Below are 139727 nucleotides of genomic sequence, written 5' to 3'. Positions count from 1 at the left end.
AACTGTTTAATAACTGTTTAATAACTGTTATACTTCCTATCCTACAGATGTACTTCCTGTTGCAGAGAACTTCAGCTTTTGTCTCGTGACACTGCTCTCAGATGTTGCCCAATGTGATGAGACCCTAAGAGGACAGGTGTGTGTGTGTGTGTGTGTGTGTGTGTGTGCGTATGTGTTTTTGTATTGTTAGTTGAACATTAGGCTTGTTTGAGTTAAGGCACAGAATCATTTACAGACGAACACAATGCATGTTTTTTTGCTGCTTCAACATTTGTGTAATTAGAATTCCCTGTGAAACGTGCTGCTGATATGACCCTCACAAGACTGAGTCTCAGATGTGTGACCACATAGGGATTTATACAAACGTTTCCTTTTTTGTTTAATTGTCAAAGTGCAGTCTAATTGTACAGTTGAGGTTTACTCTGTTCACAATAAGTACGCTGTGTTGGATGACTGTAAGTCCAGAGAAGCTATATAGATTCATTTTAGAATAACATGCACTCGTCAGCCACTACAGTATGTAATGTCTTATTCAGATCCTGGAGGCGATCATGGACATAATGCAGGTGCTGCAAGATATTTGCCAAAACCCAGATGATCACGATAAAGGTAGCAACATAGCAAACCCTTCTGCTTCTTTAGTGTTTCACTTGGCGTTGATATTTGTTTCATCCATTTTCCCTCGCAGAATACCTGTGCAGGTACACTGTGCCCACCCTGCTCGGTGTGGCCCGAGCATTCGGCCGCTATAGCAACACAGAAGAACCATTGCTGTCTAAGCTGTTTCCTCGAGCGATTCCTCCTGTGCTGCCTACGGGTGAAGACGGTGATGCCACTCGCCGACGGTCCTTTAATGACTTCCGTTCAATCCTGCCAAGCTCTTTGCTCACAGCATGTCAGAATGACTCTCTGAAACGGAAAGGTTCCTCCATGTCCAGCGTGTCCCAACAGGTATTTGTAGTTAATCATGCTAGGTGAAAAACCTAATGATGCGGAGAAAGCAAAGTCATACATTTTCCCGTTTTTCTTTATTTCTAGGCCAGTCCAGAGAGAGCAGGTCTCACCCCCAGCTCACCAGCTGATCCCTCTGCACAGTATTTTGAAGGTAAGAGATGTAGAGATGTAGAAATGTAGTTGCTTTTAATTTTACATATGCCTACGCAAAAAAGGGCCCCCTCCCACAGCCTTCATTAACTTGTTTGCAAGTTGCCGTGGCTTTTTTTATGTTGTGGAAAAGCAGGTGTTTATGGGAAAGAGATGCCGCTGTTGGTAAGGGACGAGTCTCTGCCCCCTGTAGCTAAGCTTGTAAATCCTCCAGAAATACACAAACTTTGCAGGAAACTATGTGAACAATGACGCTGCCATTGTTTGTGCATATACTTAGATAAACAGCAACTATTTCTTAACCCTAAATATATATATGAGCCTGCTAAGCTCCCAAGACGTGTCACTAAATAATTCTGCTTTGTCTTCAGGGTCATACCTCCCCGACGGCAGTGCAGTAGACCCTGAATACTACTTCTCCACCATCAGCTCTAGCTTCTCTGTCTCTCCTCTTTTCACTGGCAGCAGCTCTGGAGAGTTTCACGTCTCTCTGGATATGCTCAGACAACTCCTTTACATGGTCAGCAGTAACTACAGCACCAAAAGAAATACATTAGAGGGAAAACTAGACCACGCTCATGCAGCTGTGGTGGTTGAAAATTAAAAAATTGCCTGTTTGTCTTGCACAGGTTGAAGAGTTTGTGTCAGAGTCATTTTTAAGTACCCTGGATGACACATTGGCCGAACTTCTCGAGGTATAAATTGTAAATCCACACTGATATTAGCCTGCCTTTATTTTACTCAATGGGATCATTGTTGTATTTCTGTTGCTTTTTTCAGTTGAAGCCTGGTCTTCATTTCTATTACAAAACCTTCAGTGATCCACTGTATGTAGCCATTTTTAAAATGCTCAGAGACACACTGTACAATCTAAAAGGTAAGGAAACCTTTTATTACAGTCTGAAATAATGAAGCCACCAATTTGACTACGGCAGTAATTGTAATAGTATAGTATGTCCTCTTTTATTCAGACCTTCAGACAGACTACGTAAAGGAGGTTCATGACTTTGTGCTGGAGCAGTTCAGCAGCAGCCAGTCAGAGCTGCAAAGGACCCTCCATGATGTTGAGTACCTCCAGAGTGAACTGAGCCCGCTCAAACTGCGGTGTCAGGCCAACGCTGCCTGCGTGGACATCATGGTGTGGGCTGTAACTGAGGAGCAGGGTGAGACTTGACTTAATTCTTACTGGAACTAACCTGCCTCAGATGCTTTTGTGCTATTTCCTTTATTTTTCCCCCCATAGGGGCTGAGAACCTCTGCACCAAGCTGTCAGAGAAGCTGCAGTCAAAGACGTCCAGTAAAGTCATCATCGCTCATATGCCCCTCCTGATTTGCTGCCTACAGGTAAGAGTTTACTTTTTGTCCTTATATCCATCTCCACATGAAGAAAAGGGCAAAGAAACATTTGTTTTTTGTGCATAAAATAAGAGGCTGAATGTTTACAGCACAGAAGCAGTGCTTTCCTGTTTACCCTTTCTCTTAATCAGGCCAGGGTTGCAACCATCTCTTTGCTAAAGATCAGTTTTTAAGTTTAAAATGTATTCAAGGAAATATCCTTTTTAAAAATAAACTATTTGCCACACAATTCAATACCAGTAAGACCAGTAAGAAAAAACAGTACATTTTGTGCAGATGTGGTAAAAATCAGATGTTTTATTTTCATTTATTTAGGTTGAAATGGTTCAGAACAGAGAAACCAAACCACATTTTGTTCCTACGAGATCTGGGACAATTCAATGTTATCTGTACATTTAAAATAAGTGATATTTTCTTATTCAATTCAATTCAATTCAACTTTATTTATATAGCGCCAATTCACAACAAACTCATCTCAGGGCACTTTACAGAATATAGTCAAGATTATAAAGATATATAAAGAGAACCAAACAATTCCCCCTGGAGCAAGCCATAGGCAACAGTGGAGAGGAAAAACTCCCTTTAACGGAAGAAACCTCCAGCAGAACCAGGGTCAGGGTGGACAGCCATCTGCCTCAACCGGTTGGGGTGAGTGGAAAGGGGAGAGAGAAAAGAACAGAGCAACAAAAGCAACAACAAAACATCGGGCAGATTGGTAGGATCAGTAGCTTCACGCTGGAAGACACACAGCTTCAAAGCCGGGGGACACCTGCAGAAAGGGACAGAGAGAGGGGGACAAAGACAACTACGGGAGAGAACACACAGAGTTAATGACATACAGTGGTGACAATTGCGGGATGAGAGGAGAGGAGCTCAGTGCATTGGGGGGTGGGTCCCCCAGCAGTCTAAGCCTATGGCAGCATAACTATAACTAACTATATGCTTTATTAAAAAGGAAGGTTTTAAGCCTAGACTTAAAAGTAGAGAGGGTGTCTGCTTCCCGAATCTGAACTGGGAGCTGGTTCCACAAGAGAGGAGCTTGATAGCTAAAGGCTCTACCTCCCATTCTACTTTTGGAAATTCTGGGAATCACAAGTAGGCCTGCATTCTGAGAGCGAAGTGGTCTACTGGGATGATATGGTGCTATGAGGTCTTCTAAATATGATGGAGCCTGACCATTCAGAGCTTTATATGTAAAAAGCAGGGTTTTAAATTCTATTCTACATTTAATGGGAAGCCAATGGAGAGAAGTTAGTGAAGGTGAAATATGATCTCTCTTGCTAGTTCCAGTCAGCATTCTTGCTGCAGCATTGAGTTAATATTTATACACGTTAATGATATACACGTGCCCATTAATTAAAGTCGATATTGCAATGAGCTCAGCAGCTAATTTACACTCGTGGACTTAACACAAAATGTTAGCATGAATATCATCTGAATACGGACTATGTTCATGTTCAGGGCTTGGGTCGTCTGTGTGAGCGCTTCCCTGTAGTGGCCCACTCTGTTACCATGTCACTGAGAGACTTCTTGGTGGTTCCCTCTCCTGTTTTGGTGAAGCTTTACAAATACCACAGCCAGTGCACTTCAGGTAACAACACAACAATCAGCTGATGTCTTGTTGCTGTTTGTTTTTTGTTTTGTTTCTTTTTAATTAGTATAATTTTTCATTTTCTAAAGGTGTTGGTGAGATCAAGATCCAAGTGACCAACGAATATTCCCAGTCAACCCTAAACACCAGTTCCAGCAAGAAGAGTCAGCCGTCTATGTACGAGCAGCTGCGGGACATCTCCATAGACAACATCTGCAGGTGAATACACACACATGCAGTTAAAGAGCATTTGCAGACATATCAATAACAGCATAGACTCTCCAGACTTTCTTTAATGCCCCCAGGTGCCTGAAAGCAGGTCTGACTATGGATAATGTCATTGTAGAAGCTTTTCTGGCCAGTCTCTCCAACCGTCTCTACATCTATCAAGAAAATGACAAGTAAGTCAAGCATCCTGGTATATTCACATTGAAAAACCGACTGGAGAGATAATTGCCTCCTCCTCCCCAGGGATGCCCATTTGATCCCAGACCACACCATCAGGGCATTGGGTCACATTGCCGTGGCCTTACGGGACACCCCCAGGGTGATGGAGCCCATCCTGCAGATCCTACAGCAAAAGTTCTGTCAGCCTCCATCCCAGCTTGACGTCCTCATCGTAGACCAACTTGGGTGCATGGTCATCACAGGCAATGTAAATCAAATTTTTCTACTCTTTACTAAATCAGTATCAGTTGTGGCTAATAAATAAAGAGTTTTGGAACATATTCACCTGTGTTCCATTCTTTGTTTCACCTTAGCAATACATCTACCAGGAAGTTTGGAATTTGTTCCAGCAGATCAGTGTCAAGGCCAGTTCCTTGGTCTACTCATCCAAAGACTACAAGGATCATGGATACAGGTGACTACTACCTTATGTCACCTAATGACCTCTAGGCAAGTGTAATTCACAGGTTGTCCCGGACATTTACTAAAGAAATGTTCCCTTTTCTGTGTGTAGACATTGTTCCCTGGCTGTGATAAATGCTCTGGGTAACATAGCAGCAAACCTTCAAACTGAACAGATGGTTGACGAGCTGCTGGTCAACCTGCTTGAGCTTTTTGTTCAGCTGGGCTTAGAAGGGAAGAGAGCCAGTGAGAGAGCCTCAGACAAAGGTCCAGCTCTGAAGGTATGACCCACATACACACATGCATGGAAGTACATGTCCACATGTGGGACTGCTGTGCAGAAAATTGTTAGCTGCAGCACAGCAATGCACTATGGGTCAAACAAATAACAAACCTTATGCAAGTGCACATTCCAGCAAATACCCTCCAAATGTGCTTAAAAAGACTTCCTTCTTTCCAACTGAGGTTCATTAAACCACCACAGAACTTAAAAGAGATGACAATATCAACACCTGATATTAACCGATGAGATTCTAAATATATGGAAAATAGAAAATTGCTTCTAGTCTTTTAAATGGATAGTTTTGGTGTTGGATTAAATGGATAGTTTTGGAGTTGGATTAAATGGATAGTTTTGGAGTTGGAAAGCACCCTGGTTATCATAATCAGGGGTTAGAGAAACCTGATTTGCAGTAATCAGTTTTCTAATAAGCCTTTTTTAAGTGAACCTTTGTTTTATATATTTATTTAGTTTAAAGTGAGTCTGTCTATAGGCCTCACTGTCTTTACATCACTTTTTATTAGTACATAGTTTTTTTTTTCACTGGTTTCACTGTTAGTCCAAATGCATTTTTGTTTCCCCAGGCATCAAGCAGCGCTGGAAACCTTGGTGTCCTTATTCCAGTTATTGCAGTGGTAGGTGAACTGTGTATTTTCTATACATGTTTTTGTCAGTAGAAACATAGTTTATGATGTTCAGTTCGGTTCACTACATCAGCATCTGGTCATTTTTTCCCCCTTTTCATATCTTCTGTTGTTAGCTAACAAAGAGGTTGCCACCGATTAAGGAGGCAAAGCCACGTCTGCAGAAGCTTTTCCGGGACTTCTGGCTCTACTCTGTTGTCATGGGATTTGCCGTGGAAGGCTCAGGTACTGAGAGCTTACTCACTGATATTTTGGTTACCTCTGTTTTCATTGCATGACTTCAATCTCCCTCAGGAGTTAAAGATTCAGACAACTTTAATAATTTGATGGCTAATTTGATGCCTTGTTACAGCTGCCCTTGGTTCAGAAAAAAAAAAGAAATAGACCCAATATCAAAGACTCACAGAAACGTACATATAAATAAATTCATGTATAAAGATATAAAAGGTTACGACTGAGTGACAAATAATGATGATTATGATTAGAATTGTGGATGTGAAGTTATGATGATGATGTAAATACACTGCATGGCCAAAAATTGCCACCTCCTGGATTTAAATAGGCAGGTAACAGGTAAGAGCCTTCCATTAGATAATGTGGCAGTGATTATTATTTCTGAACTGGCAACAAGTTAATCAATCCTAACTGATGCAATAAGTAGCTGACTACCTAAGTTTTTCTATCAATGGATTTTCTTTCCCCTGATGGCACTGAGATGTTTCAAAAACATCTCGGAATAAACAACGCAACTCATTGTACAGGCACTGGTCACATCTCGTCTTGATCACTGCAACGCTTTGTTTATGGGGTTACCAGTATCCACAATCAAACCCTTGCAGATGATCCAAAATGCAGCAGCTCGCCTCATTTTTAATCAGCCAAAAAAGGCCCATGTCAAACCACTCTTCAGATCTCTACACTGGCATCCTGTAGCTGCTCACATCAGGTTCAAAGCTCTGTCTCTGGCTCACAGGGTGGTTAACTCGACAGCTCCAGCTTACCTCAACTCACTCATTCAAGTCTACAATCCTTCTCGCCCGCTGCGGTCTGCCAACGAACGACGTCTGGTGGTCCCAGCACCGCACAAAAGACACCAAGCAAAACTGTTTAGCGCAATGATCCCACGATGGTGGAACGAGCTACCAAACTCTGCACGCTCAGCTGACTCTCTCCCAATATTCAAAAAACTATTCAAAAAAATCCTTTCTGCTCTTTCTCACACTTGCATCTCGTGAACTGTGAACACTTTTCTGACAGGACTTTGCTTTGATGTTTTCTCCTTGACTTAGATTCTTGCTGCCTTGTACCTCACTTGTAAGTCGCTTTGGATAAAAGCGTCTGCTAAATGACTACATGGAAATGTAAAAATAACACACCAAGAATTATTAGGCTCAAATTGTGAAAGCAGTTCTGGGAGCATGAGACATCATTTTCACACATGGATTGATCACCTTAACCCTATTTAGGTCTTTAGGGTCTTTGGGACGTGGTGGAGAAAACTTGGTCTAACTCTCCCATCGTCAGTGGGAATGTCCTGATGCCAATAGGAGTAACATATAACAGCACACATAAAGTTCCAAGAAAGAGTAATCACATTTTGTTTGCTGCTTTCTGCATAAATCCGCCAGGAAATATGTTCATAGCCACATTCTTTGTACGTGGCTTAAAGTGTATGTGAATCATTGGTATAATCTGTGCATAAGATTCAGAGCAAGTATGGAAGTATCCCAGCAACAGTAGAAGTAAAGTAATTACTAGTTACAAAGATATTCAGCAAATTGGTACCTTTGTATTGCTACCATTATGGGGGGAGACTTTTTGCTAACACATAGCTAATATTCATAACCAATTTAGGCAGAAAAACAGAAAATTGCAGAAAACAGAAAACAGCATTATTACTTTTTGCAGCATATTAAGATTCAGTTCTGCTCATATCCTCAGGTCTGTGGCCAGAGGAATGGTATGAAGGCGTTTGTGAGATTGCGACCAAATCGCCCCTGCTCACTTTTCCCAGCGGAGAACCGTTACGCTCGGAGCTGCAGTACAACTCTGCACTGAAGAATGACACTGTCACTCCGGTATGAGAACACACTCGCACATATTACCACAGACACAAAAATACAGCAACCTTCTAACACCAGTTTATGGTTGATGATTGAATCTTAGGCTGAGCTGAATGACCTGCGCGGCACCATCATCAACCTGCTGGATCCTCCTCCTGAGGTTTCCGCTCTCATCAACAAACTGGATTTTGCCATGTCCACATATTTGTTGTCTGTTTACAGATTGGAATACATGAGGTAAATCAGCATGATGTTTACATTCTGCTTTAGGGGACAAGTGAGGATCAGTGATTTAAATACAAGCGTAATTTTTCTTCTGGTATGTTTTCTCTGCACCTGTTAGGATGCTGCATTCTCTGGACTCGGATCGTTTTCAGGTCATGTTTCGATATTTTGAAGACAGAGCAATACAGAAGGATAAATCTGGTAAACGGAAGAAAAAAGAAAAAAAAATTTTTTAAACGACATGATTTTTCCATGAGTCTTTTATTTGCATTATTAGTAATTAAAACATATTTTCAGGTATGATGCAGTGTGTGATCGCTGTCAGTGACAAGGTTTTTGAAGTCTTCCTGCAAATGATGGCTGAAAAAGTAAGTGAAGATCATATTTTGAGTGATTTTTGATTCTGTACGTCTCAAAAAAATCTATGCACACAGGGTGACAAGCTTGTGCAAAGAGTGAGAGAAAATAAAACCTGTTGCCCTTTCTGCTTTCCAGCCAAACACTGATCTGCATAATTCTGCTGTTTCTCTCAATCAGATGAATCACACAGTTGGGCTTATTTGTACATGTGGTCTGAGTATATACCCTGCACGTTTAAGACATTGTAGTGAAGCAAAATGTTACGTCCCCATTCTAATTAGTGGTGGGCCTAGACACTTACAGCCCTTATCTTACATTACAACTAATCAGATAGCTGATCAGTCTAACTTAAATCCAATATACATCAAGTTCTCTGTTCTGTTGGTACATTTTCTGGTTCTAGAAATGTGAAGACTTGCTGTTTTTCTTCATTTTATATCACTGTTACCTGAATATATTTGGATTTGGGAATGTTTTTAAAATAAATAGAAGACGATTCACAATGTCACTTCTGACAATTCATCAACCACATAACAAATTGAGAAAATACCCTGCACACTAATCATTAGATAATAATTAGTTGTGGACATCATCTTTACTAAAACCTTTTCAGGCCAAAACCAAAGCCCAGGAGGAGGAGCTGGAACATCACGCTCAGTTTCTTCTCATCAACTTTAACCACATCCACAAAAGGATCCGCAGAGTGGCAGATAAATACTTGTCAGGCCTGGCTGAAACGTGAGTGTCAACTGATAGACGTGCTCCTTTACTTAGAACACCACACTGCTGCTTCTCTAAAACGCAGCTTCATACCCAGAGTGTAAACAAGATTTTCACTCTCATTAGATTCCCCCACTTGTTGTGGAGTGGCCGGGTGCTAAAGACCATGTTAGATATCCTGCAGACTCTGTCCCTCTCGCTCAGTGCAGTAAGTGATGAAAAAGTTGACTGTTCATTACTTTTCTCTGTACATATATAATTAATGGAGGTATAGACTGTGATATTAATAGTGATGTTTATGCTCAATTGCAGGACATCCATAAAGACCAACCTTATTATGACATCCCAGATACACCGTACAGAATCACTGTCCCAGATACATGTGAAGCCAGAGAGGTAATGCTTTACCCAGAACCTTTCATTTTGTCATTTTACTGGATGATTGCACGCATTTTTTCTTCATTTGAATGTGTGGTTCATCTATCTGATATGGGTACAAAATGTACAAACTGTGTTTTTAATTGTAGAGCATAGTGAAGGATTTTGCTGCTCGTTGTGGGGAAATCCTTAAAGAAGCTATGAAGTGGGCTCCATCTGTGACCAAATCCCACCTGCAGGTAACATTGAGTTTAAAAAAACAAAACCACATATAAGAAAACTGCTTTAAATCCTGTCCATGTGACATTGTGACAACTGTGCTATATCTGGTCCTTTGATTTTCAGGAGTACTTGAACAAACATCAGAACTGGGTGTCCGGTCTCTCCCAGCACACAGGCCTGGCCATGGCCACAGAAAGCATCCTGCACTTTGCTGGTTACAACAGACAGAGCACCAATCTTGGGGTTTGTCCCAAACAGTTCACACGATATCTGTTATTGCTTTAGTTTCAGTCGTAGGGCAAAAGAGTGTTATTTTCTTTCACTTTTATTATTGCGATGTACTGTACTTAAGCCACGGACACAAATTCCATAAGGGAACCAAGTTACAACCATTAACAAAGCCTAGGAAAAGCAGAGGCTCGAGAAGGGAGCCTTGTGGGATGCAGCATGATTATACTTTATGTGCATAGCAAACTGTAGAATACAGCCAGAACACTCTACATAGGAGAATAGTATATGTACTAAATATACACCTAAATCTTATTTGGCATTTTATTTTTTCATTTTCACTTTCAGTCCACTCTTTTGACTGAGAGACCTGCCTGTGTGAAGAAGGACTACTCGAATTTTATGGCCTCCCTCAACCTTAGGAACAGATATGCTGGAGAGGTAAAAGCAGCTAATCGTAGTAATCGTAGTAATTATTACAATCCTACAATTTTGTTATTCTTATTTACTTATTTCACTTTTTCTTTTGTGAAACAATGAAGCAAGTAAGAAATAGATGTTTGACTGCGGCTGTTAAATAAAACATAAACCTGAGATGCTGTGCTGATTAAATTGTGGTATTGTTTGAAAAATTAAACCTTAATACACATTAATGTTTATTGAGCCAGATCTGGACAGTTAGTAAGCTCTTCTTACTAGATAATACGTGTTTCAGCTGCACTTCTACTCTAAAACTGTACCTTCTCTGTTTTGTCTGTAGGTTTCAGGCATGATCCATTTTGCCCAAGCAGTCCGGGGACAGTCCGATCTGAACCAGCTCATGATCAAAGAGATGGGAGAGGCTTTGGACTCAGCACAGCCTGAAGCATTTACCGAGGCCATGTTCAAACTGACTGCCTTGCTCATCAGCACCAAAGGTTTAACCTTTTCTCAAGCATTTTGTACCAAAAATGCAACTGTGTTTACTTGAAAGCAGTCAAGATTTGTTGTTTGACTCATGTGTGTGTGTGTGTGTGTATGTATATTCTTCCCTCAATGGTTTCTAGACTGTGATCCTCAGCTCCTGCACCACCTCTGCTGGTCTCCTCTCAAGATGTTTACAGAGCACGGCATGGAGACTGCGGTTGCTTGTTGGGAGTGGCTGCTAGCAGCACGTGCTGGAGTGGAAGTACCGGTAAAAATAACAAAAGAAATATGTGCATTTACGGCCTGTTGTGTGTCTTTGGAAACATTTTACCCATGTTCTCTCTGGCTGCCTAGTTTATGCGAGAGATGGCAGGAGCATGGCAGATGACAGTGGAGCTAAAGATGGGATTGTTCTCAGATGCCCAGGTTGAGGCTGATCCTTTGGCTGCATCCGAGGAAAGTCAGCCCGTCCCTTGCCCTCCAGATGTTACCCCCCATCACGTATGGATTGAGGTCAGATTCATGGCCAGTGTGGCCGGGTTGTTATTGCAGGTTCTTGCAAATATTCTCCCCTTATTTCCTCTTTTCCTTCAGTTTCTAGTGCAGAGGTTTGAGATAGCAAAGTATTCCAGTGCAGATCAAGTGGAGATCTTTTGCAGTTTACTTCAACGCTCCCTGTCTCTCACTGTCGGTGGGGCTAAGAGTAGCCTCAACCGTCACGTCGCTGCCATTGGATCTTATTTTAGGTACAAAAACGAAATGTATTTTGTCTTTAATATCTGGTGAAATCAAATGATCAAATTTTACAAAGCCAATTGAACAAACAATACACAGGTATAAAATGCAGGCATATTTCTAGTGAGAATATTTCTCTTTCATCAGACTGCTGACTCTGGGTCTGGCCCTGCTCCACTCAGATGTCGTCACCAATGCAACTGTAAGAAATGTTCTCAGAGAGAAGATCTACTCTACAGCCTTCGATTACTTCAGGTATTTTCACAAATGTGCATAAACATTTTCTGTGGCTGCATCATTTGTCTACAATTTTAGAATAATGGCATTTTATTTTATAGGATTTTTGGAAAAACAAAACAAAGTAGTTAAAAAGTTACAAACAGCACATTTCAAGTTATTTCTACATAAAGTAACTTTTTGTTGTTTTGTATAAGATATATTATCAAAATTTTCTTTTTTGAGAATATTACAAATAAACTGAAGAAACAAAGAAATAATCAGCATGAGGGTCTTCACAGTCTGTGTAGTTATTAGATCATAAAAAGTCAATATTTTCTAACCTTCTAGATTCACACAGCATGTGCAGTAGTTTCAACACAGAATGTTTAAACAGACCAAAACATGGTTAAAAAGAAACGTTAACTACTGGCGAACTGCAGTAACTGTCCATTTCCTGTCTTTCCAGCGTTTCTCCAAAGTTTCCCTCTCAAAATGACAAGCGGCTTCGCGAGGAAATCTGCACCATGATCCGTTTCTACGCCAGCGTCCTGTCCGACAAGAAGTACTTGGCAGCGTATCTCTTGGTCCCACCTGGTGAGCTTGGTACTACCCCAGCCCCGAGCACGCTCTCTGCCGGGATATTTGGATCGCTTATTGTTTCCAGCACTTCTCCGATATCTCTCTTAAGTAAGCCTAAAGCGGTGGAGCTGGGACTACAAAGGCATGCTTTTACGCGGGTCACATTTGTGCTTTGTCCTCACCGTGCTGTTGATAGATTCCGATGTCTATCTGTACTACAAACCTTTTTTTTATGGCTTTGTTTTCTCAGTGGTTTCTCTTGAACAGTTTTATTTCCTCAGTCCTCAAGCCTTTTTTTTATTCCTCCTCCTCCTCTATTGTTACAATAAGTCTGTGTTTTTTTCTTACTAAATAACAGCTGTGAGGAAAAGCACAAATTTGCCATCCGCGTTAAGATGCATGATCATTCATCATGTCAGCCCACCCATCTGCCCCTCTCCTCGACGGATCAGTTTGGTATCAAGAGAAACTAATGAAACGAAAACATATTTTTCTTCCACCCCAGAAAATCCTCTCTTCATTCCAGATGAACCCAAGAAAAAGACCTGGTTACATTCTCATAAACATCTGCTTCAGGTAGAGAAGTCCTCCAACTCCAGATCCTGGATCAGATTAATGTGCTCCTAGTCCTCCCGCGCATTAACGAGACAAAATCATGTCTGACCCAGTATCTGTTGTTCAAGGCAACTTCTACCTAACATTAAATCCTGCTGGATTTCCCTGCAAATGCATGTCCATCACAACGGGAAAAGACCAAGTTCATCTCGCTCTTTACAAACCCCCTTCTCATCAATCATACTGTTGTTTCTCTGATGCTGAAAGAGTACAATCTTTAGTGACCTGTGTCTTTTAGCCATACTGACCTAATTTGCATGTATACAGATAATCAGGACCCGTCCCTGAGCAGTCTGTCAGTGATGAATGCTGCAGACCTCCGGAGCAACGTGGACTCCAGTTCTCGCTCCCAGCAGAGCGGCCAGGGATGGATCAACACCTACCCGCTGTCCAGTAACATGTCCACTACATCCAAGAAATCAGGTAGCATGTACCTTTAGTGTGTGAGCTAAATGCTTAAAGAGACCGCATGACTTTTTAATACAGAGTAGGCCACATGCAAATGTGCCTCGTTGGGAGTTTGAATTTCTAAAGTTGAACTTGGAAGCTCATGCTCCACATTTACTTCCACATAACATGCAAAACTTCACCAACTGCACATAACTCCCAGCTACAAACAGTAGGCAGACAAAGTTAGTGACATCACATCAATGCTATTTAAGTAGACAACACTTTAACCCTATCAACTTAAAAAGTGATGTTTTGTTGAGGTTGTAGCTTGTTTCTTTTGCCTGCAGATGCCACGTAAAACAATCAGATAACACAAGTTTGTCCAGGGTTCTCAGGACTTTACAGCATTGTTTATTAAAATAGTTAATGTTAATGATTTCCCCCTGAGGGAGAGAAGTGAAGTACAACACTGCTGTCCCCCATCAAAAGGCCTTTGGCAGGTGATGGGTGGTGACATATGTGCAGCCGCACTTAGTAGGCAAGGTAGGTTTTGGACTTCACTTCCTCTTTTAGGAAACCAGGGTTACACCAATAACTTGTTTGCTTTCAGTCTGCTAGTGACAACTCCAGAAAATATGGGACACGTCAAAGTGCCTATTGAGTGTAACAGGAACTGGAGCATGTTAAGTTAAAGCTCTATAGGCCCAGCAGAAAGGACTGCTGTATGTTCTAACGATAAAGCTGAACAAACGGGGAGAGCCAGATGGCTGCTGCACAGGTAGCCCTTTAAGTAGTGCCCATGACCTCACAACCCTGGTCGAATGTGCCAATATGCCCTCAGACAAACAGACACCCTAACTTTCAAAAGCCAAGGAGAGAGGTGCTGGGGAAAAGAAGCTTTGGAGCTCAACTGTCATAGATCTAGAGGGTGTGGAGATAACTTTGGGAACATAGGCCATGTTGGGGTGCAAAATGACCTTCAGGCCCTCAGCTGCAAACATTTATGTAACATTTATGTCATTTATGTAAACCGTATGTCACCACACATCATCTGACAAAGGCGTCTTTATAGCAGGAACATGCAGCAGCATTTCCCATAATTTCTGCTGATGTACTTGACCAAAATCTAATATTTCCTACTGCGAAGACATTATTCAATTTGGATTATAAAATGTATTTATCTTAGAAATGTTGTCATGTCTTGTGTTTAAAATGCTATTGATGTGACTTTGCCACTTGAAATGGTGACAACATATGACAGTGAGCAGGCTGACTTGCAGGTATGTGCATAATTATAAGGAATAGACCAGACATTTAAAATCGAATGTTTAGTTAGTGACATTGTGAAAACATCCCAGGGCCCCTGCTAGACCCCCTGCAGTTCGTCCTACACGGCAAACAGCTCAGTAGACCAGTAAACACAGGACTGTGTTATATCCTGGACCACCAGGAAATTCCTTCTGTTAGTATATTTGGTCAATGAATCTGATTATAACCAGACTGGAGAAAGTACCTAAACTGTGATCAGTATCCTAATGAATATGACTGGGATAAGAATGAAAAGTGAGAATGACCTATGAACTTTAGCTGAAGAAACTTTCTGTACATAGGCACATCCAAGAAGAGTAACAGAGGGACGCAGCTGCACAAGTACTACATGAAACGCAGAAGTCTGTTGCTGGCCCTACTGGTGAGAGCTGGGATTATGATATCCTGGTTTTGACTTGAAGTATTATGCCTGCCGTCATCCCCTATTCCTTACGATCTCTTCTCCTCCTCTGTCCTTTCAGGCCAGTGAGATCGAACGGTTGTACACGTGGTACAACCCCCTCTCCGCTCAGGAGCGGGCCATCCCCACAGAGCAGTCGGTGGAGACCAGCATCACTAACTGGAGGTCCAAGTACATCAGTCTGACTGAGAAACAGTGGAAGGACAATGTCAACTTGGCCTGGAACATAGCACCTTACCTTGCTATGCAGTTACCAGGAAGGTTGTCACTCTGTTTTTGAAAAACATGAAAAAACAGCTCTTAAAGTGACAGTTGAGCTTGATTAACACCATGCGACAGATTGCAGATTATTTACCCGTTTGTTGCTTCTTCCTAAGGTTTAAAAATGATGCCATAGTTGCTGAAGTGACCAGGCTGGTGAGACTGGACCCTAGAGCGGTCAGTGATGTACCTGAGGCTGTCAAGGTGAGATCACGCCGCTCAGTAAAGCTCTGCTAACATGCGCTGGAAATCTGTGACAATTAATATGTAGATTCACTGTTGTGACAGTTCTTGGTGACATGGCACACCATCGATGCCGACTCTCCCGAGCTGAGTCATATCCTGTGTTGGGCACCAGCAGACCCACCCACTGCTCTGTCCTACTTCAGCAGCATGTACCCTCCCCACCCCCTCACTGCTCAGTACGGGGTTAAGGTGCTACGCTCCTTTCCACCTGTAAGTCACACGCACAAGGAATTTGGTATCTGGGCATCAATTATTGTTGTATTTTTGGTGCTGTCACATCAACTGTCTCATCAGTACATTTATTCTCTCTCTTCTTAGGATGCCATCTTGTTTTACATTCCACAAATTGTACAGGCTCTCCGTTATGATAAGGTAAACATTTTTCTTAGTCCTCAGTCCTTCAGTCACTGAATGAAGCAATGTTATTAAACTCTGATTGTCTGCCCTGATTCAGATGGGTTATGTGAGGGAATACATCCTGTGGGCAGCCCAGAAATCCCAGCTTCTTGCCCACCAGTTTATTTGGAACATGAAGACTAACATCTTCTTGGATGAGGAGGGGCACCACAAAGATCGTGAGTGGTTTTTAGCACAGCAACAGTGACTTCAGTTAAAGCGATCACAATCGCAAGACATGATATTGAGACGAAGGGTCCCTGGAAATTCGTAAGCCCGTTCAGATTTCATTCCACGGTCCAAAGACTGTGTGAAAACCTCTAAAGAACTACCTGCTCAACAGAGCTGACAGAGAGGGGGTTGTTGTACAGTAGGTGGATAATAATAGCACCTCAGCAACATATTGTAATATGATAATTTGTCACTAATTATGTTTTCAAGCTTACAGAGCGTCATTTAAAACTTGCATTTTTAAAGACATAATAATACTATTGCAACTACTTGGTTTTTGCTCAGGTTAATGCATCCAACTTGATCTTTGAACAATTTTACATTAAAATTTATAAATATTTTTATTGTGAAATGCTATGTCCTAAAAATATCTTTGCACAACTATTTCGTAGTAGTAGTAGTAAGTTTATTTTTTATACTGTTTATTAGCTCAGTTACACACTAGATGGCGTCGTTTTCTTCTGTATCATATTGATTCCTTCCAGCACTATAATAGACTAACACTTTTTCATTACTTATAAATGTGTAGCTGACATCGGGGATCTGTTGGAGCAGATGGTCGAGGAGATCACAGGTTCTCTGTCGGGTCCAGCCAAAGATTTCTACCAGAGAGAGTTTGACTTCTTCAACAAGATCACTAACGTGTCCGCCATTCTAAAGTAAATTCATTAGCTTCTCACATCTGCCACAACCAAGAAGAAGTTTTGGCCTGGTGCGTCTTATCTTTTAATATTTGTTTTCAGGCCGGTTCCAAAAGGAGAGGAGAGGAAACAGGCCTGTCTTAAAGCTCTTTCAGAAATCAAAGTTCAACCAGGTAACAAACGACTTGAGATCTTCATTACAATAGTTTGATGTAATGTGATCAAAATAATGAACCAAAAAATCTAAAGTTAATCCATTAAAAAATAGAAATCAAACAAAAAAATAACCACTAATCATCGTGGGGAAACAAACTGAGGTTTGCAGTAAAACTAGGTCAGTAAAACTTGCTGACTTGAAAATAATAATCCCAAAATAGATCCTAAAATATTTGCAGACAGAATAAACTGTTCTTTCATCTTCTTGATGAAATCCCAGTTAGTCAATCTTTCTAATCTAAAAGATGTTTTCTTTTTGCATATCTTTCTTTTTGCATATCTTGCATTCTTTTATACAGAGTGATATTTAATTAAATATCACTCTGTATAAAAGAAAGGCACTGTTTGTATTTTTTCACATTTGTGTAGAAGACGACTCAATCGTTATTTTTTTCCTAGCTTCTCGTGTGAAAATCTTAACTGTGTATATTTGCTCTACAACTGCGATGCCAGTGTGATTCCCTGAGCAGAAACGACTATTGTCTGTTCCTCGTTTTCAGGCTGTTACCTGCCTAGTAACCCTGAAGCAATCGTGCTGGACATAGACTACAAATCTGGAACACCCATGCAGAGGTAATGACTTGCATTCATGCTTTGTGAGGTTCTATTCCAGAGGACCAAACCTGAAAATACCCTGTGTCCTCTGTCTCACAGCGCTGCCAAGGCTCCATATCTGGCCAAGTTTAAGGTGAAGCGCTGTGGGGTGAGTGAACTGGAGAGGGAGGGTCTCCGCTCCCCCTCAGACTCTCCAGAAGATGGGGAGGAGAATCCAGATGAATCACACAAGGTTTGCTGGCAGGCTGCCATCTTTAAAGTTGGAGATGACTGCAGACAGGTAGCGGTCTGTCCTTTGCAGGGGGGATATCAGGGGAAGAAATTGAATTCCTGTTGTGACCCTGCTGTGCTCTTCTTGTTCCAGGATATGCTTGCTCTGCAGATCATTGGGCTTTTTAAGAACATCTTCCAGCTGGTGGGCCTTGATCTGTTTGTCTTCCCATATAGAGTTGTGGCCACTGCCCCAGGGGTGAGACTTTGTGTTGCATTACTGCCTCCAAATCTACGATTACCTTTCTCCTTTCTTACGATATTTCTCCCTGATCCACTAAAGGGATTTTCTTTTAACAATCTCAATGTGGATTTTGTAGTTTTGGCCACCATTTGCTTGTTTTTAAATGACATTGTTGCATCTACATACCGTTGAAACCAGAAGTTTACACTCACTTTTTATAAAGACACTCACTGACAAGTCAGACAAGTCAACTATTTTTCCAGTTTGCCAGAATAATGAGATCGTGTTACTTTCTTCCAAATCAGAGGTTTACATACACTAAGATCACTATGCCTTTAAACAATTTGGAAAAGCCCAAATGATGATGTCATGGCTTTGGAAGCTTCTGATAGGTTAATTGACAACATTGAGGTAATTGGGGGCTCACCTGTGGATGTAGTTTAAAGCACACCTCAAGCACACTGCTGTGTGACATCATAGGAAAATCAAAAGAAATCATCCAAGTATACAGTGTATGTAAACTTCTGGTTGCCACTGTATTTGAATTATTACGATTGTAAATGTATTTAAATTAATAAAATAAGACTTTAAAAAGGTTTTTATTTGAAAAAATTTTTTTTCCCACAGTGTGGTGTGATCGAGTGCATCCCAGACTGTAAATCTCGAGATCAGCTTGGCAGACAGACGGACTTCGGGATGTATGATTACTTCCGTAACCAGTATGGTGATGAATCGACCCTTGCCTTCCAAAAGGTGTGAAGGTTTTCAGCTTTGCCATCACTTTTATTCACCTTTTAAACTGTCAAATGTTTCACAACATGGAGTGAAACAGAAACAGAGAACAAAGAACAGAAACACGTCATATACATATAAAATAGGATTATAAACAGAGTACACGAATGAAAGTTTAAGAAGCAGCATCCTAAATGTACCTATCATTAGTGTGAAACCGTGTTCTGGGGATGTCTGCTGAACAAACGAGCAGAATTTCAATTAGTCCTGTTCCTTCTCCTTCAGGCTCGGTATAACTTTATCCGCAGTATGGCCGCCTACAGCCTTCTGCTGTTCCTGCTTCAGATCAAAGACCGACACAACGGAAACATCATGCTGGACAGCAAGGGCCACCTCATTCACATAGGTACAGTGTCATACATAGACATGGACTCACTGTTTTTCTGGACTAATTCTGTGACCCAGGACACCTGGCTTTGATCGCCTCACACCTTAAAGACTCTACTCATGCTGAGCCGGTGGCCACAGCAACCGAACGCTAATTATGCAGAGTAATAGCTCTTGTTAACTAACGTCTGCCCTGTTTCCTTCAGATTTTGGCTTCATGTTTGAGAGCTCTCCTGGTGGTAATCTGGGTTGGGAGCCTGACATCAAACTGACAGATGAGATGGTGATGATTATGGGAGGAAAGATGGAGGCTACACCTTTCAAATGGTTTATGGAGATGTGTGTCAGAGGATATATTGCTGTACGGTAAGAAACATGTGTCTGTTGCCTAAATATCTGATACCGGTACTGAAATTATACCGCAGCAGAAATCCCAATCATCAGGAAAGTAATGGAGTAATAGATAATGAAGAAGGTCATAATGGAAAACTAGAAAAGACACTCAGTAGATCACAGAGCTTCACTAAGGAGCTGTTTAATTTGTGATCTTTCTGTTAATGCAGGTCCACAGTGCGCTGGCTAATCCTGGCTTTTAGCTGTAACACACTGAAGTGCCGGACACACAGTTTATGTAGTTTATTAGTTTAGTTTAGTTACTTTCAAGCTCAATAAAATGATATCTTGTGTCTGTTAAGTGTGTTCATATTTCATACACGTAGGTGTGTTTTTGAAGCATGTTGAAGCTCTTCTGTGGTTCCTCAGTAACCTGATTTCTTTTATACTTAGGTTAATGTTATTTCTTTAATAGGTAACTTTTTATTTGCAACCAGACAAACTGTGTTTAATACAAATCGATACACATCCTTGGCAGAGGTCTATGTTCTGCGGTGTGAATTTTCTAGTAATAGAAATGATTATTTTGACAATATTGAAAGCAATTCTGCGTTTCATTACCAATACTACTTATTGAGTAAAAATGTATCATTTTAACTTGTGTTGTCGATGTTTGTACTTCTAACACCTGATTTTTAGCAAGTTCCAATTTACAGTATAACTAACTTAATAGTTACATTTGAATTTAGCAATTCCTGTAAGTTGGATGAAAGGATAAAGCCAAGTTAGACTATTATCTTTGTCCTTAATCATCTTGTCAAACTGAAGGTCAAAAGAGTTCACTTGTCACAAGATAAATCATACTTGTTTTACATATTTGAGGGGATGTTATCTATCACATTTGCTCACTTGTTGCTCTTTAAAGTTGATGTCTAGCAGCGAGGTGGTTTGTCAAGCTGGGCATGTTGGCTTTGCGTCAGATTGAAAGATCAATTACAACACAACATAAATGTTCCAATTTCTCTGTGTGATTTGTTTAAAAAAAAAAAAACTTCATATTTTGTTTGCTTCTTTTCCCAACATAAAGACCCTACATGGATGCAATAGTATCTCTGGTGACCCTAATGCTAGACACTGGACTACCGTGCTTCAGAGGACAAACCATTAAACTCCTCAAGTAAGTTCTACAGCAGAGCTCTGTAGTTTCTGTTTTCCCAGCCTTTATGCAGTTTTAAGCGGTGCCTTTAAAAAATAAAGGGAAGTTTTCATTTGTTATGGTTGATTTGACACTGATCAATTAAAAAAGGTATATTTTTTTTGTCAGATCTCGACAAAGTAATCTGAATCATTAAAAGTATAAAACAGAAAAAAGGTCGTTACAAGAACTCAGCTCCTTTTTAAAGTGGCTCACATAAACCATCACTGAGTAAAAGTCACAGATTGTGAATGTATGTATGATGTTTGTATTTCAAATACAGCTGCATCTGAAAGGTCCACAACTGAGACCTATGACATACTAACAATTACAGATGTTCAAAAAAAGGCTGTTTTTCTGCCCTTTTGCTTCGTATTAATCACTGTGTGCTTGTTCTGTGTCTTCAAATCGTGGTTTTTACTCTATTAACCGATGTCAAGGACACAGTAGAAAAAACAGCACTGGAAACACTAGTTTTATTTGTACTGATTTGATATTATTTTATTTGATATATTTTATCAGAGGCCGGTTTAATCCACAAATGAGTGAGAGAGAGGCTGCACCATATATGATCAAAGTCATCCAAAGCTGTTTCCTCAGTAGCAGGTGAGAAAAACACACAACCCAACCTCAGTGTCATGTTTGTGTGTGTGTGTGTGTGTGTGTGTTTGTATTATTATTTTTCATCAGCAGACTCCTTATTCAACATCAGCATGGTACAAAATTAAACACACTTTGTTTTCAACAGGAGCAAAACATACGACATGCTGCAGTATTACCAGAACCAAATCCCCTACTGAAGACCTTCCACTGGACTTGTACTGTAACACAGATGTCTCCATACAAAACTTCTTTTGGATCATTTTAAATACCGTAGTAGATGTATTTTACAGGTACTGTAACTGTTCTGTTTACTGCTCTGCTCCCTTGAGACTTTAATGTGGGACTTTGATCCTGATCCTGTAAGTTTTATAATGTAAATCTGAGTTTTGAAGTACGTCTTTATTTAAATTAAAGTAAAGGTTCATGTGTGACTTCTACCAAAACAGGTATTTCAATCACCCTTTAAGTATTTTCTTCAGGATGGTTTTTAGTTACTAAGCAAACACTATGTCGATGGCCATGAACAGAGCCATATTTAAAGTGTTGGTTAAAGCAGCTGTTGTCAGTGTCATATTATCATTGTGTAACTATGCTGTAATCCACATTATGCACTTTATAAATCGCTGTATTTTCCTGTTACCTGCCTATGATCAAGAGCTTAGAGATTACAAATCAGCTACATTCTGCGTTTTAATCAGCTGACAAACCAACGTTCAGTGCTTTTGATTTAGCACAACACAAGCTGGAGTCGTCACATAGATTTATAATCAATACAGCAATCGTAGTCTTTAGAAATGCAAAGATATTTAGAGACGTAAAAGTAATTATACAGTAGTGTTTACTGTAGAATCACATGAAGATCACAGCTTAATTTCTGTGTTTAATCTTATAGACGTATGTGTGAACATATTTATCAGAAGATTTTAGAAATGTTTAACTGTAATTTTCGGTGGTTAACTCGAAGTCAGTCATGTCACATCTCCTCATACCATCTTTACTGAAGGTGCAAGCTGTTGCAGGAACTTAAAGACCCATTATGTGTAAGGCTTGATAGTACTGGATCACTAAAACACATTTTCATCATGTTTTACAGCCACAACATTATGACCACCCGTACAATCTAATACAGTCCAGTTTCCTAGGTTAGAGTTTCTCGCGTATTACGGTGAAACTGTCAGAAATGTGATCATCCTACCATGTGATCATTATGGAGGTCAGAGTGGGTGTTGGATTTGTATTGGAGTGCATTATATTCAGAGGTGGTCCTAATGTTTTGGCCACCTTATAAGGGGGCTTTCAGTTGGTTTATGGAGATGTGTGTCAGAGGATGTCTTGCTGTGTGGTAAGAAACAGCAGTAGTAAAGAACTGCTGTTGTTTTTTAATACAAAAGAGGAAGAAACACTATTATAAGAAACTGTTCTGATCAGCGTATGATGTTTGAAAACAGAAAGCTTGCAAACGTATGAGATACGAGTAGAACCTGTGACGACGTCTTCACATTACAGTAGATTACAGGCCTTTAGCCTGCTAGCTGCCTGTACACCACAAACACAGAGTGAGATATCCAGGATGTTCAGAAAGCATTCAGACCCCTTCACTCAACACTGTGTTAATGTTTAAGTTCAGACATTTGCAGAAACCGTGTTTTTAGTGTTAATTGTTGGGGGGAAAAAATTGTCCTTATTTAAAAGGAAATATGCAGCAGAAGTGAACAGGTCTAGACACTTTCTGAAACCAAATTATTTTTGTGCTGTCTTGCATCCTACATGTTTGCATACCCTTTACAGTATATGTAACCATTTTTGGAAACATTGCTCTGAGTTGCAGTGACCCTCTTGTTTCTGGGTTTGGATGGATATTACTGATGTTACAATGCAGATGAGGAATTTACCTAAAAAGCCATGATTTAATACTTGACAAAAGGCCTAACTTTATGCAATATATTCACGTATATTGATGCTGTGTGTGTGTGTGTGTGTGTGTGTGTGTGTGTGTGTGTGTGTGTGTGTGTGTGTGTGTGTTTGGTGTTCTATAAATGACCTTTTCCTTTATTTAATTGGTTCCATCCCAATCCCAGTGTGTGGCTCGTGTTAATGTTGCAGCTACGAGCCTGAACTGTTTCACCGGAGCAGGTCCTCGTTATTTAATGGCTTATAAAATGAGACTTGTATGAGCTGCTACTGCTGGGATCAATTCTTAACAAGCCATTTTAATGAAGTCGATTCGTAGTTGCTGTTATTTTACGTGTTACTCCTCCCTTCTCTCCTTTTGTTACCTGTGGACCACGTGTTCAATGGTCAGTACGTAATATATACTGTATGTTTGTATTTGCTCAGTCTTCCCTAAAGTTACCTAAAGGTAACATCTGGCATTCTGATCTTGTGTGACACCTCATTATTCGCAAATTAAATGTGTTGACATTACATCGGTGTCAGACTGATTTCATTTTATTTTTCTCTGTTTATTATGAACAGCAACAGAGCAGTGAAAGACGTCCTCACTTGTCGTGGGACACAGGTTTTTGTCCAGAACAAAAACCGAAAATAGTCTGAAAACAGAAGAAGGAGATAATACAATGACCAAATTTGACAAAAACTATGGAGTTAAATGATGCAAATATTTACACATTTCTTAAGATTTAATTTTTTTTGTGGAGTAAACACAAATCTTATACTTGTGTGTGTGAACATTTGTGCAAAGCATCTTTGGATTTTGTGGTCAACTTCACTGTTGAGCACAAACTTGTGTTTTGAGTAAAACCCAAGACTCATGGACAGGGTCAGTACTCGTGTCCCAAAAACTTTTCACTGTTATCGTTGTGACTATATCACTGACGTGTTTCACAAATTTATGACCATGTGCACAACTGACACTTCACCCTTTTATTGACATTATGAATCGACCATGGTCAACACAAGCTGGCAACTTGTAACAAAACAAAGTTTCAGAAAAATACCTCATTTAGGTCAAAGTGAAAACAGTTTCTAGTTTCTAGTAACTAATGTCAATTAAATAATAAAATTTAAGGAAAAGTAAGTGTTTGCATAAATATTCACCCCCTTCAGGTCAGTAATTAGTAGATGCACCTTATGCTGCAATCACAGCGCAGAGTCTGTGTCGACAGGTCTCAGTAAGGCACTTGATTGCACATCTGGACAAAGTTTATACTGTTGTTCTTTATAAAACTGCTCAAGCTTTGTGAGGTTGCGCAGGGATCAGAAGTGAACAGTTCTTTTCAAGTCCAGCCAGAAATTCTGGATTGGATTGAGGTCTGGGCTTTGACTCGTTGTGAATCGACCCCAGCTCGACAGGGAGATCAGCAAAGAGTCTTCTATACGTTTTCATGTGTTTAAAGCTGTGTCCAGCAGCAGCAGCAGCATATTTTAATTAAATGCACTAATGATAACACTTGTACGTTATAAGGTACTGGGTTTGCTGGTTCCCCGTTTGTGCAGGTTTTCAGTTTGTCCCCTTAGTTGTAGGCACATTATTGTCAATGTTGATTATGACTGTTCCTCTTTATATTGTCCTATGTTTATTATAATACCTGGTCTGTTTGATCTATTTCAAAATATGAATAGTTATATCCCATGTTTAATGTCCTGTATATGTAGGAATTAAAAAACATGTTTTCACTTCCAGAGGTTTTTTTCAAAGACCGATTCATTTATTATTTAAGCACAATAAACAGAAATGTGTTATAAATATTACATATTTTTTCAAAATACAGTCCACTCGACAGCTGTTCATAAAGAATAAGATGTTGTGCATTCTATGATTTTACCATTAATTGGACATTTAACAATTCACTGTAATAAATACAATACTACATTCAAAGACATTTTCAGTAAATTACCTTATCGATTGTGTCACAAGAGCAGATTCAATAATCCACTGACTTTTTGTTGCATTTGTGCAGAAAACTCTGACTTTAATAAGCAGCTCTGTGTGACTATAAAATCCCCGCTAAAATCATTTTTGTTGCTGTTTTGATTTATTTAAAAAAAAACTTGATTGCACTGTTTTTATCTCTCTTTCAAAGAGTTAGTAAGTCTCCATCGATGTCCTGCACACAGAGACAACAACTGTCCACACACGACTTTATGGAGGGTAAAAAATGGCGCCTGCGGCCATAATGCGCGCTCGTTCCTGTCTGCAGTGCGACACGCACGCGCAGATAGGTGAGACGTAATATGAGTGGCGGTAGTGTGAAATACTGTTTACAACATGAACGCTCCTCTTTAGAAAGTGCGAGAAATGTCAGCTTTGGTTTGGTTTAGTGTCCATCAGACAGATGCTTACTTATATATAAATACTTAGGTCCTTGCAGTTACTCTAAGTAACTTTAATTAAGCTACTTAATTAGTTACTTGTAATAAAAGAGTCCAGGTGCTGAACCCACCATCCAGACCTGTCACCCACTGAAAACCTTAGGAGCCTTTGAAGGGCGACCCAGAACAGCTGTTGGCATCAAATTCGAAATGAGCCAATAAATAAATCCAGTTCTCGGTGTCAACATTCGAAATGCTCTTTGTTCTGTTTACATCAAAACAGGTTTGAATTAACTGGCAAATCCCCGTGTTCTGTGTCCCAAGTTTTCTGGAAATGGGGTTTGTACAAATACCTTCAAATTCTACTTGACTACAGAGCTTAAACATACTTAGTTACTCTTTAATATTTGATCTTACTTTATTATTAAGTCCACATAATGACGCTCAGCAGTCTGACACTGACACTAAGAAATATTATAGAAGAACTAAACTCGCCCGTGTCATTACGGGATCAGTCGCAGTTTCAGGTGAGCTCTGTGCAACAGGTAAACAGCTCCTGGGTCTGCGTGACGTCACGGGGATGGGCAGGTCACGTGCCGGGCCGAGGGAAACCTGTGGCGTAACGTTGGTGAAATGGGAGCGAGTCTACAGGCAGGAGGAAGAGAAGGAAACAAGGTAAGAAGCGACACACGGGTTTTCAGTCCTTTCAGTCCGGGGCCCGTAGCGGGACTTTACTTAACCGCGAACCAGGAACCGTTTTTAGGGAGAAAAGGGGTCTTTTTTTTTGTGGAGGGTGAGGCGGTATAAACATGAAGCAGGTTTATGGCAGCAGCGTCGAGGGGACTTCAGCTCCTCTTCAGCTGTTTTCTCTCCTTAAACCGGTTCACACCAACATCCACAAACACCATAAAGAGTCCCGCTCGGAAACCGCTCCACGGACCCCCTTTACACGGACCAGCTAAAGGGAAAAGTGGACTTGCTTCTGACCGAGCCCTCTGGCTGGAGGCCAGCTGCAGCCACACGGTACAAGTACGTGTAGTCCGCTACTTCAGTTCAGTACACGTCTCAGGTACCTGTACTGCAGTTGAGTCTGGTCTTTTTGTCCCACTTGAAACTTTTCTCCAGCAGCTTTTTACTTTAAACGGGCTTTTTGTCCAAAGTACAAAGTGTGTCATGGTCCCCGCTGCAGATCATCATAACCGCTTTGGTGTCAGTCAGATCAGGACTTGGGTTCAAGGGCGGCACATGTGGGTCATAATGAACGATATTATTAGGCTAATATAGTGTTTGGAGTGTTGTTGGCTCGCTGTCAAATATATAAGTACAGTTCTTAACTCCAAATAGTCATAAACACATAATAATAAAAGCCTCCATCCTCCTCCGGTTTGCGTCACTGTTCTATGGAGACTAGATGTACGACCGTCTGAAATCACTGACACTTGTGTATTTAGAGGGAGGGGGATTTAGTCCGTTTTACAGCCGCAGCTTTGCCCACCTTGACACCCTGGGGGCAGGGCAGTGGCACCTGGGGGTGGTCAGTCAGATTTGGGGGGTGTCCAGTGCTGCCCCCCCCCTCCCCCCCGTGGCTCTGTCCTGCATGTATTAAAGGAATGTTTGTTTACTTGACTTTTTGTTCCAAGTCAAACTTCTCCTCAGGGAGATGTATTTAATATGTCTATGTGATTACTAACAGGTGCTTTATGATGTGTGTGTGTGTGCAATAATTACATGAACATATTGTTCATTTTTACGGTTTTTAGGTCTATTACCAACCATTAATGTATTAAAAGTAAAGCTGATCATTTTTATTGTTTCAAACAAATCTGAAAAATGCCAATAACATCAATGTGAACCCAACACGATGTCCTCAGATGTCTTACTCTGTCCAGCCCACAGTCCAGACTCCCAGAATTCTAGATGTACAACATTATAAGATTATAAGAGCTCACAAATGTTTTACATCATTATAAAGTTATTTTAATACCTGATCAAATGAACTGGTAAAATAATCATTGGGTTTTTGTTCATCGGAAGATCATTTTTGTCTTATAAACGCTCAATTACTGGCTCTATAAAGAACATTAGAAAACTTACGCTCACACTGGTCAAAATCCACAGTTTTGTTCTGTCCGACCCAAATCCTGAAATATTCAGTTTACAACACGTAGAAGCAACAAATTATTTTCAGTTTTGCTTTTAAAATGAGTGGGGGGGAAAGTAATGGCTAAGAAGTGTATCGGCTGATGAGATGTTAATTATTTAATGATTTATTTTGGTTTACTGGAGGAACTTCCCTCTTCCCTTAAACATCACTTTCCACCTCTGTCTCTGCAGGCGACTCTTCGACACACTGTATGTTCATACCAGGTTTGCATTGTGAGCTGCAGGCCAATGTAAGTCGTGTTGAGTGACTGCGTGTGAAGGAGGTATTCAAACACAGTTCCTGTTTTCTTTTAACCTGTCGAGATCAAACCTACTTAACGAACTGGGCTTTCATTGGTTGTCGGGAATGTTTTCTTGTGCTGTTTGCTGGCGGTGAATTCCCCGTTTGGTCGCAGCACAAAAATGCATTTCTGACTCGGCTTGGATGGAGGATGGTGGTGAGACATCTTCAGTCCCGATGGCTCTGGTTGCAGGGGGTTTTCTGTGGTGATCTCAGGTCCTGGGGTTAGTTTGTTTACTGGGAAGTGTCTCTTTTAGTGTGAGACAATTTGCATGAAGGATATTTGAATTTCTCATCAGTCTGGGACTTCAGTTTACCTTTCGGCTTCTTCCTTTTTTGGCTTCCTCTTTCTTTGTCCTCGCTGTGATTTAAAATGCTAATAATGGGAAATGGAGCATCATCATGAAGTATTTATTTAGCGGAGTGTTCACACACTTGAGAAGTTTAAGTGGTTTAATCATTAAAGCCATCGATTAAGCAAAGATGCCAAAAAGTCACCAATTCCAGCCTCTTGACTGTGTTGTTCTTCTCTCTTTTGTGTAACTGCAAATTACATGATTTCTTTACAGCTGTGGTTTAATCCCAGTTGTATTGATACATTCGGGACCAACATTTAAATACGCAATTTTTTATTTTTTTTTAATCTAAGCTGGTGGAAGCAATAATGAGCAATGTGAAACATATTTAAACGAAAACTGCAAACAAGTGAGGATTAGTTTCAAGATTGAATTATTGCAAGTATCTGGAAACTAAGCTATTGTCTTTAAATGTCCTGTTCATCCTCACAACAGTCCAAACTCAAAGATCTTTAGGTTACACTCATTTAAAACAGTCATTCATTCACTGTAATTCTTACAGTGGAGAAACTGGAACCAGAGAATTATTTTTTGTTTTCTTAAAAAAATAACTCCACTGACTAAATTAAAATAGTTGGAAATAAGTTTTCCGCCTAAGAACTACTCGTTTCAAAACTGTCGGTGTTCTGTCTCAGGGATCATCACCATCCTCATGTCCTATGGAGGAGGCTTTCACGGACGCACTGAGCGTGTCCGCCAGGCGCCCCACTATGACCAGGTACCACAAGACGCTTCATCCCGAGAAGAGTCCTATGACCTTCAGCGGCTGAGAACGCAGAGGGCTCCTCACCTTGCTCAGAGCACCGACCCCCTCCCACCCCCGCCTCTGCCAGAAGAGCCGCCCGTGGGTCCAGAGTTCGATCCCAGCGGCAGCGAGGACAACGGCGACGCAGATCGCGAGCCGGATCCTGCCATCGACATCAAACCGGTCCACCGTTTCATCCCCGACTCCTGGAAGAACTTCTTTAGAGGGAGTAGCCACAGCAGTAAGACGCCGTGGTCCATGTCTAGTTCCTCGCACAACAACAACAACAGTACGACAGAGGGGGTGCGCTGCTCTCCTCCACACTCTCCATCTGTTCCTGGGTCGTACCGCGATCGTTATGGAGGCTCAGGTGGCAGCTACAACTCACAAAAGGAGCTTTTGGAAGCACAGGACGGCCACGAGTCAGTGTCGGGACGCACCTACCGTACAGCTCTGACCTACACCGAGCGTGTGGAGGAGTACCAGCAGCGCTACGCTTCCATGAAGTCCTGGTCCGGCCTGCTGAGGATCCTGGGCTGCGTGGAGCTCCTGCTGGGAGCTGCTGTGTTCGCCTGCGTCTGTGCTTACATCCACAAAGACAATGAGTGGTTCAACATGTTTGGATACTCGTCTCCTAGTGGAGTGTACGGTGGTTTCCCCGGTGCAGGTGGGAACTACTACACAGGCCCCAAGACCCCGTTTGTGTTGGTACTAGTGGCGCTGTCCTGGCTGGTGACTGTGATTATGCTGGTGCTGGGGATGACCATGTACTACCGCACCATCCTGCTGGACTCTACATGGTGGCCTCTGACAGAGTTTGTCATAAACCTGGCTCTGGCAGTGCTCTATATGGCAGCAGGTCAGTAAATGTTACTCATGTTGACTCAATAAAAAGTCAGCTTGCAGGTCTGCTCTCTGAAAGTTGATAAGTCCAATAATCAGTTGGACGTCCTGTCAGTCGACGTGGTGCATTCGATCTTTTTGTGTTTTTGTCTGTCAGTGTGCATGAGCCTACAATAACAAAGCCCCTGTCTTTCTCCTGTTTTTAAAATACACCGCATGGCTTGTCTGAAGTTTATCGTAAGCATCTGATGATTAATTTAAATAGAAATCTTTCAAAGTATTTCACTTAAAACACTTTAGAGGTGAATATGCACTGGTGCTGTAGAATGAGTCTGTGTCTCGGGAAGCTTTGACCACATGTCTCAGGAATAAGATAAGTTACAGAGCTTATTTCTATTTAAAAAATGAGAAAGATGTTGCTCTGCACACTATAGCTTTAAACTGACCCCAGACCCTTAGTTTTGCCTGTCACAGCTGCTCTTAGAGTCTCTCCCTGTTCCTACTGCAGTGTCTTATCGTGTGAGTAAATTCTCAACGGGAAACCAGACGTGATGATTTACGGTCATGTTGTGCTTGACGCAGTTTGTTTGATTCATGTCATAAATATGCAAAACGGCAAAAGGAAGTGTGCACAGGGCTCTAAATGGCCTGCACTGGATATCAAGGGTATCTACAGGCTTCTGTGTGATATAACAAAGTGTTGGTTTCATCTTGTCAGAACGCAAACACAACTGAACAAGTCACCGTGTGATCGTTCTCATCTGTCTTTGCTTTCATTCACCACATGACAAAACACTTAATGTCTGTGGAGCTTTGAAACGTGACATTAAAATCAATCCGCAGAAACAAACATTATATCGCAGTGATCTAATAATAATGTGTAACACTCTCAATGGCACTGAGTTGCAGGACAGTTATGTTTGATGCATTAAATGGTTGTTGAAAGGAGACCTTCTGGTTTTAATGGGGTAAATTTGTAAAGTGATGTTAAAAACTTGGGTTTCTGAGTGATGGTGCTACTGCTGGAAAATGATACCACTGTTTTTAAGTATTATTTGTTTTAATACTTAATTCCATTCACCTTCAGTAAAATGGGGGGAATGGACCTCAAAACCTGGACAAGTGACACTTAAACTGTATGGAATGAAACCCCTGGTAAAAGAGGAACTTGTGGTTGAGAATCATGAATGAAGATACTCAAACTGCTAGTTTTTAAATAAAAAATCTGCAACTGATGCTGGAAGTTTGATCTTTTCAGTTTGGATTGAAACCACTGAAAACAAGCACAACACTTACAATTATAGCACGTGTGCTTTTTGTTTTCCAGCTATTGTCTATGTGTACGACACAACACGTGGAGGCCTCTGCTACTACCCGGTGTTCAACAATGGCATTAACGGGGTGTTCTGCAGGACAGAGGCAGGCCAGACGGCCGCCATCATCTTTCTCTTTGTCACCATGGTCGTTTATCTGATCGGAGCCATCGTGTGTCTCAAGCTGTGGAGACATGAAGCTGCTCGCAGGTACCGGGAGAGGTACAGCCAGGAGGTAAGATCTCCGCTGGGTTTCCGTTTTGCTCCTAGGGCTGTGTCCTTGTATTCCTCCAATAGATTTTATATTTTATAATAAAAAAAACCAAACTTGTTTACGCGTACAAACCGACAGATTCTATTCAAAGCCTTTCAATTCAAAACCCCAAGTAAAACCACATCTTTCAAGTCTTCAGGTTATGTACATTTTCCAGAAACAAGCTACAACATGCTTGTTAGTGATTTTAAAGTGGTTGCAGGTGTGTGTTGGACAGAGTTTAATGTTCACTGTACGTAAAATCTGAAATAATTCCATCCCACTATTCCGTTATATTGTTCCTTTTTTTTGGACACAGATGCAGCCCACCGTGTTGCAGGGGGCAGAAACATTGGTAAGCGATCTGGAACACGTCGATAAAGAATAACCCAACAAAGACTAACACGTGCACTTTCAATGTGAAGACTGCTGCCACTTATTTAATTTTATTAGTGGGTCAAAGTATTTCTGTTGCTGTGGCCCCACAGATTGTTCCTGCCCCTGCTCCAAGACATCCAGAGCAGGTCCAAGGCTCCTCGGTCGTTCCCATCCAGGCTGCTCCGAAAGCAGTTCCAGCTAAGGTTTTGCAGGGAGCCATACCATCAGGGCACATCCCCAAACCGGTGATTGTGCCTGACTACATCGCGTAAGTGCTGCTGAAAATGGAACATGTTCCATTTGTATCGCGCCAGAGACAATGGATACAATGGGGTTAAAAGAGAATCACTCATAATTCATTAATCTGGTCTGCTGATTATTTTCTTGATCAATTAAATGGTCTTTTAAAAAATTTGAAATACAGATTTGCAAGAGCGGTTTTCCTGTTTTCTTTGTTCACGTTTGAAAGCCACATGCACAGGTACATAAGGACACACTAGTGATAACGAGATGGATTTTTATTGCAGAAATCAAAGTACACAGCACACACAATAAATTTCCTGACATGGTTTACTGTTGATTAGCTTTGTCTTAAGTGATTATTGAAGGTCAAATGTCCCGAGAAAAAGAGACATATTAAAGGTGTGAATGTAAAAATATTTACAGTCCTGATTTATTATAATACATTTATTGATGTAGTGATACATGGTCAGGGGGAAACTAGAACATTTCTGTATTTGAGGAGTTGCAATGAGAAGATTTGGGTGTGTTCCTACAAAATTCCAACAAAATGTGTCATTTCATAGTTACTTCAATGTTGGGCAGTGATGCAAACTTAGTGTTTTCTCTTTCTAAGTGTTTGGTTTGAGGATAGTGATACTGACACCGTTGTTACACAGTAAGGCAGGAAAAAAGTATTTAAGGCCTCATTTACAAGATACAATTATATATTTACAAGCGTGCGCTGCAGCATGTGCACCCTTTGAAAAGTGGGATTCTCCACCTTTGTTCTGCAGTAAATACCCAACGATCCGGTCCGACGAGGAGCGGGACCAGTACCGAGCCGTGTTTAATGACCAGTATGCAGAGTACAAAGAACTCCACCTAGAGGTGCAGAACACTCTCAAGAAGTTCGATGAGATGGACGCCATGATGCGCAGCCTGCCCCAGCACCCGACGACCCAGACGGTAATTGATGGCTCACATCTTTGTCTCACTCATTTTCCTTGAACAGAAAGTTCACGTTCATTATCATTTTGATGCACTTTACAGTGGAGCCTCAAAGTCATTTTGTCTATTTTTGCATAAAGCCCTGAAACTACAAGTTAAAGAAAAGTTTTCATATTTCATAGTGAATGAAGGGAGCAGACAGAAGAGGGAGGGAAATCATCAAACAAAGGTTTAACCCAAGCGTTTAGGAAATTCTTTACAGGAGATTTAAAAATGTTGAGAAATACACTGACTGGCCACTTTACATTCTAACACACAACACGCTCAATCACCATGTGCACAAACTGACCCAGAAACTAGTTTGATGGCATTGAATCCAAATGTAACAACTACAAGTAAAGGAGCATCCGTGCTATTTAAAATGCCCCGACAGCTGTGGAAACGTTCATAGACATTCATCTATTCCAGATGATGTTTTCTCTGTGAGGAATGCATCAGATGTAAGTTAGGATAAAACACCTCCAGCTGAGATGTTTAACACTTAAAAAGCTGCATTTGGATGTGTGCAGGCTTTGCCCCTTTATTCACAGTACACAAAGTACTTTTAAAGCCTCTCGGGCTTCGAGCCTCCAGAGTGCGGTACCAGCACGCTGGGCTGTGCTCTGATGTATCGAAGTCCTCACCCTTTCAGTCTGGTTCTGTGCTGGACACGTTCTGGAATATTGTCCCCAGTCTCTGTGTTGTTATTGTGCCTCATTTCCCCATCGTGTAACTTCCTCTGTTTGTGCTTCCTGTTGCCGCTGCACTTCTCCTCCACCCTCAAATTCCTTCTCTGCTCCAGACAGCTGATTATTTTTACAGCATCGCTGCAGATTAATTTCAGGCACATTGTTTTGGTTTTGATGAGATGACCTGAGTTTGTAATACTGTCTTTCACTCTTTTTTTGTAGGAGGTTGATCGCATTAACAGAATCCTTCAGGAATATCAGAGGAAGAAAAATGTGAGTCTATTGTCTTATCCGTTTTGTTTAAACATCGAACAGCAGCTGCTTCTCTGTTACTAATTATAATCCTCTAGAAGCTCAAGGTTTAACACATTAAAACTATAATAGATTAAAAGATGATGGGTAGTACGTGATACAGCATTTTTGCTTAATATGGAAAACAGCTGCTCACTGTAGTTTTTATTCAAAGAGGAGGAAATACGGCTTTTGTTAGGGGAATATGTCCAGTGGTGGATTAATCCACATTCAAAAATAGTGATTGTGGGAATGAGTCAGAATAAACCACAGTGTGTTGATGGTGATTATGGAGCATGTGTGGTTTAAGTCATGCTTTTCAGCCAGCACAGCTCTGCTAATGATGTCTTTTTAAAAGGTGGTCAAGGGCACAGAGAAAATACAGTTAGGTCCATTTGTATTTGGACAGTTACGCAGTTTGCATCATTTTGACTACGTTGCTTATTTGACCTCAGTACTATAACTTAACAATACAGTTTTACAGAAAACAAGAAAAAAAATGGGCAGCGCATCAGCAGAATCCCAGCAACTGGTCATGTCTGTGGGCTCCAGACTTTTCTGTCAAACCCTTAAATTAAAGAGGACTGTTGTGGTCTGCAAAGCCAGAATGATGAAAATTGTGTCACTGTCCAAATATATGTGAACCTAAATGTAAATCAGGCTTTGAAACACAAACAGGACTTTTTAGTAGATACATGTGTTAATAGTATTTTAATGCCATTTGTTCAGAATTGGAAAAACTGAGATTTGTAGCAGTTTGCTTGGCTTGACATTATTTTTCTCCTGGATCTGTGTGTCTCCTCCACCACCCCAGGACCCCACTTTCCTGGAGAAGAAGGAGCGCTGCGAGTACCTGAAGAACAAACTGTCTCACATCAAACAGAAGATCCAAGAATATGATAAGGTCATGCAGTGGAACGACGGATTCACCTAAACGTCCAGGGCGTCTCTGCCTCAGACAGCACTAGACAGTAGAGTGTGAAACACAGCCTGGGCCACGATTGGGGGGGAGGGGGTCCTGCCTGCTTTGTCTTTGTGAGAAAACCTTTTAACTGCAGTTTTAGAAAAGCACATAAATCCATGGTGTCTCACGTGCTCTTAAAGGGGCAGTTCTGCATTCGGACAAAGGTTAAAGGATCAGGCCTTTGGGTTTTCATATTGTTGTTACTTTCACTAAAACCAACGATGAGTCACATGCGACCACTCAGTGCATTTACATGGACTTAAGTAACCAGGTTAGTGTCCGGAAAGCTGATTATTCCACATAAGTGTCATGTAAACGGGAAAGCTGACACAGAACCACACACAGTGCAGCAGCATGGATCACTGATGTATTTCTAATGGAGCGCTACAGACAGAAGCTAAACCAGATTCTGGATTCAAAGACCTTTTCCTGAGGAGCTGCTGCAATTCATTGATGGTTTAGTGAGATACACCTGGCTGCAGACAAAGAGCAGAGGACAAGGTGTCAACTGGTCCTTCCTGAAGTCAGTCTTTGCAGAACATCTTCTTCTTAGTGTCCATCTTCTTATGACATTAACATCTTCTGGCTGATATCTACAGCCCTCCTGAGGTCTTTGTCTGCAAAATACTAAATACAACAAATCCAACTACTCTTGTATTTGTATGAATATCTCACACTGTCATGTAGCTAGATTAGCACAAAGACTAGAAAAAAAGGGGGAAAGCTGGTCTGGTTCTTTCCTACTCTTAACTAAAGCTGCCTGAATCACACCTGAAGTTGACTTTGAACACATCGTGTGTTTCTACAGCAGTATTTCGTGGCAGGATTATTATCCTAGAATCAGTGTGACAGACATTTCTACGTTCAGGTTTGTACAAATTAAATTAATTATGTGCGTGTGCATTTGGTTTTAGGTTGATTTTTGGACAGAGCCGGGCTCCGCGGTTCCTGTCTTTATGCTAATCTAAGCAGCTTGCTGACTGTAACTTCATATTTAATACACAGATATGAGAGTGATCCTGTCATCAAATGCACCTCAGATGGTAATTTAATGTTGATCTGTTCTTTTAAACTGGCCTTATAGGCAAACAACGAAAATATATATGTGGCACTGACTATAAATGCAGCTGAGGTTTACATTTTACTGGTGTCTGATGGGAATGTTTCCTTAGATTAATTCGACATATTACCAGCTTGGAGGAAATATGCAGCATTATTTCTATCGAGCTTTACTTTCTCTTCAGGTTTGCCTACTTACCTTTCTGTCTGTCTTCGTGTTTGTTGTCGTAATACATTTCACAACTTCTCAGCCTGATAATAAAACCACTGCTTGTTCAGACAATTTGGTGTCGAGCTGGTTTCTGATTCCGCTCCGACGATTGTTTGAAATTTTTGTTTGTTCTGAGTCTGTAAGTGCTGTAGAGGAATTTAAAACCCTGCATGTGAATTTTGTTCTACCATTTCAAAAGTTTAACATTTTGTACTTTGTCACTTAAACTGTTGTGTAAACCACTGTAAACAATGGATGTGCTGATTTAAAAATTTATTGAAATGTATTGCTCTTATGTTTGCAATTTGTAATTGTGAAAATTTAGATGTAAATGTCCATATGTCCATATTCTTTCACATTCGAAGTGATCGACTGGTGCTTTCAATCCTCAAAATATAGTTTGTCCTGACAGCTCACTGTCATTAATCAGCATTTTTTACTGTAAAGAGTAGGAACAATATTTTAATGCATGTGCTGTGGAAAATAAGAGAAAATAAAGATTAAAGAAACAACAGAGAAACACAACTGCTCAACTATTGAGTAATTAGTAATTATTATAGTAATTAGAATCTACAACAATTTTGAGTCACATTAACAAAAAAATGCTAAACATTATCCATAGCCCACCTTTTTAAATGTGGAGCTTTTTTTTATTTATAATAATTTATTTTTACAATTTGGTTTTGTTCTCTGGTTGTATTGAGCAGAATGTTTGACTTCCCAGTAATAAGAATTTTGATATAAAGTAATGGAAATAAGGACTGAAATAAATGTGTGTCCTGTCATACATATAGAAATCTATTGATTATCTCAATCTAATTGGCTCATAAAAAATAAACTTAAGAAAAACAACTTTTAATTTTGAAATTTTTTTATATTTAAAAAATAAAACTTATTTGTATATAGTCAATATCTAATTGTGTACTTGAATTTATTTATTTAATCAGTGGAAATAACCACATTTAAAAAAGAGATGTTCAGGTCTTATTAGGCTCACGGTTGCCAGGTCTGGCTCACAGCAGCTGGTTCAAGTTGTGCATTATGAAGACAAACTATTGATAACTAATTGGCAGTAAAACAATCAGAAACAATCATATTTCGAAATGAAAAGCCAAACAAGTGCTTGTTGGTATTGAAGCTCATTTCTGCTGCTGGGAGGAAAACAATTCCTGTATCTTTAAAATACTAATTAGTTCATTCAGAAATAGAAACATCTTGAAAGTGTATAGAGTTGCCAAAGTATATAAAACAGTAAAACTGCACGAAGATTAGTGCAGTGAGACAATAGACTCACTCACATTATCATCACATCACATCAACATCACATTAAAGCATTAAACATTTAATTTGCAAATTAAATAATATTATTTTATTACAGTGTATTTCTAGCAGAATTCTGCACTGTGATTTCTTTAATTTATCAGAGTTTCCAGTTTCCCCAGTTAGCGTTTCTGTAACTGTAACTGATAGAGCGTAGTCTTCAGTTCTGGGAAGCCTGTTGGTTTCCAGTGTGTGTGTGAGCATCTAAGTGGAAACTGGAAACAGTCTCAACCACATACAGTCAGATGCTGTGACTCAAGTGTTTTTCCAATTTTAGGTTGATTGCAGGATTTAAACCCCCTTGATTTGCTCCCACTCTGCACCAGATTGATTGTATTCTTTTTTGGGGGGGAGGGGGGGGTGAAACTTTGTTCTGTTTTTTCCCTCTTTACAGTCACACCCCCTCCCACAAGGCCCTGATGATGAGCTCCAGCATTTCTACCGTTGGTTGTCTCCACCAGGCATCATGAAAATCATGGCCATCTTGATCACTGCGATGGGTGTTGCCATATTTGCCTGTGTTGCCTCCACGCTGGCTTGGGACCCTCAGGGCTTGCTGGCCAGCTATGGTGTAGGGGGTTAGAGGAGCTATGATGATGGGAGCTATGGGTCCCGTGAGTACGGCCGTTGGATGCGGGGCTACAAACGACTCAGAGAGCAGGAGGTTCTACCTCGCAACGTTAATCCTCTGTGCAGTCTTGGCAGTACTGTTAATAGATGCCATAGTCTACCTGATGGCAGTGAACTCTGTGGCTCAGTCTAACGGGTCAATCTACGCCCTCCAGCTCCTATATGCCCCATTTTAAGGACCACAGGCCTCAGCAACATATTTGAATCAGTATCTCTACCACTAGTGCGTATCGGAGGCACAGCTGTCCACCATCGATTTCAGGTCATCGCCGATGTACTGGGCTTCCTGGTCACTGCCGTTCTGATCGTCACGCTCGTCTTTGCCCAGAAGACTCCAGAAGATCCAAAACTATGGCAAAAACACAGTTGTGTGGAAGAAAGTGAGGTTTGTCGATGACATGGAGCCACCTCCATATGTGGAGGAATGAGTGATATAGTGTGTGTCATTGTGGTGGCTGATTCCATAATGGTCATGAATTAAACTTCTCCTTTTTCTCCTTAGTGAGGATTTGGTGCTTTTGTGTTGGTCAAATGAAAACAGGCTTTTAAAGACAGGCCTTACTGAGATGTCCCCGTCTCTAAAATGTCAGGAAATCTTGACAAATGTGCCGAATACAGGAGCTCGTTCTGTCAGACCAACAGTCCAGAGAACTGTGTTGTAAAGCTTTCATTGAACAATTACAAGTGCTTCAGTTGGAGGCTGTGACGACATTCAGCACAGAACTACATCTTCACAGTTGTGAGAAAGAACTGGTAAGAGCTGTGCTCGAAAGCTCACCGGCAACACGATCCTGGGAACCAGGGGCTTTAATTTCAGTGTAGTTTGTGGGAATCTCTTCAGATGCCGAGGGGGCAACTGGACCCACCTGCAGCTTGGAAATGCGGAGTGTAGACTGTTGTTTTGGAGGTGAGCTACAGACTGAAGAGCAGTTATGTCACATTCTTTGAGAGGACGAGTCTATGCAGGCAATGTGATTATGCTAAAAGCACAACAATCCCTGTAGACAGAGTAACTTCACCTAAAACCAGCTTGTTCAGTAGCTGCGGCTCAGACATTCAGGAGCAAGTCTGGACCAATCTTCCTCACATTCTAAGGATGTCTGGCATCAATGTCTCTACGGGGAATCATCTGCCTCCATCTAACTCTGTCCTCTGCATCCTCTTCACTCACACCAACTAACTTCATGTCCTCTCACTACATCCATAAATCTCCTCTTTGCTCTTCCTCTAGACCTCCTGCCTGGCAGCTCCAACCTCAGCATCCTTCTACTGATATATTCACAATTTCTCCTCTGAACATGTCCAAACCACCTCAGTCTTGCTCTGAACCGTTGACCCTAAGTACTTAAAGTCCTGCACCTTCTTCACCTCTGCTCCCTGTAACCTCACCGTTCCACCTGGGTCCCTCTAATTCACACACATGGATTCTGTCTTACTGCGGCTAAGCTTCATTCCTCTGTTTTCCAGAGCAAACCTCCACTTCTCTAGATTTTTTTTTAAAGTTTTTACTGTATGTCACCTTTATTTTAATGTTGCGTTGATCAATCAGTTCCTTTTTCTGCTTCTAAAAGGTTAAAGCCAGTCAGGTTCCATCCCGGGCCACACTGGATAAAAGACCACGTACAATCTTTACAGGTGACCATTCTATCACAGGTAGGGAAGCACCTGAAGACCACCACAGACACTGGGAGAACATGCAAACTCGTAAGTCTTTTTTAAAATGCTTTTGAATTTGTGTGTGGTATTAGTGACTGACCTGTGTATAAAAACTAAACAGCATATCAATACATTGTCTAAATATATATTTGCACTACAGATATTTTTATTCAGTATAGAAACTGTGGCAACTCTAAAAGTTCAATCATCTTAGAGGATTTCCAGATCTCAGATCTTCATGTCAGGGACGTGGGCACCACCTTGTGTTCTTTGCTCTGCCTTTGTGTTGGTGACTTGGAGTAAGAGCATTGCCACAGTAGGTCCGGGCTGCTGCCGCATCAGTCCAGTAGAGGACTGGCAGCTAGTGAATTAGCAGATCCTGCACTGAGCCACTAGACAAATGTAATTATCAGTATTGGTTTTGTCCAAATACCATCAATAAGCAGTTTTCTGATTCTGCTCAAACGACTGTAAAGTTAAAGTCAGTGCATTTTTACCTGCTGGGATCCTGTTCATACAGGCTACAAAGACGTCACCAAATGATGCAGGTACTGAAGGAGCTGAAGACGTGTTAACAAAAAGAACTTGTTGACCATCTGCTGGTTTTTCTGTGACTCAGTTAAATGTAGACTAATCAAAGTGAAACTATCTCGGCCTTTTTCCTTTCTCTACCTACCCCACTGCTGTACTTATGAAATATCAACTTAATAGAGTGAAGCTGAGAACAAAGTATCTGACGTCTGATGTTTGTTCAGTATTTCACTCCTGTTCTGCAGACACACACACACACACACACACACACACACACAGATGTTACTGCTAGGTTTCAGCACATTACTGGTTTATGGTTCTGATGAACATGTCGACTTTGTCCTACTGACAGAATCCTCGTAGGTAAATGACAGTAATGATTAACACAGTGGGAAAAAAGGTTTTTTAAGAATTCTGACTTTATTTCACACATTTTTATGCACATGAACCATTAAATATCCACTTTTTATCTGTCACTTCCCCAGGTACCAGATAAATGACTCAATTACTGTCGGAGGTTAAAGACTAGTGGCCCTCAGACCATCTACTTCTTTACGTGGATTAAATTTGGTGCAAATGACAAAAAGGCTAAAAAATAAGCTCACACATCTACATCAGACACATAGATTCCATATAGATTCTACTGACACGTGTAAAAATTACAAGAAAACATTTACTTCCAGCATGAAAATGATTAATAATCTCAGCAAATAAACTCCCAGGTACAAATCTTGGACTATGATCACACTCTAATGATTCTGATAATTGTGTGAACAGCTTGAAGACTTTTTGTTACAGATTGACATGATGGCTGTCATGGGGTTAGTCCATGTCCTGTAGAGAGTAGGTGCACATGTGTTATCACACACTAGTGCCACCAATTCTAGTAGTTTTACCGTCTACCGGCAGAAGAGAGTTGCTGTTGTTTAGTTGCGTGGACAAATTCAAGGTACCAGATAAGCTCATGAATACATCCTCTAAAAGCCATTGTCACTGTGATACTTAGCAAATGTTCATGTGGGCTCCACTGCATCTACCAACAGGTCACAGGTTCAGACTATCAACCAGGACAGAACACACACAGGAAATACCCACCTACAGAAAGTCCAACACTAACAGGAAATGAGAAGATGAACCACCTGAGTACTATCAATAAAGTTTGACTGAAAGTGGATCAGAAACAAGTGAAGAAACAACAACAATGAGCTCTCAGGAAAAATGATGGAGACAAATTCAAATACAAATTTTGATCCACTGCACATACATGACTTTTTCTATTTGAGTTCACACAACTCAGCAGTGACTCCAGGAACACAATAAAATCCAAGTCCAGCATGTAGAGGCTGAGTGAATGTGGTCTAGACTCTGTGGAGGAGAGTCATGGTTTCAGAGACGCTGTAGAAGGACAGAATACCTGCTCTGTGATCCAGGTACAGTCCTATTCTGGAGGACTGAGGACCTGAGACGGGAGTTTGGATGTTGTTGTGATAATAATCATATTCATCATAGTAACAATCTAATGCCCAAGATTTGTTATTGTTTCCAAATCCACTTTTCTTCCTGTTCCCTGTTCTGCTGATATTCTTATATGCAACTGCTACACAAACTCCTGTCCCTGTCCACTCCACCTCCCAGTAACAACGTCCAGTCAGACTCTCTCTACTCAGGACCTGCCAACATCTAGTGAATCTGTCTGGATGAGGAGAATAAGACTGTTCTTCACTCATCACTGTTACTTTTCTGTTTCCTTCAGACGATAAAATCAGTGTGTGTGCTGTGTTTGGATCCAGTGAGATTTCACATGAATATTTTAAGAACTCAGCTCTGGTCTTGGGTTCTGCTGGTGGCAGTGAAACATCGACTTCAGTCAGTCTCAGTGAGACGCTTGTCCATGTCTCTCTCAGGACGTCCTGTAGTTGATCTCTGAGCTCTGACACAGCTGCTGTCACATCCTCAAAGTATCTCAGAGGACGGATGTTGATGCTGGATGAGTCTGTAGGTTCACTGAGTGCTGACAGTGAGGGGTAGCTGTGGACAAACTGGATGTGATCCTCTGTGAGTGAGAGCTGCTCCAGTGAAGCGTCTTTCCTCTTCAGCTCAGTGATGTCCTGCTCCAGCTTCTCCTGAAGCTCTTTGACTCGACTCACTTCAGTTTCCTGCTGGGATCTGATCTGCTGCTTCACATCAGACCTTCTTTTGTCCATGAGACGGATCAGCTCAGTGAAGATCTTCTCACTGTCCTCCACTGCTTTATCAGCAGAGAGACTGATGGCCTCCACCTCCTGTTGAAGCAGCTTCACATCTTTCTCTCTGTCCTGGATTCTCTGCTGGAGTTTTTGTCTACTCCCCTCGAGCTCTCTCTGCCTCTCAGTCCTCTCTGCTGCGGCTGAGACTGTGTCGTGGTCTTTATGTTCATCCATGGAGCAGAGATAACAGATACACTGATGATCAGTGCGGCAGAAAATCTCCCTGATTTTATCATGACGAGAGCAAATGTTCTCCTGCAGCTTCTTGCAGGGCTCCACCAGCTTGTGCTGTTGAAAAGCTGGAGATTCATAATGAGGCTGGAGGTGATTCTCACAGTAAGAAGCCAGACACACCAGACAGGACTTGACAGCTTTCAGTTTTCTCCCAGTGCAGACATCACAGGACACATCTTCAGGTCCAGCATAGCAGTTATCAGCAGGAGCAGCTTGGAGTCCAGTCTTCTTCAGCTCCTCCACTAAAACTGCTAACATGGTGTTTTTCACCAGGACAGGTCTCGGTGTGAAGGTCTGTCTACACTGAGGGCAGCTGTGGAGTTTCTTAACATCCTCTTCATCCCAGAACCTTTTAATACACTTCATGCAGTAGCTGTGTCCACAGGGAATAGTCACCGGATCCTTCAGTAGATCCAGACAGATCGAACAAGAGAAGGTATCTCGGTCCAGCTGAACTCCTTTCTGCGCCATTTCACCTCTCAGCAGCAATGACTGTCTGACTTTCACTTCCTCTGAAACTAGTTTGTGCTCTGATCTAAACGTCATCAGCTCTGACACTTCACCACATGTTGGTTACACCCATCTTCAAACTGTAGATCTGAAGGGGAGGGAACAAGGACATATATACACAGAGTGGAGCTCACTGTGTTTGAGAGCAGGAAGAAGAGGGAGGGTCATCAGGCTTTGACTCCAGGAAGAGAAGCAGTTTCACTCAGATACTGTGTGTTTAACTAATTTGTTCATTTACAAAGAGGTGATTTCCCAGTTGAAGACATTCTGGGAGGACAGACCAACTTTGAGTGGTGCGTTTACTGACAGCAACGGTCCAATCGTGCTTATTTTGATCTGGTAGATTTTAAATTATCGCAGACATGTTCCAGTTTTGTTGCTCAGTTTTTTCATGCAGTTTTCTGCAAACACCAGATTATTTCTTAGTATCATATTTGAACATGTAACTTTAGAATAGATACCACTTGTACAATTACAAAATACTTAAAGTCAAATAAATTTTGAAGTTTGCAGGTTGTCAGTCGGTTGTTAGCAGGTTCCTAAAATCATGTATTTATATGTACTATATAAGTTCACCATTATTAGAAAACACAGTGACCCTGTAAATACAGTGTAATTACAGGGTAAGTTGTTGGCTGTAATTTAAAGTGTTACTGAAAACTATAACAGAACTTATTAAACATTAGGTTCTTTTAACATCTGATTTGAATAATTTGCTGAAACCACTTTATGGATGAGAATACTTCAGCAAATCCTACAGGAATCATGTCATAGACCTGTTTCTCCTCTTTCTCCCTGCCCTGGTTTCCTGGGTCTCTACTGTGAAAGAACAGCACACAAGGAGTGAAGACTGGTGTTACTGAACCTACCGAGATTAAAGTTAGCGAGCACATCAACACCACAGCATCCAATAAGATTTAAAGGAAAAACATTTTCAAACATAAGAAAGAGCAAAGATTCCCACATCAGTCATGTAATGGTCTGCACCAGTATAGCACTTTTCTACCTATTGGCACTCAAAGCACTTTACACTGCTTCTTATTCACCCCTTCACACACACACACACACATTCATACACAGATTAATACTTGACCACACAAACTACAAATCAGAAAAGTTCTTAAAACTTTGATTTGAGAAACAACCTGGACAGGTCATCAGTCAGTCAATCAGTCAATCAATCCTTACTGGACATTTGATTTGCAGCCAGGTGAATAAAAATCAGGAAAAACAATCAATCACACAGCATCAAACAGGAAACAGGGAAACACCAACCACCAAAAACCTCAGACATGTACAGGATATTGCTGGAAATAGTTCTAACAAGTTTTTCAGTCCTACAGCCACTGAAGCAAAGACAGATCAAATCCTTTTTGTTGTTGCAACAGGAAGTAGAATGTTGACCAGATGGAAGTATGTCAAACTCTTTAATCAGAGGGTGATCGGGACAAGAACAGCCTCAACCTTCCTGCACACAAGCTTTTTAAAGATGTCAGAGAGCTAAACTGGGCCTAAACCAGAAATGATTAAGTCTGTTATTACAGGACAAGCTGAGGTTTCTATACCATAAAAATACTAAACATAGTCACTGTATTTCCACAGGCCTTAAATAATTAATTTCTCCAAGAAAATAAAGGTGCTGCTTTACTTTCCTGTAAACCAAGTCAGCATGTTCTTCAAATTTCACTTTACTATCAACAACGGAATTTAAGAAGTTAAACATTTGTATCAAATCTTTTGTAAAATGCATTTAATTCATCAGCAAGTTGTAAATCTGGGCACCGTGACATCCACGCTGCCAACGACACAGCTGTAGTCTCAACAGCCTGTAGCCCCACTGTTGAGAGCACTACTCAGTCTGTGTATGTGTCTTCCTGGGGGAGACCAACTACTCCAGCAGTGACCACGGACAGTTTAATTATATTGTAACGGCCCGGCAAGTGGGTTAGTGTGGGGGCCGATGCAATCCGCCCCGAGGGAATTATGGGTAAATGTGTTCTGAATAGTTCTGTGCTTTAATTGCTTAAATGTTAAATGTTGTTAAATGATTACGTTACAGTTAGTGTTATTAGGTGTGTTCACATGTTTAGGTTGGTTATGTAAAGTGTATGTGTTAGCCGGCACCGTGAGGGAAGGTGATGGGTGTATGAATGGCCCTCACAGTGATCGGCTACTTGTGGGTGTGTTCAAAATAAAGCTCAGCTATCTCTGTTGTGAGAGGTAGCTGTAAAAAGGCAAGAGTTGTGTTTGCGATTGCTTATGTCAAACAGCTCGAGGCACTTGGGGTCGTGCGGTGTATGGGGCGCAAGTGTTCTCCCTTCCACCTGCCATTTTGAACTGTTCGTTGATGTTAGCCCGCCAGCACCCAAGCTAGCTGATTAGGTTAGTTAAGTCAGTTAGGGTTAGCCTTAGCTTTAGCTTCACCGCCTCCCACAGTTAGCTCCCATAAACCGTGGGTTGCTACATTGGTGTCAGAAGTGGGATTTATCGTCTAGTAGACGCCATAATGGAGCGAAGCATAGGCGAGTTAGAGCGTGCAGTCCTAGAGAGCAGCGTGCTGCTGGAGCACCTCAAGCTGGGGGCACGGCGAAAGGCTAGCGAGTCACGCCGACCCGACGGCACCAGTGTGGGCCGGTGTACACACTGCAACCCTGACCACGGGAGATGCGGACCGTTACCCATAACGCCAGTAAAGCTACCACGTTACAATGGGCTGACTTTACTGGAACCTTACCTCGCCCAGGTCGAGTTGGCTGCCCTCCATGGGGGATGGAGCGGTGAGGAAACGGCTACTCACCTCGCCCTGGCCCTGGAAGGTCCTGCCTTGCAGGTGCTTGCTGACCTACTCCCAGAGGATTGTCGGGAGCTCCAAGCCATCACTGCCGCTCTCCAGCGGCACTTCGGGCAGAGAACCTCCATCGAGCAGAGCAGAGAGCAGCTAGCTGGCCGCTACAGACATGACGGGGAGAGCTTGGGGGTTTTCGCCGCTGATGTACAGCTCTACACCCAACGCGGCTACCCCACCTTTCTGGTTGCAGCCCGAGAGGAACTGAGCCAACATGCCAACATGTCCGCCTGTCCACACCCCGCTCACTGGAAGAGGCCCTGAGAGAAGCCGAGCGTGCAGAGGAGGTGTTGGGGGCTGGTTCAGCACCAGGCCGATCCCCGTCCTGGCACAGGCCAGTCAGGGCAGCCAGCCGGGAGGACGCCGGGGAGTGCCTAGAGGGAGGGGTAACCAGCCGGGCCCAGCCAGATGTCACACGACGACCGAGGGACGATCGCTGCCACCGCTGTGGGGAGCCAGGGCATTTCGCCAGGGACTGCCTAGCTGCGAGCCCTCGCCCCAGAGCTGAGTCACTGACGGGAAACGGATACGGGATGAGGCAGTGAGGGACCCCTCATCCCGCTTCCAAGCACTCCTCCAAATAGACTGCCCCAGAGTGGGACGCTGTGGAGCCGCTATGGGGTTGTACATAGACTGTGTCATCGCAGGGCAGCCTTGCAGGGCGCTAGTGGATACAGGATCCACCATCTGCCTGTTGCGAAGGGGGGCACTGCCGGGGACCACTGGTCCTCTCCCCGCAGACTGGACTCCCACCACCACTGAACTGCTTACGGTGACGGGAGAAAAGACAGTTATGGCAGGCAAGAAACTGTTACCTGTGGTGGTGGGGCGCAACAGATAAGCCATGAGTTTTGGCTTGCAGACATTAGAGACGACTGCATTGTGGGTCTGGATCTGCTGGCCCGCTGGGGAGCTTGTGTTGACGTGCCGGGGTCTGCTATCTGTCTCGGTGGAGAGACCATACCCCTCCGGTCAGGCCGGAGTGCTGCTGGAGAATCCCAGAGACGTCGTGGGAGCTGCACAGCCAGGGCCAGCGCACCCCTGCTCCTCCCTCTGATGAGACTGCTGCCGCTGTTGCGGAGCTAGCGCAGCGGAGCGGTGGACACCTTGACGCAGCGCAGCGGCAGCAGCTGAACAGGCTGCTTCAGGACTTCATAGACATTTTTGCTGCCAGGGACGAGGACTGCACTAGGACGGGCCTGGTGCAGCACCACATTGACACTGGCGATGCGCCTCCCATTCACTTGCGGCCCCATAGACTGCCGTTGGTGAAACGCCAAGCCCCACAGGAACTGATCGAGAGCATGGTGGCCAATGATATCATCGAGCCCTCGGACAGCTTGTGGGCTGCACCAATGGTGATGGTGCGGAAAAAAACGGGAAAATGGCGCCCCTGTGTGGATTATAGGCGTTTAAACGCAGTAACTAAGAAAGACTCTTACCCGCTGCCCCGCATCGACGATGCCCTGGACTATGTTGCTGGATCCTGTTGGTTCAGCTCTTTGGACTTGCGTAGCGGGTACTGGCAAGTAGAGCTGGCACCAGAGGCCCGCTCAAAGACTGCTTTCACCATCGGGCAAGGACTGTAGCAGTTTAAAGTAATGCCTTTTGGACATTGCAATGCCCCTGCCACCTTTGAACGGTTGATGGAGCGTGTTCTTAAGGACATTCCACGGAGCCGCTGTGTGGTCTACCTGGACGACCTGCTGGTGCACGCCAAGGGCTTCGAGGACGCCATCAATAACCTTGCAGGCGTGTTCATGGCCATTCGTCAGGCTGGACTGCGGCTTAACCCAGCGAAATGCCACTTGCTGGCGAGAGAGACTCAGTTTCTGGGTCACGTGGTCAACGAGCATGGGGTGACCACGGACCGGGCCAAGGTGGCTGCAATTAAGGAGTGGCCCCAGCCAACCACCATCAGTGAGCTGAGGAGTTTCCTTGGCCTAGTCTCCTATTACCGGAGGTTTGTAAAAGACTTTGCCACCATTGCCAGTCCCCTCCACCGAGTGACTGAGAAGGGCCGGCGGTTCGAGTGGTCTGAGGCCTGCTCAAGGGCTTTCCAACGTTTGAAGGTGGACCTATCGGAGGCTCCTGTCTTGGCGTACCCCGACCCCCAGCAGCTGTTCATTGTGGACACAGATGCCAGTGGAGTGGGAATTGGAGCGGTACTCTCTCAAGGGGGGGAGACAGGAGAACGAGTGGTGGCCTACTACAGCTGCAGTCACCACCGGGGAGGGAGAGCCGTTCAGCAGAGAACAGCTGCAGCAGCATCAGGAGATGGATCCGGTGCTGGCTGAGGTTCGGAGCTGGCTGGAGACTCAACAACGACCGGAATGGCCGGCCATTTCAGCAAGAAGGCCAGAGATCAAGCTGCTTCACTCACAGTGGGGCAGCCTGGAGCTCTGTGACGGTATCCTCTACCGGCGGTGGCGGGCACCAGGTGGGGGGGCTGACCGCCTGCAACTCTTGGTCCCCAGTGCTCTTCGGGCGGAGGTACTCCGGTGGGTCCATGGATCTGCTGGGGCTGGCCACTTTGGAAACTACAAGACGGTGCGCCGTTTGCGACAGCGTTTCCACTGGCCAGGCTGCCGTCAGGACGCGGAGCTTCACGTTCACTGCTGTGATGACTGTACAGCTCAAAAAGGACCCACCCAACGCTCCCGAGGGCCTCTCCAGCAGTACCAGGTCGGTGCGCCTATGGAGAGGGTCGGTGTGGATATCCTGGGCCCTTTTCCCACTACCGAGGCTGGCAATCGCTACATCCTGGTCGCAATGGACTACTTCACCAAGTGGCCTGAGGCATATGCAGTTCCGGACCAGACTGCCACCACAGCTGCCCAGCGACTGATGGAGGACATGTTCTCCCGGTTTGGGGTACCGGAGGAACTGCACAGCGACCAGGGGCGGAACTTTGAGAGCCGGCTGTTTGCTGAGGTGTGCCAGCGGCTCGGGGTGAGAAAGACTCGTACCACACCACTCCACCCTCAGAGCGATGGACTGGTGGAGCGGTTTAATCGCACCCTCGCAACTCAGCTTGCCATTCTAACCAGCCGGCATCAGAAGGACTGGGACCAGCACCTACCCCTGGTCCTGTGGGCTTACCGGACTGCTGTCCAGGAGTCCAGCCAATGTACCCCAGCCACACTGATGTTTGGGAGGGAGCTCCGGAAACCAGTGGACTTGGTTTTTGGGCAACCCCCGGAGCCTGAAATTACGGGGGGCCCAGAGTTGGATTACCTCAGGCGGCTCAAGGAGCGCCTTAGTGTGGTCCATCAGCTGGCTCGGGAATCCCAAGGGGATGCTGGGGCCCGACAAAAGCGGGCATATGATGGACGGTGCCATGGACACCCTTTTTCAGTTGGGGACAATGTCTGGGTGTACTGTCCTGTGAGGAAGCGGGGGCTCTCGCCAAAACTCACCAGCCACTGGCAGGGGCCCGGAGAGATCCTGGACCGGATCTCTGAGGTGGTGTATCGGGTTCGCATGCCGGGAAGGGGGCGGAGGGTGGTGCTGCACAGGGATCGGCTGGCGCCATATCATCCTCTGGCTCCGAATCCGGTGACAGAACCGGAGGGCAGTCTTTTGTCGGCCACAGTGCCAGCATGAACAATGGTGGACTTGGGGCTGAGCCTGGTACGGTGAGTGGGCCGCTACAAAGACCGGCGCGTGCTCGACGTCTGCCGGGACAGTTAAGAGACTTTGTTGTGGGACTGAGTGACTGAGGGTTGTGGGGACACTGAACCCTCTTGGGGGGGTGCAGTGTAACGGCCCAGCAAGTGGGTTAGTGTGGGGGCCGATGCAATCCGCCCCGAGGGAATTATGGGTAAATGTGTTCTGAATAGTTCTGTGCTTTAATTGCTTAAATGTTAAATGTTGTTAAATGATTACGTTACAGTTAGTGTTATTAGGTGTGTTCACATGTTTAGGTTGGTTATGTAAAGTGTATGTGTTAGCCGGCACCGTGAGGGCCATTCATACACCCATCACCTTCCCTCACGGTCGGTGATCGGCTACTTGTGGGTGTGTTCAAAATAAAGCTCAGCTATCTCTGTTGTGAGAGGTAGCTGTAAAAAGGCAAGAGTTGTGTTTGCGATTGCTTATGTCAAACAGCTCGAGGCACTTGGGGTCGTGCGGTGTATGGGGCGCAAGTGTTCTCCCTTCCACCTGCCATTTTGAACTGTTCGTTGATGTTAGCCCGCTAGCACCCAAGCTAGCTGATTAGGTTAGTTAAGTCAGTTAGGGTTAGCCTTAGCTTTAGCTTCACCGCCTCCCACAGTTAGCTCCCATAAACCGTGGGTTGCTACAATATGTTACTATTGGTCTAATTCCCTGATCTGCCCGATTCCTCATTTTAGACTCGGTTTCCTTTTTATTTTTGGTCCGAGGTTTGGTCACGTGTTTATTAGTGACGGGACAAACGAAAGGGAGCAGAATAGTAGCAAAGTTATTTGTATGTGTACAGGGAGTTGTGAGTGTGTACTCAGATTTCTGTGTCGTACACAAATCTGTAACTGTAAATAATATCTGTATTTATGTTAAATAATGTGCAAATGTATTCGCTCAAAAAACTCAATGTGAATGTGTAATTATCTGAGAAAACACTCAGGTTTTAAGTAAAAGGGCTGGAAAGCCTCACTTTGCTACTGTTCTGCAGTCTGCAAGATTTGCCTGTATGGGAAGGTTTTCCTTGCCCTCATCTCAGACTCCTAGGCTCATCCTTACAGTCTGTGCTCAGGCTGGAGTGAAGATCACTGAAGCTCTGCGGCCGGTCAATGAAGCCAGTGATGAACGGAGGAGCACAGAGCCGCTACTACAGTCCCTCAGGTGAGTCTCACCTTTACCTGTCTTTGAGTTGGCTGTGGAGATTTGCTCTTGACTTTCTCCTGCTACCAGATTGAAAACATTTGCACATTATTTTACATACACACAAATATTATTTACAGTTACACACACACTGAAATACAAATCGGAGTACACACACACACACACACACAAGTCTGAGTACGCTCACACAAATCCCTGTACACATACAAATAACTTTAGTATTATTCTACTTCCATACTTTGGCAACATCTGCTGTGTAAATGTGTGTAGCTCTTATAGAAACATGCTGATTCAAAGCTCTTGAGAACATTCTATTGTTTGAAGAATTTCTACATTTGATAATTCTGCAAACAAAAATGTGTGGATCCAAGTTCCTGTGTGACTTAGGTCGGAAGCAGTATTATCACTGTTTCACTCATTTTCAGAGTAACACTGTGTGTGAATAAACTGAATATTTGATTACATGTCATAGTTATTTATATGCATGTGTTATACTTTGATTTGGGAATGAATGACATATTTTTTGTGGGAAAAATATAAAGTACATTGTGGAATGAGAGTAGTTGTGTGATTGTATTAAGAGAAACAATTTGTGTCTTATTTAGCTTAAAACCTCTTCAGCTTTGGAGAATATTCTCTGCAATCAAACTTCTCCCACATGAGAGACTTAGTTATCTTTCTTGCTCTCTCCAAATATTTTCTCTTTGCCTCTGTCTATAACTCCTTTTTAAAAAACAGGCATTTTGAGGTGTTTTTTTATAGTGTCAGTGAGTGAAACATTGTGATTTGTAGTGAGAGCAGGGAGCAGGTGGAGGAAAATCTAGAAAGGTGGAGGTCTGCTCTGGAAAACAGAGGAATGAAGCTTAGCTGCAGTAAGACAGAATACATGTGTGTGAATGAAAGGGACCCAGGTGGAACGGTGAGGTTACAGGGAGCAGAGGTGAAGAAGGTGCAGGACTTTAAGTACTTAGGGTCAACGGTTCAGAGCAACGGTGAGTGTGGAAAAGAGGTGAAGTGGTGAGTTCAGGCAGGTTGGAACAGGTGGAGAAAAGTGTCAGGTGTGTTGTGTGATAAAAGATCATCAGCGAGAATGAAAGGAAAGATGTTCAAGACGGTGGTGAGACCAGAGATGTTGTTTGGCTTAGAGACAGTGGCACTGAAGAAAAGACAGGAGGCAGAGCTGGAGGTAGCAGAGGTTAAGATGTTGAGGTTCTCTTTGGGAGTGACGAGGATGGACAGGATCAGGAATGAGGACATCAGAGGGACAGCTCATGTTAGATGTTTTGGAGATAAAGTCAGAGAGGCCAGATTGAGGTGGTTTGGACATGTTCAGAGAAAACATTGTGAATATATCAGTAGAAGGATGCTGAGGTTGGAGCTGCCAGGCAGGAGGTGTAGAGGAAGAACAAAGAGGAGATTTATGGATGTAGTGAGAGAGGACATGAAGTTAGTTGGTGTGAGTGAAGAGGATGCAGAGGACAGAGTTGGATGGAGGCACATGATTCGCTGTGGTGACCCCTGAAAGGGAACAGCCCAAAGGAACAGAAGAAGTGAGTGAGACCTTGGAGTTGGTCTTTAGCGGTTAGCTGCTCAAATTTATCATTAGGACACAACCACATGACTGATCACATTGATACAGACTTCAGAGCAGAGTTTCAAAACAGAAGCTTCATATATGTTTTGAAGCGCTCGACGCAGTGTTTAGTTTCCACCATTACCAGTGTTTATCCCTGTCTATCAGACTTGGTTTGGTTATTTGCTTGATGGTATGTTCCTGCCCTTGTTCTCCTCTGAATGTGTGCATCGTTTCCTTGCACTCTCCTTAGTTAATAACGCAGAAGGTCAGATGGTGGTTGACTTTGCAAAGAGGATGGAAATGGCTGTAGTGAACACTTTCTTCCAGAAGAGGCAGGAACATTGGGTGACGTATAAGAGCAGAGGTAGAAGCACTCAGGTGGACGACATCTTGTGTCATCGTAAACTGAAAGAGATCAGTGACTGTAAAGTGTTGGTAGGGGAGAGTGTAGCCAGACAACACAGGATGGTGGTGTGTAAAAGGACTCTGGTGGTGAGGAAGATGAAGAGGACAAAGACAGAGCAGAGGACAAAGGGGTGGAAGTTGAAAAAGGAAGAATGTTGTGTAGTTTTCAGGGAGGAGCTGAGACAGACTCTGGGTGGTTTGGAGGTGCTTCCAGATGACTGGACCACTACAGCTAATGTGATCAGGGAGACAGGTAGGAGGGTACTCGGTGTGTCATCTGGAAAGAGGAAAGCGGACAAGGAGACTTGGTGGTGGAACGAGGAAGTTCAGGAGTGTATACAGAGAAAGAGGTTAGCTAAGAAGAAGTGGGACACTGAGAGGACTGAAGAGAGTAGACAGGAGTACAGGGAGATACAGCGTAAGGTGAAGGTAGAGGTGTCAAAGGACAAACAAAGAGCAGGTTCCTGAGCCAGTAGTGGTCTTTTCTCTTTGTGGGTCAGTTGACAACCTGCCTGACCCTGAATCCGTCTCTGTGTCAGCTGATATCAGACCTGCTCTTGAATCAGCTTCTGGGTCGGCTGTCACCCTTCCTGTTCCACCATCTGTGAGGCAGGTGGTTATGGGTCCTGGATCCTGTGATGATGACTGACTTGACAAGTGGCTCAGTAAAATGGTGGAGTGGAAGTCTCTGAGGAAGATGCAGTGGTCTTGATCCGTAATACAGAACAGACCTGGTAGTAAGTACATGGGTCCCAGTAATGGTGAAAAGCCAATCCCAGACATGAGAAAACTCCAAATCCCTCTGATGACAAGGTTATCAAAAACTCCCAACAACACAAAGTGCATGAAGACAAGATTCGTCCTTTAACTCTCGGTTTTCTTAAAATACTTCTGTGACACAAACACGGGTAAACATGAAAATCCTTCCATGATATTAGCTGGTTCATTACTACAGCAGTCATTAGCACTTGATGAAATCATGGCTTGATGACACGAGCACACGGTGAATGCTCGTCTGAACTCCACATGTAAGAGTAGACAGGCCCTCATGGCTTGGTCACACGTCTGCATGCTGAGATCAAACAGATACATAACGTGGTTAAACATGCTCCTTAAAAACATGGTAACAAGGGTCCATGTTAATCCTAATTCTTTATGTGCAGGCGGCAATTATCCTTAATGTCATTCATTTAGTCAGCAACAGAGAGAATCAAGGCCGAGCAGTAACCCACAAAAACAAGGTCAGCTAGAAAACTTGATGAAGGCCATTTAGATCTTCAAGTAATTTATTATCTTACATTCAATTATTGTTCAAAGATTTGCTCATATATGAATCAGCTTCAGTCAGTAGCTGTGTTTAAAGGAGCAAAATAATCCAAATAACAGCTCAAACTGAATAAAAATGCATCATGTCAACTGTCAACTCCATCACCTCATCATGACGAGAGCAGATGTTCTTCTGAGGACACAAATTCAAACTATCATCAGAAGAAGCTCAGCTGTCGTCCACAGGTCTGTTCAAGTCTCTTTCCATTCGTTAACATTTTGCCAAATTGTCTCTATTAACAGCAGCTCAATTATCTGTGATCAGCTCCTGTTTGCAGTGAAGCCATGAATGTACATCAACTACCTGTGGATCAATGTGATACAGAAGAAAACGTACAAACAGGAAAATTCTCAGTGACCTTCCACAGCCTCTGATTTCTCTGATTTCTAGGTGGATTAATGGAGGTTTACTCTGGATGGACGTCAGTGATAATGATTTCTTCATCAAGTGGAAGTGACATGAAGGATTTCAATGTGTTTCATGTTTGCATGTTGACAGTCTCAGTTATGAGTCTGCATCACCCCCTTGAGGACACTTTTGTCTTTTTCCTGATGTCCACTCGATGATGATGTCAAAGACAGAAAAATGGACAAATGAAATGTTAAACTGCAGCTAAAACAGTGGAGCTCTGACCAACCATTACTGTCATTAACAGTGAAGCTGCTTCAGAAAATACTAAAAACCAACATTTACAACATCAACTTTATCATTTCCCAGGAACAAGGTACATGCACAGTGGATATTTAGTAAGATGATGATTATACTTTAGGTAATGATTCTAATAATGGTCAGTACAGTTTCAAGAGGTTTTGAAATGACAGATTTACATGGTGATTAAATAAATGTTCACATTCTAAACATAAAGTTTGGTTCTTTTCTCTGTTGATGTCCACGCAATAAAAAAAACTACAAACATATCAATACAAATATTCATCAGAGAAGTTTAAATTTCCATCTGGAGAAATGTTGGTTACATAAACAGAAATAATCCTGAGCAGTGATGTTCATGTGTGAACACACACAGGAAATACCCACCTACAGAAAGTCCAACACTAACAGGAAATGAGAAGATGAACTACCTGAGTACTATCAATAAAGTTTGACTGAAAGTGGATCAGAAACAAGTGAAGAAAAAATGATGGAGACAAATTCAAATACACATTTTGATCCACTGCACCTTAAATGACTTGTTTCTATTTGAGTTCACACAACTCAGCAGAGTCTCCAGGACGCCAATAAAGTCCAAGTCCAGCATGTAGAGGCTGAGTGAATGTGGTCTGGACTCTGTGGAGGAGAGTCATGGTTTCAGAGACGCTGTAAAAGGACAGAATACCTGCTCTGTGATCCAGGTACAGTCCTACTCTGGAGGACTGAGGACCTGAGACGGGAGTTTGGATGTTGTTGTGATAATATTTATATTTGTTTTGGGAACAAATTAATGTCCAAGATTTGTTATTGCATCTAAAGTCAATTTCCTCCCAGTCCCCTGTTCTGCTGATATTCTTATATGCAACTGCTACATAAACTCCTGTCCCTGTCCACTCCACCTCCCAGTAACAACGTCCAGTCAGACTCTCTCTGCTCAGGACCTGCCAACATATAGTGAATCTGTCTGGATGAGGAGAATAAGACTGTCTTTTACTCATCAATGTTACTTTTTTGTTTCCTTCAGACAATAACAGACTTTTGTGTGCTGTGTTTGGATCCAGTGAGAATTCACATGAATATTTTAAGAACTCAGCTCTGGTCTTGGGTTCTGCTGGTGGCAGTAAAACATCGACTTCAGTCAGTCTCAGTGAGACGTTTGTCCATGTCTTTCTCAGGACGTCCTGTAGTTGATCTCTGAGCTCTGACACAGCTGCTGTCATATCCTCAAAGTATCTCAGAGGACGGATGTTGATGCTGGTTGAGTCTGTAGGTTCACTGAGTGCTGACAGTGAGGGGTAGCTGTGGACAAACTGGATGTGATCCTCTGTGAGTGAGAGCTGCTCCAGTGAAGCGTCTTTCCTCTTCAGCTCAGTGATGTCCTGCTCCAGCTTCTCCTGAAGCTCTTTGACTCGACTCACTTCAGTTTCCTGCTGGGATCTGATCTGCTGCTTCACATCAGACCTTTTTTTGTCCATGAGACGGATCAGCTCGGTGAAGATCTTCTCACTGTCCTCCACTGCTTTATCAGCAGAGAGACTGATGGCCTCCACCTCCTGTTGAAGCAGCTTCACGTCTTTCTCTCTGTCCTGGATTCTCTGCTGGAGTTTTTGTCTACTCCCCTCGAGCTCTCTCTGCCTCTCAGTCCTCTCTGCTGCAGCTGAGACTGTGTCGTGGCCTTTATGTTCATCCATGGAGCAGAGATAACAGATACACTGCTGATCAGTGCGGCAGAAAATCTTCATCACCTCATCATGACGAGAGCAGATGTTCTCCTGCAGCTTCTTGCAGGGCTCCACCAGCTTGTGCTTTTGAAAAGTTGGTGATTCATAATGAGGCTGGAGGTGATTCTCACAGTAAGAAGCCAGACACACCAGACAGGACTTGAGAGCTTTCAGTTTTCTCCCAGTGCAGACATCACAGGACACATCTTCAGGTCCAGCATAGCAGTGATCAGCAGGAGCAGCTTGGAGTCCAGTCTTCTTCAGCTCCTCCACTAAAACTGCTAACATGCTGTTTTTCACCAGGACAGGTCTCGGTGTGAAGGTCTGTCTACACTGAGGGCAGCTGTGGAGTTTCTTACCATCCTCTTCATCCCAGAACCTTTTAATACACTTCATGCAGTAGCTGTGTCCACAGGGAATAGTCACCGGATCCTTCAGTAGATCCAGACAGATTGAACAAGAGAAGGTTTCTTGGTCCAGCTGAACTCCTTTCTGAGCCATTTCACCTCTCAGCAGAAACGACTGTCTGACTTTCACTTTCTCTGAAACTAGTTTGAGCTCTGATCTAAACGTCATCAGCTCTGACACTTCCCACATGTTGGTTACACCCATCTTCAAACTGTAGATCTGAAGGGGAGGGAACAAGGACATATATGGACAGAGTGGAGCTCACTGTGTTTGAGAGCAGGAAGAAGAGGGAGGGTCATCAGGCTTTGACTCCAGGAAGAGAAGCAGTTTCACTCAGATACTGTGTGTTTAACTAGTTTGTTCATTTACAAAGAGGTGATTTCCCAGTTGAAGACATTCTGGGAGGACAGACCAACTTTGAGTGTTGCATTTACTGACAGCAACGGTCAAATCATGCTCATTCTGCCTTTAAGGAATCTGACTTCAGGTCTGCTTCTTGCTGGTTTATTCTCTGTGTTCACCTAAAGGGGGAGTGGAGTGGATTTAGAGCAGGCAGTGAAGATTAGAAACAAGGACTCAGAAGTGAGATTGTTTCGTGTTTGGACAGTGGACATGGGGACACGTTAAGAGTTATAAACCAATCATCCACCATCAGACTTTACTGGTGAAGAGACGGATGAGTCTGTCTGGAGAACGGTCATGTGTCATTTTCCAGTTTAGTTTCTCAGTTTTGTTCATCCAGGATCCTGATATTACAGAATAGTAAAAAATACATCTGCAAATATTTTTATCTGCAAACCCCCAACAAACTAAATGGAGCATCAGCTACCAACGATACAGCAGCTATTGATCCTGCAGTGACTAATGTATCAATGTGTGTCATGTGCTGAATGTGTTTTAGTGTTAAAAAGTAAAAAATACCTACATTGTAAATTCTCACTGTGTTTCCTGCAAACACCAGATTATTTCTTAGTATCATATATGTACATTTAACTTACGCTGTTATTTTCATGAACAGTTTGAATATGTTAAACACCGTCATCTCTGTGTCACTACCTTCTCTGAAACTGGGATCATTTGGAGTTTGGAGACGTTTTTTCATGGCTTCAAACTCACCAAGCATCTTATTATACTGATTAACTACCTCGGTCATACATGGTGCAGTTCCAGACGTCCTGAGATCTGCACTGATGGCAAACAGCTCCAGTATGTTGATTTCCAGTCTGATAAACTTTAAAGCCTCAGCTCCAGTTGTTCCTCTGTGAACATCTTCCAGTTCACTGTTCAGTGATGCAACAATCGTCCTGAATTCCTCCATTTCTTGTGAACATTCTCTCTCTTTTTGTTTCTGGTTTCCACACAAAGCGATAGCAGCAAAAACTACTAAAATCATCAATACACCTGCAAATATTTTTATCTGCAAACCTGCGACAAACTCAAAATGAGCATCAACTACCAACAGTACAGCAGCTATTGATCCTGCAGTGACAAATTTATCAATCTGTGTCATGTGCTGAATGTGTTTCAGTGTGAAATCCAGCTTCTGCAGCTCGTCTAGAATTTCTCTCATCCTGGGTTTTTATTGTCTGACTGTGTGATGAATGAAGCTGCTTTCAGTCTGTTCAGTCTCCAAACTGGGTTTGGTTCCATTTTCAGGCAGGTTCCTGTGACCTGGACATGTTGAGACTTTTGTCTTTGCAGAGTCAGAGTCTGAGGACTGAGTGTGTGAAAACAATGACAGACAACGTTTGCAGACGTTCAGATTAAAGTATTTCTCTCATTGTGTCTTAGCTGATGTGTGATGCTGTGTCAGCAGAAAGTCCCCATCAGCAGCAGACAGAGGAGGACAGGGACCAGTGATGGTTGTGTGTGAAAATCCCCCTGAATCCACAGTTTCTGAAATACTGTGTCCAGCACCAACCACCGAGCCACATTCAAAGTCATTAAATCACATTTCCTCCCATTTTGATGCTGACTTTGAACTTTAGTGTTAATGCTTTGAGTTTCTGGGCTGTGATTGGCTCATTAGACTTTTATATTGAGGAGCAGTTGAACAGACATTAAAATCTATACTAACATCAAAAACAAAGTCATCAAATCATATGTGAAATTACTATGATAATGTAGTGTTTGTTAAAATGATGCTCAATTAGTTCATCACAATTCAAATAGGAATTTCTGGTAGATCTCAATATCATTTTAGTATTAGAATAGTTGTGTCTTTGACTGTCCATTTGTCCTTCAGGGTTTCAGGCCTGCTTCACTTTCTGTCCAGTAGTCAGTTTTATTTCAATCTTCTTTTCCTTTGGGCTGTTCTCTTTCAGGTGTCACCACAGCGAATCATGTGCCTCCATCTAACCCTGTCCTCTGCATCCTCTTCTCTCACACCAACTAACTTCATGTCCTCTATCACTACATCCATAAATGTCCTCTTTGTTCTTCCTCTAGACCTCCTGCCTGGCAGCTCCAACCTCAGCATCCTTCTACCGATATATTTACAGTTTCTCCTCTGAACATGTCCAAACCACCTCAATCTGGCCTCTATGACTTTATCTCCAAAACATCTAACATGAGCTGTCCCTCTGATGTCCTCATTCCTGATCCTGTCCATCCTCTTCACTCAACATCTTAAGCTCTGCTACCTCCAGCTCTGCCTCCTGTCTTTTCTCCAGTGCCACTGTCTCTAAGCCGAACAACATCTCTGGTCTCACCACCGTCTTGAACATCTTTCCTTTCATTCTCTCTCCTTTATAACACAACACACCTGACACTTTTCTCCACCCGTTCCAACCTGCCTGCACTCGCCTCTTCACCTCTTTTCCACACTCACCGTTGCTCTGAACCGTTGACCCTAAGTACTTAAAGTCCTGCACCTTCTTCACCTCTGCTCCCTGTAACCTCACCATTCCACCTGAGTCCCTCTCATTCACACACATGTATTCTGTCTTACTGCGGCTAAGCTTCATTCCTCTGTTTTCCAGAGCAGACCCCCACCTCTCTAGATTTTCCTCCACCTGCTCCCTGCTCTCACTACAAATCACAATGTCATCTGCAAACATCATAGTCCATGGAGATTCCTGTCTAAACTCATCTGTCAGTCTGTCCATCACCAGAGCAAACAAGAAGGGGCTCAAAGCTGATCCTTGATGCAGACCCACCTCCACCTTGAACTCCTCTGTCACACCTACAGCACCTCACCACGATCTTACAGCTCTCATACATGTCCTGCACCACTCTAACATACTTCTCTGCCGCTCCAGACGTCCTCATACAATACCACAGCTCCTCTCTCTGCACCCTGTCATACGCTTTTTCTAAATCTACTTAGACACAATGCAACTCCCTCTGACCTTCTCTGTACTTCTCCATCAGCATCCTCAAAGCAAATACTGCATCTGTTGTACTCTTTCTAGGCATGAAACCATATTGCTGCTCACAAATTTTCACCTCTGCCCTTAGCCGAGCTTCCACTACTCTTTCCCACAACTTCATTGTTTGGCTCATCAGCTTTATTCCTCTGTAGTTGCCACAGCTCTGCTCATCTCCCTTGTTCTTAAAAATTGGTACCAGTACACTTCTCCTCCAGTCCTCAGCATCCTCTCACTCTCCAAGATCTTGTTAAACAAACTAGTCAGAAACTCTACTGCCACCTCTCCTAGACACTTCCATACCTCCACAGGTATGTCATCAGGACCAACTGCCTTTCCACTCTTCATCCTCTTCAACGTCCTCCTCACTTCACTCTTACTAATCTTTGCTACTTCCTGCTCCACCCTTTCATTTTCCTCATTCATCAACTCTTCAAAGTTCTCCTTCCAACTTCCCATCACACTTCTGACACCTGTCAATACATTTCCATCCTTATCTTTAATCACACTAACCTGCTGCACATCCTTCCCATCTCTATCTCTTTGTCTGGCCAACCTGTACAAATCCACCTCTCCCTCTTTAGTGTCCAACCTAACATACAAGTCCTCATATGCTCTTAGTTTGTCCTTTGCCACCTCTACCTTCACCTTACGCTGTATCTCCCTGTGCTCCTGTCTACTCTCTTCAGTCCTCTCAGTGTCCCACTTCTTCTTAGCTAACCTCGTTCTCTGTATACACTCCTGAACTTCCTCGTTCCACCACCAAGTCTTCTGGTCCACTTTCCTCTTTCCAGATGACACACCGAGTACCCTCCTACCTGTGTCCCTGATCAAATTAGCTGTAGTGGTCCAGTCATCTGGAAGCACCTCCAAACCACCCAGAGTCTGTCTCAGCTCCTCCCTGAAAACTACACAACATTCTTCCTTTTTCAACTTCCACCATTTCGTCCTCTGCTTGCCTTTGTCCTCTTCATCTTCCTCACCACCAGCATCATTTTACACACCACCATCCTGTGTTGTCTGGCTACACTCTCCCCTACCAATGCTTTACAGTCACTGATCTCTTTCAGGTTACAACGTCTACACAAGATGTCATCCACCTGAGTGCTTCTACCTCCGCTCTTGTACGTCACACTATGTTCCTGCCTCTTCTGGAAGAAAGTGTTCACTACAGCCATTTCCATCCTCTTTGCAAAGTCAACCACCATCTGTCCTTCTGTGTTCCTGTCCTGAAGACCAAACGTGCCCATCACATTCTCATCACCTCTGTTCCCTTCACCTACATGCCCATTGAAATCTGCACCAATCAGCACTTTCTCACCTCTGGGGATGTTCTGCATCACTTCATCTAACTCACTCCAGAACTTCTTCTTCTCTTCTAACTCACATCCTACCTTTGGGGCATAACCACTCACAACATTGAACATCACCCCTTCAACTTCCAGCTTCAGACTCATCAACCTGTCTAATACTCTTTTCACCTCTTGGATATTACTCACAAACTCCTCTTTCAACTTGAACCCTGCTCCTAATCTTCTAGCCTTGCTACCTTTCCACCTGGTCTCCTGGACACACAGTATGTCCACCTTCCTTCTCTGCATCATGTCGATCAACTCTCTAGCCTTCCCTATCATAGTACCAACATTCAAAGTACCTACTGTCAGTTCTACATTCTTAGCTTTCCTCTTTTCTCTCTGCCTAAGAACACACCTTCCTCCTCTTCTTCTTCGTCTTCGACCAACAGTAGTCCAATTTCCACCGGTACCCTGTAGGTCAACAGCACCGGTGGCGGTCGTTGTTAACCCAGGCCCCGACCGATCCGGTATGGAAGTCATTGTCACGATTCGCATGTTTGATTTGGCATGTGTTTAAGTCGGATGCCCTTCCTGCCACAACCCTCTGCATTTATCCAGACTTGGGACTGACACAAGAATACACTGGCTTGTGCCCCCTTGCGGTTGCATTAGTAATTTTTATTTCAATCATTCTTTAATTTTATTTTTCACAATTCTTCTGCGTTGTCCAGTGACTCTGTACCATCCAGTCAGACTAACACCGTGAAATCAGGTCGTAGGATGTGACCAGGTAGAGCAGGTGGAGGTAACTGTTGAGCAGCAGACCCTCCAGACCTCTCGACAGGTCTTTGTACAGAACATGAGTATAGGTAAGATCAACTGAGCTTGAGGACGACAGGTGGACACAGAGCTGCTTTCAAACATCTGCTGCACATTTAGAAACAATTGCTTAAAGTGATGTTTGCTTCTCCCGCAGCAACAGGATTCAGCTAAATGTTGAAGGTTCTCTCATGATATTTAAAATACATTTAACAAAATGCTCAAAAACCAGATGTCTCCTGTCTTATTGTCTGTGAGCTGGAAGTTACTGCATGTGCAGCCCCTTCTCATTCCAGAGCCGTTAAAAAGTGCTGCTTCGTCAAGACCTTCTGTGTTACATGCTGACGCTGAAGGTACCTGTTTGCAGCGGTGATTGACCCTCTGAGCTTTCAGTGTAGGTCATTAGAAACTCCAGCGCTTCAATATTTGAGGCCAAAATTAGTGACGTAATATAAGAAGAGAAAAAGTCTCATAGGGAGGTGGACGGGACCGGGGGTTCGACTCTAGTGCGAGATGTTGTTCGCTCTATTGATGATTGTACAACGTGGTTCTGTGCCGTAAAGTTACCATCAAGCTGTTTTCTCGACCCTAACGTAGTTTTTTGTGCATATGAAGCTGTTCCTGTCACGTGAAAAGGTGTCGCTCCTGCAGCGTCCAATATAATACGGCTAAGGACACACGAAGCAGCAATTTGAAGAGAAAATGTTAACAAAAAGTGAACATTGGAGTAACTAATGATGTGACCACTGACTGTGGATCAGCATCACACTTTGTGATTTATCTGATGGTTCTCATTACTAGTTACTCCAATAATATATTATACTGAAAAGTAGCTATACTGCATGATGATAAATGTATTTTTCTGAGGGTACTTTTGTACTTTTTCTTTAGTAATGTTTTCGAATGTAGGACTTTTACTTGCAACATAGTATTTGTACAGTAAAGTAAAGATCAGAGTACTTCCAAACCTGTTTGACCTTTGATTCAAAGTCCCCAGAGTGATTTATAGTTGCTGACCTTTAGAAGCAGCTGTGTCCAGCTTGGTGACCTGCAGAGTTTGGAAGTCCCAGTGATGAGATCCTTCTCCCTCAGGAGCTCCACACTCTGCTGCACCACCTCCCACAGACTCTTCTCCACACACAGCTGCTGCTGCTGGACGTACAGCAGCGTCTTGCTCAGAAACTCCTTCATCTGATGCAGGGAGGTGGTGATCTGCAACAAAACAGCTGCACAGTTTAACTCGTCTGGTTAAAGGGGAGGAGAAGAAAAAAACAGCAGCAGGTGGATTTACATTAAATCCAATGAGGGACAGGATGAGACTCAGGACGCAAGGATGTTAAGGGATTTAACAAAACAAATATTTAATGACTAATGTGAAGTTTTTCCTGCCGGTTGTTTTGCAGAGAGTCAGCTGCGGGCAGGAAGGTTGATCCCTGCAGCCAGGGTGGAGGTACAGGTGAGGAGGGGTCTTATCCTGCTGGAGTAGACCCCTTGAATCAGTTTCCTCCCCTCGTTGGTCGCTCGCTGTGGTGATGAGCAAGACCACAGGGCACAGTCCTCCTGAACACGGGACACATGGGTCCACTGTCCATCAGGTCTCTGAGCAGGACGACCTCCTCTGCCTCCCTGTGCTGCAGAAACTCCCTGTAAGAGCCAACAACACTGGATCAGTCAGCCAGCAGATGTTGGTCGTCTGCTTTACTCAGACTTTCAGGTATTTGCAGATCGTCCCAGAGACGTTCTCACAGTTCTTCAGCATCACACTGGACACTGGAGTCCTGAGGGAAGGCTTCAGGAACATCACAGATACTGTCAGGAGCTAATTTACTTAGATAAAACACAGGGAGCTTGTGCAGGGATAAGGAACATAGAGAGCACAGCTGTAGGGATTAGAGAGGAGGAACGTCGGCCAACGCTGAGGAAGATCACGTTTACAGCAGCTGGAAGTCGGCAAAGCAGCAGAAAGTGACGTCTTCTGGGACTTAGGACAATGCTTGTGTGTAAAAATGAGAAAAACAACACTTTCTTCAAGCCATAATGATACTTCTCTGAACATCCTTAAAGTTAAAGTCAGTGTATTTTTACCTGCTGGGATCCTGTTCATACAGGCTACAAAGACGTCACCAAATGATGCAGGTACTGAAGGAGCTGAAGACGTGTTAACAAAAAGAACTTGTTGACCATCTGCTGGTTTTTCTGTGACTCAGTTAAATGTAGACTAATCAAAGTGAAACTATCTCGGCCTTTTTCTTTTCTCCACCTACCCCACTGCTGTACTTATGAAATATCAACTTAATAGAGTGAAGCTGAGAACAAAGTATCTGACGTCTGATGTTTGTTCAGTATTTCACTCCTGTTCTGCAGACACACACACACACACACACACACACACAGATGTTACTGCTAGGTTTCAGCACATTACTGGTTTACGGTTCTGATGAACATGTCGACTTTGTCCTACTGACAGAATCCTCGTAGGTAAATGACAGTAATGATTAACACAGTGGGAAAAAGAGTTTTTTAAGAATTCTGACTTTATTTCACACATTTTTATGCACATGAACCATTAAACATCCACTTTTTATCTGTCACTTCCCCAGGTACCAGATAAATGACTCAATTACTGTCGGAGGTTAAAGACTAGTGGCCCTCAGACCATCTACTTCTTTACGTGGATTAAATTTGGTGCAAATGACAAAAAGGCTAAAAAATAAGCTCACACACCTTTACACACATCTACATCAGACACATAGATTCCATATAGATTCTACTGACACGTGTAGAAATGACAAGAAAACATTTACTTCCAGCATGAAAATGATTAATAATCTCAGCAAATAAACTCCCAGGTACAAATGTTGGACTATGATCACACTCTAATGATTCTGATAATTGTGTGAACAGCTTGAAGACTTTTTGTTACAGATTGACATGATGGCTGTCATGGGGTTAGTCCATGTCCTGTAGAGAGTAGGTGCACATGTGTTATCACACACTAGTGCCACCAATTCTAGTAGTTTTACCGTCTACCGGCAGAAGAGAGTTGCTGTTGTTTAGTTGCGTGGACAAATTCAAGGTACCAGATAAGCTCATGAATACATCCTCTAAAAGCCATTGTCACTGTGATACTTAGCAAATGTTCATGTGGGCTCCACTGCATCTACCAACAGGTCACAGGTTCAGACTATCAACCAGGACAGAACACACACAGGAAATACCCACCTACAGAAAGTCCAACACTAACAGGAAATGAGAAGATGAACCACCTGAGTACTATCAATAAAGTTTGACTGAAAGTGGATCAGAAACAAGTGAATAAAAAAATGATGGAGACAAATTCAAATGCACATTTTGATCCACTGCACCTTAAATGACTTTTTCTATTTGAGTTCACACAACTCAGCAGTGCTTGTGGTATGAAGGAGAGCAGACCAAAAAATCCCAAGTCCAGCATGTAGAGGCTCAGTGAATGTGGTCTGGACTCTGTGGAGGAGAGTCATGGTTCCAGAGACGCTGTAGAAGGACAGAATACCTGCTCTGTGATCCAGGTACAGTCCTACTCTGGAGGACTGAGGACCTGAGAGGGGATTTTGGATGTAGATGTGATAATAAAGATATTTGTTTTTTAAACAATATAATGCCCAAGATTTGTTATTGTGTCCAAATCTAATTTCATTCCAGTTCCCTGTTCTGCTGATATTCTTATATGCAACTGCTACATAAACTCCTCTCCCTGTTAACTCCACCTCCCAGTAACAACGTCCAGTCAGACTCTCTCTACTCAGGACCTGACAACATTTAGTGAATCTGTCTGGATGAGGAGAATAAGACTGTTCTTCACTCATCAATGTTACTTTTCTGTTTCCTTCAGACAATAACAGACGTGTGTTTGTTGTGTTTGGATCCAGTGAGATTTCATATGAATATTTTAAGAACTCAGCTCTGGTCTTGGGTTCTGCTGGTGGCAGTAAAACATGGACTTCAGTCAGTCTCAGTGAGACGTTTGTCCATGTCTCTCTCAGGACGTCCTGTAGTTGATCTGTGTGCTCTGACACAGCTGCTGTCACATCCTCAAAGTATCTCAGAGGACGGATGTTGATGCTGGATGAGTCAGTAGGTTCACTGAGTGCTGACAGTGAGGGGTAGCTGTGGACAAACTGGATGTGATCCTCTGTGAGTGAGAGCTGCTCCAGTGAAGCGTCTTTCCTCTTCAGCTCAGTGATCTCCTGCTCCAGCTTCTCCTGAAGCTCTTTGACTCGACTCACTTCAGTTTCCTGCTGGGATCTGATCTGCTGCTTCACATCAGACCTTCTTTTGTCCATGAGACGGATCAGCTCAGTGAAGATCTTCTCACTGTCCTCCACTGCTTTATCAGCAGAGAGACTGATGGCCTCCACCTCCTGTTGAAGCAGCTTCACGTCTTTCTCTCTGTCCTGGATTCTCTGCTGGAGTTTTTGTCGACTCCCCTCGAGCTCTCTCTGCCTCTCAGTCCTCTCTGCTGCAGCTGAGACTGTGTCGTGGCCTTTATGTTCATCCATGGAGGAGAGATAACAGATACACTGATGATCAGTACGGCAGAAAATCTCCCTCATTTTATCATGACGAGAGCAGATGTTCTCCTGCAGCTTCTTGCAGGGCTCCACCAGCTTGTGCTTTTGAAAAGTTGGGGATTCATAATGAAACTGGACGTGATTCTCACAGTAAGAAGCCAGACACACCAGACAGGACTTGAGAGCTTTCAGTTTTCTCCCAGTGCAGACATCACAGGACACATCTTCAGGTCCAGCATAGCAGTGATCAGCAGGAGCAGCTTGGAGTCCAGTCTTCTTCAGCTCCTCCACTAAAACTGCTAACATGCTGTTTTTCACCAGGACAGGTCTCGGTGTGAAGGTCTGTCTACACTGAGGGCAGCTGTGGAGTTTCTTACCATCCTCTTCATCCCAGAACCTTTTAATACACTTCATGCAGTAGCTGTGTCCACAGGGAATAGTCACCGGATCCTTCAGTAGATCCAGACAGATCGAACAAGAAATCGTCTCTTGGTCCAGCTGAACACCTTTCTGAGCCATTTCACCTCTCAGCAGCAACGACTGTATGACTTTCACTCTCTCTGAAACTAGTTTGAGCTCTGATCTAAACGTGTTTGTGCAGTGAATGGAGCCTGTCAGCTCTGACACTTCACCACATGTTGGTTACACCCATCTTCAATCTGTAGATCTGAAGGGGAGGGAACAAGGACATATATGGACAGAGTGGAGCTCACTGTGTTTGAGAGGAGGAAGAGGAGGAAGGGTCATCAGGCTTTGACTCCAGGAAGAGGAGCAGTTTCACTCAGATACTGTGTGTTTAACTAGTTTGTTCATTTACAAAGAGGTGATTTCCCAGTTGAAGACATTCTGGGAGGACAGACCAACTTTGAGTGGTGCGTTTACTGACAGCAACGGTCAAATCGTGCTTATTTTGATCTGGTAGATGTTAAATTATCGCAGACATTTTCCAGTTTTGTTGCTCAGTTTTTTCATGCAGTTTTCTGCAAACACCAGATTATTTCTTAGTATCATATTTGAACATGTAACTTTAGAATAGATACCACTTGTACAATTACAAAATACTTAAAGTCAAATGAATTTTGAAGTTTGCAGGTTGTCAGTCGGTTGTTAGCAGGTTCCTCAAATCATGTATTTATATGTACTATATAAGTTCACCATTATTAGAAAACACACTGACCCTGTAAATACAGTGTAATTACAGGGTAAGTTGTTGGTTGTAATCTAAAGTGTTACTGAAAACTATAACAGAACATGTCGAACATTTAGGTTCTTTTAACATTTCTTTTAACATTTGAATAATTTGCTGAAACTATCAATGAAATTCCACATTATGGATGAGAATACTTCAGCAAATCCTACAGGAATCATATCAGGACATGTTGAAAGTCCAGTGTTTGAAGTGAAATTACAGCTTCAGAGCACATTCACACAGTTTAACTCTTTGTTTTCCATTGTTACTGTGACACTTCAGAATGTGTCTGGTCTGGTTATAAACTGGGCTCCTGATATTTGCAGCAAAGTCGACTTTTTATGTGATGAATCACAGGGAATGTGTTTACTACTGTCACCTCCTCTGTTGTCAGAGTCATTGGTTCCATTTTCAGGCAGCTTCCTGTGAACAAGACGTGTTGAGACCTTTGTCTTTGCAGAGTTGTTCGAACTCCTGTGCATTAAGCACAGCAGGAGCTGTGAGTTGATGAGCTGTTGTTACCGGTTTGTCCGAAGGAACCAGTTAGTATGTCTTCATTCTTCTCTGTCAGCTCTTGGATCAGCTCGTGTTACACCACACACACAGAACTCAGCAAAGTCTGAATTTCAAACATTCTATCATTTTATTTCACAATTCTTCTGCTCAACAAATTATAGACACAGTATTTGTGTGTCCAACCTGTGGGTGGGAAGATGCATCAACATAAATGGTGCGTACACACGTTTACATACGTAAACATGCTATTTATGTAAATACACACATATCTGTGAAGACGGGACTTTATATTGTCCAGTGAGTCTGTACCATCCAGTCAGACTCACACTGTGAAATCAGGTCGTAGCATGTGACCAGGTAGAGCAGGTGGAGGTAACTGTTGAGCAGCAGACCCTCCAGACCTCTCGACAGGTCTTTGTACAGAACATGAGTATAGGTCAGATCAACTGAGCTTAAGGACGACAGGTGGACACAGAGCTGCTCTCAAACATCTGCTGCACATTTAGAAACAATTACTTAAAGTGACGTTTGCTTCTCCTGCAGCTACAGGATTCAGCTAAATGTTGAAAGTTCTCTCATGATATTTAAAATACATTTAACAAAATGCTCAAAAACCAGATGTCTCCTGTCTTATTGTCTGTGAGCTGGAAGTTACTGCATGTGCAGCCCCTTCTCATTCCAGAGCCGTTAAAAAGTGCTGCTTCGTCAAGACCTTCTGTGTTACATCCTGACGCTGAAGGTACCTGTTTGCAGCGGTGATTGACCCTCTGAGCTTTCAGTGTAGGTCATTAGAAACTCCAGCGCTTCAATATTTGAGGCCAAAATTAGTGACGTAATATAAGAAAAAGTCTCATAGGGAGGTGGACGGGACCGGGGGTTCGACTCTAGTGCGAGATGTTGTTCGCTCTATTGATGATTGTACAACGTGGTTTTGTGCCGTAAAGTTACCATTAAGCTGTTTTCTCGACCCTAACGTAGTTTTTTGTGCATATGAAGCTGTTCCTGTCACGTGAAAAGGTGTCGCTGCTGCAGCGTCCAATATAATACGGCAAAGGACACACGAAGCAGCAATTTGAAGAGAAAATGTTAACAAAAAGTGAACATTGGAGTAACTAATGATGTGACCACTGACTGTGGATCAGCATCACACTTTGTGATTTATCTGATGGTTCTCATTACTAGTTACTCCAATAATATATTATACTGAAAAGTAGCTATACTGCATGATGATAAATGTATTTTTCTGAGGGTACTTTTGTACTTTTTCTTTAGTAATGTTTTCGAATGTAGGACTTTTACTTGCAACATAGTATTTGTACAGTAAAGTAAAGATCAGAGTACTTCCAACCCTGTTTGACCTTTGATTCAAAGTCCCCAGAGTGATTTATAGTTGCTGACCTTTAGAAGCAGCTGTGTCCAGCTTGGTGACCTGCAGAGTTTGGCCGTCTGAAGTCCCAGTGATGAGATCCTTCTCCCTCAGGAGCTCCACACTCTGCTGCACCACCTCCCACAGACTCTTCTCCACACACAGCTGCTGCTGCTGGACGTACAGCAGCGTCTTGCTCAGAAACTCCTTCATCTGATGCAGGGAGGTGGTGATCTGCAACAAAACAGCTGCACAGTTTAACTCGTCTGGTTAAAGGAGAGGAGAAGAAAAAAACAGCAGCAGGTGGATTTACATTTAATCCAATGAGGGATAGGATGAGACTCAGGACGCCCTCTTCATCATCATGCATCAGGTTGCTGTTGATGTTCTCTCTGTAGCTGTTTAAAATCCTCTTAGAGAAAAGTGAGGAGCCTCTGGACGCGCAATAAATGTTGACTCTAAATATAAATGATCATCTGAACTTTTAAAGCTCGAGTGTCGCAAACTTCATTAGCTGCTGTTTCTCAGATGAGAATCTTTGTACTTTGTTACTTCCCACCACTGGTAGTTACCATGTTTGTGTCCTTGTCCTGCAGATCATCCCAGAGATGTTCTCACAGTTCTTCAGCATCACACTGGACACTGGAGTCCTGAGGGAAGGCTTCAGGAACATCACAGATACTGTCAGGAGCTAATTTACTTAGATAAAACACAGGGAGCTTGTGCAGGGATAAGGAACAGCCTTACCCTTCAAGGCTGTTTAACCTGAGTCACAGATGTTTAACTGTCCTTTTATCAAAAACTCAATTAATTAATAAAACCAAAAAATAGTTGCAGGCCTGAGTCGGTGCTGGGGGACGTTGTGACCAAAAACTCAGTGGCCGCTTCACTCCAACTAGAGCAACAAACAAAATAAAATGTGATACCTTTTTCACAGGTGAGCAATATATCCAACCAATCCTGCGACTCCTTCTGTCCTTCTGACAATATAACAAAATATACAATTTGACCCAGTTTTACCTATTCATCTGTGCATTTTTAAATAATTATTTATCTAACAAACTTTGTTTATTTATCTATTTAAATCACCTATTCATATATTTTAAATATTTAAATTTATCACTGGGCTACATAAGCAAAGTGGTGAAACTGATTAACGGTGATTAGTGAAGCTGGAATAACGAGAAGGGACCAGGAAACAGGAAGTGATTGCAAAATAAAAGTCCTGAGGGCGGAAGTGAACTCAGAGATTCTGACAGTAATGATTAACACAGTGGGAAAAAGGGTTTTTAAGAATTCTGAATTTATTTCACACATTTTTATGCACATGAACCATTAAACATCCACTTTTTATCTGTCACTTCCCCAGGTACCAGATAAATGACTCAATTACTGTCGGAGGTTAAAGACTAGTGGCCCTCAGACCATCTACTTCTTTACGTGGATTAAATTTGGTGCAAATGACAAAAAGGCTAAAAAATAAGCTCACACATCTACATCAGACACATAGATTCCATATAGATTCTACTGACACGTGTAAAAATTACAAGAAAACATTTACTTCCAGCATGAAAATGATTAATAATCTCAGCAAATAAACTCCCAGGTACAAATGTTGGACTATGATCACACTCTAATGATTCTGATAATTGTGTGAACAGCTTGAAGACTTTTTGTTACAGATTGACATGATGGCTGTCATGGGGTTAGTCCATGTCCTGTAGAGAGTAGGTGCACATGTGTTATCACACACTAGTGCCACCAATTCTAGTAGTTTTACCGTCTACCGGCAGAAGAGAGTTGCTGTTGTTTAGTTGCGTGGACAAATTCAAGGTACCAGATAAGCTCATGAATACATCCTCTAAAAGCCATTGTCACTGTGATACTTAGCAAATGTTCATGTGGGCTCCACTGCATCTACCAACAGGTCACAGGTTCAGACTATCAACCAGGACAGAACACACACAGGAAATACCCACCTACAGAAAGTCCAACACTAACAGGAAATGAGAAGATGAACCACCTGAGTACTATCAATAAAGTTTGACTGAAAGTGGATCAGAAACAAGTGAAGAAACAACAACAATGAGCTCTCAGGAAAAATGATGGAGACAAATTCAAATACAAATTTTGATCCACTGCACATACATGACTTTTTCTATTTGAGTTCACACAACTCAGCAGTGTCTCCAGGATGCCAATAAAGTCCAAGTCCAGCATGTAGAGGCTGAGTGAATGTGGTCTGGACTCTGTGGAGGAGAGTCATGGTTTCAGAGACGCTGTAGAAGGACAGAATACCTGCTCTGTGATCCAGGTACAGTCCTATTCTGGAGGACTGAGGACCTGAGACGGGAGTTTGGTTGTTGTTGTGATAATAATCATATTCATCATAGTAACAATCTAATGCCCAAGATTTGTTATTGTTTCCAAATCCACTTTTCTTCCTGTTCCCTGTTCTGCTGATATTCTTATATGCAATTGCTACACAAACTCCTGTCCCTGTCCACTCCACCTCCCAGTAACAACGTCCAGTCAGACTCTCTCTGCTCAGGACCTGACAACATATAGTGAATCTGTCTGGATCAGGAGAATAAGACTGTTCTTCACTCATCAATGTTACTTTTCTGTTTCCTTCAGACAATAACATCAGTGTGTGTGCTGTGTTTGGATCCAGTGAGATTTCACATGAATATTTTAAGAACTCAGCTCTGGTCTTGGGTTCTGCTGGTGGCAGTAAAACATGGACTTCAGTCAGTCTCAGTGAGACGTTTGTCCATGTCTCTCTCAGGACGTCCTGTAGTTGATCTCTGAGCTCTGACACAGCTACTGTCACATCCTCAAAGTATCTCAGAGGACGGATGTTGATGCTGGTGGAGTCTGTAGGTTCACTGAGTGCTGACAGTGAGGGGTAGCTGTGGACAAACTGGATGTGATCCTCTGTGAGTGAGAGCTGCTCCAGTGAAGCGTCTTTCCTCTTCAGCTCAGTGATCTCCTGCTCCAGCTTCTCCTGAAGCTCTTTGACTCGACTCACTTCAGTTTCCTGCTGGGATCTGATCTGCTGCTTCACATCAGACCTTCTTTTGTCCATGAGACGGATCAGCTCGGTGAAGATCTTCTCACTGTCCTCCACTGCTTTATCAGCAGAGAGACTGATGGCCTCCACCTCCTGTTGAAGCAGCTTCACGTCTTTCTCTCTGTCCTGGATTCTCTGCTGGAGTTTTTGTCGACTCCCCTCGAGCTCTCTCTGCCTCTCAGTCCTCTCTGCTGCGGCTGAGACTGTGTCGTGGCCTCTATGTTCATCCATGGAGCAGAGATAACAGATACACTGCTGATCAGTGCGGCAGAAAATCTCCCTGATTTTATCATGACGAGAGCAGATGTTCTCCTGCAGCTTCTTGCAGGGGTTGGCCAGTTTATGTTTCTTTAATGGAGCAGCATCGTAATGAGGCTGGAGGTGATTCTCACAGTAAGAAGCCAGACACACCAGACAGGACTTGACAGCTTTCAGTTTTCGCCCAGTGCAGACATCACAGGACACATCTTCAGGTCCAGCATAGCAGTGATCAGCAGGAGCAGCTTGGAGTCCAGTCTTCTTCAGCTCCTCCACTAAAACTGCTAACATGGTGTTTTTCACCAGGACAGGTCTCGGTGTGAAGGTCTGTCTACACTGAGGGCAGCTGTGGAGTTTCTTACCATCCTCTTCATCCCAGAACCTTTTAATACACTTCATGCAGTAGTTGTGTCCACAGGGAATAGTCACCGGATCCTTCAGTAGATCCAGACAGATCGAACAAGAGAAGGTTTCTCGGTCCAGCTGAACTCCTTTCTGCGCCATTTCACCTCTCAGCAGCAACGACTGTCTTAGTTTCACTTCCTCTGAAACTATTGGTGACACCCATCTTCAAACTGCGGATCTGAAGGGGAGGGAACATGGACATATATGGACAGAGTGGAAGTCACTGTGTTTGAGAGCAGAAAGAAGAGGGAGGGTCATCAGGGTTTGACTCCAGGCCAACTTTGAGTGGTGCGTTTACTGACAGCAACGGTCAAATCTTACTTATTCTGCCTTTAAGGAATCTGACTTGAGGTCTGCTTATAAAAGATAAAAGATATTTAAAAAGCCAGCAATAATGAAAAGTGTCGCATTTTATGAGATGCAAGTGCAAGAAAGAGCAGAAAAGAAGTTTTTCTTTTTTTTAAAAAATAGATTAACGTGCATAGGAAGGTGAGGAAGAGTTCTGTTTTCAGCAGATTTTGAATATTGGGAGTGAGTCTTCTTTCCTCACTGATATATTAATGTGAGGGACAGAAAAATAGAAAAACTCTTTCATAACATGCAGTTTCCAGCCACTTAAACAATCCTAATATCAGATTCTCCTCTAGCTGCTATAACCATTTGTTCTGCTCTTGATTCGTCACCTTCCAGCTCTGCAGACGTAGGTAATGAAACAGGTTCAAGTTGGAAGTGGGTCATTTCTCTTAAAGCAAAGCACAATGTCAGCGTTTAACTGCTGCCCCTCAAAACAGCTGAATACAATAAAGATTAAGACAGTTGTGACTATGAAGTGATCTAGAAAAATCTGCTTAGCTGTTCCATTTAAACCAATGTAATCTGAATTATTTATTCTGATACAGCAAATTACAATCAGTTTTTCAATCAGATTTAAATAAAGTCGTACAGTGCAGAATGTTTACAGAGAAGATGATTGTGGGGGGGTTTGAACACTAACAATCCATCCACAAGCACAGGAAAATCCAGGAAAGAGAAACTGAACCGTAACTGTGCTGGGGGAAGGAAACTGGCTTCATAACTAAGAAGAAACAGGGGGTGATGGAAAATCAAGTGTGATTAAATGATTACATTTTACTCTTAGCATCTTACCTAGTTATGACAACTTGTACTCAGTGTACTTTTGAAGGATGTTTAAAACTTTGTCTCATACATGTCTTATATTTTCATAAAAAGGAGAAAGGGTTGGGAGCAGTAGCCTGAGGGCGGAGAATGTTCTGCCCAGTAACAGAAGGTTCTAAAACTAATGTGTGATGTATGAAGTTTAGAACTGCATAGGATGGAGAATTGAAACTCTGTCGATGTTCTTCTTTCTTGCAAGATAATCAAAAAGACGTCCTGGATGCTGACGCTTCTTTACTAAATACACTTGAGGTGTCTAAGACCAGATATTGTCACTTTTGCCATGACAACAGGACAACAAACAAGCAAACTAAGCATAAAACTCTGACTGACGGTTGGCGACAATTAAATAAACAAACCTCAGATCAAATGGCAAGAATGAAATCCAAATGAGGGGAACAGGAAGAACGGAGAAACATGAGTCCAAGGAGTTTTGGTTGATGTGTCACTAAAGAGGAATTTGGAGTTTTTTCCACAAGCTCACTAGCAGGCCTGGACTCTGTTACGGATCCAGACCACTACATCTTCCCCAGTGGTCCCTCCTTCCCCACCCTGTCTTCAAGTTACTCATCCTTGCTGCATCTTAAGATGTATCTACTCTAGCAGGACCATACTCCACTCTTCCCCATAAGAACCTTGCTTCGCCTCTAGACTCGGCTTGTCCCCCCACTCTCTCTAGTAAGTTTTGTTTTCATGTTCAGACACCATATCCCACAAGTCATGGTCAACATACTCGTCTTGTCGTGTCCTCTCTCATAGACTGGAGTTCAGCACCATCTAGTGAGTCGGAGGATTTACTCCATCCTGTTTTGATAACTATGATATTTTATAATAAACCTTATTTAAAGTGAGTAGTTGTGTCAAGCACCTTATTGGGTCCAACCCTAAAACTAGTCCCTTAAACCCCATCCAGACACTGGCAGATTCAACAACACCTTATGTCGTGCTCATATATTTTACAAAGCTGGATGCTAACATGGGCTTTTGGCAAATCCCTTTGTGGAAAGAGAGCGGTGAAGTTTCTTGGCTACGTTATCTCAGCGGATAGCATGAGGCCAGATCGAGACAGAAGGAGAGGACATGAAAGAGCCAGCAAACATAAGTGACCTCAGGAGCTTCCTAGGCCTGGTGAACCAACTAGGGAAGTTCCTAGCAGACCTAGCTGAAAAGGATAAATCAATCAGCAGAGAGCATTCTCCAGCTTCAAGAGCGAGCTTTCCTCATCACCTGTCCTCCACTTACATGATGCAAACAAGCAACTCAAGATATCTGCAAATGCTGCATCGTATGGGCTGGGTGATGCTCCAGAACCATGAAAGGAACCATAGGGATCACGCCAGGCCTTGGCCCTCTTCATTGCATGCTGGGAATTCTGAGTGGTAGACATACACAACACTGGGGACTTGAAGTATATAACCAAGTGTGCAGTGTTGCTGGCTTTGTTTCAGCATGTGTGGCATCTCCCTGCAGTGAGTCCTTCCAATAAGTGGCTGAGTTTCATACCAGGGTACTGTTTATTCCGCCTTTACATTTGATACTGGTACATATTTTAATCCGTTTCACCCTGTAACCTGGGTCACACACGTGGCGTAGTTGGCAGGACTGGATCATTGTAGACCTGAGCACATCAGATGGCTCCACACAGCAACACATCTAAACATTTGCTGACTTGTTTAATATAAAATGACCTACCTGAAGACCAGAGAGCTAAAACGAGGATTTAGCAAATGCAGCCAGAAAACAGCTCCTGCAGTCTGCCTGCATCAAACCGTGTAACCAGGCTTAAACGAAGACATTGCAAGTGAGCCACACCTGCCTTAAGAAGTAATAGTAAAACTAAGATGTGTTTGACCTTTTAAATAAGTCATATTATCAGCAGATTTTTCTAGATCACTTCATAGTCACAACTGTCTTAATCTTTATTGTATTCAGCTGTTTTGAGGGGCAGCAGTTAAACGCTGACATTGTTCCAACTTGAACCTGTTTCATTACCTACGTCTGCAGAGCTGGAAGGTGACGAATCAAGAGCAGAACAAATGGTTATAGCAGCTCGAGGAGAATCTGATATTGGGATTGATTATGTGGCTGGAAACTGCATGTTATGAAAGAGATTTTCTATTTTTCTGTCCCTCACATTAATATATCAGTGAGAACTGGCTACATAACACCTCTGAGTGTGAGCACAAATTGAACATTATCACCTTCATGAAGGAGGATTTACTGCAGGACTATTGAATTAGACTGACTTAGTTTGAGTCCAACAAATTTCCAACTGAGTGGGAACGTCCTCACACAGACTTTACCCCCTAATTAAAGGGGTTTTATTGAGCTGGAATCAGACTTTACACATCTGCACAACAGCAGACATTTTCCAAGAAACAATTCTGGTTTTCAATTTTTTAATAAGTTTGTAGATCCTAATATAAACCACCCAGTGATTAAGGTTTTGTCAGAGCATAGCACAAGTTGACAAATGGCTGCTACATGTTTCTGAAGGAGTTTGAGATTTGAAAATTAAAAACCAGAGACCTCTGTGATAATAACAAGTTCTCATTTTATTAGTATTTACTCCCGTGCCATCAGTTTCTGCTTCTTCAGCTTCTTCTGTGAAACCTGCAGAGGAAAAACTCCAAGTTACTAAACTGAAAATTGCAGGAGACGACACAGCCTCAAGGTTTAGCTGCTCAGAAGTAAACAGTTTGTTTTCACTGAGAATCCAAAGGTGTCCTAAGAAGTCATCACTGCAACCATCTGTAGTCCTGACGGATTCCAACAGTGTGTTCAGACGTGCACCAACAGGTTTTAGTGACTTATATTAACAAGTGTTCAATATCAAACACTAAACACATTTTAAGACCAAAGAGTGATGTAAACCTGAAGGCACCATGTGACAATCATTTGTCGTCGCACCTTGTTATTTTTAAAAATCATAAACTAACAGTTACAGAAACGTGGATAAGCTTTTAATGCTTTTCTTTCAATTAGTCAGATGACAAAACAGCCAACTGTTTGAAACACTGGTTGGTTTCTGGTGCAAAATGTTTAGGGTTTAGAAATTTATGGGAGAGGAAGAAAAAAAAATAAAACAACAAAAATAAAAAAACAGCAGGTGAGAGAAAATATGACTTTTTGAACCAGTTGAATCCAGTGCTTTGAGAAATTTTAGACCTACAGTTTATTATAACATGTTGAGCCCCATTTGTGTTTGATTTTAACTTGCTCATTACCACAATCACTGACCCGAAACACTGATTTAGAATCTGAACTGTTTGATCATTTAAATCCCTGGTTTCAAGCAGAATCTACAATAAAGCTTTAAGAACGTGTCTTCTAAAGTATAATAACGCCTTAATGTTACTTCTGCAATATTCAAATGAAATGTTTGGGGTAAATTGGGGTCTTTCTGTGGACAACTGTAAAGAAGACATTTCCTGTTCAGCAGAATGTCTTCCTGCAGGACACTTTGTCTCAACCTGGATTTTAAAAGGATTCAATCTACTAGTCTGTTTCTTGCTGTATAAAAAAAAAATCAATTAGTGACCATTACTAAAGCAAAAACATAATTTATCCAGATGACATCACCCAGGGGTCCTTCACCATTAGTGCAGATGATGTCATCAGGAGGAGCTCTTGAAAAGCAGGTTGACCATGATTACAAAGTCCATAGTGAGAGCAACAAGGTGACATAATCTGAACTGAAGGATCCTCCAAGTGATGTCATCTGGAGATTTTTTTTTTTTAAACTTTGTGAACCTGCACAACTCCTGAAAAAGATCTCCCACCTGATGAAATTAATTGTGCATCACAGTCTCAGTCTGAATGTGTGATCCAGTCTAATAATTATGAAACATAGATAAAACCTGAGCATCACGCCGCTGCACCTCTGAACACACTGTTCTCAGTCTTCTGGTCCCTGTAATATTATGTAGACTTTACCTTTTTCTTCTGGGCCACCTCCTCCTCAGGTTTGGGGACAATCTGCTCCTTCTCTGTCAGGATCATCTCAATGTGACAGGGGGAGCTCATGTAGGGGTTGATTCGACCGTGGGCACGGTAGGTGCGTCTCCTCATCTTGGGGGCCTTGTTGACCTGGATATGTTCGATGACCAGAGAGTCCACATCCAGACCCTGAAACCACAAATAGATGACAGTTCACATTTGGCTTTTTGATACTGTGAAGGTTAATAACCCTGATGCTAAAACCCAAGTAATACAAATCTACACAGAATACATCTGTGTTGTTATGGGACCAGAAAAGCTTAATAAAAAGTCTTTAAATTACTGAATGTCTAATCTCTGGTACAAACCAAATGCCAGACAGAAAAAGAAGTCAACATGTCTTTACCAGAGTGATTACATACCATAATAAAACACACAGAATAAAAGGCTATGTAATTGTTGCATTACAGACAGAAAGACCAACAAGGAAAATGTCAGTGTGTTTGCCAAGTTGCAGAACAGATAATTTCCTCTTTTTTTCATGGTTAATACAAAGGTGTCCTAAATGGTCATCACTGCAATCATTCCATGTGAATCAGCGTTTAAACAACCATCATGTCCTGACCAGAGTCTGTTGCAGTGTTAAACACCAGCTCAGCTAACTTGTACCTGTCCACATTATTCTCCAACTTTTAGTAAAGCAGCACACAGAGTTATCACGCGTACCTGCTAATTTTCAGGTTTCAAGATTTATTAAAAAAAAAAAAAAAAAATAGTGTCCGTCCATTGTGAGAAATTGACATTTCACAAATCATTGTTTGCAACTCCATAATTTGGCTTAAAGCGTTTAGCATGTTGTTTAACACACCTGGAAAAGTTCAAACTAAACTGTTTTCAACACTGTCACCAAAAAACAATCCTGCCAGTTCGGGCGCTCCAGGAAAAGACACAAGCAGCTTTTTCACCATACCTTGAGCTCAGCATTGCTCTCGGCGTTCTTAAGCATGTGCAGCAGGAACTCGGCACTCTTCTTGGGCCAGCGTCCCTGTGTCCAGCCAAACTGTTTGGCCTGAAAACGACAGCAAGTGGTTAGAACTGTTGTCCTCCTCCAGGTGAACTACAGGAAGCTGGTTCACAAACGTTGCTCAGATTTATAAGATTTGTTTCATCTTTAATCCAAAGGTGTCCTAAGATGGTCATCAGTGCAACGTTTAAACCACCTCCATTTATAATCAGAGCTCACCTGGGCACACCTTCCAACTCCCCCATTGTAGCGGCGGAATGGGACACACTGATGCTTGACGATGACGTCTCTCAGGTACTTGTTTGCCTTGCGGATGTGCATGCCCTTGATGGTCTGGGCTGTCTCACGGGTGTTCTGTTCAGAAAATAAACACACCATCTCAACCACAGACGCCCTAACAAGTAGTAGAAGTAATAAAACCCGCTCACAGATATTAGTGTAGGTGGTTCTCTAACATTTAGGTTAGCAGAAGTTGCTACACCTTTTATTCCTCAAATTGAACAAGCACCTACTAAATAATCACTGAATGTACCATTTTTTTTGTGAGGGCACAAACACAACTACAGATAAACACGTTAACATCATTCAACAGCTTTTTTTCACCCCGTCAAGTAAAACAGCACTAGGGCTACGGTTAACTGGATTAATGCTCAGCCAATAGAACAATTTTCAGTTTAGAACTAAAACCCTAGAGTTACAAAACTTCATTTTTCCTTGTGCCGTTTCCTAACTTAAATGTCAGACACACATGGCCTTCAGGCCCTTAATTACTCCAAGAACTCGCTAACCTAGTCCTCCTTCCATTTGTAATCACAATACGATATGTGAAGTGCTAAGAATTCAGTGTGGCTCATTGTCATTATAGGCCCAATATTGAAGGATTAACAAAGGAACGTGACCGTTTCTGAAAGATTATATCCAAGATTCTGATTTACGTGCACATGAACATTACAAACCAATGAGTAATACAGTGAGCATCTGTAACAGAGTGCTCAGAGAAATTTTAGGATACAACACTTAAAAAAAAAAAAAAAAGTCTTTGAAGTACATGAAAATACTTTGATGCCTATATAAACACACATACAACAATAGAGAAATTATCAGCTGCATGTCTTCGATTAAACACCAAAGCTAATAACTACCTGTCCAGTTCCTTCATAAAAGTTAGTTGACAATTATCAAAAAACAAATGAAGCAGTAACGTGCGCCTTAACAGGCCTAATATCTGAAACATGTCAGAGAAACATGTGGACTCCGCTCATTTACTTACCTTGAAGTGCACCCGGAGGTTGGAGCCCCTCGACTTGCATGCTGAAATAAAACAAGCACAGTCTTTTAACCGCACATGCAGGTTTAAGTTACACTGAATTCAGTGCGTTTCTGCTCGGTGGCTCAGTTTTTATATCGAGTTATTTTCATGTGTTAATCCAAAGGTGTCCTAAGAAGTCATCACAGCGACCATGCTAAGCACTGCACACCGACGACAAGGCACGTTTTTACTTACATTTAGTCGGGTTCTCGGGGTCGAGAGAGTAGCGGACCATTTTCAGATATCTGCAAGATGAGACAATTGTTAAGCGTAGTTTAAAATCGGTTTACGTCAAGGTGATAATTCATAGAGTTAGCGTTAGCTTAGCATACGGCAACGTAACACAAGATTTCAAACAACGCCGAGACTCATTAACGTTAAAAACACCAAAACGAGTGTAAACACAAATCAGGTGTACAAGTGAACGTTAGACTTTACTAAAAACATGAAGGTGTCTCGGTTTTTAACATCAGGCACAGCCAACATGGCGGAGAGCTAACAATCACTAAACCGGCATCTTCACTGATTATTAAGAATAAATCAGAATTCACGGCTCAATACTAAGACATTAAACATCCTCTGAACCGTTTAACGCTAGTTTACTAAACGCAGCAAATTAAAAGGCAGGATGGTAAAGATTTAACACAGATTAAAGACAGATTCTTGTCTACATATGTGGATCTCAGCTCCTACCTCTGAGGCCGCGGAGGGAAGAGGAAGTGCCGCCGACAGCGCTCCGCTTTTCTGCTTCTTCTCAGCTTTACCGCCCCCTGTCGGACAGGAGGAGGACGGTCAACGGCGGTACTGCAACAGCAACTGTGGGGGGACAGCAGGCAGCGCTGTTTGACTCTTCATCTTTTAAAGGAGAAGACCAGTGGTTTTTTTACACCGACAACATTATGACCACCTGTGCAATTTAATGCAACACACAAAAGTTATATTTTCTCAGTTTTTAGGTTGAAACTGTCTTTAATGTGTTTTCTTTTGTTCTGCAGTGTAATATAAGAAGAGCTGGTTCTAATGTTTTTGGTCGATCTCTTACCTTAGATTGTTAAATGATGTCGAGTCTTCCACTGCGACAGCTTTGGTGTAAACTATATACCCAGACATTTAGTATTACAATGAACTACTTCAATGTGCTCACCAAAAAGGAAACATTTTTCATTCAGATTTAGGAATTACTTTTTATTCATGTATGAATTGTAGGAACAATGGAAAATGAAGGCACAGTGCAAATGGTACTTAAAGTCAGTTATTTATTTATATTTGGTATTTCATGTTGTACTGTGAGCTACATAAAAAACCCGTGTGCACCTCTCCCAGTGAGTCATGCACAACATTGCACTGTAAATAAAGTCAAAGCTCAGTGACAACATACAAAAATAAAGATATTATTTACATCAGACAAATAAAAAGTTCAGTGTTTTCCTCCGGAGCACATGTAGTGAAACGAACACCTGACGCTCTTCTCCTCACACACTACATCATCCTTTACAGTCTGTTTGTGGACAGTTTGTCATGAAATTTCACACATGGTTCAGCCCGAGGACACTGGAGACATCCCCACCTTACACTGTCTTCGCCGCTGAACCAAACTCTGTACAGAAAACGGTGGATTTTCAGTTGTGTCTATTGGATATGAACAGACTCCAGCTCCTTTCACAACACATTTCAGTTTCAGCCACAGTACAAGTGCAGACTACAAGATTCTGAGCTGCTGACACGAGGCTGCACGAGCTGCACAACTGATCTCAAGACCAGGAGACACACACAGATATATATGCAGTTCGATAGTCCAGTTTATAAAATTGCATTTTATGCCTAGTTCAGTTTCATAAATATGCAGCAATGTGGAAACAGAAGCATGTGCATGAACTTTATTCCCTCTCCCACGTGAACAAATGTAGAAACACACTTATAAGCTTAAACATGCATTTGCATACAGATTCTTCCAAACAGACACACACACACACACACACACAGACACACACACGCAACATGCCAAAGTGATAAATACAAAAATAGAAAAATTATATCTAAATGTCCAATTTAACAGTAGAAAACACAGAATAGGCCACAGTAAATACATCTGACTGCTGTGCAGACATACCTGACCCTGTTAATGTGAAAGGAATTACTGAAAAAAAGGCCAAAATCTAATTCTCTAGAAAATCTGGTTCCAGATACAAAGCTTTTGTAAATAGAGTTTGTCTGTGTTAGCTCTGATATTCCTCTGTGTACATCAGGCTGAAGGATTAACGAGCTGCGCTGTCACAACAGACGCCGTAAGACTTTGTGGCAGCCGTTCCTCGGACACGCGTTCAGGTGCCCTGGAGGCTGCAGCCAGCACACAGTGTGAGCTGCTTTGTGTTTCAAGCATCAGCTGATGGTGCTAACTGTACAAAGACGTCTTGTGCAGCCGCACACGCCGCCCTGCACCAGTCCTGCATTCTCCTCAGTGTTTAGACTGAAGCTGTTTCTTCACCTCCACCTGCTGCACTGAAGCTCCTCTAAGCAAACCTGTGTATGAAATGGGAGCAGTGGCCTTGGAGTCTGCACTGAGCTGCAAAACGTAGGCACAGAGAAATATGTAAATATGGAAAGTGTCAGTCGCTCTTCTGGTCTCCTCTGGGTCGTCCTGTCAGCGTTTAAAGATTCTACACAATATTTCAATCCAGATTTCATCTGAGCCACTGCTTCACAAATTAGTCACAGTAATGAAAATGTTTTAGCACTGAAACTGATGGTTTGGTGGGTGGAGACACAGAATCTGCAACAGTACTTGGCTGTGGTTCATCAAAAGTTCATTACACCCCGATAAAAAACCTGGACTAGAATAGTGCGAAGTACAAGACGAACGCGTGACGCAGTGATGCAGCTGCAGGTCCTGGTCTGAGGCAGCGGGGGGAGAACAAGGTGCAGAGAGGGCACAGTCAGTTTGGGAGGCTTTGGCGATACTGAATGAAAGGGAGGGTTCATTTGAGACAGGGGCTGACCACGGTGGGAGTCGGGGGGTAAACCAGAGCCACGTTGACCCGCTCCGAGCCGTTCTTTGGACAGATGATCTCGGTCAGACCCTCGGGCCGGGGCTGGCTCAGCAGCTCCCCTGAAACAAAAGAAACAGAGTCTGTTAGCATGCGAAGACACAGAGGACACGTCCTCACGTGTCTGCACAACAACCAGAACACAACAGGCCGCACAGTAGCAGGCGAGTTCTCCAGCAGGTGGAGGTCTGTCCACACTGAGACACGATCCTGCAGAGGAGTCTAGAAACCAGGATTCCTGTGCGTGCAGCCCCAGACTCCACACACAGACTCGTGTCAAATAGTAAGACAGCTGAAACTGGGTCCTTGTACCCTGAACTTTGTCTCCCGGCCTCTGTCACTGTGTTCACTTGGAGTAAATGTTCTCCAGTATAGTTATTACCTAATTACTTTTTTACATACAAACTAAAACTGCAAAGACAGTTAGATGCAGTTGTAAAATAGAGATGCAGTTAAAATGCTGGTAGGGGGATGGAGCCTGAGCGCAGCCTGGGAGTCTACACTCTGGGCACAGAGCACGCGTAAACAGTTATTTGTGCGACTGGATGTTTTGAGATTTTCGGTTTCCTGTGTACAGTTCCAGCCATTGTGAATTTTTGTGTCTCTATTTTTATGATGTCCTTGGTAAGTTCATGTTTTTAGTCTGAAGACAAATAAAGGACACACACACACACACACACCCACACAGAGGAAGATAATTTTTTGACATCCTGCACTGTTCTGTAGCTTCTGAAGCTTATCCTCTATTCAGTTTATCGTGCAGTAGACTCTTTTTTTAGACTCTTGTTTTTGTGAGGTGCCAAACAAATAAAATTGCCTGTGGGTCCAAACAGCTCAGGAATAACTGGTCCAGCCTGTTATTGTCCATGCAGTGCCCGGATTACACTTGCATATTAATTCCTGGTTTTCAGGGCATCTGCAGCTCAATGACAGTCTGATGAGCAGAGTCTGATCTGGGTTTGACCTGCTTTAGTGTCCAATACATAAACCCGTAAACACACACTCGTCACCTTCTCAGAAAACACAAGGAGCCGCCTTTTACCTTAGTTTTCTGTCATTATCCAGCTCACAGCCGAGGATAATCGTTAGATTGACTCAGATTTTAAATAATAAAAATCACATTTTGCACATAGTCACAAAGCCTCTGCCTGGACTGAGCTCTGCATCACAAACCCTGAACATTAACAAGCTGATTCGTGGCAGAATCTGTGCACAGTGACCCGACATGTTGCAAGCAGATCAACACAAAATCTCCAGGATTTTTTCTAATCATTCTTCAAGGCAGAATCCAGTACATAATCCTGGATCACCAGGTGATCAGATATGAGTCGGACAGGTCCCCAGCAGCATGTTTACTTGCTCTGGGAAAATATGCAGCTACAGTAAAAGAACATAATGGAACCTTTGTCTGCAGGCAGGGCACTTAGGCCTTGTGTGGGATGACTCTACAAATGTTGAACTCAAAGGAAGAGGTGTGAAAGGAGACATGAAAAGAAGTGTGCTGAGCACGGCCGTGAGTCCACTGCTATTAGCTTTGTAAACCAACGCATCTGATCGTCACGTGTCTGCTGGGACCAGAGCCTCAAGTCTGTGGTTCCTGCAGCACTTAAAGCATCAGACTCATTGATTGTTCCTGTTGTCTGCAGCCGTCAGAGCTGCAATGAGATCATCATCACGTTGGTTTCAGGGTGTTTCCTTCTCTGTGTGAAAACCAGCAGAGACTTCAAATACAGTACACAAATACTGTGTATTTATGTGTACTTTTAAACGTATTCAGTAGCTGTTCCCAAAGTGGTGCAAGGAACCAGCTTCACTCCAATGTTCAAACAAAGAAATTGAAATATTCTGCACACTCTTTACTGTCACCGTGTCACCCTGTTACCCTGTTACCCCGTCTTATTAGACTGAAACCTTTCTTCTCGTGGCACTTTGCTGCTTTGCTCCTAAGTAAAAGTGTCTGGCAAATGCCTAATAAAAATGCTGATAAAACACAACACTTTATCATGATCAAATTATCATGAATAACAAGCCCCAAAACATATCAAGCACATTTGTTTAATTCTTGAAGCAGAAGGAGAACAGCACCAAAAACCCTAAAGTAAATTTCTCTGCACTGCTGTCAGTGTTATTCAATCAATACACTTTGAAGCATCTCTCTAATAATAAAATAAAAGGTTCTACTACGTCACATACTGTAGCTTTAAGCTTGGGACAAATGTGAAGACATCCACAAAGACTGGATAAACCAAGAGAGCAATCACACAGGGATTGCATTACATATAGTAGTTCACGTGTCGTGCGTTTTGTCCGTGCAGTGAGGCTTTGAATGTGACTTAGAGACCCTGTCAACAGCCTGGTCAACTTTATTTCTTCACCGCTTTCTCTCTGTAAAAACTACAGTGCTTCTGGATGAACGACCAGATCTGTGCTTAGGGTTGTAAGTGAGAGTAGACGAGAGCTTTTATTTTGAAAATCACACCGTTTTCCCCCCCAGGATACACAGTTGCGTTACAGCAATTCTGAATAAATGAGAAGAGGATTATTTCACAGAGCTGAGTCACAGTGTGAGCAGCTTTACAGTAATCCATTACTAAAGCTTCTGATTGCTGTGTATCTGCTGCTAAAGGTGACGTCACTGTAACTGTTCCTGCTCAGAGTCAGGCGATAAGGCTTCAGGAATCATTTTAATCTGAGGTCAGCGCGACTCTTCGAGGCACGGTGGGCTCGGAGGTGTTGTTCATGCCTGGAAGGAGCCCAAACATCCGGCTGCGTGTCCTGAATTAAGTCGAAGCCTGATCCTCCTCCTCCTCCTCCTCCTTCCCACTGTGACTGAGAGGAGCTTTACACAAAGACCTGACATCAAGACGCAGGAATGTGCAGATCCCCCACCCCGTCCCACACACACACACCAGCAGCAGCAGGTAGACGAATCATTTACAGTCCTGCTCTGCTTGTCTTTTTCTCCTGCAGCCTTACAAGGAAAGTAGCAGGAGAAGTTTTCCTGCTCAGGAAACTCCCACTGAGATGTTTGGGAAAGTCAGTGAAGGCATCTCGCTGAGCCTTCATTCACAAACCGTTTGCACTTCCTGTTCTATTGTGGACCTCACAGTCTTTGAGCTTTGGGCTCGAGCCAATCAGACTAAATTTATGATGTGCATTCCTCCCATACACTGCAGCAAACACATCTAAATGACACTATGTATGAAGCTTTCCTCAATACTCAATTTACATATTTTCCCTTTCCGCCGTTTTGTTGATTTCGTTTTCCCGTCAGACAAGTTAGTCTGAACTCAATATCTCAGAAAAGTACAAACTGGATATTGACCATCAACACATTCAAGGTGTGGTACAGGAAGGAAACAGCAACACAAACATTTCTGCAGAGAAACAACACATTTGTGCATTTCGTTTGTGTATAAAAATAACTAGCATTGACCATGGATGTATTAATAGATGTAATATGACCCGTCACCATGGTCACGGGGCTGCAGCATTTCCACCTCCAACCTTCAGTCACTGCTCTCTGTGGGGTTTTCAATTGTCATGTGAAATTGTAATCAGTGCTCTCGTCCCGTTGCCCACTTCATGTAAAACATCCATGGTAAGAGCCCTGCAGAGACACGTTCTGGTCACCATCATGAAGGTTACAGCCGCCACGGATCAGATGAAAACACGCAGCATCATCTTTTCATAATGTCCCAGTCCCATCAACCTTCACCCGCGGATCCCTGAGAAACATTTGGCTGTAGACTCTCAGCAACTATTCAGAATGTTTAAAAAAAATTTAAATTGTGTTTTATTGGCCCCACGATTGTGAAGCAAAGTGCTACTGTGGTTTTTAAGTACTTTGCTACTGTAACTCCCAGCTGAGCAGGAAGCAGAAGGTTAATACATCTTTGTGTCATGTGACACCCTCTCAAATTCTAGTTCTGTGGTTCAGTACAGGAAAAATATCATTTTATTGACTTTGTCAATTACTTCTCTACAGAACCTTTATTGAACTCCAGTAAAACAGGACGAGGGTGAAGGACTCAGTGGCCATTGTCCTCCAACACCAGAGTGAAGGACAGCAAACAATACAAACTGGCTGACTCTCTGTCCTCCCTGCCGTCACATTTGGTGATGAAATATTTACAATCTCCAACCTAAAATAGAAAAGTGTCCCTGTAAGAGCTTGAGCAGTGTCAACGTGCAGGGACAGAGGCAGTGTCAGTCTCCATCAACTGCCGTGAACCAGGTCAGACTGAGGATCGAGCCCAGAACAAAAGATCATACGCGAGCTAAAATCAGCTTATGTGACATAGAGGAGATTTCAGGGGGAAATAAAGTCTAATCCACCTCAGTCGACCTGCTGCATGACGACCGTCCTCCGAGAGCTAAACCTGCTGCTCCCTGACAGATTAATCTGATTCACCAAAAACCCGCACACACAGGATTAAAGCACAGAGACAAGGGATCATTTCCCCACTCAAAACTCTGCAGTGTCTCCCCAGAGCTGCAGCAACAAACCAGCTGGACAGACTCTCAGTCAGTGTCCAGCAGAGTGCAGACAACAAGCCTGAGTGCTGAATCACAAACCTTTTAAAAGCAACTTTGCTTTACTTTTATTGCTTTATTTGACAGGGACAGTGAGCATTAATAAGCATTTCAGCAAATGTACTGGAATTAGCCAAAAGGCAAATTTTCATCTGCATTTCCTGGACAGATGTTAACATTGTCTCCTTAAAAAAAATCTAAAGAAAAAACAATATAGTGACAAACACAATGAGTAGAGACAGAATAATTCACAACAAATGCCTAAAAGGTATTTTATGTAAAAATATTCAAGAATCTAAATAAATATTGAAATGACAAGATGGCAGAGATGTTTATCCACTTGAGCGCAATATTTTGCAATGGTGATATCGTAATGTTTTTTTGTCCAGTATTTTGATTGTTTGTTTGTACAGCGATTCTAAAGTTTGTAGTGTAGTTACGATCGTCTGTGAGACATAATCATAGTGTACATGTATACTTTGGCTGCCCGCAGGGATAAATGTGGCCTTAAAAGACAGAAATTTGAGATATTGAATTTAGCAACTTGTGTCATGGTGTTACCTTTTGTATATATTATCGTGTCATTTGCTAACATATGATAATAATTATTTGGACATAGTAATGGCAGATCATTTATCTAGAGAGAAAAGTAATGACCCCAGATATTTGACCCCTATTTATCTCTGAAACCAAACTGCATTGGGTGCAGACCAAAACGAGTGGTGTTCAGATGTGCTATTATTTGCAGAGCAATGAGTTTTCAACTTTAGACACTGTAGGTAGAACACTGACTGGTCTAGAATTGAATACTGACAAGGAATCTCCACTTTTACAGATTGGGATCATAGCTGCTGACTTCCACACATTAGGAAATATGGCTTCAGAGACTGAGAATTTTGGTTACTGCTTCACTGTCCTTTTCACAGTCTATTCCCACCAGTATATGGTTCCAATCAATATGCTGCACAATTTTTTCAAAAGTCTACTGTTTATTTCAACCAAACTGAAGGAAACTCCCCCTGAAAATGTGACGTTTGCTGAAGTGTCAGGAGTCTCCACAGCACCAGCAGGAGTGAGACCGCATCCTGTGTGTGACCTTTCAAACAGAGGCAGAAACCAGAGCTCTGAGGTCCACAAATAGCCGTCGGCTCGGGTTCAGGGCGAGAAGCTGGAACACGTGGTCATGTGGCTGACAGTGAGCAGCGTGAAAGGATGAGTGAGGAGCAGCTGCCGGAGGATTAACGCTGCCGAGCGTTCGAACGCTGAGGATCAACAACATCACAGAACCAGTCTGCATGTGCACACGCTAACAAACCTTGCGATGATCAGCTGCCGATGATGGAAACATCTGGTGACAGCTGATTTTCAGCACACAATTAAATAAATTAAATGAAATTAAACAAAGAAAGCTACGATGGTCACTAAGATCACGGTGTCCTCTGTGGACAGGAAGCATCCTGAACCCCATCCAGCACAGACACAAAGTCAATGAATGAACACACAAACAAACAAGGAAACTTCGTACAATTTTGGCCTCTGGCTTCACCTGATAGGTCAGTGACTCTGTGGTGGAGCAAGCTACCACAAAATGTGACAATTCTACGATTTCATGAAGGGCCCAGGCCGCTGACATTCTGAGTTTGTACAAAGGTTTCCGACCTTTTTCTATATTTGCCCACAGTATTTCAACTTTATGTGCAGGTCCCACTTATCAGTGCAAATGTTCACACTTGACTTAGAGAATTAAATAATAAAATGCTAAATGTCCATGAAACAATACAAAACAATAGACAAAAAACAAATATTATAATAAATTCCACCTGATACTGCATGAACACACCACTCGTGACTTCAACTGTACCAACACAGAAACATGCGCAGAAAAAAATTAAGGGGTTGAAATACTCAGTACACACCAAGTCACAAAGCACAATGGATGCGAACAATCTGACTTCAGACACTTTTGTGCAGCTTGATGCCATATTTCAATTCAGACACAACTGAACACCAAAAGAGCTGCTCGCGTAGGAACTATGACGGCATGTTCGTGGGGACAAATCAGGACAAAACATTGATTTTAAGCCGTTTCTGCTTGTGTTTGGACAGATATTTGACATGTGAGTTCACCATCTCCCTCTTCCTCATCTTCCTCAGAGGGTTTCCTCAGACCTTGCAGCTCTAAAACCACAGTGTGCAGATCTTGGCTCATGCTAAGCCCCTGGTGAGTAAAAGCTTATCAGCGTGACGGGACAGAACCGGATCTAACCTTTTTTTTCCCCCCCACTGTTGCTCTGCAGAAATCCCACACTGAGCACTACAGCTGAAATGTAACTGGGCTGAAAAGATGATTGTGTGACATCTCTGAGCAGATAAAGCCAGGATATGTGAAATGGAGCAGAATCAGTAGTCAGACCAAGTCAGAGTGCAATGCTCAGACCCAGATACCGTGAGCGGTTTCTTCAAACATGTGAAATGAGACTAATCCGCTGTGATCAGCAGCTGCACTGACAGGGAGCCTGCGATCCTCAGGAATGTGCGGCCTAAATCCACACCAGAGGAAACCGACCAAAAATAACCGGTCACTCAGCAGGTCTGAGCTCAGAGTCTGCAGAGGAGGCAGAGCAGCAGTTCTTTCATTCAAATACAGCAGATTCCTCTGCAGAAAGGACTGAGACTGGGGATTTAAGATGACGTCAGGCCTGAACAGAAAGGTGAGGGCTGGAGCTGCTGATGTCTGATAGTCTGCTTATTTACATTCCTCATATTGGGTTTCAGCAGGAGCTTAGAGTGGAAATAAACTATGAAGAAACACTAAAACCAGCACGTGCTGTTTAACACACACACAGATCCTCACTAATGAAGCCAATAACTCCAACTATTTTAATCTTAATCCCACAGTTTAATGCTGAGATATTTATGTGGCTTTAATTCCCCTTTGTGTCGTTTCCAAAAGTGCAAAAACTCCAATATAATTTGTATAATTTAGTGTTTGAATGCAGGGAATGTGAAGTGTGACATATGATCTGTCGTCCTTCAAAGCCTGAAAGGTTTTGCTGACGACAGTCCGGCGTCCAAACGAACTCTGAAACTGGTTTTACATGCTGGAACCAGTTAACACAGGCCTGTGAGAGATCTCTCCAAGAACTGTTTGTGGTGTAATTGATGGGGCCAAACTCCACAGTCCTTCCCCTTCGCAGCACTGACTTAAAACCTTCATCTGCTGACAACAATGAGGCTTCAAGTTAGTCACAATGAGTGGAAACCTTCTAAAGCTGCAGTGTTTTTAGTACAAATTTCCTCTTTTTGTTTCTTTCCTTCCTCTGCAGCTCAAAAGGAAACACACATAGATGGACATTTGATTAGATTTTGCATAAAACAAGAACCCACGACTGAAGTGAACCTTGTTGCTTTTGTTTTTTTGAATTACCTCCTTAAATCTTAACCCAGCCCAGAGAAGCTAAAATTTCATCCCCGCACTGTGAGAGTTTCTGTGTGGTCACATTAAAACCTGAAGACGTGGAGTTACAAGCACGATTTGAGGAAACTGATCCCAGTTTCATAATAAACTCAAAACTGTGACATGAGCAGGATTAGAACAGCTAAACTGTGAAAAGGTTTCAAGCTCAAAGATCCGATTCAAAGATTCAGAAGTTTGAACGGAGAAGAGGAAAAGTTCTAATGCGGTAAGTTGAGAAAAATCACAAGAGATGAAGCAAAGTTGTTCTGAATGTGTAACACACCACTGGAGGGACCTTTAAAACACAGCGACATGTGAAAACACAGAGACTATTAGCGTAATAAGTCAAACTTATGAGATTAGCTCATAAGAAGAAAGACATACAGCAAAAACTGATTTAAGCCGCACATGTTCTAACAGCCACAGAATCTGTTGACAACAGCTCCGCTATTTCCAGCATCTGCAGCCTGACACTAGTTTCAGTGACTCTTGGTTTACTGGGCTGTGTGCTGACAAATTGTTGGCCGCTTGTGGTGAACAGACACACATTCAGCAGCCAAACACCTCGTCGTGGTCTCTCTGCTGCTGCCACGCTGCTATTTAGCTGTCAGGACTCGGAGCCCGGAAAACCGCTCGACTTCAAATGAAAACGGCTACAAACACAGGAAACTGTTATTTCCCGCTTCTAATGGATAAAAGGTCACGACCAGCTACAGATGAAATTACTGCAGCGTATTACAGGACAACAGAGTACAGTTTATAGATCTTAGAAATCCTAGATCCTGTGTCCTCCATGGTACAGAGAAGAGAAACATGGAGGCCCCATTAACGCTGAATGATATCTGCAGCTGCTGCCAAGCAGATCACATCTTTTTCATTCTGCAGGTTTCACAACAGCCTGGCTCAGTAGTAAAAGAGTCCAGGTGAGAAACTGGGCTGTCTGAATGTGTTTCATAAGAATACTACAACGTCTCAGTTTCCAAATTTGATACGTCTTCGAACGGTTTTTAATTGTAAAGAATTTCACAAATCATTGCATGTGAAATGTTTCTGTGGGAGAAACAAAATGGCTCGGACAGACGAGTCTGGAGTTGTCCATGAGCTCACTCTGGGGTTTTTCTTGCCTAATGGATCCTGACCAAGCAGCTTTTTGCCCAGCTCCGTCATCACAGACCTGCCCGCTGAGAAAATCCTCCGTGTGCGTCTTAACCTGGCCGGCGCCTTCTCAGTCACATGTCTGAAGAAGGCCACAGGATTACCGCGGGGTGATGTAACAGGATTACTCACAGGCACAGCCCACTCATGTAAATACAGTCACCATCGGGACACTGAGCTCGAACTGGTTTCCTGATGTTATCTCAGGTTGTCAACGTCGCGTTTTGTCTTCCAGTCTGAAAGCGAAGCTGAGTTTAATCAGACAAACGGACACGTTTCAACAGGCTGCTCTGTGCAAACAATCACCTGAGAGACGAGTTGTAACGTCAGCAGAGAATGAACATCAGAGCTCAGCTCAAAGTGCTCAGAATGTGAGGCAACACGTTAAAACCTCAGGTGTCATGGTCCTGGTCCTTGTCCCACTCTCTGACAGTGAAACCTTCACTGTGATACTGGGCGTAAAGGAGCTTTTGTGTGCGTGAAACATTATCCAACAAACAACATGTGACTCTCTTGTTAACAGAGAGACTGTTGACAGTGGAGATCAGCTGAGGACAGAGACAAAAGTTCAGGCCTGCTGCAGAATTTACTTTATAAGTCCTAGAAGCATAAATGTGTCACTGCATTGTTTTCGCTAACTGCTGGCCTGCACATAATCACATCTGTATTTTACTTTTAAAGCCACTGAAACAGAGCTCGTGTCATTTCCCAGCATTCAGTGTTTTTATGGGCAGACGAGGAGGAATCAGTGTTTGAAGCAGCAGGACTCCTGTGGTATTTCCTTTGGCTGCAGTTTGTCTTTCCAAGCTTCGCTGCACCATCACACAGTCACACAGCATGTGGGGGACGTGTCGCACGCGGATGGAAAAACTAATTTGCTGTAGTGTCACCTGAGTTGATGAAATACAGTAAAGGAAAATTCACTGGCAATTAACCTGAGTTCATCCTGGGTGATGTCACACGGGCAAAGGTCACAGCATCACCACCACAACAACAAGTGCTCACTCAGAAGATGGGCTGTTTTCAGTTCACCATAATCACAGTGTCAGCGGCTCACTGACACCCACAGGTTGCACACAACATCCTGCAGACTGTCGGAAGTGGACCAATCAGGAGCTTGGGGAGTAACACAGAAACTGTCAACAGCAGCTCTGTTAACACTGGAGGCGTTCAGGGGCAGTAGAGAGAAGAGGCGCTCACAGCCCAGAGCACAGAATTCCTCCTTCATTTTAAAGTGCTTTTTCTAAAGCTGCTGCTTTGCTGAGGCACAAGGAGGTTGGCTTTTTCTAACGTGGGGTTTAAAGGGCAGTTTGTCATCCGAGAATAATGTTCTGTGAACGTGCAACAGTTCAGCCCTAAAGGGATTTTAGGGGCCGGGTGTAAGCGGGTGCTGGAGGGAGAACCGGCAGCACAACAGCAAAGAATGGGAAAGAAATGTGCTGGTCAGAAAAAAACATGAGACAATGTCAACTGGATTTGAATCATCAAAGAAAGAGAGAATAAAAGAGTTGTTTCCTTGTTAACTACTTTCTTTGTTGTTGGTTGAAACTCATCATCTGAGTTTGTGAACATTCAAACGGATACAAAGAATCTAACCAAGGCTGAATCTTCCTTCCTGGACTTTCCCTGCACATTAAAGGCGAAACTGAACATGATAAAAATCAGTGGCTCCAGGAACCTACGCTGGCTCAATAGCAACAACTCATTCAAGGAATCGACCGTGAACTTAGCACGACCTCACAATAAAAAACACCATAAAGACATCGCAACATGCACCACAATTTTCAAAAAGCTGTGGTGAAATCGGGCTGGAAAAGGAGCCGGTTTAAAATCCTCCATCCAGCTGTTCGTCCCCGAAGACACCTAATTATCAATTCAGCGCAAAAACAAGCTCCTTTTCTACAGATTATTGTGTCAACATGAAGCTGAAATGTGTTCCCAGGAGGCTCCTGGCTCCTTAGCAGCTTCACTTTCATTTCTAAAATGATTTCACATTTGATTTATGGGTCTGAAGAATTCAGGAGCAGCAACACCGAGCAGCCGGATCGTTCTGTTAAAACAGGTTCAGACTAACCCCTGGCTGACTTTCACAATAAACAGCACTAATCTGGAGCGGAGCCCTGAGGAACCAACACCCGAGGGGCAGGTGAGTCCACGCCTCAACCTCGTCACAGTGGGAGTTAAATGAGCTCTGCTGGTCATCTACTGAATATGTGACTGGGTTTAATCCCGACAGATCCTCTAAGTGGATTAAAGAGGAGCCGGCTGAGCAGCAGTGAGTCCGACTGAGCCTCACAGCAAGAGTGAAAGTGCTTTTCGCAGGCTCGCACTGATTAACATGCATCAAATTGAATAATCTATGGTGGTTAATGGTTGTGGCAACTTCCTCATTGTCCTGCCACTGGCCACATCCGTTCGTGATCGTAGGAGCTGTCACAGTTTTGTCCCAGGTGTGGTCCACCTCCACCCAAACACGTCACCACCTTTGGTCATTTGTTGTCTGCGACAGCCCCAAACCGCACAGTGTTCAGCACAACCTCCTTCCACTTTAAAACACGAAGGTCATCGAACACTGCAAAAAGGAAACTGTCCCCCAGGAGGACATCGCAGGAAAGAAAGAGCGGGACAGAAATTCATTACAGAAATCACCAGTTAACAGCTCCCTCCCAGTGATTCCCACAGGTCTTATAGCAGGCAGGTGTCAGCATCAAGTGTTCAGGAGACCACGTGAGCTCCGTGTCTTTGTGAGACGCACAGACGGTAAACTGCTTTTTTATTTACTCTGAAGGCGTCTGCTTGGACTGTGGCAAACTTGGGTTTTTCACCGTTTGTCACTTCATTAAGAATGACAATAATCAGCAGCTTCAGATGGGACTTGGACAACAGCTGTTCAACCATCTGAAACCCTCTACACAAGAGATTCAGATCCACAGTGTCTGCATGTCGTCATCCCTGCTGATTATAAACTAGTTTTACTGGTGTTTACATGAAACAACTCTTGTTCATCTGAGACGAACTCGCTGCTTAAATGCTGCTGAGTTTGGCCCGTGAATTCAGAACTCAGATTTATTTTTGCCTCAGTCCAATTTAGTGGCAGCCGGACTCCTGTGAAGCTGAAGGTCTGACACGAACATCCAGAGACAACCTACAGACACAAAGAGCTGTGATGTGCAGATCAACAGTTTACAGCTGGACAACACCAGCTCTCACACACACAAACACACGGATCACAGCTGGAGATGGAGGAAATACAGACGTTTGATAATCAAACCCTCACTCTATGTTTAGTCTGCTCAGTGTAGCTAGAGCCAAAAATATCATGTCCATAAAAGGCCAGAAGTACCGAGACGACTCTTTCCACAGATGTGTGTGTGTGTGTGTGTGTGTGTGTGTGTGTGTGTGTGTGTGTGCACTCTGAAAGAAAAGAAATACTAATTTCTCTTTTGCATCAGCTGTTGCTTCTCAGTAAACCTGCAAACTGGGTGTAGATCCTTCAGTTTTACTCTGAGTCAGACTCACGTGTTTGGAATGATGCATCGGTTCATTCTCTCAAATCTGCAGGAGGCTCGACCTGATCTACGTCCTTTCCCCAAATCGAGTTCCTGCAGCTGCAGCACACTGCTGTGTGTTATCTGCCCTAATAACATATGATCTGGGGTGGTTACAGAATTACAGATAAGCTGGTGGACTTGACGTGACATGCACGATCAATTAAAGCTGTTCCATTTTTAATAAGTCAGAGAGGAAAATCAAACAAGGACAGAGGAGCAACGAGAGAACAAGCAACGTTTGAGCCACACAACACAAACAACAGAAGGAAAACACATTTTTTTCCCCTTATGTTGGGCTGAACATTTAATCTTTATCAAAGTCAGAGCAGCGTAAACACCTGTTCACCACCACCTTCAGGTGAGAAAGTGACAGTGGACTCAAAGTTCAAAACACAAGTTGCCAAGAAGGACATTAGATGGTGACGACCGGTGACGACCGGCGGAAAGGGTTTTTCAGACACACCTTTGACAAACTGAGATTTTTATTTAATCTCTTTCTCGGGTTGTGCAAATTGTCTCGTTTTGACAACTGCATACATATCATATAACATAACATATAACTGCAACATATCATACGCACAACCACAGAAACTGCTTAAAACACTCCTTTTGTCCTTTAGAAGAGTCTGTGAGGAAATAACTTTCATCCAATGTGCAGATTTAGAAAAGGTCACCATGGGTTGATTGTCAGGGTCAAAGGTGAGTTAGTTCATGGGAAAAGATGGAGATACTGAACCAGCTGACAGCGCTGTGAAGTCAAACATGCTAAACTACAACACAACAGCTCAAAACCGCCGTGTGATTAATTTCTTGTAATGATAAAAAGTGTTTCAAATGCAAACGGTCTCGCCCAGGTTTGAGTCATTTGGAGCAAACTTTCCAAACCTGCGTGAGTGTTTTTATGTGTGTGACGGCTTCATTCGGAAAAACATGCCAGGTTGGAACGGCAGCACAATTTTCCTTTTATGAATCCAGGTCATTTACAGACCAGGACCCAGAACCAGAAGGGGGAGCAGCTGAGTAGGAGACAGTGTGTCTCTCCACTTTCTGACTCCAATTGCTGAGCATGTTTCCTCTGAGTGCAGCAAGAATCAGAGGAAAACTTTTTCTGAATGTAATACTTCACATGAGACGACACGCTGAGGAAATAGCTCCACGGCCGCCTGACAGCACAGAGCTGAGCCACTTTCTCTGCTCCACTGACACTTTTCTTTCTTCAGAGCCCAGAACAAACTCCCAGCTGCTCCCCGATCTGGTTGACTGACCGAGCAGAAAGTGCCCTGACTGAGGAATGTCTCACTCTTATCAGACTCCAGCTATAACCCGAGTCATTAAACATCGCACACAAACTATTTCCAGGCTCCAACAAAGGACAGTGCTTTTTGTAATGTGCTGCACGTTCTTCACACATTAACAGTTTACAGCCTGAAATTCATTGCTGCCACCAAGAACCACAACCACATGTCAATCTCACTTTGATTTGGGGGGGGGGGAGTCAGACTCTTTAAGGGAGACAATGTTAAGATCTGTCCAGGGACTGCAGATGAAAAATGGCCTTTTGGCTAATTCTGGTACATCTGCTGAAATGCTTATTAATGTGGACTATCCCTTCTAAATAAACCAACAAATAAATAAAGTTGAGATATTCCGTTCTAAAAGGTTCTGTGTGAGGCTGTGTGAGAATTTCACCTATAATTACAACATTTTGCAGCTTCTTATTTATTGTTACAGTGACTAATTGTGACTAATTGTCTGTGCAGAGCGTGGTGGAGCGTAGAAGAGCAGGGAGAGGGAGGCCTGGGTGGAGCAGAGCGAACCGATTTCAAGCTTCATGTCTTCATGCATTTAGTAGCTTTGAGCTTGGAGTTACTGTCCACTGGTTGAGTCAGTCTCGGAGCCTGTTCCATTAAGAGAAATGGTTCAGACAGTGAAGTGAGCGGTTATTAACGTGCTCTTTGTGCTAACAGAGTGAAATCTGTTAAGATCCTGAGGTCAACATCAGGGAAGCTGCTGACAGTATAACACGTCTAAAATCTAATAAACAGACTCTGGTCTAAGGTCTTAGCTGCTGCTGGTTCACATTACAGAGGTCTGTCTCTACAGTCAGAGACGGACGCAGCTTCGTCCATCACTGCATCAGGAGCCAAAATCTGCACTGAGGATGGTCTCCGTCCCTGAAGACAAGAGGCTTTACTCAGCCTGCACCTCCCTCATCTTCCCAACAACACTAGTCATTCTCTGCATCTTTCATGAGGTTTTTTAATCAGGGTGGATCTGAATGTAATAAAGAGCCACAGACGTCCACTTAACGCCAGCAGCTAAAAGCTGTTAAATGTTTGAGAGAGTGAAGATCAGTGTTAACTAAACAGCTGCTTCTGGTTCCCTTAACTAAAGTTTACTGGTCAGTGACTCCAACATCACCCTCATTCTTTTTATTACAAAACTATAAGACTTCAAGTTTTACTGCAGGACACAAACGTTCATTATTTACAGCAGAGCTGAAACTACAGACCGTTTCCTCTTCAGTGTAGCTGCTACTCCCACTGTTCTGAAGCTCAAGCAATGAAAGTTCCCCACCACCAGTGTAAAAGATGGTTACAGAGTTAATTTGCACATAAATACCGACTGTTATAAGTGAAGCAGCAGCTTTATAGGTACATAACAAGTATAATGTTGCAAACCCCTTATTTTCTATAATACACATGAAATTAGTTGCAAATAAAATCTCTGTTACGATTTAACTGGAGCAAGAGAACTTTAGAGTGATTTTCTCTAATTCAGAGTTTAAAGAACGTGGACTCCTGCCGCAACGAGAACCGCATTGCAAAGATGTCCTGGTTGTTGTTGTGTTATCGTTGACAATATTCACATATGTGGAATATGGCTCCTTTCTGTGTTTTGTGTCAAATAAAATAAAAACTACATAAACAACAAACCCTTGTTATGGTGATGGGACACAAAATGTGCTGCTGGGACACTGTCCTTCACAATTTAACATTAAATGAAAATTAGTTTTGCTAAAAAAAAAAAAAAAAAAAGATGCTAAAATATATATAAAAATACATATAAAGGATTATAAGAGGAACATAGAACTATAGTAAATTTCTGCCTAAACAGTCTTTCTGGGGTCATCACCTCATGAAGCAAAAACCATCTGTATGGAGGTTTTTTTATGAGATTAAATAAGGAGGATTTACCTGGGAAGGCATGTGGGTTGGACGACCCTCTCTTGAGGCACTTGGAGCAGAGAATATGTACAGAGTAGTGCAGACCGGGCCACTCCTGCAGCAGCGTGTTCAGCTCCTCCACCAGCGGAGTGATGGCCTGCCATGCGGTCCAGATGTTGGGCAGCGAGGCGTGGCTGATGATGGACAGAGTCTCTGTCTGCAGCTGCCCTTTGGACGGCTGGTGGCTGATCACGACAGGGACTTTACCTCGATAGGCGAAGATCTGGTGCCTGCTGTCCGACCTTTGGACCACGTGGCTGTTGATCTGGACACTGAAACGTGCAAACAGTCCGGGGGGAAACAGGAAAGGGAAGCAGTACTGGATGTGCAGCTGCTCTACAGAGAAGAAGTGACACTGGGACAGGGAGCTCCCACCAGGTGAAGACTCTGCCTGGGGCTCCTCGCTGCTGACGTAGCTGGGGAACTTGTACCACGCCGTGGCTCCATTCAGAGGCTTGCTGCGGGGTTTGTTGATGCAGTAGCAGATCCCCATCTTCTCCAGGAGCTCCATGATGAGATGCAGGTCTTGCTGGGTTTGGATGAGGGGTCTGAGGAGCAAGCGGATGACATTGGAGGGCAAAAGGCCATGTTGGAGGAAGCCCTCCACATGGTGCTGGAGGTGGGTCACCCTGAGGTTCTCTCCTTTCTCGTCCTCAATGACAAGACTGACCCTGCCCTTGTCTCCCCTCTCCCCTTCAGACAGGAGCCTGTCCAAAAGTGTGGACTCATCCTTCTGGAAAAAAACATTCAGAATTGCAATGAATCTGGGAAGATTGTGGAAAACATATTCTTTCAGGGTGAGGCTGTCCTCAAAGTAAAGCAGCTTCCCACTCTCATGCAGGTAAGATAAGGCGCTCTGCAATCTGTCCTCGGTGAGGCCCGCCTGCAGGCCCAGACGGGCTGAGTCCCACCACGACAGCCATAGTTCTTTGGGCTTAAAGTGCAGCTCCTCCAGCATCTGCCAGGACTTTGGCAGCACACGGTGGAGGTTGAGGAAGATGTCCCTGTGGTCTGCAACAGACATGAGCTTCTCCCTCAGCCTCTGGATGTTCCTATGTGTCTCTGTGCAGCTGACACTCAGGACAGGAGACAAGATCTGCAGCCTGTGGTTGAGCATGTACTGCAGCTGGGCTTTCCTCCGCCTCAGGTTCCTGTCTGAGACTCCATAGAAGAGGACGTGAGGGCTGGAGGTGCGGACATTGTAGCCCTGCTCCAGTGCTTGATCCACCTGCAAAGCCAGGCTCCTCAGGGTCTGGACATCCTTCTTATCCTGCAGGCAGATCTGTCTGTGAATGTCCAAAGTCTTCTCCTCTACCTCCACCTCTCCACACAGGTCGGCATGTGTGCCAACTAACAACACGACAGCATGGGGTACTTTGGCACCGAGAAGGTGGAGGAAATAGCCGACGTGGGCGTAAAAATTTTTGGGTGAATATGTTTTGAGATTAATAACGAGGACGTAGAGAGCACCAGGGGAGAGAAAAAAGGGTTTGATGAGGTCGTAGTTTGGCTTCCCTGACAGATCATACACTAGAAATGTAAGACAGCGCTCAGCATCTGCCACCCAGTTTGTGACTTCAATTCCTTTGTTTCCGTGGATTTCTTTACCATCCTGCTGCGTGCTCACCACGCTCTGCCTGAGCCGGGTTTTCCCAGCGTTTCTCGATCCCATCAGGACCAGTTTCAGTCGAGGCTTCACGGCAAGCTGGGAATGTGCAAGCTCCTTCTGATAAGCTGCAATGTAAGGGATCCCCTTCATGCACACCTCGTACGGAGGCTGGATGAGAGGGTTATCCTTCACCTTCCAGATGTTCACTTTGGACAGCTTTCCAAAGTTATCTGGGAGTATGGCTATTTGGTTACCCTGTAAAACAAGCTCCTCCAACTTCTCCAGCTCCACAATGGAATCAGGCAGATATGTGATGTTGTTATTGTCCAGCCACAGGTTGGCCAGTGACAGCAGCTGACCTATTTCCTCTGGAATATGAGTCAGTTTGTTTCTGCTCAGGTATAGTTCCTCTAGTCCTGTGATGCTTAGAATAACCTGTGGGAAGTTCTCAAACTCATTTGAGGACAGATTGATCATTTTGAGTCTTTGTAGGTTTCCAAAAGCAGGTGGCAGCACTGTGAGTTTGTTCCCATCCAGCATCAGACTCTCCAAGTTGTGCAGGTGACAGAATGTGTCGGGTAATTTGGACACGTGAAGACTGCTGAGCCACAGGATTTTGATGGACTGCAGCTTCCTGATGTCTGCTGGTAAAACCTCGAACTTGTTCCCGGAGCAGTCAATTTCCTCGAGCTCGCCGAGGGCTAGGATATCAGTGGGGAACTGGTTCAGCTTGTTGTGATCTGCATCCAGAGTCCGCAGCCTGGTGAGGCTGGAGAAAGATCTGGGGAGATCATGCAGGTCATTGAAGCTGATGTCAAGTTCCTCCAAAACGTGAAGTGCTCCAATCTGAGCCGGCAGACACTGGATTTTGTTGTGACTGATGCATAGCTTCTTTAGGCCCCTCAGCTGGCCCACCCCCTCAGAGAGGCTTCTCAGGCAGTTGTGGCTCAGGTCAAGCTCCACCAGGTGCCCCAGTTCAAACACCACCCAGGGGACAGCGGTGAACTTGTTCCTGCGGAGGACGAGGATACGCAGGTTGTTGAGGGTGGATCCCAGCCCCGCTGGCAGCTCCTGCAGGGAGTTGTTGCCCAGGTTGAGCACCTCTATCTCGGCTATATCCTCCGGCAGTGTGATCTGGTTGTTCTTGGAGCAGAGGGTGAGCTGGCGCAGGTTGCTCCGCAGCTTCCTGGAGCGCAGGGCGGCATCCCTCCACAACCTGGCCGTTTTCAGATTATTCTCCTTGTCCTCCATGGCGTTGCAGCCGGACACCCCCTCCTCCTCCTCCTTGTTTTCATTGAGAGTTTTCATGGATCCTGAGCGGGCAGCATGCTGGACTGGCTCCTGCAGAAATCAGCGCGCTCCTCAACGACAAACCCTCCGTTAGGGAGGAGAGAACAAGCAGTTTCTGTCGGGAAACGATCGCGCTTTTCGATGGGAGCAGGAGGAGCGCGTGTGGCCGCGGAAGCATCCTTTTCTCCTGCGCCACCCAGCAGCACACAATGAAAACAAACCTCCGCGCTCACAGCTCCTGCTTCAGTCCCAAACCCGAGGTCCGGATCCGCGGCTGCGTCCTGCTTGTCACAGGGGTCCTCATCACCGCGAAAGCCCGACCTCCAGGCCCCTCGGTCGGGAGAAATGTGCAGGTTTGTGGAAGCTGGTGAGCCGCTGTGCGTCTTCCTGGCAGCGGAGAGTGGAAGTGAGGCGGCAGAAGCTCTCACTGCGTCAGATCTGTGAACACTCCTCCTCCTCTCTCCTCCTTTCTCCACCTCCTGCACTGCGGTCAAACCCGGGGAGTTTACGGTAATCACAGTCGCAGAGATTGCTTTCATTTGGAAAAACCCTCAGTCTCTTCCCTGGAAGAGACACGGGATTCTCCTAAAACGCCCCCACAGCAAAACGCAGCGTGCGCCACTCAAACTCCATTGTTTCTAGATGACGTTTAGTTTGAACGCGCTGCGCTGTTCGTGCTGTAGTTTTTCGCCTTAACAGTCAATGTCCCTGAAACTAGTTTCTTTTAAACAATAAAAAACATTATAATAAATACATTTATAATACATTTATTCAGTTATTTATTCAATTGGAGACACAAAATCTATGTAATTTCGGCAAATTAATAGGAGCTTATAGGATTTAGGAACAATAACATCTTGCAAAAATAAATGTTAGAAATTAGGCACCGTTGCGTCTTTTATTTTGAAAACCGGATGTTTTCCTAGTTGTGTTTATCCTTCACACTGATAACGAAAACTTCATCACTTTATAAAAGGTCATCATCTGTGTTAAAAGTTGTTTCTTACAATACATGTCTGGAGGATGAGAGAAATTCATTCTTTTATTTGGACATGAACGCAGACTTCCTGCTCAAGTCCTCATCTCTCATCTGATCAAATAAAAAAGAAGAGCAAATGTAAAAAACATACACACTTCAGCTGCAGGAGGCCGCTTAGACAAACTGCCTGCAAAAAGTAAAATGGCAGGAAGCAGGAACATTCGGCAACTGAGAGGTGGAGGACGGTGTCTCCATCTAATGGACATCATGGGAAAATGACGAGCAGCAAGTCTAACATTATTGACACTGTAGTGGACAAGACACCGAACCCCCCTTTTCCCCTCCCCAGGTGTGCAGTGCCGGTCCAACCCAGTAGAAACTGGGGAGTGTTGCGTCAGGAAGAGCATCCGGCGCAAAAACTGGGCCAAATCAACATGCGGACAATGATCCGCTGTGGCGACCCTGAACTCACGGGATAAGCCGAGAGGACAAAAAAATAAAATAAAAAAAAGTGTTTTTGTGTGTGTGTGTGTGACTCCAGCAGAGGTGGGAGCATTTAATCGTTTAATCAAATACACTTTACTTGGGTTTTCAGAACCTGCTTTATGCTTTATGGAGGAAGCACTAAATGTTGATGTGTCACTGTGGCTGAAGTTTGCAGCTAACAGCACAGATGTTGGATATGTGTTTTAAAAGGTCTCACTCCTCTTGTTTGCTCCAACATTTGTGTTTTATTTGCTAACTAAAGGGTCGGTCAGTGAAAAAAAGAAATTAATGTAGATGGTTTTTCACAGTAACTAGTCAGAAATCAGGTGTGTGAAGTAGTTTTGTACTGTACATTCAGTTCATCAACAGCATCAAGTTCAGCAGCGCTTAAATATTTTTTGATGAGGAAGTTTCCCTTCAGCTTTACAAATCAGATTTTTTTACCTTTAAAAGTTTTTGGAACAACTCTGGACTACATTTGTATGTTTATGTCATCAACAGCATTGAGTTCAGTGCTGTTTCAAATACCTTTTCTTATTGCAGTACTGGTACTTAACAAATTGTAAGGCAAATACTTTGGAGTGCACTTGTTATTCAGTATTCATTAGGGAAAGTACTTGTTAAGTTTGTGTACATTTTCTACCTCTGGCACTGATGTGATATAAAAATAAAAAACTTCCTTATGTTCCTGGGGAAACTAAAAATAAGGAAGTAAATATTTAACCAGAAATACAAATATACAAGAATTTCCACAACCTCGTGTCTACAGAACAATATAAGAACTTGAACATGTCGTATCAAATGCCTTGTGTTTGAGCAGAAATACACAGTATATTCTCCTGTTCTGTTCTTATACAATCAGTGTGTCAGAAGCAGTGTGTGACCTCTGTCTCTGCTTACAATATAAAAGACTCAAACCTGAAGTGTCCTTCAGCCCCACTGAAAACTGGTTCACTTATGTAACAGCAGACGCTCCAGCGTCTCCAAGCAGAGGCTGCTTCATCAGGAGGTGTTTTCCTCCATTTACCAAAAATAATAAATACTATTATTTATAACATGTGTGGATACGTAAAGATATCTTCCTAAAAATACATTAAATGCCTCTCTACTCATTTTGCATCATTACGTTACTGGATCCAAAAGGTGATAGAAATACAAAGTACTTATGTGAAAGTACAATTACTTACTCAAAACAAGTATCACTTCAAATTCTTTCCTTGAGTCAAAGGACTGAGTATATATTCTATAGTACTTAAAGTCCAAATGAGCAGTACTGTAAAGTGATTTCTTTCAGTTTCTGATAAAAGCAAAATATTTAAATAGTGTTGAACTTGATGCTGTTGATGACATGAATGTACAAGTCCCGATTTGTTCCACCACATAAATCTTTTTCTGCAGAAATGTGAAATGTTCAGATCTTGTTAATGAACCAAGAAGCAACTTGATTTCTGACTATTTATTGTAAAAAAAAAAAAAAAAGAAAAAAAAATCAACATTAAGTTCTTCTATTCACTAATCCCCATAATTGGTTGGAGGAAACAATAAGACCTTTTAAAACACATATTTATCATTTGTGCTGTAAACTGCAAACAAAGTTAAACAGACAACAAATTAAACAAACATTTGTAGTGGTGAATAAAACCTAAGTACAAAGATCAGTGTTACTTGAGACTTGGTGTGGAACAGAAGCAGCAGCAGATAAATGTGGAGCTAATTTTACCACTTTATGTACTGACAGATACTTCATCCACAGTGTTCGTTAGTTCAGTACATCCTGGTTTAACAGTTGAACTCTGCAAAAAGCAACAACTGAAGCTGTAAACAACATAAACAGAAATACTCCAGCAAAGTACCTGAACTTATGAGTTGGTAGTACAGTTTTGTCCTCCTTGTACATCTGCACTATAGTCACTTTGGATTAATGTCTGCTAAATGGAAATGCAGTACTTGATGTACTTACAATATCTGATCAGTGCACATAATATTTAGAATATATGATTTAATTTTTCTAGAAACACAATCTTCATATTGTTCCCTCTGCATTCTACATTTGCGAAGTGGTAGAAGTTTTGTATCAAACTGTTTCCTTCGCTTCCCATCAGACAGGTCCAAAATTATCTTTGTCTGTTCACAGGATGTTGATCCTGAACTCTACAGCCTCTTTGACAAGCTAATCTGGTTTCTCTGGTTTTAAGACTCAGTGGTTTCCATCTTGGCCTAAAGTTTGTAGTGTCCCCTTTGTCCTGACATGCAGTTTGAGCTATGGGACCTTAGATACACAGTTTACAAGTTGTAGACAGATCAGTAAAAATTAAGAACAGCAAGCACCTGAGATTTCACTTTGGATGGGAAAAGGCCTTTACAGCACAGCTCTACACACTCACTGAAGTGACTGTATATGGACTTTTGTTTTTGTAAACCTACACAAGTAAATGAAAGGACACAACAAAATTAAAATATATGACTTTATTGACCAGCATTTCTTAAATTACTTGCCAACGTTTACATTCCACTTCACAACAATGCATTCATACACATTAAATCCCTGAAAGTAGGAGCTCAACACTCAGAAAAATACATTCTAGGAACAATCTGAAAAATCTAAATTACAGTGGCATGAGCAGCTTCTCTTCAGTGGTTCTGTGTGCAAACACACACACACACACACGGTGTCAGGCTGTTAAAAAAACAGCTGCAGCAGCTTAAAACAGAGTATGTGCTGAAACGTCTTAACATGATAAAGGACAAAACTTTCACCTGTGCACCACCTCTACTGGGGGAAACTCTTTAAATCTTCTAGTTGAGCTTTTTAAAAAGAATAAAATCAACATGAATTGCACATTTTCTTCCCAACTGGCCCAAGTGGATGCTGGTGTGGAAACTGGGAGGTTTGCTGTGGAGCTGTAAGGGATTGTGTAACAGATACTGGAGATAAACTGTTTACCAATCAACTGAACTGAGCTCCTGTCAAACATTAACCTCCACCTCAGGGTGAGGCAGTGTGGTGTGTGTGTGTGTGTGTGTGTGTGTGTGTGTGTGTGTGTGTGTGTGTGTGTGTGTGTGTAATCAATGTTGAGCTCTTAGTTGAGTGACAGGAAAATCAACTGCAAAAGATCTGATAATCAAGGAAAGGCCCAATATTTCCTGCCAGGCCTGCTTTCTATCACATTAACTTGAGTTTTGGGCTTTTAGGGTGGTTCTGGAATTCTTACACTCCGTGAATATTCAGCAGCAGATCCATTGTTCATGAAACGGTTCGCTTTGCATCCCTCAATATCCCAACTTTAATTTTCCAGTGACGTTCGATGATTAACAACGATTTCAGGGATTTTCTTCTTCTCTAGCTTTTTTCTTCAACACCCTGCAGTGGTTTCCATCAACCCCTTAGAGAACACAAAGCTGGACACTGCAGCTCTACTTTGATACCCTGAATCCTAGAATGTGTGTTTTAAAGACCGAAAAGAAATTGAGAAAGTGGCAGGAGTTTCTGTCCAAGTCAGTCTTAAAAACTGAAAGACTGATGTCAGTGGACATGATCCTGTTTCCCATTTAACAGAAGAAGTGTTGTAGGAGGATCACTGCTGGGAGACAGGACTGACAAGAATAACCAGAATTGATACATTGACAAAAGGTGGTGCATTATTGGATAGTGTTGAACAATTTGAAAATGAAATGATAAGGGCACTTGGATTAAGGGGAGCCCCCCCCCCCCCCCACCTGCACTAAAACACTATTTTTTAATAAATTTGATCAGATGCATCTGCATAAAACATAATTAGCTAAAAACTGCAGGTGTGTGACTGTGCAACAGGTTTCTTCTATCATAACCACCCTGAGATAAACGCCACGTTCAGTAGTAAGGGCCGATGTTCTCGTAGCCGGCGTAGCTCGGCCAATCGGGGAAGAGGCCGTGTGAACAGGTGGGGCTGCCGTATCGGTCAAAATGAATCCCACTGTGAAAGGAGTCTGTTCGGTGGCTGCCGGCGTCCTGATAGCTGCTCTTCATCGAAGACCAAACAATGCTGTAGTTGTTGCCCTGGTTACTGTCCCAGTACTCGCATCCACCCACCTTGTAGCAGACGGCGAACTCGATGCGCTCATGAGGCTGCAGCTGCTCCGGAAGAGAAAACTGGAAGGAGAAGGTGTCACTGTACGAGCTGGGATAAGTGTCCTTTATGTAGACGCAGTCTACATCGGTGTGGCTCCTCCAGGTGTCAAAGGTCACTCGCAGCTTCACAGACTTCTCAAAGGACAGGTTTTTGACTTTAACGGTCCCTGCTAACGACTTCTCCTTCAACACACAGTGCTCCAGGCAGACGTAGTTCCTCTCCAGGCTCTGACGGAAGTGCAGGTAGTCTGAGGAGGGCTGAGTGAAGTCCAGCACCAGTTTGTCCTCCTCGGCCGTCAGACACAGAGCAGAGCTCCGATTCTGCAGGATGTTCACAGGGACTTCGATGGGATCGCTGAACTGGGAGAAGAGCTTCACGTAGGTTAAAGACAGCCCTTTGTGGTCAGCAAACGTCACCTGCTTTTTGGCCTTCGTCGTGTTTTTGGATCGGCCGTCTTCAGGCTCGGCCTGGCTGACACAGTGCGAGTGCTGAAACCTCAAGCAGGAGTTTAGGGCAGGTTTGCATGTTTTGGGAGTCGTCCTGAAGACAAACTCCTCTTTGGACAGATACAGAGGTAAAGCCATGTCGATCGGCATGGTGGGTTTGTGAGGGAACACGCAGACACACAGGGACACTAGAAGAAACGCAGAGGACATGACTGTTAGTGAGTTTGAACAAATGATACCAACAACTGTAGCTACAGCATTTTGTTTGGCACCGTTTATGACCTAAGAAAGTTTCCCACAAACACACCTGAAGTACTAAATATGTCTAGTTATTACCTCTGTGCAGACTCAAACAGACACCGTTTGTGCATCAGAGCCACCACATCAATAAGCCGGGCTGTTGCTCTGGGCCACATGTTCCTTCATCACCATGAACACGTCTTCCAGCAGCCACAAATACTCACTGGAGACAAAATGTCTCTGAAAATGCACCGTTTCCTTTTTTTTAATATAAAACTACAGTCAGCAGCTGTTTTAGGAAGTTCTATTTTACCTCTCCTCAACAAACAAACAGGGATCAGATGGGTTCCCCCACCCCCACATCCAGCAAACCATCCTGAGACATGACTGTCCTCCAAGTGCACGAGGTCCATACAAACGGAAACTATCACGAGGTGATAAAGAAACTTGAATCAAAAAGGAGAAAATTGTTAAGCAGCACTGAAACCAAAAACTATTCCAAGTTTGCTTTGACGTGAAGCAGCCCACTGTGCATCGGTTTCTCCACGTTGGCCCTGGCTGACTTTACATTGTTCTGACAAATATAAAATTCCTATTTAATGGTCTGGGTTGGTTTTACATTGATTAAATTCATAAGCTATGTTCCACTGCTGCTCAATGTGCTTGCAATATCACGACTGTCCACTGGCACAAGTTGGCTGGAGAGCTGAGCTCTCATAATACATCAATGGAAAGTAGTTACGTCACAGTTTAAAAAGGACCTTTGTAGCACAACTCAGAGCAACTCATCCATCCATCGTGTTTAAACTGAAAATAACATTCATCCGCATGTTGCAAATACCATTTCCCCAAGCAAAACATTCTGCAGCGCAGCCCAAACTTAAACCCTCATAAAATGTAACCACTGATAAACGGAACTTTTAGCCCAGATGCCACATGCTTACTGAGAAAAGATGCAACTGCAGAGATTAATCTCTAATATCCTAAATGACATTTTCTTGAGGAAAAAGATTTTGTTCTCCAAAGCAGCAACTCGGAGTCCATGAACACAAGTCGCATTATGTTGGTTTGGTGATATGCACAAGAAATAAAAAGCATAACATTTTGTCATATTAGTTAATATTAGTAACCACCACAATTTAATTCAAGTATTATTCACTTCAAGACACTGAAAAAACTTACTGGGAAAATCTACACTGAACTTTTCCTTTTATTCTGTTGGGCTGGTGAAACAAATTCAATTCACATTTACACCATTTGCTGGTTCCAATCACAAAACATACAAGTAAGATCTTATTTCAGTTTCCAAACAACGGATTAAGAAGCTGTTCCCCCCTGAATTAACTCTTCTGATGTGGAAGCTGTTGTGTTTTCCACATATCAGCACATGATTCTTTCCAAATCATGGGAAAACTTAAAGAGGTGGCACAGCCCTACATTAGATTTATGCTTAAAAGCAATTTTATTAAGGAAGCCGAGACCTACACACCAAATACTAATAATAAATTTATATTATATGTAGATGTTTACTGTAGTTTTTTTTTTTTTTATTATTCTAATACTCCATATTCTGTATTTGCTATCATAACAGAATAGCATTTATTAGTACTGTGGAGTTGATTTCCATGTGGTTAGTTGGAGCTGGTTGTTGTATTTTTGTTCTGCAGATCTGCAAGTTGTTTTTAAATTTGGTTGCCTTTTTTTTAAAACACTATTTTTAGCAATCGATTTTAGGTGAGTAAAATAAAATCGGTGATTAATCGACGATAAAAAAAAAAAAACGAATCCTCCTTCCGTGATGCCAAATATCGCGGGAATGTAGTGATACACATTTCTGACATTACTTTAGATCAAACCTTCACTTTGATGTCACATGACAAGTGACTGATGACTGATGAAGAAAGGCAGCTGCATCCTGACCCCTCACTCACTTTTTTTTGTTAAAACCTCATCTACTAAATCCACCGTCATTCAGTCCTGATATTACCCCCCAATATCTTTGCAGCCTTTGAATCCGTCCACCACAAAGACCAAGTCCGGACCTTGTGAGGAGACCACCTGAAAGAGCGCCGCCCCAACCCCCTTACTCTGGGGGGTTTTAACGACTCAGCAGCTGGTGTCCTCCCGGGTCCTGCTCCCCTTTAACTGCCCACTTGCTGCTCCGACGTTACGCCGCAGTTTTCCGTGAACTTATCGAGGCATCAAACGCACGGTGAAATAAAAAGTGGAGCGGCGTCGGTCGCGAGTCAGGACCAAAAGGAATTAAAAGGCATGTTTGTCCTTAATCAGAGACACGTCGAAGCCGCTTTGTCTCCCTCCACCTTCCCGATTTACCGGCGTTAATCCAGCTGGACATTAGCGTGCGCACGTTACCTGGAGGAGCCGCTGACGACCATGTGACGTTCTCCGCTTCAACTGCAAACCATCACCGCTGGTTGTGACGTGTCCGCTCGTGGCTCTCGAACACCTGCAGCCGCGCTCTACTCGCGAGCTCCTCTCTGTTCACACTATCTCGTCGCGTGGCTTCAAAACCCACATCGGGTTCACGTGAACAGCGGCGCACAGCCAATCAGAGCGAATTCAGACGGAATGATCGCCGGCTCGTCAGCAGCCGGAGCATCACCTCGGCCGAGGGGGGCGGGGGCCTTTGGTTGGGGGAGACACCTTTCACCGGCCCGCGGTGTCCTTATGGAGCCTGAAAGTCTCCGAAGCTTTTCTGATTATTTTTACCTACAGTCCCGCTTAATTTGTCTTTTGTCTCACATCTTCACTGAGCAGGACGCCTAATCATTAAGTTAACTAATTACTGTCATCAGATCATTTGGCTAATTGTGTCTCTAAAAGTTTTAATTTAGTAAAATGTTTAACATAAGTTTGACTTAATTAATACCACGTGGTCGAAGTTCCTCATGACTTAAGGCTGAAGGGCGACTAATCTTTAAAAAGAATTGTTGATCTCATTACAGAGGTTTTTGTCACTTTATGTCAAACTGTGATGTTCGAAACTAACATGGGTTAAATTGTGATTGTACTTTTAGGCTATAATTTAATTAATATATAGTATTTGCTAACTGTTTTTTAATAAATTATAGCAAACACGTAAGTTAAAGTAAATTAAAAGTATGTCATATATGCAGTGCCACGTTTAATCTAAATCTATTCTGATCCCCTTAGGTTTCTAGTTTTTATTCCTTATAGCTCCTGCTGTACTGTGTGAAGTGCTCGTCCTGCTTGAATTGTCCCTAAGGGACAGATAACGTTTTTTTGTATTGAATTGAATCGAAAATGAAGTCATCAACTCATCAAGTTTGACTTACTAACATTTGAAATTAGGTCACATTTCATTTGACCCCTCATTTTATATTTTCACTCTACACAAGTTGCAGTCTGAAGCATTTGCAGCAGAAACTATTATTATTTGAAAACAATTATTGGACACATTTCAGCACAGATAACAATCTACATTTGCACATATTTAGAATTGTAGTGTTAAGTGAATAATTTTAGCTGCTGGAATCTGCCTGTGTGACCTCTCCGCTCTCAGATTACAAATTCACTCACAGCCCTGCTGCAAACACTGCAGTGAAAGGCACAGATAGGGTAATGCATCCAAGAACAAAAGAGGTGGTGGTAAACTGGGTTTGCAGCACCAAACTCGTCACCGTCGCTTTGTTTTGCTAATTTACGTGACTGCCACTCATTCTGTGAGAGGCTTGTTACAATCAGTCCTGGGGCACATTGGCCTCCTTAGAGCTGTATGCAGGGGAGTGATGTTACAGTTTTAACCAATCTACGCAAAGATGCAATCATTCGCACGTTTTTTGTTTCAGATTTCAGACTAATGCATTTTATTTGCTTTTTAAAAAAAAACGATACCAATTTTCATTGCAACCTGTGTTGCTGTAGGAGAAGCTGCTGGTGTGTTCTTCTATTGTCCCATGTGTTCTCAAACCAAGTGTCCTCTTGGCTGGTTTTCTGTTTTCACCACCATTTTGAATTATTCTGTGACCTTGGCCAATGGCTCAATAGCCCACAATACCCCTGAATCTCAGCTGCTGTTGCCAGTCAGAGGCTCATATCATCAGAAATTCACATGTCAGTGGTTGTATATCTGAGCATTACACGCTGCTGTGGAAACTGAATGTATCCGCATTTAACCCCCAATCCAAAAAAACTCTTAAATGTAAATGTAGGTTGTTTTCTGAACGGTGACGTTTTAAGCTGTGTGAAGCTCTGTGTTTAGGTGTTTGGACCCAAGGCTTTTTGTACTTTTGACTCATAACAAATAAAACATTAAAAAAAAAAACAGTTTGATTTTGATCCAAGACTGGAAGTGGGAAAACTCATGTGTCTCCAACACTATCTGCTGGGAAGGTAAATGGGATCAGAACCAGAGGTGCCGAAAATATCACCTCATACTTCACAGCTGTGCTTTTGCAAACAAACAGGCTTGAAAGGTGTAAGAGTTAAAAAGGGTCACATTTATTTAGGTGTGGGATGATGCGTCGATGTAATACGTCGATTTTCTGTAATGTATGTTGAGCAGGGCTCAGTCCATCTGCTTCAAGGTTTGACATGTGTCTTCTGTCCACCTCAGTTAGAACTCGCAGTTATTTGAGATACTTTTCTGAAGCAGTCCAGCCTTTCTCCTCTGACCTCTGGCATCAACCGAGAACTGCTGCTCACTGGATACTTTCTCTTTTTCAGACGGTTCTCTGTGAACCCTAGAGATGGTTGTGTGTGAAAATCCCCCTGAATCCACAGTTTCTGAAATACTGTGTCCAGCACCAACCACCGAGCCACATTCAGAGTCATGAAATTTTGATTAAATTTTTGAGCAGTTGAACAGCACCTAGTTTCATGCAGCCTGTAAAGAGACATTAAAAACTATACTGACATCAAAAACAAAGTCATCAAATCATATGTGAAATTACTATATGAGTAATTACTATATGAGTCTTTATATAGTGTTTGTTAAAATAATGCTTAATTAGTTCATCACAGTTCAAATATGAATTTCTTGTAGATTTCTATCATTTTAATATTAGAATAGTTGTCACACTTAAAGTCTACAACTGTCTCTTTGACTTTTCTGTCCATTTGTCCTTCAAGGTTTCAAGCCTGCTTTACTTTCTGTCCACTAGTAAGTTTTATTTCAACCTGTGTTTATGTGTCTTTTCGTTGCTTGTTTCTTGCTTTATGTGACACTAAGCTTTAAATGTGTGATGCTCAAAGAATGTCGGATCATTTTATTTTACACATTTCTATCGGTCTGTCCAATGGTTGGGAAGATGCATCGACATAAATCGTGTCTACATCTTTTTACATACGATTTCCGTCAAATTAGACAGTTTACGTAAACTTATTGGCTTTCGTAAACTTACATAAATTCACTAGTCGCACTGAAGAAAACTCGACCACACAGATCACACAAAATGATGCTCCGCCAGCTCTGCTCATTGTTTGAGTTACTTGAATGGAGCTAGTCTGTAAAACAGATCACCAGTTAAGACTGGCCCAGTTTTTGTTTGGGTGAATAAAGTCGTGCAGTGCAGACTTGGTGATATTTGTTAGTTTAAAGAGAAGATGATTTAATAACATATGATGAATTCAAATTAAAAAATGTTGTAAATGAATTGTTATATTAATTGAAAAATAAAAAAGAGCCTAATAGGAAAATAATCTATAGATTAATCGTCAACCAAATACTCATTAGGTGCAGCCCTACATTTATTACAGCTGGAGTGAACCAAACTATTGACTCACATCCAATTTCTACTCTGCAGTGTGAACAAACCAAATTTCTCCACAGCAGATCTGGTGTGGTTTCATACGTGGTCCTAAATCTGCTTCATATCCGATTTGTGCCTTTGTGACCACTGTCAGAACACGGAGCATGTATCGCCTGTCATCATCATTCAGTGTCGGCTCCTCACAGCCGGTAAAAATAAACATGGAGGAGAGGGGGAGGGGGGGGGGGTCAAAGCAGACACCAGGATGTTTCAGGCTTGCGTCTGACTGAGTGAAAGTGGCAGGAACGTTTTTTTAACTCAACAGCTTCTCAAGGAACTGATGTTATAGTTTATCCTGTTCACAATTGGCTCATATTTCAGTTATATTTGAGCATGGTTTTGGTTTTGGAGGTTTGGAGCTCGGTGATGTTCACACTGGAACTGGATACATGAGGCAACTCAAAAACATCAGAGCTGATTAAAACCTCTACACTTAGAGGAAAATAACTAACATGCTGAAAAACCTTAAATTTTAATTTGTCATGCTAGAAAAATGATACTTAAAAATCTACTTCCATGTGTAATTGTCTAAAATGATGAACCCTGGTGTGGAAAACTGAATGCTATGTTGTCCACAAAGAGATCGGTAATAACCTAACAAGACTCAAAAGCAGTCATGGTCTCACATTGGTGATAGTGATATTTAGTGTGGGGTTTAGTGCTTGTTATTGGAGAAAAAGCTGAAATGGGTTTAATCAATAGCTGCAGTTGCTTGTGTCCTACAGTGTCAGAGACTCTGAAGGATTATTCCGAAACCTGTTCCTCCCCCAAAGATCCACAAAGAGCTAATGAAATCAGCTGACAGCATGGAAATATACTGGAGTTTACTGTATAAACTGTGGCATTTCACTTCAGCACAAGTGTAAACTGTACAACAGGTTCATGGTAAATATACCGATTGATCATTTTGTTGATTAAAAGAAACTAAATTACTGCAATATTTTAAATTAATGAAGGGTTCTGATGACCAAATCATTTAGATCATCCTAATGAAAATCCAATATTCTCCTGGGTCCATCTTCATAATGTGAGGATTTTCTGACTTTGGCGATGTGATATTGGAAATTAAACCAAACGAATTAATCCAGAAAACTGGTAAATTAATTGATAAAAATGAGATTTTCTTTATACCTTTTTTGATTATACATCCGCAATGTTTACACCTTTTGTATTAGTTTCACAAAAACTCCAAATGTTTTCTTCTGCTCAAGTGTAAGTAATTACTAATTTTCTGAACTAATGCTTCATATGTTCCGGGTGACGATTATGTGTCATCTTAATCATTTTAATAAAATATCCAATTATCAATGTCATTTACCTCCCAAATCAGAAATATTACCAGAGATCTGATCTCTTTGTTTTTTTACTCAGACCCTGAATGAGGTGCAAGCAAATAATTAAGATTCAGATGACTCAACACTTTTGTTATAAAAACACTGCTACAGTATAATGAAAGATGCTTGTGTCAGCTTTCACTTCTGTTCCCTTCTCTTTGCTTAATGTGCTCTGTGCATCTGTACCCTCATTAACCAGGTTGAAAAACTGCTGCTTCACATTTTTTAGAACGTGGTCGAATCAAGTCTGTGCTATAAAAACAGCCATAAATAAAGACCTATAACACAGACGGTCACTGCATTTTGCAGCATGATACCAAATTATGCAACTGCATCAGTGCAAAAAAGAGTTTATTTTGGCCTCCATTGACCCTGCAAAGAAATATAGAACAAAGTTAGGAAATAAACTGCTGGGTTTTGGCAGAGAGACCATGTAAATATTTGCACAGGGACAAAACTACTAACGATGGAGTTCAAGAGGAGAAAGAGCAGTTTTATGGTGAGGTCTCTTAATGCACCACTGTGTGTGGGCCTGTGACTTGAAAATAGCCTCTTTCCTCATCCGACTGACTGAAACTAGCAGCAGGAGTCAAATATTAATCGCAGGTCGATCAAAGCGGGACAATCATATTTTGCAGAGCCGGGCACTCGTGAACATTCTGAAATAGAAGACATTGACTGGTGGTGTGATAATATTTAAAAAATGAATAAAGTATGACCTTCTGAGCACCTTCTAGTAGAAGCTGAAATACTCACTAAAATACAAAAACTGTGAAAGTCATAATTGCAAGCTAATAGTGATTACTATGTTCACATTTTTATTTTTGGATAAATGTTAAAAAACAGTGGTAGCTGAAACAGTTAAGTTAAAAAAGATAAGAAGTTTTAATTGCTACATCCTGTTTATAAGATTAACCCTGGTATAACAAATGGCATCTGGTGATAATCATCTATTGTCTCCTAACTGCTCCCCATCCCCCTGTTTTAACCCCTTTGTCATTGTGAACTGTTTCTGATCCTGAATGCATCACCCATTGATCACAGCTGTCTCTGCATAATGTCTGATCACTACCAATTGATCCACAACAAATGTCCTGCCCTTGTCCTGGTTTGGCACAGCACAGCCCCTACTCTCTGTGACTGCAAACTCACTATATACTGATACACTGCCACATTAATCATCACACACCATGTCCATGGTTTCATGATCACAGTGCAGAACAATCTCTGAGAAGGTGATATAGTGGTGTGATATGTAGCTTATGTGTGTATTGTGTATTTAATAGAAAGTTTACTTAGCAAACTATTTACAGAAGCAAACAATACCACATGTTTTTCCATCTGTAAATCTTGCTCTTATGTAGAAGGGTCGGGCCTTTCTGTGTCTGTTCCCAGGACATGAGCCACAAATGTCCACAAAAAATCACCACGACTTGATGTAAAAGAAACACAAAACAATTATAAATAACACGTGGCTTTTAGAAACTTTGTGTCTCTCTCACTCATATATCTATGCAGGGGTATGGAGCGTTTCACATAATTATGCTCATAATGTCATTATGTTTGTAAGGGGTTTAAACAATAAATTGACAGGTTTTTATGTTTAGCAACAATTGATAATTAGAATGTAACTGACGCGCAATGCAGATGTGTGTAATAGACTGAACTGTTATTTTTCCATGATAACTTCATCCAGCAGAGGGCAGCATCGAAATTTAAAGAGCTGGACAAGGAAATGATGCTGCGCATGCGCTTTCGCCGAGCCCCGGTTTACCTGCCTCTGACGTCACCGGCCGCTCTTGTGGGGTACTCCCGGTAGCAGGATGTGACAGATGCCAATCGGTCAACCAACCAGGAAACCGAAATTCGCTGGTAACCGCTGCAGGGTATAACCATACAGCAGACTAGAGACGCCACTGAACGTCTCACATTCTCTGACAGGAGCGAAAACAGATAAACTACGGTAAGAGGCCGCACGTCAGCGATTTGCTGCTGTGCTGCTAACCAGCGTTAGCGCTAGCGTTAGCTAGCAGCGGTGATGTTGGCTGACGGTGGTTGTCAGGGCGGAGAAGCTGCTGTTCCTTGGATTTACGCTCTGAAACAAACAAACGGGACTTTTCAACCGATAACCTTTAATTTACACACTAATGTACAGCTGTCCGACTGACTGTCAGATCGACTTCTATGGCTACGTGTAACAACACAGTGGGAGTCTGTATTTATTCTGACCATGATTGAATTATTGTAGATTAGGGTTACAACTCATTTATTTTCTGGATTAATTCATTAGTCATGTGGTCTTTAAAATACCAGTTTCCCAGAGGCCAGTGTCACATGTTCAGTTGTACGGTTCACTAATAGGCCAAACAAACATATGTCTTACATAGAAATCTAGAGGATCTTCCGGAGCTTTCAGTTACTGAAACAAGAATATTTTGACATTTAAAAACAAAGAATGACTCAACATAAAGGAGTTTCCCTTAAATTGATTAATTAAAGCAGATCTATTATAGGTCATATTTGACTAGACTAGATTAGATCCGTATTGCGTTTAAAGAAAGTCTATAGCAGTATCCTGGAAGTCAGATTACCTGTAATGACCAGGAATCGAATTAGATATTTAGTCAGGGGTTCATTAATTAATTAATTAGCTATTTGAATTGTACATGAATTGTTTACCTGGAATTTTAAAGAGAAAATACTCCACTTGATACTTTCATTTTAATTTAGATGGTTGAAACATTCTCATTTAATTCACTTTTTTTTATAAAGACCAGAGTTTTGAATGAAGGCCACAAATAAATAAATGAACGGAGATAAACACATCTCTTTGCATTTTGGGAATCATGATTATTTTGTACTAGGTTTTAACTAAATATGATTCCTTTTGTTAGGTTATACATGAAAGACCAAACAGTTTATTGATTAGAAAAAGAAATCCACCGGTTAGCAGATAATACAAAAAACCTTGGTTTCTTTGCATATTAAGCATATTTCTACTTAAAACAAATAGTCAAAAGTGTAACATATTGAAGCTTTAAACATTATGGTTTGAGTAAGGATTTTTACTGTAGGATCATATAGTAAAATGAGTTATCAGAATTAGGGTTTGCAGCTGTTATTTCAGTGTATTAGATGCATATTTAATCAACGTCTCTGTAATTATTTTCCAACAGTCGAAAGGGGACCAAGAAAAACGTAATGAGGATCCCTAATGATGACAGATAAGATTTGAATTTTCCTGTAGTCGTACCCCCTCCCCTCTGGGTGAATAAGACAGCAAACCCTATCAAGGTTTACTGGGCAGTAAGTTTCTGTTGGAGAGTCGTCCCCTGTCTGGAGTGATCCTGTGAGCTAGACCTTGTCATTATTATGTTATACAGCGGCAGTGATCTGTGGTTGTTTTTACACTTCATTACCAATGCAGCCCGTAGCCCTGGAGTCACACGGTAGGCTGTAAGATGTTGGTTTCCAATGTGTGTGTAATGTGATAGGCCAAGGGTCCCACATGTTTTGTTGATTGAGAATTTCTTTTCCTGTACATTAGAACTAGGTTGATCAAATCAGCTGGGCCTTTACACTAGTGGCTTATCACTGACCTGTTGTTGTCTGAGTACATGTTGGCTGATAAGGCACAAGGGTCTTTGCATCTCAAAAATAGAGCTCAAACACAGATACTGTGAAAGACTGAACCTCATTAAACAAAAAACAGATGTATTATGAAATAACAAGGATTGTAGACTGGTGTTGTAGTTTAGAAATGTTTGGGACATAATGGTGTAACAGGAGTCTTCTGGGCCAACCGGACATCCTGTCCGCAGTTAAAAGATAAGTCCAGAGAGTTTCAAAAGCGAGCTCTTAAGAGCCAGTATGAACACGATGGTTGATTACAGAAAGCAAAAAAAACATTTCAGAGTACACATTTGGGTAGTGCTCTAACGTGGGTGTCTCTCATTTCAAATTTACAGAAGGAGGAAGCACTGACTGTGGGCCATTTTTGCAGTTTTGTGTGGAGCTGCTGAGAGCAGTGCAGCAGGATGAGTGGTGCCGCTCTGGGAATCGAGATTGTACTGGTGTTTTTCTTGGCGCTGTTCCTGCTGCACCGATATGGAGATTTCAAGAAGCAGCAGCGTATGGTGCTGTTTGGCACGCTGCTGGCCTGGTACCTGTGCTTCCTCATCGTCTTCATCTTACCCCTGGATGTCAGCACGGTCAGTATTGGGTGGAGGCAGACATCCATCCTGCAAACTCAAAACGTCTGCACAAAATCCTGAATTGTGTTTATGAACGAGTCTTTATCTTGTCCATGCAGACCATCTACAATCAGTGCACCAAGGATCATGAGAAACAGGCTCCTTTTCCCACCAGCAGCCCGTTACCGTCCAATCACACAACAGCAAACACATCTGTCACTCGCACTAAAAGGTCTGTCTGCTCTGCTAAAGACTTCTCATAGATTATTTTAAATGTGTTTAATATTCATGACAACACTGGTGACAACTGAGGGAGATCTACAGTAACTAGAATTTTAGGTAAAGTTTTTTTTTTTTATCTCCATATTCCTCTGTAGACACTACAGTCCACGACCAGGATCTCACCCCAAATCTGCTCATTGTCATTTGCTTATTTTTTGCTTTTTGCTTTTTTGAGGAATAGTCGCTCCATTTATAAAATGCCGGTCACTGCCATGTTTGTTTTGGCAGAAGAACACGCGATAATTCCTGTTTTCATGGAATTTGCAGGTTTGTCTACCTCAAAATTTCCATTAGTCAGTTGTGTTCTCTTTCAAGTCTCTCAGAGACTGGAAATCTGTGACAGTGGGTGGAAACAGTGTTCGTCTCAGTTGGTCGTTAGGTGTGTCCCCACTGCTATTTGGACCAGCGTTGCTGTGCATTAAATTGATGTGATTTTACTTTTCAGCAGGTCACATTAGAAGCACAGCAGTTTAGTACTCAAATTAGTTGTCGCTATCGGCAAGTACTGAAATGTAAGTACTTTCACACGTACTTAATCTGGGAAAACATGGTATCAGGGTATGTTTATTAGTGTCGCATAAAAACATACCCCAATATATAAATCACTGACCGTTAGAAGATTACCAACTTTGCTGCATGTTATTTGGCCTCCTTTCATCCAGCCACTTTCTCTGCCTGCAGACGTTTGTCCTGCACATGTGCATTTGTAACGAGATAAAGTCCGTCTACTTCAGGAGGAAAGTGAGGCTTACTTCATGAAGAAAACTGAAAATCGTTTGCTTACTTGCATATAAACAGGCCTCACCTGTGTGGTGTTGCATCACTGTATGTTTACCCAGAGGGTTAAGAAAACGTCCTGAAAGTACCCGTGAATGCAACCTGTGTGTATAGATACTGTCCATTTGTGGGGTTTTTTTGTGTACTTTGTGTTTTTGATGCCTTTATCTTTTTCTGACAGTGCACTAAAGCCATGCTACAAGCCGTGGAGCTACATCCCTCAGGGCATCATGCCTGTGTTCTGGAGAGTGGTGTACTGGACGTCCCAGTGTCTCACATGGTCGGTTTGACTTTATAATCCAAAAATGAGCATGATTTACTACCATAAAGAATCATGCTACAGTTTTTTTTAAAGGTTTTAATGTGCCGTTTCCTCAGGCTGCTGCTGCCCTTCATGCAGTCATACGCTCGGTCCGGAGGCTTCTCCATCACCGGTAAAATTAAAACCGCTCTGATAGAGAACGCCATATATTACGGGACCTACCTGCTCATCTTTGGCTCTCTGCTCATTTACGTGGCTGTTCATCCTGAATGGCACCTTTCCTGGTGAGTTCCATTTTTTGGAGGAAATAAAATCACACCAGCTCAGTTAAACACGCAAAACGGAAATAAAAAATCTATAATAAAATAAAAGCCTAAGATTAAACCACTAAACTCTTAACGTTTAAATGCAACTATCTTTTATGGATGTTTGAATTTCCATATAATTATTACTACCATACTACTACTATAATCTTGTTTGTGGAAAACAGGAGTAATTTTAGAATTAATGCAATAATATAGCAGTCAGAAACGTGGCTAATACTGCTTGTTATTGTTGATAGAACAGTTTATGTTTAACTTATTTTTAGATATTCATTGCAATTGGGATAGAAAAATATTATTTAATGGCATTAGATGTACAAGACAAGAAAGAAAACTGCGTATGACGTCCTGGCACCTGACATTGACATGGAACTGCTGTGTTCAGCTACATTTTTTCTTGTTTGTAAGCAAGTAGAGACAGAAAAGAGGAAGAATGAGAAGGAAGAAGCGACCGAGGGAGGAGGACAGATAACCACAGATAACTGGCTGCATCACCTCTTTTGATAGATTCACTCAGAGAAGTTGAATTTAACTTTCTCAGGAATGTTCATGAGATGTCTTTGGCAAGAAAAATTGAGAAACAAACATAGCACACATATTCAAAATAAGAACATAATAGGAATCATTCATCTGGAGACACACTGCAAGAAAAATATTACAAAACACGAGCTAATTATGCTCCAAATTTCCTCAGAGGAATCATTGTCTTTAATTTCAAGCTGTGCCGCAGCTCTTTCTTTCACGAAATCCTCAAGATCCAATGTCTGTTTTACAGGAGAGACTTGGGAGCCCATAACATACAGAAACATAATCACAAACTAATTCTTTAAAAAGTGTTAATGGTCTGAGTCTAATAATTTACCACAAGGTTTCACCAGTTCAGAGTTGGTATGAGGAAAAACAGCCACTCCTGTTAACTGGTGTCATTCTGATAAGATCTCAGCTTAACTGAGGGTTTTAAATAGAAAGACACAGGTCTATTGATGTCTGTTAGATAACAAGGAAGAACTCTGACCTCCGACAGTTTCTGTCTCGGCTTATTCAACCTGTGTTGAGCTTGTGTTTTAATGCAGCTGAAGTCACCATATAGTTTTCTTTTACATGTCTGTAAAAGAGACATGAGAAACCTCAGAAATCCCACACAAGCAGCAGTTCCACCCAAGCTGTTGATCCCATTATTCCACGAATTGTGACATTCGCTTACAAAATAACCCTGAATTTAAGTAACTGACAACAGTCCAGCTCTGTGATCACAGAAAGAGTTAGAGGCCATTGTTTTGGCAAAGCAGATTTTTGGCGGAAATAGAATTAAAAAAATAGTTTACATTTTACCTGCTCGATATGGAAATATTCAAATGTATGCTTTATTTCAAAAAGAGAGATAAAAAAGACACTGTATTGGTAAAAAAGAAATATTGTCTCAGTCCCTTTGTGAGACAGTTGTATGGTTATGTCCAAACCAGGTATGAGCTGCAGACTATTGGGATCACAGCTGCCAACACCTGGGGTCTGTTCCTGCTGGTTCTGCTGCTTGGTTACGGTCTGGTGGAAATCCCTCGCTCCTACTGGAATGCTTCCCGACACGGACACTTGCTCATCAAGACGTACTTCAAGGCATCTAAACTGATGACGGAGAAGGCGGATGCAGAGGAGAACCTAGAGGATGTCATGGAGGTGCGTATCAGGCAGTGGAAATTCCCGTGGTTTATGAAGTCAGGTCCGTGTTTTTACTGTATAATCTTCTTCTGTAGGAGGTGAGAAAAGTCAGTGAATCTATCAAATATAACCATCCACTGAGGAAATACATTGACACCATTCTGAGAAAAGTAAGTGGAGCAACACTTTACCATTGTCTCTCAGCCTTAAGTGATACATCTGGTTAATCTGAGTTTTTCCCTCAGTGCCCAGTGGATTATCAAGAGAAGATGGGCAGGAACATGGATGACTACGAGGACTTTGATGACAAACAGAACACTTACCCAAGTGAGAAGAGTCTGGTCAAGCTTCATAAGCAGGTGAGATGTTTTATGGCTCATATGTCCAAACTGTTCTTCAGTTTATTGGTAATTCTCAGACAATTCGTGTGTTTTTACAGCAAAGTAAAACATGTTTGCAGCTTATTCGGGTGTGGAAAATGTGGGTCCTGTTGTTGCAGACTGGGAACAGCTCATAATAAACTGCGTGTGTTTCTGCAGGTGATCTATGCCGTTCAGAGACACAATAGGACCCGAGTCCAGTGGCAGATCCTACTGCAGGAGGCCATCCACCTGGAGGACGTGGCCAAGAATGAGACCAGTTCAACACACCAGTTTGTCCACAGCTTCCCTTCGTCTGAGCCGGCTGGCTGGTTCAGCAGATACCTCTACACGCCAACTGTAGGTGGGTCTAAGCACAATGCAAGGATTTCAAAGAATGGTACTTTGATACACAGTAAGATATTCTACTCATACTGTAGTATTCATAATTCTTCATTGTGTTTCATGGAATAAAACACGATGGTCATAAATGCAGCATTAAAGGTTCTATGTGGAGAAATAAGATGACACTCAGCTCTGCCTCACCTGTGTCGTCGGTGTGTGTGTCACTTGCAGAGTGGTACTGGGAGTGTCTCCTGAAGCGCTGGTTTTACCGGCTGCTGTCTGTGGTCCTGACTTTGTTTAGCGTGGCCGTGGTCTGGTCTGAGTGCACCTTCTTCAGCACCCAACCTGTCCTCTCGCTGTTTGCTGTCTTCATCCAGCTGGCTGAGAGAGACTACAACTACCTGTACATTGAGGTGAGACACACACGAAGTAACGAGTGCTCACCAACTAAAGGTGCTGCATGGGAAATAAACATCCACATTCTTTTGTGTGCATGTAAAACCTCTATTACCATCTTTCCCACTGTGCCTGAAAAACTTTCTAGGGGAAACAGGGAAACTAATGCATGATCACGTGATGTCACATTTCTCCACCAGATGGCGTGCTTCATCACAATCTTCTTCCTGTGCACCTGCGTTTACTCCACTGTGTTCCGCATTCGGGTCTTCAACTACTACTACCTGGCCTCCCATCACCAGACTGATGCCTATAGTCTCCAGTTCAGTGGCATGTAAGTGACTGGAACTTAACTCGCAGTTCGTCCATTTCAGAAAAAACGAGCTGGTAATAAAAAATAGAAGAATAAGATCAACCTTTAGTGTCACGGAGCACATATACATATTGCACATATGTATATGTGGTAGATGCAGACAGATCATAAAGCTAGTGATTGAGACCCAGACTAGTGAAGGACAGGTACAGAACACATGCCACAGACTGTTGTGTTTTCTCCTGCAGGTTGTTCTGTCGGCTAACTCCTCCACTGTGTCTCAACTTTCTGGGTTTGATCCACATTGACTCTGCCATCTCCCACAAGCAGAAGGAACAGACCGCATACACCTCTGTAAATCTACTTCAGTATTCTCTCATCAGTCTGTGGCAAACACCAAACAGCATCATGTGTCAGTACCTACCTGTCTGATCTGTCCTTGTGTTTCAGATCATGGGATCAATGCGTGTTCTCTCCTTTATTGCTAATGGCTTCTATATCTACTACCCCATGCTGATTATTATCCTCTGCATCGCCACGTACTTCAGGTGAGCAGTCATAAAATGTTTTATACTGGGAGTTAATATAACATGCAAATGTGGTTTTGTTAAAGAAATGGTAAAAAAAACTCTCTCCTCAGTTTGGGAACACGCTGCCTGAACCTTCTGGGCTTCCAGCAATTTGTGGGTGACAGTGAAATGACCTCTGACCTTATCGACGAGGGAAAGGAGCTGATTCGACGGGGTATCTTTGATAACAGTCACAGTAACAGAGCATAGGACCACGTGGTCTGTCAAATCATGCTGGTCAAACTGCTAATTTCGATTCAACATTCAGTTTTCTTTTTGCAGAGAAACGGAAGCGACAAAGGATTGAAGATGGTGAGAACAGACGGAGGGTGAGTGGCTTGTTTGTTTTAACACATCATGCTGAAATTAACTTATGTATTTATTTGAAAATGGAAAATGTTGATGATATTTTTATGACTTTGTTCATCACTGCTTGATTCAAAACAGGATTTGAAAAAAAGTGAAAAATGTTGCCTAATAACAAGCTTTCCTACAATGACTAACAGTAAGTGATTACATGTGTAATGTGCAGGTTTCTCTGAGTGGTGGACCCACAGTGGATCACCTCATCTCTGCAAGTCCACTGTTTTGTTTTTTACTCTTTACTTTTTTACTCTCAGTTTTGGTTTTGCATCACATTTCCTGTCGGGGTCAGCAGCTCTTTTCAGAGAACAAGAACTAAAAGCCACAGTCCACCACCTGCTCAGCAGCAAACAGCAGATAGAAACAATTAGAGATCAGCTTGTGAACATAGTGGAGCTTTTAGCAGCTGAAGAGCAGATATTTACCTCCGGAGGTGATGAAGACCAAACACAGAGCTGAGGGGGAGAAAATTCCACGAGAAACGGCTCCACATTAATCATCCTGCTGATCTGCTGGACTCTGCAGCTGTGTGTTCATGACGATTTGTTTCCCTGTGCGTTTAGATGAAAGCAGATCAGTTTCACACTAACACGTGTGCACTGTGTGTTTCAGGAATGGAAAGAACGTTATGGAAACCAGAGAGAAGACTACGCTGCAAGGAACAGGACCAGTCATGAGATGAAAGAGACCAGTTACTCAGACACTGTGAACTCCAGCAACAACAGACGTGAGTCAAACAACAAACAATTAAACACTGAAAATCCAGTAGAACAAAGCTAGTTTAAAGGTGCCTGAGCCTCTATCAAGTCTGCTTTGAATCTCTGTAATGTTGAGAAATAGCGTTGAGCAGTTTAGAACAGTGCTATTTACTGCTGACTTGTTTGTTGAACAGAGGCTAAGTATTCTCGCTCTGGGAGTCGAGCAGAGAGAGACTGCATCGAACTGTTGCAGGACGCTGAACCTTTAGACTTCAATGCTGATAATCTGACAGACGACCCTCTGGACACAGACTCTGGCAGGTAAACTGGATATTGCAACTTTAATTTAAAAACTAAAAGACATGACATGTATCTGCTTTTAATCTCTAAATAATTTCCTGTAGCAGGGTTCAGGGTACAGGGTTCGTACTGGTGCTTGAAATCCTTGAAAATGCTTGAATTTTAATGTTGTGTTTTTAAGGACTGAAATGAAAATTTCTGTCTACACATCCAGCTGAATGTACCACATGACCCCCATCTCCCAGCATGCATGTAACTTTCTGCAACTGAAAAGTTAAAGGTAGTAACAAGCCAACGTATGGTTACTGACTAAGATACAATGTGAAAAAAAAAAAAAAAGCTTTTCACATGGTTTAACAATCAGCTGTTTCTTTTCTCAAGCCTTAATTTGGGTTCTCATTCATTTTAGCTTGGTCAAAACATTAGAACCATTTCTTAATAAAATGGACCCCAGTATGAGTCAACCACTAGCTATGACCTCAATAATAATAATAATTTCAGGCAGAGCTGCTGTATTGGATTGTATTAAATTGCATAGGTGGTTATAATATAACGCACAATAGGTGTGTGATGCAACTTTTCTAGTTTGTGTTGTTAATGCTGTTTTGTTTGTCAAATCAAGTTTTGCTTTGATTTGCAAAATGCATAAATCATTTTCAATAATCATCTATTTGTACAAATATGTAATTTACCACAGCTGGAAAGAGCTGAAAAAGCTTAACTTTGCCTTTTTAAAACGCGTATGAACCCCGGTAGCATAAATTTCATTATCTTCAGACTGTTCTGTTCAGTTTTTAGTTCTGTATTTTGCCTTTTGCCTTTCAGACATTCGGGAGGACGATACTTGTCTATGTCGTCGTCTCGGAGTCGGATATTTGATGACGTCTAACAGGGAGGAGACGCCTGTAGGAGCAGCCTAACTGGAACGCACATGAACGTTACTGTCTACACATCCACCTGAATGTACCACACGACCTCCATCTCACGGCACTTTGGCTGTTTCCTCATCTCCCAGCATGCATGGCAACTTGTATCAACAGGTCACGTGTCAGTGAAGCTCAGTCACCTGGACATACTTTCATAAAAACTGCACTACGTTTAATCTGTAGCTCAGCTGCAGGTTGGGGCACTTTTGAAGGAATATTAATGCTGTTAAATTTACATAAACCCTCTCGTATGATTGCAAAGTCCGACAGATCTTAGTCCGGAGTATTTAAAGCAGATTCCGGCTGCTGAATTTACTGGTTGAGCTGCATGTCATGATGGCAGGAGTTGCTGTGTAACTGACTAGACGTAGGAATCTGCAGCAGCTGCATGTCCAACACTCTGTATCACTTTACTGAATGGTTCCATGAAGGTCCCTGGAAGAATATTCTATTTATACTTTTTTGGTTTTGTCTTTAATGTTGATGTTGTGGATTCATTTATCTGTGTCAGATCTGACATGTCTGAACTACTTTACTTTCAGTATTCTATGAAGGTAAGTCTTATTATCCAATATGTGAAATTAATTCACAACTCCAGAGTTTAATTTGGATTAGCTTTTATTTGTACACATGTAAAATCAGAGATATTAGGACTCGTGTGTCTTTAAAGATGTTGTTTTAACGTGAGCGTTGTGGTCCTGAACCATCCAAGACACTTTCTCTACTCTGTGTTAAAAACAAAAAGAGACACTTAAAAAAAAAAAACTGCCAGATGTTTCATTCAACCATCCATGGTTTGAATTTAGTTTCGCTTACAGAAACTTGCAGATGAGAAGTGACCTTTAAAGGACCATACCTGTGTTTTTTTTAATGTGTTTTAGTTCTTTTGGTATAGCTGTAACCTTTTAAGTGGTCGTTAGTCCGAAGCTATGTTTTATAGATTAGGCTGTGTCTTTTTGATTTTCCAATATTAAGGTGATATTAAGTTAAATATTAAGGATTTAACAGTTAAAACAGCCTTAACTGAGTTTATTAGCAGATAATGTAGAAAACCAATAATAGATCCCTGAGGAGCCCCACAAGTAACTGTCAGTGATCATATTCCTCTTTGTTTGACCAGTATGGAAATAGAAATATGTTTGCGAACATATAAAACAGCTACTTTACACACTATAATATGCCACAGTCAGGGGTTTCCAGCATGTTTTGCTGCTGTTGTCAAATGTTTGTGACATCTGGGCTGATTGAAATGACCCCAGTGTTGTCAGTTATCTCAGTGGGATGATCACATCTCTCTCTCCTTCTGAAATAACCCGAGTTTATACACTTTAGCCACAGTTGGTGTGTTTACAGCTTGTTCTATTGCCAAGAGGAAAACAATGAACAGGTTCTGTAGATTTAAAAAGGAACTTAAAATGCCTTAACTTGATCAAAGGAGTTGTCAGATCAGGAAAAACAGCAGCGGTAATACATTTCCATCAAAGCCCATAAATGAATTATTGCAATAGCAACATTTCAACAGTAGTATACAGGAAATCAGTTGTTGCCTGAAATGTAATAAAACAAGGACAAATCTGTGAAAACCTCGTTGTGTTCTTAGAAAATGCCACCGGCCCCGTGAGCCACGTTTGAATAAGAACAGATAAAAACACAGGTGTGGTCATTTGGATATTGTTAGCATTTAGTTTGCTCTGACATGGTGATGAAGACATCCTGCTGGCAGGTTCAGCTGTCAGAAAATAAGTCTCCGTGATGATCAGGAGGAAACTGACCTGAGCACAGTGACTGTTCACCTGATCCTCCTCCGTACATATGTATGATAGAGTTTTGTATTATATGGGTTGTTTAAACTCCCCTCCCTCTGAAAACAGCACCATACATTTTTTTGCAGGGTTTGTCTGATCTGGTGATGAAGTATTGAATTTTTTGTTCTGATCATCCATTGTGGTCCTGATCTTTGCACATTTTGTTTCAGATCCAACAAAGTAGGTATCAGTGATTTAGTGAATTATCATCAATGAGAGAAAAGCTGATGTACGGTTCACTCTGCTGCCAGTGTTGTCAGTCAATAAAAGGCATCAACGTGTTCTAAACACTGTGGTGAACGTGAATGTTTTCTGGTTTTTGTGCTAAATCTTGAAAACAATCATCCTTTTCCTCTGAGCTGCAGGTTATGTTCATTGACACTTTTTTAGTCTGAACAAAAACATTTGTTGTCCGGTTTCTTCAGTGGGCACAAGATGCACATGATGGACACGTGGCTGCAGTTGATGCATGCACCCGCACACCTGAGTCAGTCAGGTAAAAGAGCAGCTTCCATGTAGTCATTGGGAATTTGGTCCAGAAGTGCGGAGTCTGAAGAACTTTACCCCTGATGGAGGACAGCTGTGAATCTCGAGTTAAGTCACGCTGACGTTTCCATGATGCAGGTGGAGCCTCGTTCGTTGTGTTTTGTCTCAAAACTCTTTAAAACTCCGGACACAAGAGCGAAGACTGTAAACCAGAACTTCAGTTTTCAAAAACTGAATTGAAAAAAAAAAAAAAAATTCGCAGCACTCAACTGTTTACTACTGTTCTGCATTAATATGTTTTTTAATTAGAGTAAAACAGGGAAATTGTGTATCACCCAGCTCTCTGCGCCCCCAGAGCTCCTAGCGCGATCGCAGAGACCATCGCCCTGGCTTGAGACGCACTTGAGCCTTTGCTGCCACTGCATCTCAGGCTGCACCTCCGCCTCAGCCCCCTCAACCTCATCCAGCGTTGTCTCTTTTTAGAGCCACCCACCTCTCAGTTAAGAGCCGTTTCCTGACCATCAGTCTGCTCCACTCTCCTCTGAGTGTTATACAGCAGTTTGTGTTAAAGCAAACGTTTCCCACACAGGCGAGGACTCCGCTGCACTCACACACCTGGCGTCAGCTGCTTAGTCACTCTCGTCTCCTTTTCCTTTTGGATCAGAGGGACAGCTCATGTTAGATGTGTTGGAGATAAAGTCAGAGAGGCCAGATTGGGTCGTGGTGCAGAGACGCACTCTCACAGGTGGACGGCTCGACCCACCATTTTCCGCTGATAGGCCAGCGCCTGTGGGCTTTGCCCCTGAACGGGAGCGTTTGGAGAGCTTAGTGCTCCCACCTGTAGTTATACAGACCATTCAAGGCGCAAGGGCTCCATCCACAACAGCCTGTTACGCAGCAAAATGGTCCACTTTTCAGCCATGGTGTTTGGAGAGGAGCATGGACCCCACATCATGTCCTCTATCTCAAATCCTGACTTTCCTCCAGCTCTTAGTGGAGAGAAATCTCGCCCTATCCACAATTAAAACCTGTTTTTAGCTGCCCTTTTTTTTTTTTTGCACATCCTCTGATTAATCGCTTTCTCAACAGAGTGAGAAGGCAGCGGCCCGTGATGCGTTCAATGACGCCTCCGTGGGTAATTACCACTGGTTTTATGTGCTCTCAGGAATCCTCCCTTCGAGCCAAGATCTCAGATCTCTCTCAAGTTCCTCTCACTGAAAACAGCCCTTCTCTTAGCCCTGACCTAAGCTAAATGAGTGAGGGATTTGTGTGCACTCTCAGTCTCTCCCTCCTGTCTCATTATTCGAGAGGACGGGAGTTTGGCCATTCTGAGAGCGAATCATACATTCATGCCTAAAATAAAAACGTCCTCCTTCAAATCTAGAGTTATTACACTAGACCGGTTCTCCCCACACGAATGAGATGGAGGAAGTTTCACCGCCTCTGTCCTGTGCGCATGTCTCATTATGTAGCGCGCACTGCAATCTTCAGACAGACAAAGCAGCTGTTACCGAGAACATCCCCAAGGGAAACCTCTGACCAAACAGCGGCTGACCCACTGGTTGTGTGAGGCCATCTCACAGGCCTATGTGTCAGCGGGGAGGGAGCCCCCGCGGGACATGCGTGCACATTCTAGAAGAGCCGTGTCTTCATCCACAGGTCTCCTCAGCGGGGTGTCAGTGGAGCATATTTGTGCAGCCCCGTGTCTCTTTCCTCTCTCTAACTCACTCCGTGTTGTGCGTGGAGCGCCGTATGCAGCCCACACATCAGTAGAGACATGTCGATGTGTGCAGCAGACAAACACACACCCTCCTCTGACTTATTTGCTTAAGCTTTGTGACTGTTACTGATACAGCTCACACAGCTTTGCATGGGAAACACAAAGCTCTGACAAGACAATTAACTCCACTTTAGTGCTACAAAGATGGTATGAAAGGACCCAGTCATGATCCCCTCACCTGATAACGACGTCTCAGTTAAATATTTCATAATCTTTTCAGGATTATTTTTGCCTCTGTTCCAATGTTTGAGTGTGTTGCAGCATCAAATTCTGAGTTTGCTTACAATTTTTTTTTTATTGCACTTTAGAAAAAGTTCTGGAAACGTAGTTTGTAGATTGAGCAGTTTTAACCTGTGTGATGGTGATGCAGGGAGGTGACGCTCAGACGCGTCTGATGATCACGGTGAAAAACCTTGGGAGCTCACATCTTGTAAAAACTGGTGGAGAATGGGGCAAAAACTAATTGACAAGAAGGGAAACACCCTCAGGTAGAGAGACGAACCTGCTCCACTACAGGAGGCATTTTGTACCAGGGTTAAAGGAGGAAAACACTAGTAAAGGCTGCAACACTCACATGTGCAGTTTGATTTGCCAAGTATGTTAATATTTGATACTGTATTTCTCATATGTTTAAGTTGTTGATGTGAGGGAGAACTTTTTAGCTGTCTTCAGTCTGCTCCTGCTCTCTGATCTGTGCTGAGTTTTCATGCAGACGTTTAGTATCTTTATTGGGACCTGCCCTTATTTTCATATTTATCTTGTGTGTAGAGCTGCAGCCAGCAGTTCATTTTGTGAAAGATTAACTTTCCAGTGTAAAGTCAGTGTGGTGCAGTGTTACCACTGCTGCCTCACAGTAAGAAGCTTCTGGCTTCTTCTCAAAGTAAACTATTCATTTTTAAAGAATGTCAGCAAGTACTGTAAAATGACCTGGAACATTTTCAAATGTCTAGTTTGGACCAACCAACACACCACAACTTTACACTCTATGTTTGCATTTCCCGCATTTAATATGTGAACAAAGAATTAGTAACTGTGACACATTTGATGAATTAAACACAATAACAACTACATTATTTGTTGTTGTGGCCACTGGAACAACAGGAAAGGAAATGTACTGTATCAGAGAGATGATAAAGTCATTATAGCTGGTGACTTTAACATTCATGTAGATGCTGACAGTAACAGCTTCAACACTGCTATAATTCATTATTAGATTCAATTAGATTTTCCCAAAATGTAAATAAACCCACTCACTGTTTTAGTCACAGCTTAGATCTTATCCTTACGTGTGGAATTGAAACAGATAATTTAACAGTATTTAAAGTAGCCACCTTAATGTTCCTCCTGTACAACTTGATTATCTTCTTGACAATTCTGAAGCCTCACTACGTTCAATAGTCGATAGTGTTGCCCCTCTGAAAAAGAAGGCAGTAAACCAGCAGAGGTGATCTACAAGGTATAGTTCACAAACACACAACTTAAAACAAACTTAAAAACAAAAAAGCTCTGTGATGCCAGAACAGCATATTATTCATCATTAATAGAAGAAAACAAGAACAACCCCCGGTTTCTGTTCAGCACTGTAGCCAGACTGACTAAGAGCCATAGTTCTGTTGAGCCTAGTTTTCCCTTAACTCTGAGCAGCAATGACTTCATGACTTTCTTTATGAATAAAATTGTAGCTATTAGAGAACGAATTCACCAGATCCTCCCCCCAAATATTACAGTTAGATCTTCATGTACAGCAGTGCTAGAGTCATCGATAAGGCCCCACTCCCTGTTAGACTGCTTTTTACCCATAGATCTCTCTGAGCTAACTTCAATTATTAATCATCTAAACCAACAACCTGTCTGCTAGACCCTATTCCAACTAAGCTGCTCAAGGAAGCTTTACCCTTAATAGATACGTTCATATTAGATATCATCAATCTATCTTTAGAAACAGGCTATGTACCACAGGCCTATAAGGTAGCTGTGATTAAACCACTACTTAAAAAACCCTGTCTTGACCCAGGTGTTTTAGCCAATTACACACCAATATCTAATCTCCCCTTTATTTCTATAATCCTTGAAAAAGTAGTCTCAAAAAACTATATGGTCACCTGTACAGGAATAATTAGTATGAAGACTTTCAGTCAGGATTTAGAGTTCATCATAGTACAGAAACAGCACTGGTAAAAGTCACCAACGATCTTCTCATGGCCTCAGATAATGGACTCATCTCTATACTTGTTCTGTTAGACCTTAGTGCGGCATTTGATACCATTGATCATAACATTTTATTACAGAGACTGGAACATGAAATTGGAATTACAGGAACTGCACTAGGTTGGTTTAAATCTTATCTGTCTGATAGATTTCAATTTGTTCATGTTACTGATGAATCCTCCATGCACACAAAGGTTAGCTATGGAGTTCCACAAGGCTCTGTGTTAGGACCAATACTTTTTACTTTATATATGTCTCCTTTAGGCAACATTATTAGAAAACACTCCATAAATTTCCACTGTTATGCTGATGATACCCAGCTATATTTATCTATGGAACCAGATGGAAAAAATCAGTTAATAAAGCTTCAAGCTTACAAGACATAAAGATCTGGATTTCATAGTATTCAAAACTGAAATTATAGTATTTGAATCTCAGAGATATGATGTCCAACCATATTGTTACTCTAGATGGCATAAGTCTGGCCTCCAGTACTACTGCAAGGAACCTTGGAGTTATTTTTGACCAGGATTTGTCCTTTACCTCATATATAAAACAAATCTCTAGAACAGCCTTCTTCCACCTACGGAACATTGCCAAAATTAGGAGCATCCTGTCTCAAAGTGATGCCGAAAAACTGGTCCATGCATTTGTTACCTCTAGATTGGACTACTGTAATTCCCTACTTTCAGGATGCCCCAGTAACTAAAGAGCCTGCAATTAATCCAAAATGCTGCAGCAAGAGTGCTGACTGGAACTAGCAAGAGAGATCATATTTCACCTTCACTAGCTTCTCTCCATTGGCTTCCCATTAAATGTAGAATAGAATTTTAAACCCTGCTTCTTACATATAAAGCTCTGATTGGTCAGGCTCCATCATATATAGAAGACCTCATAGCACCATATCATCCCAGTAGACCACTTCGCTCTCAGAATGCAGGCCTACTTGTGGTTCCCAGAATTTCCAAAGGTAGAATGGGAGGTAGAGCCTTTAGCTATCAAGCTCCTCTCCTGTGGAACCAGATCCCAGTTCAGAGTTGAGGCTCAAAACCTTCCTCTTTAATAAAGCTTATACTTAGTTATAGTTATGCTGCCATAGGCTCAGACTGCTGGGGGACCCACCCCCAAATGCAGTGAGCTCCTTTCCTCCTTTGACCCTCTCTCCTCTCTTCTCTCCCCACAATTGTCACCACTGTATGACATTAACTTAGTGTCTTCTTTCTCCCATAGTTGTCTTTCTCCTGCTCTGTCTCTGTCTCTCTGTTTCTTTCTGCAGGTGTCCCCGGCTTTGAAGCTGTGTGTCTTCCAGCGTGCAGCTACTGGTCCAGCCAATCTGCCTGATGTTTTGTTGTTGCTTTTTGTTGCTCTTTTCTTTTCTCTCTCCACTTTCCACTCACCCCAACCGGCCGAGGCAGATGGTCGTCCACCCTGAGCCTGGTTCTGCTTGAGGTTTCTTCTATTAAAGGGGTTTTTCTTCTCTCCACTGTTGCCTCTGGCTTGTTCAGGGGGGAATTGTTGGGTTCTCTCTATACATCTTTATAATCTTGGCTTTACTCTGTAAAGTGTCTTGAGATGACTTTGTTTTGAATATGTGCTATATAAATAAAGTTGAATTGAAATTTTGATTTCAAAATTGAGTTTAGAAAATGTATTTTCTTGGTGACTGTTAGAGATGAGTACTGGGTTTCTATATTTAACTTGGAGATGATCAACTTCTGAGATGTTTCCAAGTAAACAGAGAGATGGAGATGTGGGGATTCTGCAGCTCAGGATAGAGGAGAGTGTCTCTGTCACCAGGTAACAGGCCCAAGTGGCCTGGAAATAATCGTCTGTGCTTCCTGAGGTGCATTGTGAGCAGGTATCTGTGTTGGTTAACCCCATTTTAAACACTTTGCTTTGAGTGATGTGAGTTCTGTGAATGGTGTTGTATTGTATAAGTTGTACATTTGTGGTGCTAGTCATGGAGAAGGTGTTGTTACAGATTTCTATCCATTCAATCCCATCGTTTGTTGTTAGTGTGACTCCCCATGTATCCTGTTTCCCTATTCTCCTTCGTTTTCCCGACGTCCAGCTTTAGTATTGTCCTAGTGCGTTAGTGAGTCTTGAGATTTGTTTTGTTAATTAGTTATTTGAGTAATTTAGTTTCTAGATTGATTGTTATTCCTCCTGCCTTCGCCAGTGAGTGTTTTCTGTTTGTTTTATTTCCTTTGCCTGCTGTTAGTCCAATTTCTATTCTTTTGTTAATAAATCTTTTCCTGCACTTCTTGTCTCGTGTTGGCTCTTGCATTTGAATCCCCGTGTGTGAGTGAGACACTTGTCCATCTCTTTCTCAGGACGTCCTGTAGTTGATCTCTGAGCTCTGACACAGCTGCTGTCACATCCTCAAAGTATCTCAGAGGACGGATGTTGATGCTGGATGAGTCTGTAGGTTCACTGAGTGCTGACAGTGAGGGGTAGCTGTGGAAAAACTGGATGTGATCCTCTGTGAGTGAGAGCTGCTCCAGTGAAGCGTCTTTCCTCTTCAGCTCAGTGATGTCCTGCTCCAGCTTCTCCTGAAGCTCTTTGACTCGACTCACTTCAGTTTCCTGCTGGGATCTGATCTGCTGCTTCACATCAGACCTTCTTTTGTCCATGAGACGGATCAGCTCAGTGAAGATCTTCTCACTGTCCTCCACTGCTTTATCAGCAGAGAGACTGATGGCCTCCACCTCCTGTTGAAGCAGCTTCATGTCTTTCTCTCTGTCCTGGATTCTCTGCTGGAGTTTTTGTCGACTCCCCTCGAGCTCTCTCTGCCTCTCAGTCCTCTCTGCTGCAGCTGAGACTGTGTCGTGGCCTCTATGTTCATGCATGGAGCAGAGATAACAGATACACTGCTGATCAGTGCGGCAGAAAATCTTCATCACCTCATCATGACGAGAGCAGATGTTCTCCTGCAGCTTCTTGCAGGGCTCCACCAGCTTGTGCTTTTGAAAAGTTGCCGATTCATAATGAGGCTGGAGGTGATTCTCACAGTAAGAAGCCAGACACACCAGACAGGACTTGACAGCTTTCAGTTTTCTCCCAGTGCAGACATCACAGGACACATCTTCAGGTCCAGCATAGCAGTGATCAGCAGGAGCAGCTTGGAGTCCAGTCTTCTTCAGCTCCTCCACTAAAACTGCTAACATGCTGTTTTTCACCAGGACAGGTCTCGGTGTGAAGGTCTGTCTACACTGAGGGCAGCTGTGGAGTTTCTTACCATCCTCTTCATCCCAGAACCTTTTAATACACTTCATGCAGTAGCTGTGTCCACAGGGAATAGTCACCGGATCCTTCAGTAGATCCAGACAGATCGAACAAGAAATCGTCTCTCGGTCCAGCTGAACTCCTTTCTGCGCCATTTCACCTCTCAGCAGCAAAGACTGTTTTTGCTGAAATAGCTGAAATGAAATGTTGCTTCCTTATATACTGGTTAGGCAAACTTTAAACAGCAGCAGTTACTGTCAGCATCTACATGAATGTGTCTCCGATTCACTGAATACATCTGGTCCAGGTAATCAGTAGGCAGAGCAGGGGACCTTGACAACCAGGACTGATGAGGATGTGAACCAAAAACACGAAGCTCTGTCTTAGAAGATTTGCCTTAGTTAAACTGCATTTTCTAAAGTTCTCCCACTGCAAACTTTTAAGTAGATCATGCTGGTTATTTTATCAGTGTATGAAGTCATGGTGTGAGTATTTGTGAATATTCAACTTCAACATCTGTCTCATCAAAACCAGACATTTGAAAATGTTCCAGGTCATTTCACAGTACTTGCTGACATTCTTTAAAAATGAATAGTTTACTTTGAGAAGAAGCCAGAAGCTTCTTACTGTGAGCAGCAGTGGTAACACTGCACCACACTGACTTTGCACTGGAAAGTTAATCTTGCAGAAAATGAACTGCTGGCTGCAGCTCTACACACAAGATAAATATGAAAATCAAGGCAGGTCCCAATAAAGATACGAAAACGTCTGCATGAAAACTCAGCACAGATCAGAGAGCAGGAGCAGACTGAAGACAGCTAAAAAGTTCTCCCTCACATCAACAACTTAAACATATGAGAAATACAGTATCAAATATTAACATACTTGGCAAATCAAACTGCACATGTGAGTGTTGCAGCCTTTACTAGTGTTTTCCTCCTTTAACCCTGGTACAAAATGCCTCCTGTAGTGGAGCAGGTTCGTCTCTCTACCTGAGGGTGTTTCACTTCTTGTCAATTAGTTTTTGCCCCATTCTCCACCAGTTTTTACAAGATGTGAGCTCCCAAGGTTTTTCACCGTGATCATCAGACGCGTCTGAGCATCACCTCCCTGCATCACCATCACACAGGTTAAAACTGCTCAATCTACAAACTACGTTTCCAGAACTTTTTCTAAAGTGCAATAAAAAAAATGTAAGCAAACTCAGAATTTGATGCTGCAACACACTCAAACATTGGGACAGAGGCAAAAATAATCCTGAAAAGATTATGAAATATTTAACTGAGATGTCGTTGTTGTTATCAGGTGAGGGGATCATGACTGGGTCATGAGAAGGTTGCCGAGGTTGGAGCTGCCAGGCAGGAGGTCTAGAGGAAGAGCAAAGAGGAGATTTATGGATGTAGTGAGAGACGACATGAAGTTAGTTGGTGTGAGAGAAGAGGATGCACAGGACAGAGTTAGATGGAGGCACATGATTCGCTGTGGAGACACCTGAAAGGGAAAAGCTGAAAGGAAAAGAAGAAGAAGACCATGAACAGTTCTTAATATAGTGATAGGAGTCAGAAACTC

General features: G+C 42.6%; 11 protein-coding genes, 4 non-coding genes and 1 pseudogene across 25 annotated transcripts in view; 4 read left to right on the top strand and 12 right to left on the bottom strand.

The window, feature by feature from the left end:
* The window catches only part of pi4kaa (phosphatidylinositol 4-kinase, catalytic, alpha a), a 27375-nt gene extending 3508 nt beyond the window's left edge, over positions 1-23867 (top strand). Inside the window, exons 4-54 of one of the 6 annotated variants that reach the window (XM_067483259.1) lie at positions 48-136; positions 537-609; positions 689-951; positions 1039-1105; positions 1476-1624; positions 1734-1799; positions 1885-1981; positions 2076-2267; positions 2348-2448; positions 3922-4051; positions 4141-4270; positions 4357-4452; positions 4523-4706; positions 4813-4913; positions 5013-5181; positions 5765-5815; positions 5941-6049; positions 7766-7902; positions 7991-8124; positions 8231-8313; positions 8410-8480; positions 9086-9210; positions 9319-9400; positions 9505-9588; positions 9720-9809; positions 9916-10035; positions 10369-10461; positions 10781-10937; positions 11067-11194; positions 11281-11439; positions 11521-11672; positions 11809-11916; positions 12347-12474; positions 13342-13497; positions 15075-15154; positions 15255-15454; positions 15571-15658; positions 15743-15910; positions 16019-16072; positions 16155-16275; positions 16857-16986; positions 17071-17141; positions 17685-17757; positions 17839-18019; positions 18104-18208; positions 18821-18946; positions 19211-19331; positions 19519-19678; positions 20733-20822; positions 21363-21446; positions 21589-23867. In XM_067483259.1, coding sequence (XP_067339360.1) covers positions 48-136; positions 537-609; positions 689-951; positions 1039-1105; positions 1476-1624; positions 1734-1799; positions 1885-1981; positions 2076-2267; positions 2348-2448; positions 3922-4051; positions 4141-4270; positions 4357-4452; positions 4523-4706; positions 4813-4913; positions 5013-5181; positions 5765-5815; positions 5941-6049; positions 7766-7902; positions 7991-8124; positions 8231-8313; positions 8410-8480; positions 9086-9210; positions 9319-9400; positions 9505-9588; positions 9720-9809; positions 9916-10035; positions 10369-10461; positions 10781-10937; positions 11067-11194; positions 11281-11439; positions 11521-11672; positions 11809-11916; positions 12347-12474; positions 13342-13497; positions 15075-15154; positions 15255-15454; positions 15571-15658; positions 15743-15910; positions 16019-16072; positions 16155-16275; positions 16857-16986; positions 17071-17141; positions 17685-17757; positions 17839-18019; positions 18104-18208; positions 18821-18946; positions 19211-19331; positions 19519-19678; positions 20733-20822; positions 21363-21446; positions 21589-21640 — 5978 coding nt within the window. In that variant the 3' untranslated portion in view covers positions 21641-23867. Of the gene's footprint in view, positions 1-47; positions 137-536; positions 610-688; positions 952-1038; positions 1106-1475; positions 1625-1733; positions 1800-1884; positions 1982-2075; positions 2268-2347; positions 2449-3921; positions 4052-4140; positions 4271-4356; positions 4453-4522; positions 4707-4812; positions 4914-5012; positions 5182-5764; positions 5816-5940; positions 6050-7765; positions 7903-7990; positions 8125-8230; positions 8314-8409; positions 8481-9085; positions 9211-9318; positions 9401-9504; positions 9589-9719; positions 9810-9915; positions 10036-10368; positions 10462-10780; positions 10938-11066; positions 11195-11280; positions 11440-11520; positions 11673-11808; positions 11917-12346; positions 12568-13341; positions 13501-15074; positions 15155-15254; positions 15455-15570; positions 15659-15725; positions 15911-16018; positions 16073-16154; positions 16276-16856; positions 16987-17070; positions 17142-17684; positions 17758-17838; positions 18020-18103; positions 18209-18820; positions 18947-19210; positions 19332-19518; positions 19679-20732; positions 20823-21362; positions 21447-21588 lie in introns of those variants that run through there. The other 5 variants (XM_067483258.1, XM_067483256.1, XM_067483257.1 and 2 more) reach the window with 5 other exon arrangements.
* Positions 23868-26254: 2387 nt separating this feature from the next.
* On the top strand, positions 26255-36755 carry LOC137103184 (MARVEL domain-containing protein 2-like). 6 transcript variants are annotated; one of them, XM_067483261.1, is made up of 9 exons: positions 26255-26390; positions 28050-28108; positions 29150-30118; positions 31430-31650; positions 31988-32023; positions 32157-32314; positions 33063-33234; positions 34167-34217; positions 35050-36755. In XM_067483261.1, the coding sequence occupies exons 3-9, from the start codon at positions 29167-29169 to the stop codon at positions 35167-35169; spliced, it is 1710 nt and encodes a 569-aa protein (XP_067339362.1). In that variant the 5' UTR covers positions 26255-26390; positions 28050-28108; positions 29150-29166; the 3' UTR covers positions 35170-36755. The 6 variants fall into 6 exon arrangements, with proteins under 6 accessions (XP_067339362.1, XP_067339363.1, XP_067339366.1 ...); XM_067483262.1 differs by having other exon boundaries at positions 28050-28141; XM_067483265.1 differs by having other exon boundaries at positions 26301-26390; positions 28050-28067.
* LOC137104016 (occludin-like) lies at positions 36207-38924 on the top strand (annotated as a pseudogene).
* Positions 38925-41007: 2083 nt separating this feature from the next.
* LOC137103185 (E3 ubiquitin/ISG15 ligase TRIM25-like) lies at positions 41008-43621 on the bottom strand. The gene has a single exon (XM_067483267.1). The coding sequence runs from the start codon at positions 43555-43557 to the stop codon at positions 41965-41967; it is 1593 nt and encodes a 530-aa protein (XP_067339368.1). The 5' UTR covers positions 43558-43621; the 3' UTR covers positions 41008-41964.
* Positions 43622-54514: 10893 nt separating this feature from the next.
* LOC137104007 (tripartite motif-containing protein 16-like) lies at positions 54515-57881 on the bottom strand. The gene has a single exon (XM_067484798.1). The coding sequence runs from the start codon at positions 57591-57593 to the stop codon at positions 55767-55769; it is 1827 nt and encodes a 608-aa protein (XP_067340899.1). The 5' UTR covers positions 57594-57881; the 3' UTR covers positions 54515-55766.
* Positions 57882-65353: 7472 nt separating this feature from the next.
* Positions 65354-67928, bottom strand: LOC137104117 (E3 ubiquitin/ISG15 ligase TRIM25-like). The gene has a single exon (XM_067484964.1). The coding sequence runs from the start codon at positions 67899-67901 to the stop codon at positions 66213-66215; it is 1689 nt and encodes a 562-aa protein (XP_067341065.1). The 5' UTR covers positions 67902-67928; the 3' UTR covers positions 65354-66212.
* A 3809-nt stretch (positions 67929-71737) lies between these two features.
* On the bottom strand, positions 71738-74820 carry LOC137103662 (tripartite motif-containing protein 16-like). The gene has a single exon (XM_067484204.1). It carries the CDS (start codon positions 74286-74288, stop codon positions 72612-72614), a length of 1677 nt encoding a protein of 558 aa, XP_067340305.1. The 5' UTR covers positions 74289-74820; the 3' UTR covers positions 71738-72611.
* A 3079-nt stretch (positions 74821-77899) lies between these two features.
* Positions 77900-82406, bottom strand: rpl17 (ribosomal protein L17). The gene is made up of 7 exons (XM_067484205.1): positions 82331-82406; positions 81833-81882; positions 81599-81639; positions 80548-80682; positions 80275-80373; positions 79302-79493; positions 77900-77978 (listed from the first exon to the last, which is right to left on the bottom strand). The coding sequence occupies exons 2-7, from the start codon at positions 81870-81872 to the stop codon at positions 77931-77933; spliced, it is 555 nt and encodes a 184-aa protein (XP_067340306.1). The 5' UTR covers positions 81873-81882; positions 82331-82406; the 3' UTR covers positions 77900-77930.
* LOC137104322 (small nucleolar RNA SNORD58) lies at positions 78045-78112 on the bottom strand. Its single transcript, XR_010911668.1, has one exon. It is a non-coding gene; the product is annotated as a small nucleolar RNA SNORD58 (small nucleolar RNA).
* Positions 79815-79885, bottom strand: LOC137104324 (small nucleolar RNA SNORD58). The gene has a single exon (XR_010911670.1). It is a non-coding gene; the product is annotated as a small nucleolar RNA SNORD58 (small nucleolar RNA).
* On the bottom strand, positions 80445-80512 carry LOC137104321 (small nucleolar RNA SNORD58). Its single transcript, XR_010911667.1, has one exon. It is a non-coding gene; the product is annotated as a small nucleolar RNA SNORD58 (small nucleolar RNA).
* Positions 81716-81786, bottom strand: LOC137104323 (small nucleolar RNA SNORD58). Its single transcript, XR_010911669.1, has one exon. It is a non-coding gene; the product is annotated as a small nucleolar RNA SNORD58 (small nucleolar RNA).
* A 2069-nt stretch (positions 82407-84475) lies between the features above and the next one.
* On the bottom strand, positions 84476-104019 carry mfhas1 (multifunctional ROCO family signaling regulator 1). Its single transcript, XM_067483853.1, has 2 exons — positions 100578-104019; positions 84476-84743 (listed from the first exon to the last, which is right to left on the bottom strand). The coding sequence occupies exons 1-2, from the start codon at positions 103522-103524 to the stop codon at positions 84613-84615; spliced, it is 3078 nt and encodes a 1025-aa protein (XP_067339954.1). The 5' UTR covers positions 103525-104019; the 3' UTR covers positions 84476-84612.
* Positions 104020-107422: 3403 nt separating this feature from the next.
* On the bottom strand, positions 107423-113824 carry ppp1r3b (protein phosphatase 1, regulatory subunit 3B). Its single transcript, XM_067483854.1, has 2 exons — positions 112140-113824; positions 107423-109714 (listed from the first exon to the last, which is right to left on the bottom strand). Exon 2 carries the CDS (start codon positions 109674-109676, stop codon positions 108822-108824), a length of 855 nt encoding a protein of 284 aa, XP_067339955.1. The 5' UTR covers positions 109677-109714; positions 112140-113824; the 3' UTR covers positions 107423-108821.
* Positions 113825-118668: 4844 nt separating this feature from the next.
* lmbrd2b (LMBR1 domain containing 2b) lies at positions 118669-130747 on the top strand. Its single transcript, XM_067484097.1, has 18 exons — positions 118669-118855; positions 120861-121103; positions 121205-121317; positions 122326-122424; positions 122523-122690; positions 124193-124403; positions 124481-124555; positions 124631-124744; positions 124925-125108; positions 125321-125502; positions 125686-125819; positions 126047-126152; positions 126249-126346; positions 126439-126542; positions 126650-126696; positions 127343-127457; positions 127623-127749; positions 128554-130747. Exons 2-18 carry the CDS (start codon positions 120930-120932, stop codon positions 128615-128617), a joined length of 2115 nt encoding a protein of 704 aa, XP_067340198.1. The 5' UTR covers positions 118669-118855; positions 120861-120929; the 3' UTR covers positions 128618-130747.
* Positions 130748-134037: 3290 nt separating this feature from the next.
* LOC137103606 (E3 ubiquitin/ISG15 ligase TRIM25-like) lies at positions 134038-138798 on the bottom strand. Its single transcript, XM_067484099.1, has one exon. It carries the CDS (start codon positions 138311-138313, stop codon positions 137174-137176), a length of 1140 nt encoding a protein of 379 aa, XP_067340200.1. The 5' UTR covers positions 138314-138798; the 3' UTR covers positions 134038-137173.
* Between the last annotated feature and the right edge of the window lie 929 nt (positions 138799-139727).

Source organism: Channa argus, chromosome 18 (assembly GCF_033026475.1).
Source record: "Channa argus isolate prfri chromosome 18, Channa argus male v1.0, whole genome shotgun sequence".
NCBI classification, from domain to species: Eukaryota; Metazoa; Chordata; class Actinopteri; order Anabantiformes; family Channidae; genus Channa; species Channa argus.
Note: the sequence above shows the minus strand (reverse complement) of the source record. Positions and strands in the feature narration are given on the sequence as shown.

Bases quoted from the DNA above. Each gene is read 5' to 3' on its own strand.
- LOC137103662 (XM_067484204.1), bottom strand. From the start codon at position 74,288: ATGGCGCAGAAAGGAGTTCAGCTGGACCGAGAAACCTTCTCTTGTTCG.
- lmbrd2b (XM_067484097.1), top strand. From the start codon at position 120,930: ATGAGTGGTGCCGCTCTGGGAATCGAGATTGTACTGGTGTTTTTCTTG. The intron at 126,347-126,438 runs GTGAGCAGTCAT...CTCTCTCCTCAG, and splicing joins TGCATCGCCACGTACTTCAG to TTTGGGAACACGCTGCCTGA. The intron at 126,543-126,649 runs GTATCTTTGATA...TTCTTTTTGCAG, and splicing joins AAAGGAGCTGATTCGACGGG to AGAAACGGAAGCGACAAAGG.
- LOC137103185 (XM_067483267.1), bottom strand. From the start codon at position 43,557: ATGGCGCAGAAAGGAGTTCAGCTGGACCGAGATACCTTCTCTTGTTCG.
- LOC137104007 (XM_067484798.1), bottom strand. From the start codon at position 57,593: ATGTCCTTGTTCCCTCCCCTTCAGATCTACAGTTTGAAGATGGGTGTA.
- LOC137104117 (XM_067484964.1), bottom strand. From the start codon at position 67,901: ATGGCTCAGAAAGGTGTTCAGCTGGACCAAGAGACGATTTCTTGTTCG.
- rpl17 (XM_067484205.1), bottom strand. From the start codon at position 81,872: ATGGTCCGCTACTCTCTCGACCCCGAGAACCCGACTAAAT. The intron at 81,640-81,832 runs GTAAGTAAAAAC...GTTTTATTTCAG, and splicing joins CCCCGAGAACCCGACTAAAT to CATGCAAGTCGAGGGGCTCC. The intron at 80,683-81,598 runs GTAAGTAAATGA...TTTTCTGAACAG, and splicing joins ACCTCCGGGTGCACTTCAAG to AACACCCGTGAGACAGCCCA.
- LOC137103606 (XM_067484099.1), bottom strand. From the start codon at position 138,313: ATGGCGCAGAAAGGAGTTCAGCTGGACCGAGAGACGATTTCTTGTTCG.
- ppp1r3b (XM_067483854.1), bottom strand. From the start codon at position 109,676: ATGCCGATCGACATGGCTTTACCTCTGTATCTGTCCAAAGAGGAGTTT.
- mfhas1 (XM_067483853.1), bottom strand. From the start codon at position 103,524: ATGAAAACTCTCAATGAAAACAAGGAGGAGGAGGAGGGGGTGTCCGGC. The intron at 84,744-100,577 runs GTAAATCCTCCT...CTTTTGTTTCAG, and splicing joins CAACCCACATGCCTTCCCAG to GGGAGCTGCTGAGCCAGCCC.
- LOC137103184 (XM_067483261.1), top strand. From the start codon at position 29,167: ATGTCCTATGGAGGAGGCTTTCACGGACGCACTGAGCGTGTCCGCCAG. The intron at 32,315-33,062 runs GTAAGTGCTGCT...TTTGTTCTGCAG, and splicing joins ATTGTGCCTGACTACATCGC to TAAATACCCAACGATCCGGT. The intron at 33,235-34,166 runs GTAATTGATGGC...CTTTTTTTGTAG, and splicing joins AGCACCCGACGACCCAGACG to GAGGTTGATCGCATTAACAG.